At 40.9% G+C, this 121,896-nt stretch overlaps 1 protein-coding gene across 1 annotated transcript; it reads right to left on the bottom strand.

Moving 5' to 3' along the window:
• Positions 1 to 20,194: 20,194 nt before the first annotated feature.
• Positions 20,195 to 105,476, bottom strand: Ptn (pleiotrophin). The gene is made up of 5 exons (XM_075953821.1): positions 105,128 to 105,476; positions 39,912 to 40,028; positions 38,856 to 39,029; positions 35,755 to 35,916; positions 20,195 to 20,963 (listed from the first exon to the last, which is right to left on the bottom strand). Exons 2-5 carry the CDS (start codon positions 40,024 to 40,026, stop codon positions 20,908 to 20,910), a joined length of 507 nt encoding a protein of 168 aa, XP_075809936.1. The 5' UTR covers positions 40,027 to 40,028; positions 105,128 to 105,476; the 3' UTR covers positions 20,195 to 20,907.
• Between the last annotated feature and the right edge of the window lie 16,420 nt (positions 105,477 to 121,896).

Consider the following 121,896-nt stretch of genomic DNA (forward strand, 5'->3'; position numbering starts at 1 on the left):
AAACTGTGTCTTCCTGTATTATGCCCAGGAGAGAGTACCTTTCTGACCACCTCCCAGGCTCCTTGCAGCCTTGCCTTCGGAATTAGCCAGCTCTTCCTGCAAGTGTCCACATCTCTTTCCAGGTCAGTGATTGATTATACATTTTCATTATTTAGGCAATTCATGCACAGAATGTGGAATAGACTCAGCAGCCGAAGAAGGAAGCGGGAAAACAAAATTGTGATTTGGGACGTGGTAGGATTTAGGTAGGGGCTGTGTTTAAACAGCAACTGTGGGGGCTGTTTCCACCTTGTGAGCCTACTTCCACCTTGTCTGAAGGTCAAAGAGTTTGAGGTTACTCACAATTGTTGACAACCACCACGGCTACACATTCTGACCTAGGTTGTGGTTGCTTGTTTCTTTGGACATTAAGATGGCCCACACAGTTGAACCCACTCCACCCTGACCAATGGTCAGGATATTCAAGTGTAATTCTGCTCCTTCTTGAAATAGAAGGTTTGAACTTGGGAGTGGCTGCCTTTAGGATACTTGGTCTAGGGAGGGTTCACTGCCTAAACAACAAAATGTTAATGACTTGACATCTCAAAGTGTTGAAGCAAGTCACAGTTCTAGTTGTCCTTTGTATCTTGTTAAAGTAGCCTTTTGCCTCATTCCTCTGCTGTACTGGAGTATAAAAGTGTATGGAAATTTAGTGCAGCAATTTCAGTATTCACTGGAACTCCCTCCCAGTACTATCCTGTGTTTTTTTGTTTTATTATTTTCACTGGCATCTTCATATTCTTTACTAATTCTTCTAATCCCCATGACCCTACTCTGGTAAGTGGTATTTTTGGTCTCTGACAAACAACATGCTAAATTCTATGATAACCCCATTTGGCTGTCAGTGTGTGTGTGTGTGTGTGTGTGTGTGTGTGTGTGTGTGTGTGTGCATGTGTGTGTATTCTTTCACAGTGAAATGAAAATGCCCTTGAAAAATGAATGGTTTTAATTAACATATAAATATTTTCTTTCTGTATCTTGGAACATTGCAATTATGGAGCAGGGAGGAACATTCAGGTCATTCAGGTCCAGTAAGCATGGACACTTAGACCTCATCATGAAACAGTTTATTTTATTATCACAGAACAAGAAAAAACTGTTGTTTTCCAAAATGATTTGCCACCTCAGTCTTAGGTTTATAGGACCATTCACCATCTCAAGGCCAGCCTTGATTTACTAAGAACAATGGCTGTAGGAAAGAGAGATAGGTCATGAAAAGGCAACAAGCTGGGACTTCACTGCTCTTCCCCAGAAATATGAACTGGGAAAGTGGAAGAGAAGTTCAGGATGTGTTGGTGGAAGAGAAAAATGGATGGAAAGCCAGAATAAAATGTGAAAGATAGGAATTACTGCAGGTTGAAAACTATCTTTGTTGTTCTGTTTCTTTAATTTCTACAGAGCGTCATTTCAAAACAAGTAGGAAAATGAATGATAAATTAAGAAATCTCATCAGGTGGCAAAACCTGGCTCTCTGAGGGCCTTTCTTCTGCTTTATTTTGTGTACCCTTGTCTTTCCCTCAGAGATAATCTGCCAACAAATTCACTGGAGGCCCAAAACTCCGGTTTAAATAAAGTTAAATAAATGATTGCCTATATATACAAGCATTTCTTTCACAGTAAACAAAAGTACCAGAGTACTTTTATGAAATTGTTCAAAGAAAGGTCTTCCCAGTCCTGTCATAAATGTCATTATTTTAGCTAAATTGCAAGATAATTTAGCCTTTTTATTTTATTTTTATTTATTTATTTATTAAGGATTTCTGCTTCCTCCCCGCAACCGCCTCCCATTTCCCTCCCCCTCCCCCAATCAAGTCACCCTCCCTCATCTGCTGGAAGAGCAATCAGGGTTCCCTGATCTGTGGGAAGCCCAAGGACCGCCCACCTCTATCCAGGTCTCCTAAGGTGAGCATCCAAACTGCCTAGGCTCCCCCAAAGCCAGTAAGTGCAGTAGGATCAAAAACCCACTGCGATTGTTCCTGAGTTCTCAGTATTCCTCATTGTCCTCTATGTTCAGCTAGTCCAGATTTATCCCATGCTTTTTCAGACCCAGGCCAGCTGGCCTTGCCTTTTTAAATGTTTCAAAATATTTGTTTACACTGTAAAGATGTATCTTTGCCTAGACGCTTTCTGATTGGTTTAATAAAGAGTCTAATGGCCAATAGCTAGACAAGAATAAGTTAGGTGGGACTTCCAGGGACAAAGAGGACTCTGGGAAGAAGGCAGGTGGAGATGCCAGGAGATGCAGAGCAAGCTGGATGTTCAGGCAGAGCAATAACTGCTACAAACCACATGACAAAACGTAGATTAATATAAATGGGTTATCTTATGTTATAGGAACTAGTTAGAAACAAGCCGAGGCTATAGGCTGAGTTTTCATGAAATAAAAGTCTCTGTGTCATTATTTGGGAGCCGGCTGGAGGGACAGAGAAAGACTCATTACAGTTAAACATCATTATTTTGATTTGGTTTGTTACAATCATTTTAATACTTCATTCTGAAATTTGTTATTTAAGCTACTCTCCAAATTCTATGTCATATGCCAGTTTGGTAACCATGTTTTCTAAGCCTTTCATCATGCCATTGATAAAATATAAAAATGACAAGAAAAATAGAAATCAGCAACATTGTGTTAAAAATGCCCCAGCACACAGAAAGTGGAAAATGGCAAACATCTCTGGAGTGGCTGTTTGATAATCTGCTGAACCACCCAGATTATTTTTCAGTGTATCATTGACCATGAAAGACAGGTCGAAGCCATTACACCCAACACGTCATCCCTATCTTTAAAAGTCAGAATATTTTAATGTATTATTAATCATTAAGCCCAACACACACACACACACACACACATACACACACACCCCGTAGCCACACAAGCTTTTCTACAGGCTCAAAAAATAGTTACGACTTCCTTGGGTATTTATTCCAGGGAATCCATGTCAGTATACTTGGGGCATTTTTTCCATTTTCTATAATGAAAAGCCATGAAGTTGTTCCCCCGGGAGCTGTTTCTTTCTTTCTTTTTTTTTTTTAGTATTGTTCATTTTTCTCAAGATACACCCTGGCCATTTCATAGGTTTCATAATTCCAGCTACCTACATTGTGTATATCTATTATTTTGGAACTCTGTCATTATGTTGCGAACAACATAGCAGTGTTTGGGAACCAGAAGGTAGACTGAGTGTGAACTCTGCATAGAAATGGGTTGAGTTTCTTAATATTGCTAAGACAGCTTGGTATTTGGAAAACAGTTTGTCTTTTCCAACGTTTCTGCTAGCTGGCCTTACTGGCTTGACTATTCGAAAACACTAACGCAGCATCTTGTACCATTTAGCTCGTTTAAAACTCTGTGTCTCCTCTTACATATAAAGGTTTAAAAATGTTTCCTGCTAAAAATCGTGGGTTTGAATAGCATTTTTGAAGCTTTAACTTTAGTTTCAGCAAACCTAGTTTTGGTCAAATCCTCATTTTATATTTTATGATTTCATTGATTTTAATCACACTTATTTTAGCTATTTCAGCCTGCCTTTGACTAGGAATTAACCTTCTCTCACCCTTCCCTGGATCTTCCTCAGGTTTGCTGCCCAAGGCTCAGGTAGGTTGACCACCAGGTATCCAGAAAGCCTTCTTACAGCAAGGACACACTGATGGCTCTGTCCTCTGTAGCTTCGCCACACAAGGGGCATGCTTTCACTGCAGTTCCTTCAGAGTCCACAGGATGGTGGCCTTGCCTCCACAAACTGGATTTCAAGTCCTGCATTAGGACTTTATTGGACTCAGTTTCAAGTTTGGCTCCCAACGCAGCTGTCAACTTGTCAAAGTTCCTTGAAAGGGGAGCTTCTGAGCTTGGGCTCCCTCCACCACCTGTGGCTGTGATGCAGGCATTGTGAGTTGCCGCGTGCTTGCAGTGAGCAGCAGAATATCCAAAGACTTTCTGATCTTCTTCTTCTTCTTCTTCTTCTTCTTCTTCTTCTTCTTCTTCTTCTTCTTCTTCTTCTTCTTCTTCTTCTTCTTCTTCTTCTTCTTCTTCTTCTTCTGTATACTAGTGTGTTTTGTTTCTGAGTTCTACTTTTCTATTGGTTTATTTTAGCCCAATTGAAAATTTGAGGACGGTAGATAAAAATTCACAGCGAGGACTTAAGTAAGAAATAATATTCTATTCTGTTCATTGTCCTCTATTCTTAATTATTGGCCTTCTTAAGAGCATTGTTTGACAACATGTGGATTCTGAGTACCTAAGGCCAATTCCAAATTGATATCTATGTCAAGTGAAAACACATATGAGATTTCAAAAGTCCAATACCAAAGGGATAATGCAAAAAGTTTTTATGCTCTGATGTATACAAAAATGCTTTTAGTGTATTAAGTTGAAATATGCTATTACACCTGATTTCATTTGTTATTTCTTAATAATATTTACCAAAAAATTTGAAATTGCATGTATTTTTTTCCAGTTCACAAAACAATGCTGTTGTACTGAGTTTTTGTTGAAGAAAACTAGATGGTGCTTATCAAGCACCAAGAGAAAGTTCTAGTGTTTCAACATGACAGTTCTTCATTCCCTGATAACTTAGCAGGCTAGTTGTCAAGCCTTCCTTGGAATCTGGATCCTAGAAAAGCAGGTGAGACTTTGATGTGACTATGGCTTAGGTGGATCTTACAGGGTCCTAGAGAAGAATTGAGTAATTGTGCTTGACCATCAGAATAACAGGTGACTAAATGATGCATACTCCCTACCTATAGATGTTCTGATTTTAAAAACATATTATAGATTGTAATCTTACACTTATTTTTCCTTTCTTTTTCTTTACTTGTCAAATCTCATTATGTGAGAGAGATGGGAGCTCAACAAGAGTAGACTGAGGAGCACCACCTTTGGTCATAGTCTAGAACTGTAATGATAGACTAGAGAGCGGCACAGAACATGAATGCCAGGCAACAGAATGTAAGGTCTAAAGCACGGATAGCCATTTATCTAAATGATGTAAAGTTCGAAGCATGATTTGACTCTTCTGGAGGCATTTGCTGTGTAAGCAGTTACAAAATCAATACATATTAGCTGCACTCTACTGGAGCGCCAGCAGATTCTTCCCACCACTACTTAATGCACTGTTTTTATTTTTGTCGTGATAAATCATTGTTTGAAATAAACAAGTTGTTTTAGGGTGAAAACTGGATATTAGCATGCATGGATCTGAAGAAACCAGAAGACTTTGGTGGGCTGGTGAATGGTGAGTACCTAGAGAAGATTGGTGCTGCCGTTGAGGAAAGAATTAAAATTTAATAAGAGAATTGATTAAGTTACCACTTCACTTAAGTATTCACATATGGCTGCTCTTTCCCCTTCATGTGTGCTCAACCTATGTTGTATGTTAGAAATAAAGCAATGGAGAAAAGGGAGTCACCGAACTCTCCCACTGCAAAATGTTCTTTATTCAAAGGTTTCCACTTGCCTATTGCTAATAAGAAATTATTTTCCATATAAAAGGCCATTTGTTGGCTTCATGGTTTACTTCTTCTAAAAACAGATTTATGTGTGAAGGCATTGTACATGTGGGTGCTTGTACAGAGCAGACGATGGCTTTGGATCCCCTGGACTGGAAATCCACGAGATTGTGAGCCGCCCATGTAAGTGCTGGGAAGAGCTCTCTTAACTGCTAAGTCATTTCTCTTGCCCGTCCTGCAAAACTTCCCTTCACCTGCTTTGTGCTCAGGCTCCCTGCTCTAGTTTGTGAAGCTACCACCACCATGTCTGGATACATATGTGATCAATTGCTGGGAGCTTCCCAAAGATTATTTACCATGAAAGCCCATGAAAATGATTGAACTTCTGAATGATTGCAAATTCTCACCACCAGTTTAGAAACTGCATGTGGCTTAGCTTACACTAGGAATTTTATATGCCCCTTAATATGTAAGTTCTTCAAGGACATATTATCTACTTTGTTTAATGCTCTACCCCAAGATTTAGAAGAATGCCTGGCATACAGTAGGTAAACAAAAAAAAATACATGAATAAATATACAAATGAATGAATGAATGGTAATATTAGATTAAATTGATCTTTCAGCCTGGACACTTAAGAATTGGACATAACACCTATTGCACGGGTTTAGACTAGGCCAGTGCATAGACCTTTCAGGATTTCTGAAACGTAGTCAGGAGGGAGGCTGAGGCCCCATATCCATTTTGTCTATAGAAAGGTTGGCTGTCTGGAATTGTTCCCAGCAAAGTGGATAGCCTGGTTTCTGTGAGAATAATGGTGCTGAGGGTGACACAGTAGCATGAAATTACCCAAGACAAAAAAAAAAAAAAAAAAAAAAAAGCATGAGCAGTGAGAGCCACAGCAAAATCAGTGGTGTGGCAGGAACAGTCTCACTGGCAGAGGCTTGGAGTATAGAATATTTGCTTTCTAAGGCGCTAACAAGGGACAGCCTAATGAAGGCCCGCTTAGTCTGCATAGGTAGAAAGCTCTGGGTTTGATGAACACAGGAACGACTAAAATGATTCAATTACCAAGCAGAGTAATTAGTTAGCTGAACTAGGAACACAGTGGCACACGGCCCAGCTGTATCAGGTAAGGGGGTACATGTCATAATGACAGGGCCATAGAATTCAAACCAGCCAGAAATGAATATTAAAAGGCGGTTGCGGGAAAAGATTAACAACTTAGAGAACTTCCCTGGAACCTTGATTTTAGACTGTTTGACTGTCAGAAATGAACGTGTATTGTGTAGGACACCAAGACTATGATAATTTATTGCTTCAGCCTGAGCAAAGCCAGCAACAGAGGTCACCCTTTTTTTTTTAGTCAGTCTAAAGTAGAGGGGCAGGTGGCCTAATCACTTGACAATATGTCAGAATGCTATTCAAGGAGAAAGAAAATACGTCTTAAGCAACACAACTCAATTTTATTTCTTGCATAGGAAAAATGTCAGGAGTTTGTCTAGAAAATTAAGAGGATAAATTCACGTTAAGCGAGTTCTAGCCAACTAATCAAAATATTGATAGAAGCATCAAGTCTCTTGTGTATACATTGCCCAGACATTTTATTTCTTGGTAACACTAACTGAAGCTAATATGTATCAGAGGGTCATATAAGATGTTTCTGCTATACAGCAAGGTGAAAGAAAAGAACAGATCTTTTTTTTCCCTACAGGCTTTCCATTTCTGGCCTATAAAATCTATCTTCTCAAGTGTGTCCTATAGTCAGCAAGAGCATAGTCAAGTATTTCAAGATGACTCTTGCTTCGTGCACCTGTTCTCTGTGGACTCCACAATACTATAAGGGCTGCCATTCGTTCCAGTTTTGGAGGTTTTCCTTGATGAATAGAAACTCTCCCTTCCAGAGTTACCGCCTTAACAGCATTCTCTTCCCATCAATCTCATACAATGTGAAGAGAGGCTTCTTTCAAGAGGTTGTTATAGTTTCTTTCACTGTTCCCTGGCTGAGAATGAGGTTTCCTGGTGGTTTAATTTTGATGTGCCTCCTCCTCCCTTGGGTTTAGTTCTATCCATCACGATGGGTATCAGAGTAAAGAACCACATATTACTGTGAAAATGAGAAGTGTGACTATAAAGCAAATGATGCTTTAACTAATTCAATTCAGAACGCTGTCTACTCTGAGAGTTTTAATGACCTGGCATCAACTGGAGGAATTTTGGAAACAGGTACAAAATACAAAAGTATCACTTGGGAAGGTCAGGCTGTACACTGGAAACTGTCTCACTGGGCAACATGACATGGGCTAGTGTTCTTTGGCTCACAGATCCCCAGTTGGCACAGAGAATGAATTAGCATAATAATTTTAGCCAACCATGACAGAGTGGACTCACATTAAGCATGCTGTAGAGCTGAAATTTAAAATCATAGTCTCTGTGAATTAATTCGTAGAGATGAAAGTAACTGGATTTTGGGCTCAGTTTATTGTTGTTTTGTTTTGTTTTTACCTCTTTTGGATCTTCTCTCTTTATCTCTTAGGGGAGCCACCCAGCTCCCAAATAAATTACACAAAGGCTTATTCTTTCTTATGAACGCCCAGCCTTAGCTTGACTTGTTTCTTGCCAGCTTTTCTAACTTAAATTATCCTGTCTACCTTTTGCCCCTTGGCTTTTACCTTTTTCTATTTTTGTATATCTTTTGTTTCTTTTTTTATTCTGTTCCTGGCTGTGTGCTTTCATGGCTGGCCCCTTCTTTTCTCATTCTTGATCTTCTCTTCCCAGATTTCTCCTCCTATTTATTCTGTCTGCCAGCCCTGCCTACCCCGCCTATTCTTCCTCCCACCTAGCTATTGGCCATTCAGTTCCTTATTAGACCAATCAGGTGTTTTAGGCAGGCAAAGTAACACAGCTTCACAGGGTTAAACAAATGCAACATAAAGAATGCAACACATCTTTGCATCATTAAACAAATATTCTACAACATAATCAACTATTAACACATTTTAAAATAATATACTACAACATTTGATGCTGACTGTCACATGGCATTGCTTTTCTTCCTATGTGGAGACCTAAACATGATAAGAGTAGCCTTAAGGTTGGTAATGTCCAGCTAGATAGTACGAGTAACCCCTCTCTAAACACACTCACACTTAGATTGCCCTGTGGGTAGCTACTGTCCTTCTTCCCCTGTGTCAACCATCCTTTCTCATCCTTAGCTCCCAGCTCTGATGTTAGCCATATGGGTTAGTTATTTTTCTTGTTGCTGTGATCAAATTCCTGACAAATGCAACTGTAGGAAGGAAGGGATTACTTTAGTTTACAATTTAGTAAGAGGTGAAGTCTCACTGCAGCAGGAGGTGAAGGCAGCTAGTTACTCTGAGTCTGTGATTGGTGAGCAGAAGGGGATGGATGCGGCTTCTCAGTTCTCAGTTCTTTGAATTTTCTTTTCTAGTCTGGTACCTCAGTCCATCCTGTGGTGTTGATCATTTTCAGGGTGGGAACTTGTCTCTTTAGCTAAACTTTTTAGGAAGTCTGAAGAGATACACTGTAGGGCCCGAGTCTGCCTCTGCTCCTGGGGTGCATCTTGAGGACAGTTTCTGGTCAGCCAGCTAAAACATTCTGTTTGTTCCTGTGCTCCCTCTGCCCCGCCTGGTGATTAGCTGTAGGGCATTGTTTATTCCATCTTTGGAGTGTTAATTTCTCACCTGCCTGGGTGGAAATCCTTGTGCAGCAGCAAGGTATATTAGGATTTCCCCAAGGTTGAATAAACGCATTCGGCTGATCTCCTTTTGAATGACCCAGGTCTCTTGTGTGTTCTTTCAATCTCCAGGCCCTTGCCCGACTTGCATACCGTACAGTGGCGCGCAAACTGTACCAAGAGGGTAACACAGAATCGGGTGTTACAATACACCTTGTTGCAGGTCTCATTAGTTCTAGGAAGACGACAATGAAGACTCTCCATCACACTATCTCTTTTCCTCTCCCAACTGCTAGTATCTCAGGTCTCATCTGTGTTTGAAAGCTGTGTGGAAGGAGTCTTATTCCTTTTAATCAGTTCTTTTAATCTAAGAGCGACTGTTCTTTTTAAATGGACTTTACATGTATCCTCTGGGACACTGAGTTTATGATCACTTTTAGAAAGCAATCACTTCTTAAAATGTATTTGTTAATGTATCTAAGCTATAAGTGCATTTTTGTATTTTAATATGATGTATTAATTGTATATCAAAATAAACATATCATATATAATATGTGCTATACTTGGATCTGTATTATATATGTAATGTATGCTATATATAATATGTAGTATATAATATGTAAGTGTATAGTATGTGATGTACATATGATGTGTGTGTATATATGTACATATGTGTATATATAATATATATATACATAATGTATATAACAAGGCAAAGCACAAAAATTAAAAATATATACTGTAATTCTTTTTCTAATTAAATAACAAAGTACATTTGCCAAGTCAATAGCTGTCTACAGCATAGCAGAGGCATCATTAACCTGCCCTGCCAATGGTGCCAGGACTGGGCTTCTTTATATGGAGACTTTTGCAGTGTGCATTAGGTTTGCATTGGTGGTCTCCATCACCAACTCAACTCCAAGGGGTCCTTTGATTTTTTTTTAATTAAACATATTGATTTCACTGGGATGGCAGCTGCAAGGGTTCCTTTTGATAGCTTTTTCTTTCCACCAATGGCCCAGCCTGGCAGATATTGAAATTACTAACCATACCCATTCCAATTAAACATTCTGGAACTTAGACTATTTGGGCATGACAGGGTCTGCAGACGGGATTGACCATCTGTGACCTGGATGTTATCTAGGGCGCATTTCTCACTTGCTCCTGCAGACCTCCACTTCTGCAGACAGTCATGATGGTGTTAGGCACCGTCTCCACACAGTAGGTATCCTTTCTCTAGTACACAGTAGCCAGCAAATGTCTAGAGACACACTTGAGGAAGGGCCAAAGGGACCACTGTCATAATTCATTGCCATACTGTGTCAAAGAATTTCCCTTTATTGAATTCAACATCTTTCCAGTAATTTGATTGTAATTATACATAGCTTGGAATTAAAACCTGAGCAGCAAATTTTAGGGGACAAACGCCAGGTTCTCCTTCCATCTCCACTTTTCCCTAGCTGTAAATATCCAGGGCCATAGTTACCGGTTGCTTTGTCCACTGCTCTGTTTTTGTCTCTAACTAGGATAACTGATCTAAGGGCTCCATGAACCATTTCTAAATTCTCTGACAGTCCAGTCTGTTTGGCCATCCCTCAGCTCTCATGATTGCTAAGGTAATTGAAGTTCCTGGGTGTTGACTTTTAAAGATCAGTGCTCACTGAATTTCTTATTGAGGCTTATCCTTACCCTTCAAGCAGTGGCTGTTTTCCTTTAACTTCTGATTCGAACTCTCCACACTTTTTACATAGCTCTGAGAATCTTCCCATAGTTCCTCCAACAGGGAGCTTCATTGCCAGACTCTTGTCAAGGTATTAAGTCATTTGTCCCAACCAAAAGAAAAAAAAACAAGCAAACAAAAAAGCCACAAACCACAAAACATATCCTTCTTTATTAGGTGCTAAATTTATATCCTTTCCAGCTGAAAATCTTACTAGTGAATTCTTCCGACCACCACTGGAGCACAACACCATATAAAGACTATTGTTTCCATCCATACAATATGCCCTCAGAGTGACACACAGAGTGTAAGATGCACACAGTTACAAATTCACTTTCTCTACAAGGAATTTGTTTGTTCCACACGCCATTTGTGACATGCTTATACTAAAATACTCCATTAATTGAAATTCACCTGAATCTTGCATTTTTCTTTATTATTCCATTTCCTTGCATGTTCTAGAATACAATGCCCACACTACACAAATGGACTTCTCAAGTTCTCATAGTTTAGCTTTGTTCTTTAAAAAGGTTTTTCCATCTAGTGCTGGTCTACACACCTCCAGGCAGTGTTTCTATGTTGGGTCCAGTAGATCCTGTGGTCATTTATCTATTAAAACTAAGTGGGTTTTCATTGTTGTGGCTGCTGTTTATTTGTTTGTTTCTTTTGCTGTGAGATGCATCCTAAATTAAATAGACTAGTTCTTAGGTCAGTAATAAATAAAACACCTTCTGAGCCAATACATAAAAGGGTGGCATAGAAGATAAATGCATATCTAAAGTGTGAAACCATTTACATATAATAGGTTGGCAATGTTCTCTAGGATATTTCTATTCAGGTTCAATCAGCATTGCTCTATCTGCATTCATGAAGAAGAATATATGGAAGAAAGTATAAATATGTACTATGAATTACCTCAAGAAACTTTTCTTGAGTTATTAAATATTTCTTAACATACTTTTATATTATTAAATTCATAGAAAAGAAATGAAAAGAGACATTTAACTGTAACTCTAATTCATGTCTGTGTCTCTTGATATAGTTTATTTTGTTCTCCTAGGCTACAGTTATTGCATTAACCTAATGAAACACTAATAATTGCTATTTAATATAATAAAAGTTCCAAGGCTCCTGTTTCATCATTGATACAGGAATCTATGACTTAGCTAGAAGAAAGCATATTTATTTTCATGCAGTACTAATGGGACTAAAATCACTGGTTTTCTCCCTCGTAAGGAAGGCTGATAAACCACAGTGGCATGAACAGTATTTGTGGATTTGTCATTGATTGACAGATTCCTCCCACAGTAGACAAGTGCCATTACGACACACTGTCACTCTCAGTAGCTCTTCTTACTTGATTTGTTAATAACGAGACAGAGATTTTCTAAAGAAAAATTTTGTTTTCTCGGTATAATGATAGTAGTATTTTAATATAATTGGAGTCATTTATAATCAAATCTATTTTGAATTTAATAGGCAGTATTCTGTTAAGGACACACGTTACTCCAGATAGTCAAAGGGGTTTATAAAACAAACAAAAAAATGTTAGGAATATTTTTCTGCATTAGATTTTGTCTTTAGTCTTCTTCATTTTTTTGTATATCCCTACAGCCTCTAAGTTGGCCCATCTATTAGTTTTCTCCAGGAGGCTTGAGAACTTGGTGCGGAAGGCAATTGCTAACACTGTATGAGTGAATAAGATTTTATACTTCTCATCCTTTTCCCTGTTTCTTCACTCTCTTTCATCCATTTTGATTCTATGAAAATGAACTCCCTCCTCCCAACCCTGACTGCTCTTTGGACTGGAGAGGGAGGGGGAGAGGAGTAGGGGGAGAGGGAGAAGGGTGGGAGGAGGGGGAGAAGGGTGGGAGGAGGGGGAGGGAAATGGGAGGCTGGGAGGAGGCGGAAACTTGTTTTTTTTTTCCTTTTCTCAATAAAAAAAAACTACTTTGAGATTCCATCTTAAAAAAAAAAAAAGAAAATGAACTCCGCTTCCTCAGTGCCCACTTGAAAATAAAGGTGGCTGGCTTTAGAAAGTTGCATCTAGAAACAAAGGTTATGTGTGCACGAGAGATTCTAAAAGGAAGAAGATGTTTGAAGACGAAACAGCTGCAGAGGGTAAGACCATAACAGCGTGGAGAATACTTGAATGGAGCTTAGACAGCCTGACCTTAGGAGAACCGACAAGAAATGAAAACACGCATTGAACAAGCGAACAAGGAAACCACAGTTGTAAAGTCAAGCAGAATGTGGAGTCCTGGCCTGGAGAAGGGGAGTGCACCACATGGCTCTCTGCAGCTCTGGCAAGGTATTCTGCAAGGCTGAACTTAGGGTGGTGATGGTGTGCCAGGGTGCTGATGAAGATGGTCAGGGAGAGGAAACCAGACCCAAGTCTTAAAGAGACTGCACTTCCGGGATGACTACAAACTAATAGGCTGAGGACGGGAGAAATTTTGAAGTAAACTCAAGACTTTATCTCTGGTATCAAAGCCCAGGTCTTGTTCCTGGTCCTGGGTTTGAGATGTATATGAGAGAAACAAAATAAATGTGATCCAAACGTTTGTTATTTTACCAGATGGTAACAAATAACGGAATGGAGAGTGGTTAGTGAAGTCTACAGTGGGATTTGATCTGTTGAGGAGGACGTGGGCAGGGAACCTCACTGGTTAGGTGAGAGCATCCATTCCCCTATTTGGGAAGTCGTCACTCTCTATGACACCAGGTCTCTGATGCCTGAGGTACCAGGTTATTGTGAAGTCGGATCTCTTGGGATCAGAAGAAAGCAGTATTTCAGCAATAATAGAAGAGGGGGAAATCAAGAAAGAAAGTAACTGGACAGCCGGAAGCAAATATGAGGCAGATCCAAATGACCTTCATTATTTCTCAGTTGGAAATTTTCCCTGATTGGCTAAATTAATTGCTACTTTAACTATTTCATTGATCAAGCTAATGATATAAGCCACTTCCAGGTGGCAAACTTAAATTCTGTCTGTGTAAATGCTGTCATTTACTTGGGATTCTCCTGAAATTAGAGATGACTCTTCATTGCCCACCAGCCTCCTTTCTTTGCATTCAACTTGCATATAGTTGGAACCCATGCAAATGCATAACTTCTAGAATTTCTTTTTAAAATCTTAATATTTCAATCAATTAAAATGCATATTATTTTCATGCATTCTGACATTCCCTTTTCATTTTAGAGAAGTGAATCCATCTTTGGAGAATTCTTTCCCTTCATTTCCATGTGATTCTGGTAGACTGTCAATAAGAAGATCACAAGCATTGACAATAAAGGAACCGTTTGACCCTTACTAAGGAGCATCCCACACTAAGACTTAAATTGATTGGAACTAATGAAGAGCTATTAATATGTTTGGTCCTGCATCTTTCAGCATTCTCATTCCTCTAGCCTTCTATGACTCAGTTCCCTGAGCTGCTGAATAAAGTTATAAAAAAATTTTCACACACACAGAGCTTTAAAATAGAAGTTTTTATTATCTGTGACTAATGAATACTGACTTTTGCAGAATCTGATGCTTACAGACCTCCAGGGACCACTGGAGTATGGAGAATTGATTATTATGCTAAGGTCATAAAAAATGAGATCAACATTACTCTTAGACTAGTAATATATATTGGAGAATTCTGGGATGCCTGGGTTACTGAGAATGAAATTTATAAGAATATGGGAGAATTGCACATTTAATGCTAATGTTTTTACCTTTAGAGCCTTCCTGTGACCATATCTAAGGATCTCTTTTGGTGAGTTGCCATGCAACATTGATTAATGAATCAAATTGAGAAATGTATCATGCAGCTTATTAAATTGGACTAGGTCAACTGAGGGTGTTCTCCACCTATCTTATATGAATTTTGAGGAAACTATTGGGCATGAGATACTTAGCAAGTTTATAATTGAGCATTTGAAACCCTCAAGCAAATTCCAACTTTGAAGTCTCTTGCCCTTGTTCATCTTCTGTTTCCTTTGCTTGGGGAAATGGGGTCCCTCACAAGAGAACCAAACAGCTCTTTCAGTCTTGGACGTCATTGGTACACAGCTCATTATCATTGTTTTCTAACCTCTTGGACCTTCCCCTTTTGCTCACATTGCTTTATCTACTGATTTCTCACTTCTCCTGGAATTTTCTGAAAACTCCCTTCTAAGAACTTTTGCACTGACTGCCCTTTGTAGTTGCTCAATTCTGTCTCAAGGTCATGGTGAGATTTGGTCACCTCTCTAGGCTGTTCCCTTAACTAGCAAGTCTGCCTTCTTCTCTATTTACTCTACTTTCTCTCTTTCTCTCTTTCTTTCTTTCTCTCTTTCTTTCTTTCTCTCTCTCTCTCTCTCTCTCTCTCTCTCTCTCTCTCTCTCTCTCTACATATAGATAGATAGATAGATAGATAGATAGATAGATAGATAGATAGATAGATATCCACTTCATCCCCAAATTATTTGCCCCCAATAACCAATGACTCTAGATTAACTTTCTTATGTAATTCTGTCCTTAAAATATGGGCTTCCCTTTTAAGTCCTTTCATTTAACCATTAGATTTTGGCTTAAAAGGTGATCAGATCCTGGGTTGTGGCCTATGAAGGCTTGGTGGTTTTCAGTTTTGAACTTCAGAGTACTTTGTGAGGCCATGTAAAAAGACTGGTCATCTTGATGGACATACTTTTTGGGAAAAAAATGATGTATGGAAAATATGAAGTACTGAAACCACCTACATGTCCAGTATCAGACTTCAATAGTCTATCTCTTTCTGTAAGAAGTCACATGAATGTGACACAGATTAGCATCATATGGCACAAAGTCTCATGGAACAATGGGGAAAATCATGCCATGCCATGCCATGACACGACCACACTTTGACACATCAATTTTATGCTGTGCAGCAACATTCAGTGTGCCTTTCCCCCATAGGAGTATCAATTTCCTGAACACCAAGATGTCGTTTTGTTCTTTGTTGAACTCCCAACATCTGTACCAGTGCTGAACATGTCATAACGATGCAGAACAAACGAATGCATAAATTATTAATGAATATGTTAGGGTAGCCTATGGGGAGAAATGTATGATCCATGCTTAGAAGCAGAAACACGCCCAAGAATATTTTCAGGAACTAATCTGTATAGTTAACCAAGATTCTTATTTGCTCAAAAAGACTTTGGAAACACACTTCTTAAAAGAAAATAATCTCATTTTGAATTTGGTTAGATTTCTTGACTAGGATGTGCTTGTCGGAAAGTGTGAATTCAACTTCCCACCTAAGGTTAAGTTTCTTTATTAAATCATTGGAAACCCTGGTCAAATGCCACTCAAAGCAATTGATTTAGCTTGTTAGACATCTTTTAATGTAGAGGCAAGGACTCAAACATTAGAGGATAGATTAGGGCTGCAGCATGAACCCAGTCCTGTTTTTTTCTAATAGCTCAAAATAGATATTTTATTATCTCTATTAGATCCTGATTATAAGATTGGTAAACTTCTGATATAAACTAGTAAGAAATGCAATTATAGCCTTTTCTCTCTTCATCTAGACTACTTGAAATATAGAATTCTGGAAAAGCCACAAAGGCTTAGATTAATACAAGCCTCTTTAGCTGGGCAGGAAAAGAACATCCATTTATCAGGCCAAGGGAAGGCAAGCTGTTTGCTGAGATAGCTCACCTCCTAACCCGAAGGAGCGGTCACACAATGAAAGTTTCCCTTTGCTTGTTAAAAATAGTCCTTCATTTCATGGGGCATGGAGAATGCCAACACTTTGTGTCACAGTGTGATTCAAGAGGCTGCCAGTCCCTCAACCCATATACTATAATTGTCTAAAACATTTCTCAAATCAAGCTGATAGGAGTTCACAATTTGGACAGAACACATACTCCTGGCATATGGTACACCATGGGAGATAGATGTGCAAATCGAAAGATGTTTGTGGGAAATGAGGGCAGCCTGACAGCACTCAACAGACCTTATCTATCACATGTGCCTAGTGTTAGGAGATCTAAAGAGTTCTCCTCTATAGGGCAAATTAGATAATTCTTTTGCAAACCTTTACTTCTTACTATATGAACTCTCAATATTTCACTGATATGTCCTCCTCATAAACAAACTGTCTGTATTTTTCCAAAAAGTGTTTTTGAATAATACTAATTCATTATCATTAGGTAGAACTTATTTGACTTGGTGAGCACCATGATAGATAATTGATAAGTAGGTAGGTAGGTAGGTAGATGATAGATAGATAGATAGATAGATAGATAGATAGATAGATAGATAGATAGATAGATAGATAGATAGCACATCTATCTGTGCCCTTTACTTGAGTGTCATGATGTTTCTCCTTCTCTCTAGAATGCGGTCCAGTACTACATACTTAGACATAATACTCAGTTTGTGATATTGGCAATTTTGAAACAGGGGTCCAATAATTCTGAGCCCGTGAAAATAAGATTAATGTCCACATATCTTATGATAATAACGTTCTTGGGAATGAAAATGACAATATACGAACAATTGTTGATCTTATGTTCAAGTTTGCATTCATTTTTTCACAGTTAATTTTCCTGAGCCCTCATGACCTGGGATTTGTGACATTTGTCCTATAGTAAATAATAGATTCGATTTTTTATATCCCTGACAGTAGAAAGGTAACTTGTTATATTACAACTCTTTTGTGTTTTAATGTCGACTTGTGCAGCCCTTGGAGCATCCCATCTTCCCTGTTTACTTGTATCTTCAGTGATGAGTCAAACAGTTTCCTTGTGGAAAGGTGGAGCCTTGCTCGTTATGTGCAGGTCTCATGCTTGTCTGGTGATGCACAGACATGTAAGTACCAGGAAGCTCGCTGTGAGGAATTCAGGGTAAGCCCCCATAGAAGAGTCAAAGTAATGTGTTTGCATCTGGGAAAATCCTCTGTTTCAGCTACAGGCCTACCACACATCAGCCGTCACACTCAGAGGAGCAGCAGATCAAGAGGACATTTCACAAGGGGTCACAATGCAACCGAAGGCAACCTTTGTTTCTCTTATGTATGAAGAAATAGGAAGGGAGGGGAAAAGGGCAGTGGAAAAAAAACTGAGATAAACACACACAGAGAGAGAAGACCTAACAGGTGCCAAAAGCTTAATTCTAGAGGTACAGCTGAGACCAATGCCTTTTCCATCCACTATTTTACTCATTTTTTTTCCTTGGGAAATGCTCAGAGATAAATTCGCTGTTCCGTTCCTCTCCAACAGAGATAACAAGATGTGAAGTCGTTCATGTTTTTACAGTGACTCTCTTCACATCCGGGGGTAACAGTATCAAATCTTCAGGATCACCGGGAAAGTTGGAGGATGGAGGATCTGTACAACATACTGAGCAGGAAGCCACTCTGTGCTATGGGAAGTCGTATTTTACCAGGGTTCAGGCAAAGCTGCGTTGTGTCTTCCCAAATATAGGATGGAAATCACTTTAAGAGTTTGAGGAAATGAAGTTGGTTTCCTTACCTTTCTCTTCCCATCTTTCAGGAACATTGAACACTGAAATGTCATTGATAAAAATGGGGACACTTGAGGAGAGGGCATTTTCTCGACAGTGTATCCAGTGAGTGGCAGCAGTCTGCTATTTTCTTATTTGTGAGCACCATTGGTTTGGTTAACTGTTTCTTACACCAGTTCAGTGCTTCTGTGCACTTAACATCTTAAGATGTTCGAAGTTCTCAAGACTTAAGGAGAGTTGAATGTCACACCAGATGTGAGGGTGATTAAGATTGTGACCCCATTTTCTTCTTGCAGTGAATTGGGGGGCTGTTAATATATGCCAAGAGTCATAGTTGACACAGCAGAGAACCCCGCCTACTTTTAGATTCCTGTCTTGTCCTGTGACTAACGGAGCGCATCACAGTTAGTTACAGGGTTGCCTTTCCCTTGGGAGATTCTGGTCTAGTTCACCTTAATTCATCAATGATTCATGGCTGACTGCTTTGCTTGTATGATGATGACAACGGTGTTAGCCTGGAGTCTAACAAATGTGGCTGCAGAGTCTTTCATCACTCCGCCCTTTGGTAATACACTGTCAAAACCCCACTTGAGACACTGCCTTTCTATCCCCGCGTCCATCCATCCCCATGAGTACCTTTTCCTGTGAAGGCCGGCACACAAAAGGACCACATTTCCTATCCGTGTTTCTGTCAGTTGGGCTTTACACCGCACTCTGATTTTATTAAGCACCAATACTTAAGATGCTTACAAGTTCATCCTTGTTAAATTCCCCACTGGCATCTGGCTTTGACTTATGGCTGAAATGGACTTTTTAGATTCCCAAGCTCAGGTGGAGTCTTGGACAAGAAGGCCTGCAAGGCTTAGCTGTGGATGCCTCTGGCTGCTTGTCACAGCCAGGTGTAATTAGCTGTTTTGTGGCTAGTCCACAATGTGCAGGGCTACCGTCTATGAAAATGAAGTTGCGATCATCTTCGTAGACAGATATTTGCTCATCAAATTTGAATATCTTAGGATCAGTGATGACTCTGTCAAGTCTTTGTACCATAGTCTAGAGCTTTCCAGCGTCTTTGTTTCTCTGAGAGGGAGAAACCTGGGCTTGTTTCCTCAAGATTACACTTTAATGTCAACTGGGGAAGGAGCTTTCAGTCTCTTCAGTATTTGCGGTATAGGACAGACTACAAACTCTTGTTTCTGAAAACTGTCAGTTTGTTTGCGTTTTGTCTGTATCATGCTTATCCAAAACTCATTCAATAGATGAACCTTCCTCTCTTGCATTAAATACTAATTTTTGAAGCTTTATTGAAATTTGTTGAATTCCATTATGAAATTATTCAATACTGATACAGTCAAGAGTTTTTTATCTCAAATATTTGGAATGAGGGATATCACATTTGATTTTTTTCACTTTATAATTTGTCTATACACAATGAGGTGTCTAAGGAATGGAATCCAGCACTAAGTACTGACTTGAATTGTTTCCTATGTACTTTGTACACACAATCCCAGGTAAGTTTATGCAATACTTCTGTGTGCTTGAATTTTAACTCTGAGTCTTCCCTGGGGTCATGGGTAGAATTTTTCATGTGTGAAATAAGGTCTGTACACAAAACTGTTGGGTATTTAGCAGATTTGGTGTTTAGGGATGTTCAGCCTGTACACCTTACTAAATCACAAAAGAAAAGAAAAAGAAGAAGAAACACATTAGTAACATTTGTGCCCATGAGGATTTTAACTAGCTTGCGTGATGGACTTTCACAACATGGCTGACAAAGAGAGAATTACAATATGAAATTATTGCACACAAACCACCTTTTATTCAGTATCACTTTGATTTATTTTTCCTAGATTCTCTTTCCTCAGATGGAAAAATAATTTCATCAAGAAAACCAATGTTTCTGCCAAAGTGAAAGAATTCCATGTCTTAATGCTTTTTTAAAAAACAGAAATCACCATGAACGACATCACTGTTTTGCCTTTCTCCTTCTCTCAATTTGTTAATTTTTAAAGAAATTTCCACTGGCAGAAAGCAATGTATTTCTCTCCAATAGAATGATTATATTTTTATTGCTGCTTTGTTTAGTATATATTTTTCACAATCGGGAAAAAAAAGTCTAGGTGAAAACCTATCTAGCAAGAGAACTAGTTTACATGGTTGTAGCATTTAAATTGCTGCCCAAGGGGGGGGGGTGTAAAAAAAATTAAAGAAAAAAGATTTAAAGGTGAAACATCATAGAACATCAAAAAAAACTTACCTCAATTGCCTACCACCTATCACATACTACAGCTCAACTTTCTAAACAGTATTACAGTCCTTTATTATAAGCCCCTAGTGGTTCTATGGCATACATTTTTTTTAAAAACGCTACTACAAAAAAAAAGTCTTTTTTCTGTTTTTTTTTTTCCTATCGTGTACTTAAGCTACAGATAACTGTTGAATAAAAAGACTACAGTAGGTATAAATGTAATAGTTAACTAATCCTGTTTGCTGATGTTCTTTTCCTGGCCCACGGAGAGTGGCGTCTTTTAATCCAGCATCTTCTCCTGCTTCTTGCCTTCCTTTTTCTTCTTCTTTGATTCTGCTGCAGTTTCAAAGAGAGAGAAAGAGAACAGCATCAGGGTACTAATCTGTGAGAGGGAAGACAGGTTTCTTATAATTGGCCGAGTTCAGCACACAAGGCGTTGGCTCTTGCTAAATTGCCAGTGTGTGTACATGTGCACAAACAAGAGCTGGGGGAATACCTATAAAAATAAGCAGGAACACAGCCTACCTATGTGTACCACTAAACATGCTTGTTACTGTGTTTCTTGCTTCCATTTGGAATGTCAAATATTGTTTGAGGGTCCTGCTTAGAAGACATATACAGCAGACTGGCCTCTCTTGGGAGTGAACCGGATCTCTTCCTGATGGAAGGCTTCAGCAGCCTTGTTTAGCTCCAGTGCGTCTCAGAGTCCCTTCGACTGAAAATGTTCATTAGCATTCTTTTTTCTTTTCCTTCTGAGCAAACAGTTCCTAAGTGCTTCTAGTCTGTATCCCCAGCTGCTGATACATTCAGGCAGCTCTTTTTATAGGAGAACAATGGACCATATGGTATGTAGTCCATCTACAGGGTCATAGAGTTGGGTGAAACACACAGAGGGTATCGACCTGCCTTCTACTAGATCCACGCATTAGCCCATTAGGATTTGCACCAAATGGCTCCATCCTTCTCTATTCAATGTTCTTACATCTCTCTTTGACTGATATGAGAACACAGAGGGTCACATTTGGAAGGTTAACATTGTTTTCTTACGTTTAAGAGCAAAGCCTGAATTAACTCTCTGGATAAAGCCAGTTTCATTTCAGTAGTTTTCAAGGTAAGACAAAGGTTTGGTTTGAGCATGAGGGTCCCCACTTGACCTAGGGCAGAACTTCACTTGGTGAAGCCAAGTGCTTTATAGTGGTCATGCAGTGGCCACTCTCCAAAGCATTTAGAGTAAGGAGGACCCAGACACTGATGTATAACAGAAGAGCCCTTTAGTTCACACTAAACAGAGCCAAGTGGCATAGCATGCCAAACATTAACTCAAACCCCAGGCTCTCCATCACTTTCTCCCTCCTGGACTAATCCCATGGAGCAGACATGCTTGGTAGGAAATGAGCAACATGTGAGGGGAAGGGCTACTGCTGGGGGAATGTCTGCTTTGTTCCCAACTCCAGATATTTTACACATAACATGGGCTCATGTAGAAAATATAGAGACATAGATCCGTCACAGCAACACACTGATGTTTCAGCCCCCTGGGTTTGCAAACCCTCATCCTTTCCTTGGCCTATGACTAAGTTCATAGAGGAGTGTTCATGGTTGGGACACAGATACAAGATGGCCCTCGCTCTGTAAATGTTTGCATTGTCTGTGTTTGCAATTAGTTGGAAAGTGTTCCTAAAGTCCTGAGACCTTTTAACAAAATAGTAAAATTTCAAGCACCTCCTATTGCTATAAATTATGATTATAAGCTCCATCATTATGATGGCCTCCAAGAACCAAAGGAACTCCAGTAAAGTGTAGCAACTACCTGTTGTGGGGTATTTGTCCACTGTATGAAGACGTATTTCTGTGACTGGTGTGATAGAGAACGGAATGGCCAATAGCTAGGTAGGAGAGGATTGGTGGGATTTCCAGGGAGAGAGAGAAAGAGGAGTCATCTAGACACGAGGAATGCACCAGGGAGATGCAGAGGATTGCAGGATGCGCAGTACAGAGACGAGCTAACGAGTCACGTGACAGAACCATAGGCTTAAAAATACGGGCCGTAAGGCCTAGTTAAAAGCAAGCCCAGCCAAAGGCTAAGCTTTCACAATTAATAATAAGTCTCCTCATTGTTATTTGTGAGCCAGCAGTCTGAAAGAAAGTCAAACTACAACTGCCAATAGGAAATGAGAAGAATGGGGAGGATGTTTCAGATCATAGCACATCCCGGGCCCATTTTCTTCATGCAGAAACCTCGAGACTTTTGTGAAGCACTTACTAAAAAGCAAGTGCCAACTTGAAGTGACATCTGCCCTGTGTCAGGGAAATTAGTCAGTCTGCCAAGTGGCAAGAATAACACCCGCATCCTCATGGAGGGATACTGGGATTGAGTCCTGTCTAAGATGATGGGCTCTGAGATCCACTTCGCTACAACTGCCTCCCAAACATTCATTTCTTCAGTGAGAAGCACATATGCACGCCATTTCCACTGTGTACCAGATGCAGCTTGAGCGTCTCACATATAATGGCAGAAGGAACAAAACTGCATCTTCAAAAAAGCTGGTATTACAAAAAATTTTAGAAAGAAATGTTTTCAAGATTGTTCTATGTGCATATTTCAAATTTTAAAGATATTTAAAGGCCACACTTATGTTGAAAACCATGCCAGGGTTTTAATGGCTTTGGGACCAATTTTTCTTGCTAATTTCCTGCAAATACATTACAGATTTCTGTGACATAAAGTAGTGAACATCCACAAGGAAAATGAGTTAATAAGAAGAAAAGTGTTTATAAATTTTAGGCAGTGTGAAAAAAAGATAATTTCTCCCCTCTGGGTTATTTTATCATTCTTGGAAATATTAATAACTTTTCTGTGTTTAAATGTAGCATGAGCTCATGTAGACAATATAGAAACATTTTACATTCTAACCGGAGTTGTCCATCATTTTACAATATGGAAACAAAATGATTATTGGTAACTTCTATTTATATTTCTTCCTATTGTTTTTAGCAGGGATGCGCTGAAAATGGTTGCGTACCAGAGAGATGGCACAGAGGTTCAAGTATTTGCTGCTCCTGGAATGGACCTGGGTTATTCTCCCAGCACCCACATAGAGCTCACAACCATCCGTAGCTCCAGGTGCAGGGGATCTGATGCCTTCTTCTGAACTCTCTGGGCACCAGGCACTGACTTGGTTCACAGACATATAGGCAGAGAAAACACTCATACGTATAAAATAAAAATAAATAAATCTTTAAAAATCTGCTGAGTCTACTTTCTCTGATACTTGTATAAACCTTGAAACATGACCAAGTAGTATTTTAATGATAGAAAATAACGTATCCCATTTTTCTAAACAGTTCTTCCTTTATAGTTCATTTGGATTGCTGCGATGGCTTTTTGTTGTTTTTGCTCCCAATCAAGGTGCATTAAAATGTTTGTCTGAGTATAGATTATTAGGAGATGATCCCCTGGATAGAATAGGGCGTTTTAAAGCTCCAGATCAGTATTGTACTGCACTACATTTCTTGTAAATTCTAATCCAAATTCTTATCAGCAGCTTCTATGGGATCTTATGATGTCAGTTTGCTCCACAAAGCTGAATAATCAAAGGATGTGAGCCATCTCCTCCTCTCACCACAGGCCCTTAGGAACAACCATTATGCGGTTGGCAGAATAACTTCTAAACTATTTTCTATACTTTTCTATACTAGGGAAATGAGAGAAATGGTGTCGGGGGGGTCCATTTAAACACTTTAAGGACAGATACTTTCTAAGTGAAAGAGTTGAGTATTCTGGGGCAGATTTATCTCAGTTTCATAGCAAAAATGGCAGGGATGAAGAAAGGCATGTGGCGATTTAAATAGGAATGGCCCCCATAGGCTCCTATGTGTGAATACTTAGTCGTTAGGGAATGGCACTACTAGACGGGAACTGGGAGATGCGGCCTTGTTGGAGGAACTGTGTAACTGAGGGTGGGCACTCCCAGCACTCAAGAGAAAGAGGCGGGCAGTCTCTGTGATTTCATGGGCAGCCTGGTCTACAGACGGAGTTCCAGGAGAGGCTCCAAAGCTACAGAGAAACCCTGTCTAAAATAAATGAATAAATGAATAATAGTAATATATAACATGCTAAATATTATACAAAGTGGTACAATACAGGTAGATTATTTATTTCAACCAAATAGAGCCAAGTTAACGAAAGTCCCTAAAAAGTATTTTCCAAAGGAACTCAAGCACCTATCAATAAACTGTTGTAAATAAAGAAACAAATAGCTATAAATAAAGTGAATAGGCAATAATGACATCTAAATAATGTAAACCAAGTTTATTTCTCTTTCTACAAGCATCCCAGTCTCTTTTTCTTCCCAACTTCCCACTTCCTTTTTGTGTGTGGTGGGGGGAGAGCATATGAGGTCTTCTTTGCTTTCTCAGAAAATTTATAATGTACTTTCTATGTACAGCTGACATGAAAGAAAAACCAGCCATGTGTTGGTGTGTCAGGGTCACTGATTGACTTGACTCTTGCATATACAAGGTAGAAAATGGACAAGTTTTATTATTAGTTTACTAATATAGCTGCACAATCCTCATATTTTAACACCTTTTCACACACAGAGATGAGAAATCAGTATTTGGCTTTCTCTTTTTCTGCAAAAATCTCTTCCCTTTCCTGAGTCGGTGGGCCACTGTCATGATCTTGCACTCAGCAATGACTTTCCTACTGATTTTGTCCACCCTGAGGCAACAGGGATGACATCTAAATATTTAATATATTATTTCTGAAATGAAAAACATTTGCTATATTATAGATGATAAGCAATTATATTGATGGCATCTGCTAGAAATGTCACATTTCCACTTAGATCATTAATGTTTTCTGCTGCCATACCCAATAACACTTTAATATATGATCAGCATCAGTAAAATACTAAATGATGATTGACAAAATGATGAGAAGCATGAACTTCAGGATGTGAAGATTTTTATAACCCTGTGAATTGTTCCTTGTTTGCTTCCATATGAATTTTTCTCGGGGGTTCAAAAAATGATAGACATGGATGAAACGAGGTTAAATATGTTTCCCTAAGTACATGCTAAAGCCCCAATCCATGTATATTGTGGAGTCAAAATATCTGGAGTAATTCAGGAGTAATTCAGCCCAAATGAAGTCCTAATCTGGTGACTGGTATCCTCAGAAACCTGAGGACACTGGAAGAAAATAGCCATTTCCAAGCAAAGAGAGAGATAGCAGAAGACACCAACCTACACAGACCTCAGTCTCTTACTGGTAGCTTCCAGAATCATGCAGCAAGGCATACGTGTTGTTTAAGGTATTGAGTCTAGGGTGCTTTGTACAGCAGCTCTAGTGAATGAATACATCACTGAATTTGTGTCTGACCAGTTCATGTATGTATGTCCTTAAGATCATCCGCTCTAGAAGGTCAAAACATGTATTCTTGCCTTTTTCATTCGTCCTACAGAAGAAGAGAATATGTTTTAAATGTATCTTATTGACACTGAGGACAAAGAGGTGGGGCTGAGAAGGTGGATCAGTAGGCAAGGTGCTTGTTTCAAGAGTATGAGGACTTGAGCTTGAATCACAAGAACCTATGTAAAAGGACAAGCTTTTCTAGGATGGACTCTGAAGGGTGAGTCTGCAACCCCAGCTTCCGTAATGAGAGAGAGAGAGACAGGCAAAACATAGAGGGTCATTACCCAGCCAGCCTAGCCAAATCGGTGATTCTGGTTCAGTGAGTGATCTTGTCTCAACAGGCAAGGTGGAGAAGCTAATGAAGAAGACAGCTAACTTCACCCCCCATCCACCATGTGCACATGCACATATACACATGTGCACACATACACATGTTAAAATATAAAGAAGAGGGGGAATGAGGACCGTTGCACATATTCTGTCATAGCTAGAATCTAGATTTATACATGTAGGTGTATGACAGACACATAACATAAAAGCAAAAAGGAGACTATCTGAGAGAGGAAGGTGACCAGAAAGGTGGAAAGGGGGACACGGGAGAGTGATGAGAGGTCAAGTCAGCAAAGTACAATGTCATGAATGAAAATGTCACCGTCACATTCATTATCTGACTATAAATATTAACACTAGAAAACTTATGTCCGATTTTATGTTCGATGATGGTCACACAAACACACACAGCATTAGTCCTGCTCCCGTATCTCCACGCTGGTACGCCTGCTTCTAAGCAGAAGAGACTCGGGTACCCGTCTGTAGCACAGTCAGTACTAGACCTTCATCACTCTCCCTCAATCTTTCACAGTCTGCCAGTAGCTTTCACAGCAGCTGAATTTATTATTCTTTTGTGTCTAAATGAAAGCTAGGAAATAAGGAGCTTCTATTTATTTTTTTTATAAAAATAAATATATTTTGAAAGTCTCCTAAGACTGAATACTAGGAACACTTTAATCTGTGAAAATTTTCTCCAGACTTAGCCTGTGTGCCTAAGCAGGAGCCTAGGAACACTTTTACCTGCACCCAGCCTTTGGATTTCTGATGAGTTTTCCTATGAATATTGTTTATTCTTCTAGAAAAAGGCTTTGTTTATTTTCTTTCCTTTCACAACCTCTGCGTTCTGAGCCCCAGCCAGTCTGCTTTGATTTCCCTGTGGGCTCCCGCCAGCTTTGCATCAGTGCAGAACTGAGCGGGACTGCTGGGAGCAGGGACAAGTCCCTCCTGACAGCGCTTGTTACCTGGACCGCGGTGCCTCTGACACAGAGAGGCACCAGAGCCTCCACGATGCTCAAAGCAGAATCAAGATGATCTGGTTCTGTCTGGGAGGCCACTGGTATGGCAGGGCCACTTGATCTACTATTCCTCACTTTAAAAAACTGTGCCCTTATTTTAGGGTCTTAGTTGGATACATACAGTACTAAAAGCTCTCATTTGGTTTCAATGCAATTACTATACAAAGAGAAACTTAAGCCAGGAACTGTCTAATAGGACTCATCCGTAAATGACCCCACATATATTTATATGACTGGATGTTTTAAATTATCACAAACAAAACAAAACAAATCATCAATTTTATTTTTATAATTCATATACTCTTCTGGAAGTCTTTGGTATAGAAATATCAATCTCTGTTTCCAGCTTGGCCATTTACTGGCAGGGTGAGCTTTTATGAATTGTGATTCCTAGACTGTAAAATGTGGTCAAACACCTATTAGCTGTTGTAAGGATTAAGGGAAACAAGCTAGGCCAATAAATTAGCATAAGGCTATACAACAAGTATCCGATAACTAAACTACTATTATGATGCTCGAGAGATGATAATAACTACAGAGAACACAAGAAGTAATTCTTGACTGAGAAATTAGAAGGCAGAATCACAAAGACTTCCTGGGAGGGAAAACCCAGAATCTCCAGCCCAAAAAGTAATCAGTGCGAATGTTGTTTGATTGTGCTGCCTTCCTTAGCTCTAATCATTACAGAGCTGTGTTCTGTGTGAGTAGCTAATGAGCCTCTGAAGTGTGGAATTTACCCAGGGAGATGCAAGCAGACATAGAGTAAGGTAAGCTCCACAAATATTTATAGTTCCTCGTTCTTACGTCTGCCTTGGCAGTGGGATGGGAAGTTCTTGCCTAAGGACAAGATCTAAACACCCAAGAAATTCTTTTTGATGGATGAGGCCCCAGCAGATAAAGGAAGTCAGTATAGGAGCAGCAAGCCCCAGTGAGCCAGGCAAGAGAGTGTAACTGCATAGATCATCCATTCTTGTGCCTGTTCACTCCAGCCAGGTCCCATTCACCCAGCTCCTGAAGTTTGGATGCTTGGCTTCACTGGTATAGAGCGCATGGACAATGTGTAGAGCAAAGACCAGGTAAAGCCCAGGCAGGATCATCCTCCTGAAGGCTGGTAAAGATTCAGGATGAGTCTGGAACTCATTAACTTCCTTACACAGGATCTGTGACATCTATATCTACATGGGCAAAGGCTATATGTGATGCAGAAGATCCAGACTCAGACTGCGGCCACGTGTCCAAGTCCACAACTCTGCTTGTTAGGATGGATTCCTACTGAGTGCCCAGCTTCTCTAATGCTTTGTCTTCTGATCTATGAAACCAGAAGTTACAGGACATACTTCAGAGCTTTCTGCCTGTTTTGTGGTAGTGCATATACACTACACTAAGCTGTGAAGTGCACAAGTAATTCATGGCTAGTTCCTACTACAATCACCACAGGTCTTCTTCTATCAGAGGTGTGAATACCTACCTCACCATTGGCCATGGTGGTGCACATGTAATACTACTGCTAAGAAAGGTGAGGCAGGAGAATTGTGCATTCATCACCAACCTGAGCTATGCCGTGACTTCTAAGCCAGCCTAACCTACAGTGTGGGGAGTTGCTTTAAAAAAAAAAAGAAGGAAGGAAGGAAGGGAGGGAGGGAGTGAGGGAGGGAGGGAGGCAGGGAAGGAAAGAAAACAAAACAGAACAAAAACACTGAAAGTACCTACATCAACAGGATGTAGAAAACAGGAAAATAATTTCAAATTTCTTGCACACTTATCAAGCACATTATCTATGGTCCTCATTTTCATTTTTCTTTATTAGTAATATTCTTCATTTATTTGGGGGGGGGAATTTCATATATGTACAATGTGTCTCCATTTCATCTTAACAACATGGCTCTGTTGTATTTACTGTCAGCAGTTTGGAAGGCAAAACATATCACTCTGACTCGAAAAGAACAGAGTCAGATCTTGCTTTGGGTACGATATTATAAGCGGGAAATAAAAATACAGGTGCTATCAAACATTTCCTCAAGCAGAATGGCGACAGATGAAAATCTGAGTGCAGTCTGAGAAAGAGGACTTCTCTCTGACCAAGAAGCGTGGACTCCTACCGTGTGCCCCATGCTGCCTTTCCTACAGACCAAATGGAAGAACAAAAGTCGTCAGCACCCCCCTTCTCCAGTCAGAGTCTCAGCGGTTAAGGCAGGTCCTGAGCCATCCTGCAGGGACTCTGCCCTATATAATCTCTCCACATGGTTAAAAGTCCAGAGCCTAGGAAAGTCTATATGCTCCGTGCAGCGATGCCTCTTCCTGCTGGATGACAGAGCCCACCCCCCCCCACCTCCAAAATGAAGGAAAATGTTGAGGAACTTCTTTTATCTTCAAAAGAACAAACAAAAGAAATCTATTTAGTGGAAAGAGAATGGAGAATGCTGGGAATATCACTTTACTGACCCATTTTCCCATTCAATAGTCAGCTGCCAAAAGCTGCACACTGCACGCAGCGGAGCCTGGCTCTTTGACTGTGGCCATTCTTTTCATCTGTAGAGATGAATCATCAAACCTAAGAGAAAGCTAGGCAGCTGTCCCAGACAGAGCAATGAGATGGAAAACTTTTAGAAATAGCTAGAAAAAAGAATGGGTATTATCATGAGTGGAGAAATTCAACAAGCACCTGGTAGCAGACTGTAGATTGGAACAGAGCTAGCAGACTACCTTTCGTTCATTTCCTCAGCGACCTGCAGGACAGACATCTAACTTCATGCTCCTGCCGTGGACCATCCAAGGCACATTTTGGACAAGCCCCAGGGGCCAGACAAACTCAAAAGTCAGTGATCACCCTGCCAACTAAGCAAGCTCTAAATGAACTTCAAGATACCACGAATGCTTCTAATTTTAAAATCAGCTGTCATTTAAGACAAAATTCAGAAAATCCATAGCTCACTGAAGTTCCCACATAAACCCCATGGCCAGGCCCCACGTGCGTGTCTGTGCTGGTTAGAGGTTGATGCCTCTGTCATGGGCTGAACCACTCACAAAGATGAGGCTGGTGGTAGTACCATGGTTCCCCACAGGGGGTCCCTCCCAGGCCCCTTGCTCATTGCAGTCATTTTCTAACTTCCCAGTGACCCAATCATTTAAGGGGACCCTTGAAATATAAGATTCAAGAAATTTCCTGAGGTCTTTGCTGTGGTTCTTTCTACAGAACCATCTGCATAGGGGGACTCTTATTTTCCTCACTGTTAAAACAGCTCAATTAGCTCCATGGAGAAAAATAATAATTGTTTCAAGAAGAGACCTAACTCTATTGTAAATATGTCCATTGTCTTGAATAAAACCTCTCTAGGCAATGCTCTCTTCTTGGAATTATAGCAATGCCTCCTCTACTACACAAAGAGAACGGCTCCAGCTAATTACACATGCCCTAATACATTGCAACACTCCTTCCCAATCTGAAAGATCAGTCCACTAAATACTAAATCAAGACCCTCGCAGCAGGCTGTCCTGTGCTGACAGATAGAATCTAAAGAGCCAAATATATTTCCCATATTCCCTTGCATCAAGATTCTGAGTTAGATCTAATGTTTATCAAGCAAGTATGTTCAAATGAGATACGAAGGTATAAACGATACATGAGAAACACACAATAGGTACCAAATTTGGAGATATTGGATGCTTACACACACACACAAGAGTGGTGGAGGTAGAAGGGTCTGATTTGGTAAACAAGCTACTCAGATTTTCAGGCTTTGAGTCATTGCATTGCATACACTGAGTAGGGTGTACTTTCAGTGGAAGAGATTTTGCTAGAACAATTCCTTGTGAGGTAGTTAGATATTTTTACTGGATCTGTTGCCTTTGGCTGTATTGTTACTGGCCTTGCACGGTCCAGGCCAGATCCATTGGGCTCCCGGAGAGTCTTTGAACTATATAATACCCTTGAATAGACTTCCTTCTGCTTAGCCAACTGGTGTGGAGCTTAATACACCTACAATCAGTAGCCAATACAGGGTTTTCCTGATTAAATTAAACTTGATTAAAACTCTTTTCTTTCCTAAGCAAATAAAAGTTGTAGTCTCCAATATATTTATTCCCTTAATTGTCACTGCTAGGCTGGCAATAATTAAATAAGTTCTGATTTTATCTGCCCATCTTAAGAGCAACACTGCCTGGATGGACCCCTAGGAAAACTATGTCCACTTGATGTACCAAATATATCCCTTTGTTAGCCCTCTCTTTTGAGTATACAATGCTGATGTTCTCTTTGGATTAAGAGTGTTTCCCACAGGCAAATGTGGGAATCCACATTTAAGAGATTTAAGACGAAACCCTATGTCATTGAGATTGTGGGCTTAGCCTTAAGGGTAGAATTTGCATAATATTAACAAAGCAGCAGCAAGTACCCATTCTACATTTTGAAAGGCTGCATTCATAGAATGTACTGGAATGAATTTTAACACAATTTTTGCCTGAGTGGTCTAGTTAGCAGTTTTGCAATTGTTTTGTTAGGAACTCTAGACACTATAGGTTCCTTTATTTTCTTATCAGCTATTCTAATCTTTTACCTTATTAGCAGCAGTAAAGTTTCAAAGACATTTTCCAGGTTTTCTTCAAATTAGTTGTGAGTATTCAAAGTTCTACCAACAACCATGTTCCGTTCTGAAATTTAATTACATAGTCTTCATATTAACCTGAGTGTTTTCTGAACTAAACTGTAAGAAAGAAATGAAGAAAGAAAGAAAGAAAGAAAGAAAGAAAGAAAGAAAGAAAGAAGAGAAAGAAAGAGGAGAAAGAAAGAAAGGAAGAAAGGAAGGAAGGAAGGAAGGAAGGAAGGAAGGAAGAAAGAAAAAAAGAAGAAAGAGGGAGGGATTGAGGAAGGAAGAAGAAAAAAAGGAGATTGCTAAAAAAAAAACAAAAAAAAAAAAACATAAAACTTAAAAACTAAGCCTGGCCATGTGTTTGGTGAAAGAACTAAAGACTGGGAAAACAAAGAATCAAGCTATAACCTCAGAGACTCAAGTATTTGAAATAATTAAACATGTTTTAATGATTGTTGGTTTTCCTCAAGACCACAATATCATACTTTATTTATTTTGGAAAGTCTGAAAGCTATTAAAAAGTTTCATTCAGGTTGGTCTCATGTATAAAGAAAAGAAAAGAAAAGAAAAGAAAAGAAAAGAAAATGTATCCAGAAGACAAGAACAAACCTCAGGCTATGCTTTTAGACACCAGGCAGGATGGCTGTGGCTGAGCCATCAAATTATTGCTGTGTTTATTTATTACACCAAGGCTAGATCAGATACTAGGCAATTTCCCAGAAGCTCTGCCATTTAATACGTCTAGACTGAAGAATAAAATACCTCATGTGATAAAAGTTTTATGAGTTGACAAGATGGGAGGTAGCAGGGAGCAATATCTCCCATGTCCATCTGAGGAAGGCCTGATTGCCTGCTCTGTGGATCACAAGCCATAGAGACTCTTAGAAACAATGTCTGGGTGTGCAAGGGCAGATACCATCTCCCATTCAGCCCACTGACACGGGGCTTTACACAGCTGCAGTGCTTAGTTTATATTAGCGTAGTTTCCATAATGTATGAGCAGGCAGAAGAGGGAGTTATGAATGCAGAGCTTGCCAAATCTTGACTATGTCATTCCTGAGAGATACACCACCGGCCAAGCGCAGTATCCAGTATTTGTCTCCTCTCTAATAAGGTTGCATGGGCCCTTATGACATAATGTCTGTACAGTACAAAGAGCAAAGTGAGGGAGGGGAAACAGCGTGATAATGGCCATGGAGGTTCTCACTTGGTACCACCTGCTTTTCCAGCAACCTGAAGCAAATGAGCTGCCTCAAGGCTGAAGATGTGCAGAAGGAAGCTAGAGTATCTAACCACCGTTATTTGAGAAGCCGTATGGAAATACATGCAACTCCCGAGTGTCCCTGGTTGTATTTTATTTAAACAAAGAAAGACTCATCACAGAATGTGCTTGTGTGTCCCATTTTCTTAAGAAAAATAAAAGTCTCCAGTCTGATACATCCCCCCCAGCTCATCTACAGTAACATTTATTCTTTGTGCAGAAAAATGTGCAGTACAAAAATAATGCTTATAAAATCTTTTACTGCTTTAGATGGACAGGATTGGACTTTTAACAAAGGCCTCTTCAATGCAAGGGGAAGATTATATTTGAGTGACCTATGATCTATAAAATGCCTAAAAGGTATTCTGAAGTATGAGACTCACTCAGGCTAATCCATTCTAAATAAATTACATGGCTTCATTATTTAATATGAACAAATGTTATAGACTATCCACTTGAAGTATTTTTAGTACTAGATAGATTGAAAGTTGAATGTGAGAAACACATCTAGTCATCAACTGTCACTAAATAACAAAAGAAAAATAACCTAAAGATTCAACAGTAAAAAGAGAACTTCTTGTATTGTGTTTATTGAATGCCCTTAAGGATCTTTTTCAATTGTGGACTATTAAGGTTTTTGACAGTTTTTCTATTCACTAAGGTCACCATCACCCTGGACTCCTTCTCACCTCTTCTCTCCATTCATCAAACTTTATCTCCCCTCCTTCACCACCACAGGGACGATGTGTGCACATCTTCTCTGGTCAATTGATTTCACACTAAACGGGGTACATTCAATTTCGACACTATAACAAAATCTTCTAAGGATCATTCATCCTGTTAGAACTACCAGGTGTAATCTGGTAGGTCTGACAAAGTTGGGGCAGTGGGAATTTTCATGGCTCCCTCTGCAAGCTCTTGCGTACAGTTCAGGTACAGAACCATAGGGGACGCCTTACGTTTTTCTCCCTTGCAATTCTCTATGGATGCTGTAGGTTTGGGTTCAATTACCACTTTAAAATAAGTCAGTCTGAAGACTGAATCTATGAACTTCCTTTCTGAAAATGGCTCCTATTTTTTGTTTGTTTGTTTGTTTTAAAATCTGGCATTGTCTAGATAAGCAACAGGTAGAGAGTTGGTAGACTCTCCGCTGGAAGGCTGTCAAACCTCAACTCTAGCATCTGAGGTCCTAGAGTACCAGCTGTCCTGAACTTAGAGGTAGTCCTTGCCATTGCCAACTGCATCAGACGATGAAAACCTTGGCACGTGGAAAGAACCCTCTCTGGTCATCAGTATAAAGCACCAGCCGTCTTCGGTTTCCGGGGGATTTCTTTTTTCTTACTTTGGCTAATCACCAGCATTTATCTGGATTTCTCCAATGAATCCAGCAGGATGAATTTTCAAATGTATTTTGAGAGTCAAGTACAAGAAGAGGTCAAGGGGGTATTTTCATTTGGATTTCATTGAAGCTTGCGGCATGAATTGTCTGTGGGAGCCGCATGAAGCACCATGCGCAGCACAGGTAGCTTACATAATAGGCATGTACTCTCTCACCATTCTAAGGACTGGAAGCCTGAGATCAAAGTGTTGGACTGACCTGGTTTTCTGTGAGACTTCTCTCTGTGGCTGGCACTCCGCACCTCCCACCACGTCCTCACATGGCCCTCCCTCTCTATGTGTCTGCTTTCTAATCTCCTCTTATTAGAACATCGACCATATTGGATTTGATCCCATTCCTGTGACCTCATTTGAACTTACTTACCTCTTGAAAGTCCATACTTCTAAATAAAGTCACATTCTGAGATACTGGGGTGGGGGTAATACTTGGAAATACAGATTTGGAGTAGACAGAATTCAGTCCATCTAGCCATGAAATGAAAGGATTGACCACCTCCTGGGCTTCCTCCGGCCGGCCTTTCATCTGCATGAAACTACGGCTATATGGTTCTGCTTTACCATCTCCAGCATTAATGCAGAGCCTGGCATTCTGGGAACAAGTAGCTCTGCACAGTTTTAAAATTCTGTGATGAATGGGTATGGAGGCTGAAACACCTCAAGCATTTAAAGGCTCTGAAATAAGTCCAAGACATATAAAGGCAATCATCTCACGTAGTAGAGGGAAGGAATAGGTACCATGTCTTTTCTGAGTCTGTGAAAATTACATTGTAGATAATTTGAGAGTGGCCTGATTGAAAGATCTCTGCATTACGAACTCTGTGGTTTATTTATCTTGTCTCAATTTGAAAACTGAGACAGATGTAATCCGTGCAACAGCCATCTCAACTGGCATGGATTGCTGAGGCATTCAGTTGTATTCCTGTTCAGTTCCTAACCCCCGAGGTGTTCATGTCTGCAGAGAACATCAGTTTAAACTCAGAGACTATCTACGGAGAGTATGCTGTGGAACTCACAAGTGGGCATTTTTCAGTCATTGTCCTAACACTCTCTCCTGGAATATTTGGGTTTCATCTGCCTCTCCCAGTCTATGAAAGCTGTCAGAGTGGCAGCCTCTTACCTTGAGGCTTGGGCTTGGTGAGTTTGCCGCAGGGCTTGGAGATGGTGACTGTCTTCTGGCAGTCGGCGTTGTGAAGAGCTCGTTTCAGACTTCCAGTTCTGGTCTTCAGGGCGGTATTCAGGTCACATTCTCCCCAGGCCTGGAACTGGTATTTGCACTCAGCTACAAAGCATGACAAGATGAAAGAAAAATCATTAAGAGAGCTTACTGAGGTGATAATAAAGGTGCAATTTTGATGTCCAGATTTTGGATTTAAGCCATTGTACATTCTCAGGCAGTTATTAAGAAACAACACAGGGACATTCCATATACTTTTCGCCCAATCCCTGCCCCCCCCCCAGCTTTGGCATTTTGAATAACTGTGGACCTATCCTGTAAAATGGGAATTGATGCATTTTTAAATGAATCTATAGTCCCGAGAAAAGTATGAAATATATTTGTTTATAATTCAGATCATAGATTTTTTCATTTCCTTCCTGATCAACAATTATTTCATAACTCTCTAAGAATTGAGAGTTAACCTCATAGCTTTTGGCAATAACAGTTTCCCAGTTCTTTGCTAAGAGAGCAGAACCTACACAGCACCGACTCTCTCAAGTGTGTTGATTCATGGGCCTAGCATGTGGTCAGTTTTGGTAAATGCCCCGTATATGCCTATAGACCTCTAAAACATCAAACAGGAAAGACAATAGGGAATTATCTACAAGAGATACTTAGCGAATGAAGCCTGTATAAAACTTTCACTATATTGAATATCAAAGTAATAAAGTTTAAAAACTGCAAAAAAAAAAAAGAGTGTAGGCAGATTTCTTCAGTTTCCTATGCATGAACATGTCTAGTTCTATCCATGTAAATGCACGTGATAAACACCATCAATGGGTATGTATACCCATTACAAGTCCCAGTGCAAGGGGCCCACTGTCACGTCATATATAGTCACAGTCCTCTTACCTTTTACATTCCTTACAATCACAACTCTCTTCTCCAGCTCATTTCATTCTAGAGATGAGATTTTAAGCTGTGTAAACTGGTATGTTTGGCTACTCTGGCAGCCACAGAAGTTAGAAGATAGTGTACAAGCCTCTTGAACTGGAATAGCTAATGGTTGTGAGCCACCATATGGTGGTGGTGGTGGGAAATGAACTCAGGTCACTGCAAGAACAACAGGGGTTCCTAACAACTGAGCATCTCCCTGGCTCTGAGACTGGCTATTTCTTTACTTAGCGTACGTTTCTGTTGATCAACTCAAGTGAATCAACGGTATCTACTTTTATACAGCTGAGTAACCTTCTATGAAACAGATATATCAAAGTTTATTTATACCTTCACAAGCTGAAAGATGCCTGGACTGCTTCTATAGTTTGTCCAAAATATACATATATGCACATATAACATATGCAAATGTTATATATTCATGGAAGGGGTTTTGTGAAAATGTTTTTCCCCCCCTCTGGAATAAAAAGCCCAACAAACTGCTGAGTTACATGGTAAGCACAACTCATGTTCAATTTCATACAAACATAGAACAAGCAACACCTCTAAAAAGTAATATTCTTTTTTTTTAGGATGGCTGTGCCATTCTTCATTTCCACAGACAGTAAAGACAGGCCCTAGCATCTCTGCATCTTCACTGGCATTCGGTATCATAATGTTCTACTCCAGCCATTCTGATGGGCACATAGTAATATGTCACCAGGGTTTCAATCTTCTTCCCTTAATGGGACAGAGAAATGGACTATCTTTCCGGGTGTCTATTCATTGTTGTATGTCTCCTGAGAAAACGTGTGTGTTGATATTTACTATCTTCCCGGATAGTTAGGGTTGTTGGTTTGCTTGCTTGCTTTGATTCTATATTGATTTTTGAGATTTAAATAGATGTTCATGATATGAATCCTTTAAGACATATCCCGCAAACTTTTTATAAGTGAGTCTTAGCAGTGGCCCATACTAGTTAAAGTCTAATTTATGTGAACTCTATTGCCATCGTGGCAGTTAAAGCCATTCATAAATACGTGCTCCAAAGTTACAGAAGTCAGGGTACATGCGCACACATGCATCCTCTGTCCTCTGTCTTTACTCGCATTTCAGCTACAGTGTGTTTCTGTAAGGCACAGGTGGGACACCATGGTCATTTTGTCCCATGGTGGTCAGGAAAAAACACAAAGTGTGTGATGCAGAAGAGAAAGCCATTTGGATTTTTGAATTGGCATAGGAACACTGTGAAGATAACTCAGTGGATAAAGGGCTTGCCTCACACACACATGAGAATCAGAGTCTTGGCCCCCAGAATCCACATAAAAAGCTGGGCAGATGTAGCAACCCAGCTGTAATCCCAGTGTTCTGAAGTCAGAGACAGGGATCTCTGTGGCAAGCTTAGTGAAATCACTGAGTTCCAGATTCAACAAGAGACCCAGCCTCAGAAAATGCAGATAAGAGCAACAGAGGAAGACACACAGCATCAACCTCTGGCATTCACACATGTGACCTGGACAAATATGCACTTACAAACACACAAGTGCACATGAACACTACACAATACAAAACACACACATGCGTGTAGATGGATATGTATGGTCAAAGATGTAAATGTTGAATAATGGGTTGAGAATGGAAATATTGAATATTGAAATAAAGCTGAAAGTGTTGAGAGAACTTGTCTCAAGCAGATCTATCAGAACACCAAAAAGGGAAAGTAGAAAGTGATGACGGAACAGGAACATTTTTGGGAGGGCACCAGGGCGTGTTTTGTGCCTGTATAAGCAATGATTCTTAACTACAAATAGTTTTGACTACCAAATGACATTTGGCTAGTTTTTCTGTATTATGGTTAAAAGAAAAAAAACCTGGTAGATGACAAGGGTGTTGCTAATTATCGTGTGATGTATAAGGAGAAATACAAACAAAGACAGCCAAAACCCATCTCCTAATATCACTAGTGATGAATCTGAGAGGCAAGCTCTCTGGTCACCTTGTGTCTAAGAAAATAATGTATTTGATTTAACATAAATGTGAACTGGCTTTAAAAATAAATTTGATAGAAATATTCCAAAAGACTTTCATACTAGTAGACTAAAGCGATAGGAGCACAGGGTGAGACTGACCTCCAAACTGCTTCTTCCAGTTGCAAGGGATCTTACATCTCTGCGTCTTCATGGTCTGCTTGCACTCGGCGCCAGTGCGAGTGCCCTCGCGGGTGCCCAATCCGCAGTCTCCACTGGTGGGGACACACACGCTCCACTGCCATTCCCCACAGTCAGATTTTTTCACCTTTTTCTCTGCAAGGAAGGACATGAAAGCAATCCCCATGCAGAAATGTCCCGAACTCCTCAGCACCCCGATCGTGAAGTCTATGTGTTTTGTCTTTATCTGCATTGTCCAGGAAGACAGTGGGAATATGAAGATGTCTTCTCAATGATCACATCAATGCATGGTTTAGAGAAGAGATGAAGAAAACATGGGCGTGGGGGCAGAACTAATACTACTAAATCATGTGAGTGATGGAGACTATTCTAAGTGAATTGCTAACATTTCCTTTTAGAAACAAATGCTTCTCAGTGAAGGCATTGCCTTCCTGCCTGCTTCCTGACCACGATGCTGTGAGCTGTGATGGACGGACACCTCTGAAGCCCTAAGTGAAATAAAGACATCTTCCTCTTAACCTCACATCTCAAGGGTTTGAATGCAGCAATGAACAGTTAACTAACACACTTGTGCCAGATGCAATCTGAAGATTTGCGTAATTTTGATGAAAACCTTTGAAAGTATGAAATTACAAAAAGAAGAAAATATTTTTGTAAAAATAAAAATCTCAAGCAGTTTATAAAAAGTTTGAAAATGAAGAGGAAAGGTCTATTAGAAGTACTAGCAGTCACACTAACAATTTCATTGAAAATTGATGATCTGGTTTTTTCTGTAGATAGAAAGGCATAATGGAAATGTGGTATGGTTCCATTATACACCCCAAAATCACAGCCCACTCGTGACTATGCAAGGGCTTATGCATTCAGGAGTAAAGTGGGGCAATATAAAACAAGTCTCTAGTAGGGTTTCCCTAAATAATTAAAAGGAATATGGAAATGGTGGAAAAGACCAGAAGCAGGTGGCTGGGTGCGCGGTTACCATCCGAGGAAGCGTCTGTCTGCGACTCCACTACTTACCTGGCTTCTCTTTCTTCCCAGCCTCAGCAGTGTCCACAGCTGCCAAGATGAAGATGAATGCCAAGAAGGCAGCTGCGAATTTTCGACGTTGCTGCTGGTACTGTTGGGACGACATTTCTGGGAAGGAGGAGAAAAAAGAAAGAAGGTGATTTCAATCTAAGTCAGGATGAAGATTCAGCTCTATGATGAAGCAAACACCTTCCCTGAAGCTTCTGGAGCACTGGGATTTAGGAAAATTGTATTGATTATTGCAAGTGGAATTTTATCATTTCCCCCAACAGCTACAGAAAGCAATAAGTCACATGGCCATTGACAATATTCAACCACTCACCGTATCAGATTTCACAGCTATTTGTTATGTATGCCCCTGGGGTAATGTAAGCAAGAGAATCTCAAAGACTGATTTTGAGCAGATTCCTACAATTCATCTTGCTGCTGGCATCGCTTGGTAATAACAACTCCAGTCACCTTCAGGATGCCTGGAGGTTTCTGGAAGCATCCATCGCACTGCAGTCACGGGGCTCTTCAGTGTGGCCATGGCAAATGATAGCGCACAGTAACGTACTGACTGGTTTTTTATGTTTAGATACAATTGCCAGTGAGCAGCATCTCTGATTCTTATCTATCCATGTTCGTTTCAAACATAATATCATCCCATTATTTTTTAGAGTGAATCACAGAAATAGAGCAGGCATGCTATGATACTAAAAAGTTATAAATAGACTTTACTCAAGAACCACTAAACCCTCAGACCTGAGGAACAGTGATTATACTTGCTCAGAAGTTGAAATACCCCTCATTTCACATAAACCAAAATCCCTAGATAACACTAGAAAGACCCCTATTATATTTTAAGACACTTGTGGTAACCTTCCGCCAAGATGTTATGTTGCTGAAACACCCTTGAGGAAGCCATTGACTACAGAAACTTGCTTGATAGTCATTTACTTCCATTTGCTGTTAATGGTGTTGTATAGATCAAATGAAAGTGTAGAAATAATCTTTGGTTATTATTAGTCTGTGCTATTTTCTTTTATACCAAAACTGGCAAGAGATTAGTTTTTAATGATTTTACAATCTCTTCAGTGAATAAGACTAATCCTATATGTGTGCACTCATGTGTGTTCATGTGCGTAATGTGTGCGTGTGTACACACCTGTGTGTTGGTGATCACTCTATCGTGAAACTTGCTTTCCTAACTCATAAATATCTAAAAATTGATACCATGATTACTATGTATCAATTTTCATACATTAGAATTGTCACTTATTAGTGTTACATTTTCCTTGCTATCAATGACTGGTTTCGGTAGTTATGAATAAACATATTTTACCTCCGAACAAAAATTAACATTTTTATCACTTTATCATTTAAAACATGAACTTTGTTTCCATGTACAACACTCAAGTCCAAATGGATCAAAGATCTCAACATAAAACCAACCACACGGAACCCCATAAAAGAGAAAGTGGGAAGCATTGGCACAGGAGACTACTTCTTAAATACAACCCCAGTAGCACAAACACTGAGAGAAACAATTAATAAATGGGACCTCTTGAGACTGAAAAGCTTCTGTGAAGCAAAGAACTCAGTCAACAAAACAAACCAGCAGCCTACAGAATGGGAAAAGATCTTCACCAACCCCACATCAGACAGAGGGCTGATCTCCAAAATATACAAAGAACTAAGAAACTAGACATCAAAAGAACAAATAATCCAATAAAAAATGGGCTACAGGGGCTGGAGAGATGGCTCAGTGATTAAGAGCATTGCCTGCTCTTCCAAAGGTCCTGAGTTCAATTCCCAGCAACCACATGGTGGCTCACAACCATCTGTAATGAGGTCTGGTGCCCTCTTCTGGCCTGCAGACATACACACAGACAGAACATTGTATACATAATAAATAAATAAATAAATATTTAAGATTTAAAAAAAATGGGCTACAGACCTAAACAGAAAACTCTCAACAGAAGAATCTCAAATGGCCGAATGACACTTAAGGAAATGCTTAACATCCTTAACCATCAGAGAAATGCAAATCAAAACAACTCTGAGATTCCATCTTAAACCTCTAAGAATGGCCAAGATCAAAAATATTGATGACAACTTATGCTGGAAAGGATGTAGAGTAAGGGGAACACTCCCCTATTACTGGTGGGAGTGCAAACTTGTACCGCTGTTTTGGAATTCAGTATGGCAGTTTCTCAGAAAACTAGGAATCAATCTGCCTCAAGACCCAGCAATATCACTCTTAGGCATATACCCAAAGAATGTTCAATCATACCACAAGGATATTTGCTCAACCATCTTTATAGCAGCATTATTTGTAATAGCCAGAACCTGAAAACAATCTAGATGCCCTTCGACTGAAAAAATGGATAAAGAAAATCTGGTACATTTACATAATGGAATATTACTCAGTGGTAAAAAATATAATATCTTGAAATTTGCAAGCAAATGGACAGAACTAAAAAAAATACTAAGTGAGATAATGCATACCTAGAAAGACAAATATAATATATATTCACTTTCAAGTGGCTTTTAGCCTACAGCCCACAACCCCAGAGAATCTAGACAACAAAGAAGACCCTAAGACAGAAATACATGAATGCAAGTAGGAAGGAGAAAAAAAACCAAGATCTTCTGAGTAAATTGGGAGCATGGGGTGCAGAAGAGGAGGGTGGAAGGAGAGAGGGGACAAAGGAACAGGAGTGAGAAAAAACATATAGCTCAGTTAAAAACAATAAAGTATATTTCAAAAAAGAGATGAACTCTGCTTAGCTACTCAGCACTATTCCCATCCCCATCCATAATCCACTATTGGCAGCTTTGCTCTTCCTAAGGCTGCATTCTCATGATGGTCTCACTGAAATGTCCCTGGCAAACCTGAGGTGAGTCCTCATCTCGTGATTAGACAGGAAACCAACCTAGACTCACTGATTTGCAAGCTTATCGGAGTTCTCAGAGATGAGTTCTCTGTGCAATTATGTGATGTACTATTTCCTAGGACAAATACCATTTAAAATGATTAGGCATAAAGGACTACAAGCCCTGCTTTTTCCAAAGGCTGACTAACTACCTTCTTTAAGTCCCTAAGGACTGTGGTGAAACTTGAAAATTCATAAAAGTTAATTTTAATAAAGAGTTAATTTCTCTTTCATTCGGGATTTTCAATTTTGACTTCAACATAGATTTTGCTTTGATGTGTGAAAATTACCTGCAAATTACCCTTTTTTTTTCAGTTTTTCAAGATAGGGTTTTTTTGTATAGCTTTGGAGGCTGACCAGGCAATGGGGTGGTGATGCCCCCAGTAAGGTCAGAAGTCATTCTGATTAAACCAATATTTTTAATATCTCAGTTTTTATGGGACTATAAAAAGAGTAAAAATTTAAAAGAAGAGAAAGAAATGTACTGATTAAAATAACCCAAGTGGACCAAACAGTATTTAACACCATTTGAGTGCTCCAAACAACACTCAGCTAACTTTCTGGCACCTCCCTGGTCCAACAAATCTGTGAGTGATATATATGTGTGCAGATAGCAGCTTGCATGTGCTATCTTAATATTTGCCTATTTATCCTCAGCATCACAGAAAAGCTCATGTTTTCCATGCATAGAGTTTAATTTTGCTTGTTCTCCAACATGCTGGGTACCAGATGAACATAGAAATAAGAACAAGCCCCCCTCAGACACACAGAGCAATTAGGGAAGTGGCTAATTATTCTTCACACTGAGAAAAAGACACAATGGAAGAATAAAACTTACTAAATTGGCTGAGTTCTTTTGAGGAATTTCTTTATTTCTTACCACCTTCTGCCATCTTTATTGTATTTGACCTGACAGACATAATTCACTGGGTTTAACAAATTGGAAACTACCACAAATGGAATCTGGGGTATAGTGCATACTGTTGAGTTATGTCAAAGAAGCCTGAAATTCAATGACAAATAAAGGAACTAACTGGAGAAAAGCATTCACTTGTTACACTTCAGGGCTGGCTAGAATGTGTAGGAACTTCCTCCTTCCTAAAGCATTGGAGTAGGGTCTAAGATTTTGAAAATGGCAATACCTGGTGTAAACACAGACAAGGATCCTGGAAACTGTCCCTGCTTGTCCTATTTAGAAAGACGAATATAGTATCTGGAGACAGGGTTTCTCTGTGGCTTTGGAGCCTGTCCTGGAACTAGCTCTGTAGACCAGGCTGGCCTCGAACTCACAGAGATCCACCTGGAGGCAGAATTTTTTTATTCAAACTTTAATACTCCCACTGATCATTTTCTGTCGTTGAACAAAATCAGAACATCACAACCCACTGAACTGGTTTTGCTATCAGAAGAGAGGGAGTGAGCGGTAGGGCTGGTGACCGCTAGAGACACTTCTCATAAAAGCTACAGGATGCAGACATGAAGATAACACGGAATTACATTTTCACCTTGCCTTACCTCTACCACTCTTTGGTTTGCATAGAAAGTGTCATTTGAGAATTAGAAGCTGGATTCCCCAAATTTAGCAAGTCGGGCTTTGAAGAAGTGAGTGGACTGTTAGGACTCCGCCTTTATCAGTGATTGAATCCATGGATGGATTAGAAATCTGAATAGTATTAGAGACAGCAGAGCTGTAGAAGACGGAGGCTGGCTGAGGCATTGGGTCACTGAGGGCATGTCTTTGAAGGCCACGGCTCACCCCACCCCCTTTTGTCACTTCTGTCTGCTTCCCCACCTTGGTGAGATGAACCGACAGACATCTACAATATTCTGGGTCACCTTGCCCTCAAAACAGTGGAGTCAGCCAACACAGACTAAACTAGTTGATACTGTGAGCCAATAGAAACCCTTGCTTCTTTAAACTATGGGACTGTTATTCAGTGTTGAAAAGTTTGACAACACAAATTTTTTTATTGAAGAAATATAACAAACATCAAACTTGGAGTTTTTGTTTTATATCAAAGCAAAATGTCACAAGACAGAGAAATTATTTAATTAAAATCAGCTAAAAGCTCCATTAGTCTTTTCAGGACACAGATTCATTCTGCCTTTACTTTTGGAAGCACAATACAAATTCAAGAAACAACACACAGTATACCCTTTGAGTCCTGAGCCCAGCGTTGAAAATTAGTGACAATGTCAATGCAATTCAACTGTGTGAAGTGAGGAAAATCAACTCCATTTACAATTATATTCTCTGCCCTTCCACATGGAAAAATATCCTCTTCCATCTTTTTATTTGGAGTAGATAAGACAAAGAGAGCACCCCCCCCCCCCGTGCTTAGAAGTTGCTCCTAAAACTTTGATCTTGAAAAAGTCACAGAAATATAGCTTAAAAGGGGGGAAAATTAAGCTAAAATAGTATCTTAGCTGTTTGAACCACTGGATGTATAATACATTGACAATGGGCTGGAAACAATCATAGCTCTCTCCAGAAGTGTATCATAAGGAAGACTGATCAGCATGCTTAAAAATGCATTTGCATCCATTCACAGCACTAGAACATACTAGACATTTTGTGCTTTACTTTCTTTAGAGCCTATGAAATATTATTTTTTTCAATCCACATGTGCTCAACTATGTTCATAGCAGCTTTGTTTGTCATAGCCGAAACCTGGAAACAACCTGAATGCCTCCCCACTGAAGAATAGATAAGGAAAATGTGGTATAGTTATGCAATGGAGTACTACACAGCAGAGAAAAGTAATGACATCTTGAAATTTGCAGGCAAATGGATGGAGCTAGAAAACATCATATTGAGTGAGCTAACCCAGACCCAGAAAGACAATTATCATAAGTACTCACTCATAAGTGGTTTTTAAACATAAAGCAAAGAAAACTAGCCTACAAATCACAGTCCCAGAGAACCTAGACAACAATGAGGACCATATATACATGGATCTTATCTACATGGGAAGTAGTAAAAGACAAGATCTCCTGAATAAATTGGAATCATGGGAACCATGGGAGAGGGTTGAAGAGGCAGGGAGGGGAACAGAGAAAAATTTATAGCTCAATAAAATCAATAAAAAATAAAACAAAATAAATAGTATTTTTAAGCTTGTAAAATGGAACATAAGACACTGAAAATCATGCAAAGACACAGAATACCTGAGTGAATCTTTATAAAAATAGAGGTTTGTCAAGGGACTTTGTACATTCCTTGTCCCAGCTACAGCTCATCTCTCAACAAGTAACTCACAGAGAAATTCTTTTCTTGTATTTTTTGAGGGTTTTATTTAAATATGTTTTAGTCTTACCTACTTAAAAACATCTAAATGCTTTTTGGCTTGCTTTTAACATAAATAATAACCAACCTCCACTGACTTCTAGTTCTTGCTTTTTACATTTTTAGAAAATACAAACCATTTAATCAATATACCCCACATTCTGGATTTTGGTAATTATATATTTAGGTAGAAATCACTATTCCTCTGTCCAGATAAAAATTAGCAACTGGATATAGATCCCTTCCCAGAATGACTTCTAGAATTCAGTAATTAGCCATTTATGTCTCCTGTTTGACCTTGTTCTTCTGACTCTACTGAAATCTCTGAATCACTCGGTTTCCTTAAGTTTAACATCAACTACTTAGTTCACTAGTAGACAACTAGTCAAACATAAAATACTTAACAATTCAAAATTAAAACAAACAAAACTTAATATTCATCTAAGTAATATTTACCTTCTTAAAGAAAAACTAAGGACAACCATGTACTTATTGATACAAAATACCCCAGGGATTTCTCTGATGTGTTCTGGCTTGGTAATATACTAATAAATCTATTTTGGTGAAAAACATGTAGCCTTTCAGTTCTGGCCCTTATAAATCTTTACAAAGTGTGTAAGTTTCTTGAAAATTTCTGTCTTTGTCAAATTGAGCTCTCAGTACACAAAACCCATGCAACAATAAGGAAGGGAAAACAAGTTCTCTACAAGAACTCAAGACAAATGAGTATATCTGATAATATTTGTTATTTCCTTTATAACATGACTGGTATCTAGATGTACTTGTTAATTAGTGGTAGATCAAACTAGTTAAATGGCTCAAATTATTTGCATTATTTCTTTTCTGCTTTAATCTATATAATCAAAACAAATTAGAAATTTAATTTCAAGGTTATAGAATTTTCTAGTTTCTTCATGAGCATTTTAATGGTTATCTACTGCATTAAGTACAAGAGCAATTAATAGCAGCGACCCTTTAACATGGTTCCTCATGTTGTGGTGACCCCTACCAAAACATTATTTCATTGTTACATCATAACTGTAATTTACTGTTATGAATAGTAATGCAAATATCCAATGCACAAGATATCTGATATGTGATTCTCAAAGGAGTGATGACCCACAGGTTGAGAACTGCTGTTCAAAAGGGAGGCCAAACAGTCCATTCTGCAGAGAAAATCCTCAGGCTCAAAAAGTAAACACTTAATAGGTTTCAGGAAGTCCCTGAAACTGACAAGGCACACTAGACTCTACCCTCACCAAGTCATTATAAAGCAGTAAGTGTTGGGAGCAGTGAACCCCCAGATCTTGAATTTCTTGTAAACAACTTGTTTTCCTCTGCTCTGAGGCAGACTGCAGCTGCTCTGAGCACGAGACCCTCAGGAGTTCCTGATGGCAGGAGAGTGGTTTCTGGTGGGTTTGGCTGGGGCGTGGCTACCAGTTACGGATCCCTATATAAGCGGTTCTTGTACACAATCAAGGGGGCATTCTTGGGGCATTCCTGTTTCAAGCATGACCCATGTCTCTATCTGTGAGTCTTTGTGCGTTTCAAGCTCCAGCCCCTTGCCTGGTTCACGATCTGTATGATAGCGCATAGAGCGCAGATGGGCGTGGTGCGCTACAATTAAGGATTGCTGAAATACCCACTGAGTGAGACCAGCCAAGCCACCTGAAGGAAACAGAGACCAGCAGTGCTGACTTAGAAGCCTCCAAAACAAGCTGAGGAGCCTGGATGAGGTAAACCAGTCCAGTTGCTTAGAAGAGGCTCAAGTCAATCTAAGTATCTTGAAACGAGACTCTCACGCTTATAAAGCCACACAGTGCAGTACAGGTTTGCTGTCTTCACAGCGACAACTTTTGGTTTGTCTTTGAACACGTTTTTGCTCCTGTCAGTAACAGATCACCCATACTCCTGTAAGTTATCCCAATTAAGTTTAATTGGTTCTCCAAGCTGACTTCGCCGGTATTCTTATGTGAATCTGTTGTTGGATCCCTGTCTGGAGTAGCAGACAATGGGGATGTTCTATTGGGAGCTCACCAAGGCCAGCTGGCCCGGGTCTGAAGAAGCATGGGATAAAACCGGAGTCCCTGAACATAGCGGACAATGAGGACTACTGAGAAGTCATAAACAATGAAATGGGTTTTTGATCCTACTGCACGTACTGGCTTCGTGGGAGCCTAGGCAGTTTGGATGCTCACCTTACTAGACCTGGATGGAGGTGGGTGGTCCTTGGACTTCCCACAGGGCAGGGAACCCTGATTGCTCTTTGGGCTGACGAGGGAGGGGGACTTGATGGGGGAGGGGGAGGGAAATGGGAGGAGGTGGCGGGGAGGAGGCAGAAATCTTTAATAAATAATTAATAATTAAAAAAAAAGAAAACCCACGGGGGGGGGAAGAAAAAAGAAAAAATAATTCCTTTTAACTCACTGTGCTTGGGAGTGCAGAATCTTGTTGGGACTACTTTATTCTAAGTCAAAGATCTCTTTGACAAACATAATACCCTTTTTTACCTTTATGCTTTCCGAATTTACTGAACAGTAGTGATTTTGTGGCTTCCAATTTTATATGTGAGAACTGGTTTCTAAAGGAAATTTCTATAGTGTGGGTTATGTTTTTTTCTTATTCTTTGATTACTTTCTTCCTATATTTTTAATAAAAAAACTTCATTTTTATTTTAAATAACTTCACACTGGCCTAATGTAAAAAGATCTGGCCATTTCCTTGGAGTCGTGCCATCTCATAAAGTCACATATCTGGCTTATAATATCACTAAGTCATCACTTCCGCCAACCTTCTTGGACCTCCTTATGCAAACACTAAGTCTTGAAAGAAAGTGTCCGAAGTATGAGCACAGAACACACAGCATAGAGATGAGTCCAACAGTCAATGCCCACTGTAATGATGAGCAGACCAATTAGACTGATAAAAGAGGGCATTCATTTAATTTTATATGACCCATGTCCTAACAACATGCAACTCTCAGACATAACCATTTCAATGGCATAGTTGCAGCTGCCAGAGCGTGTGATAGTTTGGACACTTCCAGTTCTCATAACATATATATAAAGTGGGCGTGTGCTAGGTGAGATATGAACAGTGACTAGGAGGCAGAGTCCTCTTAAATAGTCCTGTAAGGTGGGGAGAAAGAAGAATTGGATGAGTGTCGTGTCCCCCAATAGTAAATGTACGAACTGTCCTCTCTGAGTACCCTGGCCCAAGTAGTCACCTTGCTCAGGAGAATGGAGGGTGGGAGAGAATTAGGACATTTTGTTTATTGATTTACATATTTACTTACATACTTATTTTGGAAACCTGTAGACGTTTCAACCTTCTCCATGAAGAAGGAAGGAAATGAGGGGAACTTGAGGCAGAAGGGCCACAGAATCAATGCATAGAGATGGTATTTGCAAGATGTTTAGCCATGTAGCGGAGGAAGCAGCACACAACAGAGACTAAGTCGCCTACAGGAGACAGAGGCAGTGACTAGAACTGATATAAAAGTGCTTTTAGAAAATCAAGTGTTTATGACTTTAAAAATCTAGTTTGTTATTGGCCTTGTCTCATTATGGGAGATTGGAATGACCTTTCTCATTTGAGGGCATTAAAAAGCAAAGGAACGTATTGACCAACTGAATCATAATCTGGATGTAAGAATCACTATTAGTAACAAGTCACCAATAAATGTCCTCAGTTGGCTGAAAACCTGACTCTGTATTGTGCAGCCCAGCTCAGTAAAAGAGCGTATCGCAAACCATGTAACCTTGGCTACAAATGGAAAGGATTAGTGCCAGGAGTGTTACTGTGCTTTCATGTTGTTCTAAAACAATTCAGTGTGGCTTTACAAACTACTGTGTTCAAACATGTCTAATATCCGGTGACTTTGCTCATTCAGGCGGAGTGACTCAATTAAAAACATAATTAACAAAACAGCATGCAGATTTTCAAGTTCACTGGCATGCCACTAAGCAAAGGAGTAGCGCCACACACTTTGGAGAAAGATTAAGAATACATATTGTGGATCTGATCTCCGTGATGTGTGTGAGGCAGGGAGTTCTCCGGGCAGCATCAGTCTCCAGTGCAGAGGGAAGGGGCCTGTGCATCTGCTCCTACTAAATATGATCAATAACTACTAAAAACGATCCATGCGAAAAGAATTTTCCAAAGGAATCTGATCAGTTGATATGAAATATTCCATTAATTCAGAAAGGTAAAGGGTATAAAAGGGTAAGACACAGCACGGCTTTGGAAATCACTTATTTTCTCTTATTCATAGTTCTAGGATAGCTGTCGGATGTGCTAGCAATATTATATCCTGAGACAAGGAAGAACTGATCAAAAGGAGACAGACTCTCATCCCATTCCTCCTAGAACAGAAGGCCCTGTAATACATTAGCCTGGACAGCCCTGTTGTCTATGAGACCCCAAGAAGAGTGGGCTTTGGGGAACCCTCGGGTGCGGCGAAGTGTGGATTGCACGTAGACAAGACTGTGTCTCTCCTAGAAAGTGTCACAAGCTTTGTGGGACTGGCTAACCATGAAGGCACGTAGACAAGACTGTGTCTCTCCTAGAAAGTGTCACAAGCTTTGTGGGACTGGCTAACCATGAAGGCACGTAGACAAGACTGTGTCTCTCCTAGAAAGTGTCACAAGCTTTGTGGGACTGGCTAACCATGAAGGCACGTAGACAAGACTGTGTCTCTCCTAGAAAGTGTCACAAGCTTTGTGGGACTGGCTAACCATGAAGGCACGTAGACAAGACTGTGTCTCTCCTAGAAAGTGTCACAAGCTTTGCGGGACTGGCTAACCATGAAGGCACGTAGACAAGACTGTGTCTCTCCTAGAAAGTGTCACAAGCTTTGCGGGACTGGCTAACCATGAAGGCACGTAGACAAGACTGTGTCTCTCCTAGAAAGTGTCACAAGCTTTGTGGGACTGGCTAACCATGAATTCTAAGCCTCTGCTATCCTCTGGTGCCCATCTGTGAGTAAGAAAGTTGTTCTTTGTAACTCATGAGGATGTTCTACCTGGAGCATGCTGGCTGATACTGAAGTACACAGGTGGTATTTTTAGATTCTTCTAGAATGCATACAGATGCATGGTAAACTTGATTTGCAGTGAGTTATTATTCAAGCTAGCAAAGAAAGTTTTCCTTAGAATGTGGAAACACATCTACACTATATTCAATCACTCACCCTAATAATTTGGTATTTCTCTATAAAACTATAAAAAGGTCTACACTTGGACAGAAATGTTTTTAGTCGTTTGCTTTATTTGACCAAAAACGTTGAGAAAATTTTTCTTTAGTTATTATTTTATTGCATTTGTGTCTGTGTCCATGTAAAGTCACATGAATGCAAGCACGTGAGAGCCCAGGTGAGCATGTAGAAGTCAGAGAATAATTCTTGGGAAGTGAGTCTCTCTGATCCAGTGATTGAACTGAGGTTATTAAGATTGCATGCAAGCACCTCTGTCTACTGAGCCATCTTGGTGAACCTGTGAAGCATTCTATAGAGCTCTATGCATATCCATCCAGTTTCTGGACCTCTTTGAATCACTGGCAGAAACAGGAAGGCACTTTCTTCTCCTTTATTATGGTAGAAGCATTGTCTTTCCTCAATGCTTCCTAGCAGATAGGCTTGAAGTTTTCTTTTAGTTTTAGTGACAGGAGCTCCCTTAGTGGCACTTTGTCCCCTTGACTCTGGGCAACCTTTTTTCTTATATCTTTTCAGTTCAGAGACCTCCCAGATGCCACATTGACTGTGTTCTAGGTTCTTCTACCACCGTGACTCAGCCGTGTCACACACAACACCCAGAATCCAAGAAGCACTGTCTAAATTAATACTATCTTGCTCTCCATTCTGCCTAATATCACGTCTAGAAGTTGGCCTGTGCTTAGTTAAATAAAGCAGGAAATATAAGAGCCTCTGCCCTTCTCTGCCCTGCCCCCCACCACATACAAGTGCTGCAAACTCCTTCCCATGCAGTTCCTGTATTACTCAGAAGGTTTCAGATGGGTACTGAGGCACCACAAGGTAAGGCTAAAATGTGTATTTCCTTGGTTTAGCCGACAAATACTGGGTTATGAATGCCTGGTTCCATACTGGAACAAAACCTTAGAGTAAATGAACTGTTGCCCAGGGAGCCGTTTGGACTGAAGCTGGCCTCTGCTTCGAGAACGGAAGAGCTGAACCTTGCCATTCTTGATTTGCATGCCTTTCAGCTACTATTTCAAGTTGATTCAGTTCATACAACTCTCGCTTTCATTTAAGGCCGAGCTCATTGACTACAAAGAAAATAAAGAACCAGAGAGGAAGGACAGAAATGCAAGGGAAAGCTTCACTGATTATGCAGTGTTGCTTTGGGAAAGGGGAAGATCTTGTTAGAAACCTGGCAAACTTACTTCATTAGGGACCTACTGACATCTGTAGTCAGAGGGTGCAAGGCAGTTTAAAACTTGGATTGTCCCAGTAGCTTGGTGGGGGTGCTGGATCCCCAGCTGCTTTCTCAACCACATTCTCTGAATTCCTCCTCATGCTTTAAGCAATGACAGAGAAAAGTGGCAATTCAGAAAGTTATGCTGAAGAGAAATGAGGTGCATTAGAAACTAGACATGTGACAAATGAGGATGGTGAGTCGAATTACTGACCCCATTCCCTAGAAAGCAGATTTCTGCCTTCTGCATACATGGTCACATGGGCCTCACTTCCCCACCCTCCTTTCTCCCATACACAGCCACACTCAGTCTCCTTTCCCCAAAGGATCTGCTGTGTGCAGAGTTGGTGGACCGATTTGCGTATTACCATCTGCTCTTATGTAGTATGGGAGAGTCAGCTACATCCTGACCCTTGCAGAGACTCTGATGAAGGGCAGCTTCCACATTAATGAAAGGGCTTGAGTCCTTTTCATTCTTTCTTTGGAAGTATCAAATATTCCCATCTACTGGCCTCCCTTCCTCCCTAGAAATAATCAAGCTTAGGGATAAAATGACCATTGAAAATTAGTGAAGAATGATCAAAATAGTTCATGCATACCAAAACAAACCTTAGTTTTGTAGGAATATGTCTAAATTACAAAGGCTGCATTGCTTCTGGGTATCTTGGTTTGTAGAAATTACTGGAAAAATGTTCTCAATATATACATTTAGGAGTAACAGTTAAGTCTCTGTGTGTATAATATATATGTGTGTGTGTGTGTGTACTTATACATATATATATATATATAACTCTAACTATAATTAAGCTTAGATTACTCCATTCTTGAGAAATAAACAAGGTTAATGGAGATTAATCTGTCCTGTAAAGAATGCTTTAATAATCAGAATGACAGCATAAGAAGAGCTCTGGTTCAATGTGCAGGTAAGAGATATTAAGATAAATCTGAAATCACATTGACAATAGAATCAAGAGCAGTAGTGTTCTGAATGGTGTACAGCTTTGACCTGAAATAAATCAATCAGAGGCTAACAAGGTAACTATAAGATGCTGCAACTAAACACATTTCAATTGATAAATCGAATCAACTTGTTTACAGCAGCTCACAAGGAGCAGGGAAGGGCTTTCTTGAGCACACGCTTAATGTGCCCAAAGGAAGATGTGAGTGGAAAACTAAACAAATGAACGGCCCAGTCGCTGGCATGGCTGGGCAGTGCAAAGTGCTGAAATGTCCTTCCTTACCTTGAACTGGAATCTCAAAGTTTCCTTTGCTGCTTTTCAGAGAGGAATGAGGCTGACTTCCTGCCAAGTCACGAAAGATGGTAGGATGCAGAACTGGTCCCAGTTATAACATGTCTGATGTGACTGGGACAGCAGGGAACCTACTAATGGATTAGAGATTATACACCCTGCGGGTACTAATTCTAGCTCAATTCAAAGGTGTAATAGTCGCTAACCTGGATCTTATAACCATAATATGTTTTTTAAGTGGGATCTAATAAACCTTGCAGCTACATGTAGGTAAGAAGCAACATTCCATATAATCTTTCTAGTCCTATTGCCAGGAAAGCACCTAAGCAATTGGCAATCGCTGAATAGATGAATAGATGGAATTAAGGACCTCAGGACCACGAGGGGTGCACCCACACACTGAGACAATGGGGATGTTCTATCGGGAACTCACCAAGGCCAGCTGGCCTGGGTCTGAAAAAGCATGGGATAAATCCGGACTAGCTGAACATAGAGGACAATGAGGAATACTGAGAACTCAGGAACAATCGCAGTGGGTTTTTGATCCTACTGCACGTAATGGCTTTGGGGGAGCCTAGGCAGTTTGGATGCTCACCTTAGGAGATCTGGATAGAGGTGGGCGGTCCTCGGCTTCCCACAGGTCAGGGAACCCTGATTGCTCTTCGAGCAGATGAGGGAGGGTGACTTGATCGGGGGAGGGGGAGGGAAATGGGAGGTGGTTGAGGGGAGGAGGCAGAAATCCTTAATAAATAAATAAATAAATAAATAAATAAATAAATAAATAAGAAAGACTGACTGGCCAAACCCAATGCAACAATAGCACATGGCTGATACTCTTAGGTTATTCATTACCATTAGAATACATGTGTAAATTCTGTACTTTGGCTGTGAATTTTCAAGTATGTAATAAATTTAAAGAAAAATGAATAACATACCCAAGGATTTGGGTATCTGAATAAAATTAAAAGAAAATTATTGTTAAAAATGATAGATACTCCCAATAACTCCCAACAAACTCTCCTTTGTCCTGAAATCTACTGCCTTCACAATACTGTCATCTCCATGTCAGCTGAGATCATCAAGAAACACACTTAATGAGTCATTGTATAATTGACAAGACAAGAAAGTTCCACACTCTACATTGATAAAACAAACTTACAATAAAATTGTTGGAAACCTTAGTACTCAACAACATAAGCTCTCTGTTCACTACACCAACCCCAGTATGTAGGACTCCTGAAGTTTTGGCTCCATTGCAGTTCTGGGGTCTCTGACAGCAGCCTTTTTAGAGATTGTCTTTAAGAGGATTTTTAGTCTCACCTCAGTGATCATGACAACTCATAGTGGTAGCAAGATATCATACTCAATTTGTAGGTAAGTAAATGAAATTAACACAAAAGAAGCAAAACGAAACCATCTCCCCTTCAAAAGCAAAAGTCTTGTTTTTTCACAAATCCATTTATAATCATCAAATCACTAATATAAATGTAAATCAATGCATTGAGAAATAAAAAATATAGATCAATTGTGACTCTTTTGAGAAAGTACAATACAATTATTTGAAGGAAGAGTTTCTTAATGTGTTAAGAATTGGAGGATCTGATGTGTCTCAAATACTATATGACTTAATTTTCTTTTTAAAATTGTAGTTCTATACTTCACAGAAACAAAGGATCAATAGCTATTTCTATTCACTAAAATGATCTTATTTTACCTTGCTCAATCCCCAATTCTGAGATAAACATGATGGGCATTGCTAATATTCAGTCAGCTAACTATGAGATTGAAGGTGTAATAGATTGAAAGACTTAAACCATACACAGCTAGTTAATAGTGAGGATGGACAGGGAGTTGAGTTTACTAGAATCCTAATTAATAATTAATTCTTATCCCAATCTGGCAAGGTGTTTACAAAGCAATATACTGAATAAGTTAGGTTTTGCCACTAAAGGGTAAGCAAAATTTGTTGCTTGGCTAGTACAACTTTTCTGCCTGCCATCTTGGACTTCCACATACAGAATTCCCTCCACTTACAGTGCTCCTTTGGACTGGCTTTTTCCAGAGGACTTGTACAAAGTGACTTACAAATAACCCTGTAGGCCATATATCCCATAGTCCACATTTAATTACTATTACAAACCTTACAACTATTGTTGGGGTGACATGGGTATGACTCCTTTTTCCTAGGTCATCTGAGACTAGATCTAAGATAAAAACAGAATGTATAGTTTTCCCCCCAAAGAGTTTAGGAAGAAACGTGACCCTAAATTGATCCTTAGGTTTCTAACCCATCACTTAGAAGTTGCTTAATGATATCATTCAAATGGCTTTATAGACATATTAAATTTTTATGTAACACACCAATATTTCATACTAACTTGTAAAGGCAGCTGTGGTAAGTGAGAGAAAAATACTACATTGAATTAAAAGCTTTACATGATCCATGTTCACAAAATATTTACAATGTAGCCAATTTTAAAGACGGTCCATCAAATTGCTTCTACTTTTTAGTATTTTCCATACTATTGAAGGTACATATGACAATGTCAACTGTTTATCCTTTCTAGAAGGTTGGGTTGATTTTGTGAAGCCATTTTTTTTTAACATAATTGAAGTCAGAACCTGACCTCCCTGCCTGTTATGTTAGGATGACATTAGCGGATGTTTACATAGTTGGAAACACTCACCTCCATAGTGTAAATTGGATCCTTTAAAGCAGGACAGAGATTAGAGTTTGGTAAAATTTAGAACATAATGATTGATTGAAGAGAAATCTTTGAAATGTGTCTTGATAACTGAGTTGTCATTTAATAACCAAGAAATTGATTGTTGTAATGAGAAAGCAATTTGCCTGTTAGATGTATTGGCTCTCAGCAATTTTGTGAAAAACAAGCCTTAATGCCCTTTCTTCCCAGTTGACTATTTCTTAGAAGAAACTGAGAATCCCTGCTGGGCATCAAACTCATTTTTTTTCTAGGTGTTGCAGGTGACATGGAACATGGTGGTACTACCAGCTTCTTTCGTATTGTTAAACATGATCTGTAATTACTGTTACTGCCTTAAAAGACATCTGACCATGTTCTAGAAACATGCCATTTAAAAAGCATACACCTTTCTTGTCAAATATACTCTTTTAATTTTATCTGAAGCAAGAAGTTGTTCAAAATTTAGTGCTGAAACATAGTAACCAAAAATACGTCTCTGCACTAATATGGAAGGTGCTGCTTATTTGGAGGAAGCAACGCCTTTCTGTAGAATTTGGAAACTTTAGACCTCTCAGTGCCCAAGAAAACTAAAACAATATGTAATATATTTTTAATGTAATTTTCAGTGAAGTACTAACAGAAAAGTTAGCTTGTCACCTGGCTGTGAGTTATTTAAAAGGCCCAACAGCAGAAACTAAGGTAAATCTGATAACATGAGCCTCCCCAAGACAACAACACAAACATTACTATGTGCTTTTGCATATAGGCAGGTGTTGCTCTAGGACTGAATATATAATGTTTTTTTAACAACTACGAAAAGCTTGCAAGACAGGTAATATATCACCTTTTTATAGAAAGAAAAGAGTCAACCAGTTACACTCATTGCTCAGCTCATACACACAGGGAGTGGTAAAATCAAGTTCTGAAGCTGGCTTAGCTGTTTCTTAAGCCTGTACTCCAAAGACTAATAAGGGAGGGGAGAGAGTGATTATAATAGAATTAAAATCTGGAGCTTGAGCATCAGGGTGACTTTTATACAAGATGATCTCTTTTCTTCAGAGGGAACAAGCAGGGCTTTGAGTCACGGGAAGTGAGGCACCCTGACTTCCAGGTAGGTAGTACATAGAATTCTGTCTCTCCAAACACTCAATCTTCCCCCATCGTTTAGTAAACCACTAACATAAGAGTTGCTGTAGGTTATTCACAGTCAGAGCCAGGGGCCCAAATCTTTCAGTTTTAAACGAGGTAAGAAGATCTGAGTGGATCTGACTCAAACTCAAGAAGTTGTTCCATCTGAATCTTGTGACCAACAACAGGGTAACTCAAAATTCAAAACGTGAGAGACATTTGGCAATAGGCTGTGTTGTAAAAGGGGTGTTAAGAAATGTGCTCTATCTATCTGTCATCTATCTATCTATCTATCTATCTATCTATCTATCTATCTATCTACCTACCTACCTACCTACTTACCTACCTATCTATTTCTATTGATGTCCTCCAGGTGAGAGTCAGTGGGAAAAAAAGGTCCTCAATCAACGTCTTCAAGAAACTCAATACCAGCCAATCTGAGGTATTAGTGTTATTGTTTGAATGTGACAAATCTCCATAGGCTTATGCTTCATGCCTGGGGACCAGCAACTGGCAATAGAGACCAGTGACTGGGGGCTGATGGTGTTAACTTTATGAAAAGACTAGCCCATTTCATTCGTAACAGAATATTGAGAGGTGAGCCCTACTTTAAGGAAGTAAGCCATGAGGTCAACCTTTGAAAGGTGCATCTTGCCCTGTTTTCTTCATCTCTACCTTTACTTTTCCTTTATCCCTGAGGTGGGCAGCCTCCTCTGTCACGTGTTCCTACTGCCATGATATTCAACCCCATCACAGAACCACAGCTAAGACCTAGCTCACTATGGACTAAAAACTCTGAAAGGCTGCATCAAAATCAACCATTTTCCCCTTAAACTGTTTTTCTCTGGTGTTTTGCTTTGCTGACAAGAACTGATTGATCTAGGAAAAGATTATTCTCTATAATCTCCAGAAACCACAACAACCAAAACCCAAGCCAAGAACCCAACCAACTCTTGACCAAACGTCTAATATACAGAAATGTAAGCTAATAAAGGGCCATTTGCCTTAAGCAACCAACTTTTGTAGTAATTGATTACGCAATAATAGCAGAAAGGGAGGGTTTCAAAATATCTTCATATAACAACAGTATTAAGCCAAGATTAGGGTTTAATGAAGTTTCTGCAAGCAGATTGCTAGGTGATACTAATGAGGTAGAAATCAATGGCAGCTCCATTAAATTGCTCTGGCCATCAGATCATGTGACCCTCAAGGAAAACAATGGTAATCTGGTTAATAGGGATATACTTCTTCATTGTGTTCAATGTGCTTCTACATGTGTTCACCACTTGAGCCTTGTTATAACACAATGCAGTAGAAAACCAAATATTATCATCTCTCCTGACAGTGTAAGACAGTGGTTCTCAATCTTCCTGTTGCTGCAACCCTTTAATACTGTTCCTCGTGTTGTGGTGACCCCCGACCATAAAATTATTTCATTGCTATTTCAAAACTGTAATTTTGCTAGGGTTATGAATTGTAATGTAAGCATCTGACATGCAGGATATCTGATGTGAGACCCCTAACAAGATGGCAACCCACAGGTTGAGAACTGCTTGTATAAGCCCTGAGTACATGACTGGCTAAGAACAGCCTCAGGGATATGCAGTGAGATGGGGTGAGCTGGAGATGACAATTAAGAGCTTTTAATTTCTCTTAAAAATCACATTTTACTTTCAAAGCTGACAATGCTTTGACAATACATGGAATTATGTTCCTCTTTCTTTCTCTCTGCCTATTTCAATACAAAAATAACTATTAGAAAATAATATATACACTATAATAGAAAATATAATTGAAATAATTGGAATAATTATTTCATCCCCATGTCAAACATTAATACCACTTACAAAATATAGAAGACTTTAAAGATTCCCTTAAAAATTTAAACTGCTGTTGTAAAAGTTTGAAACAAGCTCAAGAATGATTGAAGGAATAGCATGAAAAATTTCCTACTGCCAATAAGGAATTAATTAAAACATTTGTAAGATGAAATTCCATGTAGCTACTAAAATGCAATCTGTAGTTATTCACATCACACTATAGTTCATGTTTATCAAAATGAGAATTATGAATTCCATGAGTGCAATACAACACATTTGTTAGAAAGGTCTACACTTGCACACACATTTATGCACATGTATAATATTTATTTTTTGCTTGGCGTTATCCTTGAAATGTGGAGCATTTTGTTTTCTTCTGAGGACTTTTATAAATTTTCTGCATTTTAAAGAATACTTTTAAAATATCTTATTTTTTTAACTTTATGCATATTACTGGTGATTTTTGTCTGTGTACCTTACGGTGCCCACAGAGACCAGAAAAAGTTGTAGGATCTCCTGGAAATTGAGTTACGAATAGTTGAGTTGGTGCTGGGAATCGAACCCTGGTCCTCTGGAAGAGCAGCAAGTTCTTTTAATCACTAATTCCTCTCTCTAACACTAATTTTAGTCTCTAACATAAAACATTTATTATCAAGAAAATAACACTGAATTTGATTTTATTTTGTACAGTAGCCTGGCTGAAACTATCCTTAGGTCCTATAGCAAGGAAACAGGGCTACTATTAAATGTCTAAGACTCTTTGTGAAGGTTGAAGGTTAAATACCCCTACTCCGTAAAGGTCTCATAACAAATCACTCTTTGCCTTCAGTAACACAGCTGGGATCTCTGCATCCTGCATCTTCAGTTCATCAGCCAAAGCCACAGCTCTCTTGATATTCCTGACCACCTATTGGATGTCAGTAGCAAGTGCTAACTAATGTCCCTAACAGCACCCCAGACTTAATCAGGTATTGTTTGACCTGAAGAAAGACCCGGGAAACCCTTGTCTTCTCTATGATAAGTATAGATGCCATTTTTCCAAAACTCTGCCTGAAGAAAGCTGAGGTAGATTGTCCTTCTTCGTTTTCTCTGTAGGAGTGTGAAAATGCTAGTCTCTCCAGCCATTGCCACCTTTAAATTTCTAGCCAAAGGTAGTGAGATAAAAACCGTTGGGATTCCTTTGACATACTTAAAAATCTAGCCTTTTTACTCGGGTCATGTGCTGAAGCACCACCCCTATGTCATTCACTCTCTTCCATCCTTCAGGTCTAGAGACCAAAGGTTGGATTCCCAACAAGCCAGAGAAACCTCCATCTGCCTTGAACAGTTCAGTAAATATGAACGTTCTTACTTCTGCCTGCTGTCATGGGCGGGGACTGTTCTATTTAGGAAACTGTTAGTTTTAGAGCCTGTGGGTGGTGATTCTGATACAGTGTAATCATCGTTCAAAACAACAAAAACTATTCATCAAAATGTGAAATAACAAGATCCAGTTAAAGTCAGGAAAAGAAAGGAAGGAGTCCTTTGGTCTAATCCTGTCAAAATAATTCAATTATTTCGGTCCTGAACGTACATGCACACTTACTCATTTTGACAGAGATGTCACTTGCAATTCCATCTTGCATTCCTCTTGTGAAAATGTAACAAACCATGAAATCTCTTCCCACACTTCCGTTTAGTGTCTTGATTTATGCTTTTTTTAATAACCAAGTGAGTGTTTTTTAATAATGCAAAGCTTAAAAACATTTCTTTTACTGCACTGATGGAAAAATGAAAAAAATAAAAATCATGTGAAAAATTTAATAACCCTTAATGGCAAGTACCTATTGCTATGCTAAGCTTTAAGCAGGATTAGTGTCTGATAAAAAAAAAATGGGAGAAGGTCTATGTGTAGATGGGGTAGGAAATACTGGGGTATTTGGGAGTTTTACTTACCCAAGGTTTCTATAAAATAAAATAGCCCTTTTCCAACTACTTGGAAGGAAAAATTAATGTTCAGGTCCATAGATTTAATTCGAAACACTAATTTACATGGAATTCAATAACATTAAAAATGACAAGAATAAAAGAAGAAATAAAGCAGCAGTTATTTTCTGAAGACTTAAGATATTCTGAATAAAAATCTTGCCAAAGTCCTGTCAGAACCAGTAACAGCATCTGAGGTGTACTGAACAATTTATCAACATATAAAGTAGCTTAATAATCCATTATCAAATAAAATGAAATTAATCCCTGAAACCATTTATCACAAAATTCAATATATTGGCATAAAATTAATGAACATTATTCCAACATTCTATAAAGAAATAAATGAAATATTATTGGAAAAAACAAGGTAAATGCAAATGTTATCTCTACCCCTACTCATATGCGTAGGTCAACACGCTCAATACCATGAATGACTCTTAAAACTACTTAGTAATTGTATGCCATTCTCAATTTTTTTTGGAATATGATAAGGTGATTCTAACATGTACATGTAATTTCAAAAAGCCAAAGAAAACTAAGAAGGTCAAGTGTCAGTAATTGAATCAAAATTATAATAGCATTCAACAAAAAGTACACATGTAAATATCCTTGATACAAAATAATAAGCAAAAATGCATATGTAAAGCCCTTGAGAAACAAAAATGAGGCACAAGGAAGAAATTCACATAAATCACATCAGCATAGATATCTACAATTAGGTGGACTAGCAAACAGTAAATGATGAGGACGTTTTGAATTGCGGGACTGCCTGGGCTGAATTGTCAGGCTGACAGTCTAGAACGTTCCTACCTAGTAGATACATCCCATATCCGTAGGTCAGTTATGTCTTCCCCACTGCACCAACTCCTAAGTAAGAATGTTTTAGCCTCATAATTAGGTCAAGCCTGTCAGTGGTAACTTCATACCAGCAGCCTTGCTGGTTCTACCAATATCTCCAAGGCTGTTTCCACCTCCTGTAAGGCTGCTTTCCTGTCTGAGAGTTCTATCTGGTCTTGCAAATAGTTCAAACCATACAGGTGCTGTGATGGGCCCAGCAGATGAGTTGAGGGACAAGCGAGAGGGAAAGCACCCATGAATAGATGGAGTGGAAAGAGGGAACTTGTGTGTGTTTGTGCTGGTGTGAGCATCTTTCCTGCATAACCAGTGTAACAACTGAAGAGGAATCGGAGGGTAATCATCCCTAAGTACATTTATAAGACGACATCATACAACTAGTAAAGTTTCCAACGGACATATTTAAGATGCTAGTCTATTTGCGGGAAATAGAGTTGTGGAGGAATGCGAGAAAGAAATGTGTTATCTCAGGAGGTAAAGGTTTGGATGATTCTCCCAAACGCAGGATCAGGCATATGGTGGAGTGATTGATTGTCTGTCCTCGCTTATTCTTTTACACAATTTCCTTAGGACCAGTTCAGGTTCACAGCAAAACTGAGAAGAAAACACAGAAATACCACATACGTCCCCTCCAACTCCTCATACATAGCCTCCTCCGTTATCCACATCCCTCACTACAAAGGTTCATTGTCACCTATCGTCCACACTTTAGAGTGAGATTCATTCTTGTTGTCGTTTTGTAGAAAGATATGGACAAATTCATGGTGATATGTATCCTCCATTCTATTATCACATGGCATGGTTTTACTACCTTAAAGATCTTTTGTGCTCTGTCTCATCTGACTTTTTAGTGGACCAGTTTATTACAGATATGAGACAATGGTGAAAAAGGGCAAAACACTGAATCTTATTGAATTAATTCTAATAATGTTACTTACAACTATATTGTTCAAAAGCTTTCAGCATTGCCAAGAAAAATAACAAAATGCCTACAATTTGCTCTAAAATAATAAAGGAGAAATTTTGGCGTACCATGTAAGGTATATCGATCAAATTCCACGAACACCACGATCCTGTTCCTGAAGATAGACTTGCACACTTACAGGTGATGCTGACTTCTATTTTTGTTTGGTTGGTTGCTTTTTGTTTTTGCTTTCTTTAACTTCCCTCTGAAGAAGCCAAATGTAGGCAGACATTAAAAGAGGCATAAAAAGGCTTCTTGGATTAGTGCTACATCTATCTCTTCATTGTTGTTGTGTTTGTTTACATAGCACAAGGAAGGGAGTTTCTGTTCACTTTAGCTGAGATATTGAGCCCAATCAACTTAGGTTCTAGAGAGAACTGTTGAGTCCATGGAGATGCCCTGTACAAAATTTAAGGTGGTAGCTCTTCCTCCAACCCAGCATTTATCAACCTATGTATTGCAACCCCTTTTGGGGTCAACCGACCCTTTCACAGGGGTCACCTAAAACCATCAGAAAGCACAGATATTTACATTATGATTCATAACAGTAGAAAAATCACAGTTGTGAAGCAGCAACGAAAATAACATTTTGGTTGGGGGTCACCAGAACCTGAGGAACTGTATTAAGGAAGCTGAATTAAGTGATCACATTAGGAGGATTGAGAGCCATTGCTCCAAGTGACCCCAAGCCTACTCTCGGGTCCACTGGCTGTGCCGTTCTTTGCCCTCTCCCTTTGGGTTGGGTATGGTTCCTTTGGAATCACAGTGTCTGCCAGGCCTGTTCCTGAGTATGACTTTCCTTTGTAAAGTTAATAGCTGGCTACTTCACTTGGCAGTCAAGTATTTCACCAAATGCCAACTCAGGATCACTTGTTTCCCACTGGGACATCTCATGCCCCACCAAGAGCATTTGGCCTATTTGTGCGTTTCCCTGTCACCTACCCCAGCCATCAGAAAGCTGGCTGAGTTGTAATTACTAAAAGTCCATTATTGATTGTGCTTGGCTTTCCCTTCTTAGTGCTTCTAGGTATAGGAATAGTGGCAAAGAAAAAAACACATTTGTAACATCTTCTAGAGGATTAGGCAAGCAATAAAAAGGTCCCAATGAGGAGCAGAAGGAGGGAGAACAAGAGCAAAGAAGTCGGGACCACGAGGGGTGCACCCACCCACTGAGGCAGTGGAGCTGATCTATTGGGAGCTCACCAAGGCCAGCTGGACTGTGACTGAAAAAGCATGGGATAAAACTGGACTCTCTGAACATGGCGAACAATGAGAGCTGATGAGACGCCAAGGACAATGGCACGGGGTTTTGATCCTACGTAATGTGCTGGCTTTGTGGGAGCCTACCCAGTTTGGATGTTCACCTTCCTAGATATGGACGGAGGGGGGAGGACCTAGGACTTACCACAGGGCAGGGAACCCTGACTGCTCTTTGGACTGGAGAGGGAGGGGGAAAGGACTGGGGGGAGGGGGAGAAGGGTGGGAGGAGGGGGAGAAGGGTGGGAGGAGGGGGAGGGAAATGGGAGGCTGGGAGGAGGTGGAAACTTGTTTTTTTTTCTCATTTTCTCAATAAAAAAAAAAGATTTAAAAAAAAAAAGAAAGAAATTTCCGTGCGATATCAAGCTGGTGATTTATGTTGATGTTTATGTTAGCTTTGCAACCTAACAATCTAGATAATTCTTGTCTCACAAGGTAGTCACTGGCCACTGGTAGCTAGTAAGTCCACAAAAGTGATTAGTGAAAACTGGAGTGAAATACATATCAGATGTGGATTTAGTGAGCACAAAAGAGAATGCAGAAAATACCCCAATCCAGTTACTTATTCAATCAATAATGGACTCATTTATTCAAGGATCAGCTATAGTGAAGACTTGAGTACATTTAGGTTATACTTCAATGGAGCTTAAATACAAATAGATAAAATTCAAATTTTCATTCCTCTATGAAACTTGGCCTTCTACACAAGTACTATGATGAAGATAGATAGATAGATAGATAGATAGATAGATAGATAGATAGATAGATAGATAGATAGATAGATTTGAGGGATTTATATATACATATATAAATCTATCATATATATTTGAGGAATATATATATATATAAATATATATATATATATATATTCCTCAAAGTAGCCTGGCTCATTGCTTAACACTTGCTGTGTAATAAAATAACGACTAGACCTATGTGACTGTCAACAATTAAAATAAACCAAGTCTGAACCGAGACATGAGGTAATCAACCCAACTTCCAAAGATTGTATTTCTTTATGTTTTAAGAAATTTAAACTTGAAAGGGATCGTGAAATGAGCCAATCAGTACTCTTCTGACTGCCTGAACTAGAATCAAATATGAAATAGTTATAGGCTATCACTGGATTATGAGTGTTGCCTGCAGTTATTATTGTAACTTTAAAGTAGTATATTAAGTACATTATTTTATATATTGAATTCATGGTGAAATACATCATTATAACACATTATTAAAATTAACTTCGCCTGTTCTTTTTGGGTATGATTACAAGGAAAAAACAAGATCACAAGTCACACGTGGGAATTAGGTTGTATGTGTAATCTTTTTCCATTCAGCTGGTGTTTAACCACAGGGAAGGGGGCTTTGCCTGCTCAAAACAAAACAAAAACAAAACAACACAAAACAAAACACTGTGGCACAAATGGATGAAGGGATTTGGGGAGTTTAAGCTACCTCAGCTCCTCTCCTATCCCTTCTTTTCTGTTCTAGAGGAGTCACTTGTCTATTGAGCTACAAGCATAGGTACCGTGATACTATGGAGAGATGGCAGAGGTCAAGCAGAAAGACAGATCCCTCTGGCCACAGAGTCCTCACTTACTGAAACATGACGAGGAAAAAAAAAAGAGGAAAAAATCCTGCAGAATTACTATCTCCTTAGACAGAAATACAAAACTGATGTGCTTCAAATAATACTGTGTTGTTGAGGTCAACATGTGCAACCACAACCTGCCGTCACCCTTGATGCCATTATCATTTATAGTAATCACTATGATAACTACTCCCATAAGTCACCAAAAATGGAGAAAATTATCAAAATTCCATAATTCTGGGGAAATTCCCACGCTAACAACAGCTCAGAGAGAAATTTAATAGTAGTGAAAAACCATCATAAGGCTGACAAAGAAGGAGAAGTCAACAAAAGAATTTCTAGATATGTTCATACGTAGGAGACATATATGAAAGTGTGGGGACACTTTGGCTTATCCCTTCACATCTCTCTCAGTTGTCTGACACCGAAGGATTATCTTGATATCGACTGCTTTTCCAATGAACAGTCCGTTATAAGAGTCATTAAGACACCAGTGATGGAAAGCAGAGACCTCACCTTGCCTGCGCTGCAGCTGGCTGATCCAGTGCTTCTCTGGTGACAGTGAGGGGGAGGGACCTTGAGGATGCTGAACAGAGAGACTCTGTGTAGCCTCTGGCTGAGCAATACCAGGCACCACACCGTGTAGCGCACAATGACATACCATGGAAGCACAGAGACGTGATTCTTCTCCTGACTATCTGAGGATCCCGACATTGTTGGCCTCCATCAGACACTGAAAACCAATGCGGACCAGAGGCTCTGGCACAGCCTACTTTTGTTCTGCGTGTCGTCCTACAGAAAGGTTGCTATGGGAAGTTGAGCAGTTCCTCTGCCGTCTAAAATGTACAAAGAATCCCCAAAGTGTCCCAAAGCAGCACTCATTTCTACCAGCACAGAGATTTTCCAATGTGAAAAGAAGTACATACCTCAGGAAAGGACACAGAATGTAAAGAAGTTCCTTGACTTCAGGAAGCTTCCATGAGATACAGTTATATTAAAAAAAATGATAAAGAGTAAAGTCATTTGTTGAAATGAGTTCATCACAAAACGGTGAAGTTCAGTGCCCACACCCCAAGAATCCACCATCACCTCCCTCGGTGAGCATATTTCGGCTTAGCTTTCCAATGGCTTTGTGGGATGCAGCGTCATGAGTGTTGCACAGGAGGAGGTGATCAAAGCTCAAGAGATTTTTAAGAGAAGTGAATGAACACTGGTCTGGATGTTTGAATCGACTGAAAGTTTCCTGGATAATAGTAGCTTACGGAGAAGGGTCTAGACGGAGAGCAGGTGGTGGGTTCCAGTGGAGTCATTGATGAGCTTTTGGTTGACATATCTCTCAAAACCATGTGTAAAGGAAGAAGTGCCACTGGAAAGAGATACGTGAGTGGACCGAGCAGAGCAACAGCGAAAGGTCTGATGTAAGGTGGAAGCAAGGCATTGAGAGCAGCTAGACAGAGGCCGCATGAGGAGAGAGCAGCCTGTAGCACAACGTTGGCGCTTAGAAACGCTGACCGCTAAACAATAGCTCAGAGTTACCTATTTCCAACTTCTGTTATTCCCCTCACTGGCCAAGGCCAAACAGAAGCCAGATGGCAAAGGAAGCTGCTCATGTTTTCAGCCTCCTGATACTCAGAGCAGCACAGAGAAGGGGAACAACTAGAGTTTGGGATGCATCAGAATATACCGAATGGAGCTAAGCCCTACCGAAAGGCAACCTTTGAACTAGAAGGGCCAGGGTAGGGTAAATACCATCTGTGCCCTCACCAGTTTGCTCTGAGACTCAGTCTCCCATTGCCTCCATATGAAAAGCTCATGCAGTAGAGAACAGAGAACCATCTCAAGCATCCACTATAGAGAATCGCAGCAGGAAATGCCTAAAGCGAGGACTAGCAGCAAAGATAAGGAAGACACAGTACAGGCAGCTTTAAGAGAACCTAAGAATCCATCCTCAGCAAAACGTTGTTTGTAACCATGACTTTCCAAAATCCTGCAATTTGGCCTAATCCAATTTTTGATTAAATTTTGATTGAACTAATCCTCAACTGTATATTTAATAGATGAGAAAAGGGGGCTTCAGATTTTCTTTTTCTAACTTAGCCATATATTAACTTGAGCTATTCAAAAGTTTACTGAGTCTCTGATTAGCCTGTAACCAGAAGAATATGTCCCAGCCATTTACTATAAGTTCTTAAATGTGAGAATTCTTCCCCAAAATTTTCTGAATCTCATAGAGGTTTTGATATGAAAATGTTGGTAATTAAGGATTAATACATTTTTTTACTATAACTAAAGTTTCAAAATCTATGGCTAGTGCTGGGAGACACACTGAGCCCCACCCCACAACCCTGCTCAGTACACTGTATCAAGCACAGATTGTTGCCAGGGTCACCCTGTCTCCTTTTTAGCCCGGTGGCCTTCAACTGTGAAGGAAGATTATTTCTGGCTTTCCTGCCTAGCCTAGCAGGAAGCAACCAACACCACCAGTTCCTTTCCAACTCCTTCACCTCCCTGCAGGGCTTGAGTTCTCTGGAAAGAATTTGAGAAAGGACAGAACAAAACAAGACTTGTTAATGTTCCTTATCTAGAACTTAGCCAGTGAGCAAAGACAGGAGGCTGGATCAGTAGTTTCCTGGGAATCAAGGAAATGACAAGGCTGGAAATGTAGTTAGGAGCACCAGACTGGCCTGTCTCTCCCGCATGCTACCTCCTAGGTTCAAATCCGAGGGAAGGCTTGAGCTTCAGACTGCTAAGAAGAAATTAGGGACTTCTAAAAAGGGTCTTATTAAACTCTGAGTGTAGACAGGAGCTCCCTGACCCTGGGGTTAATGAAAAGTTCTTTGGAACTTTCCTGCATGCTTCTTCAGTGGGGCTGTGCCGCCTTTGTGTAAGGGCTCCCAGCCAGAACACTGTTCATCAACTGTAGATTCAGCTCTCTCCATTCTTTAGTAGCCCCAACATTATTCTGTGTAGGCGTTCAGTACTAACTCTACCTGCTTTTAAACTGTAAGAAAACCTTCAACTACATTCTTAATATGAGCTGCCATTCGCTGAATTTTGGTTGTTATTTTTGGTTTTCTCTTTCTCTTGGCCACTGTCATAATACTCAATGTTTTGTTTGTATGCCTCTACTTCATCTAATCTTTATCAAAAGCCCTATAGGAGGTAAATGTCAAAGCTCAATCACAAACAGAAGAGCCGAGTTTTTAAGAGATCATCTTATTATAGAAGGGTTATAAGGAATAGTATCAAAATTGTACACAGTTACACCGTGGTCCATCACACAAAGGACACAGAAGGGCATTGTGCTGGATGAAGGGGAGATACCCAGACAGCACAGTGCTTGCTGGGCAAGCCTAACGACCTGAGTTCAAATCTCCAGCACTCACATAAAGGCTGGTGCAGTTTCACATCTAAACTCTGTAACAGGGTTAGGAGTGGGCAGATGCAAACTGGTCCCCAGAGCTTCCTGGCTAGAAAGGCTAGTGATCTCAGCAAAGGAAGTCAGTCAGTCAACCTGTGCTCTCAATATGCATGCGAAGAACGGTTTAAAGATTAATTTAAAATGTAAACCATAAAAGCATAGCACATCTAGCAAACTACTAGAATAATACACACACACACACACACACACACACACACACACACACATCTCTCAAGAGATCACCAAACATGGTAAACAATTATCTCCAAAGTGGAAAGAGAAATTTGTCAGTATGACCACAGCTATGCCCTGGTGTGTAGACATAACCCCATCACATCTGCAACCTTTATCTTCAGTGGAGAATCTGCTCTGACTCCTGGTTTCCATGGTTACTCCACAGGAGGGAAGGGGCATCACAGGAGCACACTTCTGTGATCCTCTCCCCGCCTGAGAATCAGCCCTCAAAAACGGTCAGCTGACATTTCCTAGAGACGATGAAAAGGCTGGAGAACCACAGTGGCCCCTGAGTAAAGAGTCCTGCTTATTGAATAGACCATGAAAGCCCCAAATTAGTGCCCCATAAACACAATTTCAAAACCCTCTCCAGTGAATCTAAGCTTTAAGATCCCATCATGGAGTACCTGTGGCTTTTTGTAGCAAGACTTCTAAATAATGTGCCCCAAAGCAAAAGTTAGAGATGAGGTAACTGCTAGCTCCATGTAAGCAATGTGACTCTCTTTTCTCAGAAGAACGAAGCTAGCTAAACACATAGCTGTAGAGACAGATAGTTACACCAAAACTCAGAATTTCCTGTCCTTCAAAGTCAACAGAAGTATGCTTTGCTCAGCTTTCTTTTAAACTTCATGTCATAATGAACAAACATATGCTGAGAGTTGAGAACTGAGATCTAACAAGGCAGAGATAGCAACAAACCTCTTTATGCCTATATGTATAAGTTGGAAGTAATTCAGGGAAATAATTATAAAGTGTGTGTGTGTGTGTGTGTATGTGTGTGTGTGTGTGTGTTGTAGTTTGCTGGCTGTGTTATAGTTACATTTTAAATTAAACTTTAAAACATTCTTTTAAAAAAAGGAATTATATTGTTTTTGCTGTTCTATTTTTCTGTGCTGGGTTTTGAGACAAGTTCTCATACAAGCCACGCTGGCCTTGCATCCACTACACAGCTGAGTCTGGCCATCAACTGCTGATCCTTTCATGCTTCAGGCATGCATCACTACACCTGGATTAAAAACAGGTATCACGTTGTTTGGAAAATATAAATGTCAAGGAGACATAAGAACTCAGTATAAGAAATTATACTTGGTAGTTTACATAAGCAACCAGAGAGTATGCACATTTTCGTATTTGACCCCAAGCGTTCTACGACACAAGCAAGCTGATTGCTATTATTCCCGTTTTCTAGCGGCAAAACCTCATCCTCAAAGAAGCTGAATGCCATAGTGACGTTGACACGGATAATGAGAAACCATGCAAGGGCAACAAACGACGCCCTCTGATTCTTAGTTGCCAGACTGCTGGGATGTGTCTTTGAAAAAACGTGGTGCTTAACGCGAAAAAGAGAAAAACATCTGTTGCTTTTCAAGTCAAAATGAAGAGGTTTAACAATCAGGTGCAATTAAATGGGAGAAAAACACAGAAAGTTAGAAGTGATGAAGGGAAACAAGGCAATCTGAAGCAGAAGCGAAGGAATTGAACTTGACACTAACTTACACGGAGCACCTGCTGACACCTGCCTGAACCATCAGCCCCCTCCTGTCCAGCCTAGGTTAACATTTCTTAAAGATGTGTCCAACAATGTGGTTGCTGTCATTATCAAGACTCTGAGAAAGCAGAATATAATGTCGGTCCCCAATTCGTACTTAACCTGGTTGGTGCCTCTATAATTCTAAGGGCCTCCTGTTATAATGATCTCATTGTGATGTTTGGAGAGACTTAGGATAGAGAAGTTGGTATTTAATGGTGGCCTACACTTTGCAGAAATGGCTCAGAATAGCTCAATTTGTATCCACTCTGCTCTGCTTTTCCAACTCTTTAAATAAACGATGCAGTTTAGATCCTTCCTGAAACAATAACCACGGCTTGTATGGCATCAGTGAAAAAGCACTTGATGTCTGTGCCTATTCATTGCATTGTGTTTATTGTAATAATGTCAATAAGGCAGTGTTTCTATGGGCCAGCTGCAGGGGGCATGGAAATGACTTTGTTTCATAACACCCACACTGTATGTTGTTGTTTTTGCTATGGTGGTATTTTGTTGGACGTGGCTCTGGTTCTACTAAACGCTTTTGACTTGAAGAGTTTATTTACACGATTTATTCCCTCTTTACTTTGCCTTTCCTGCGGCTGCAGTTTCTTAAATCACTCATACTGAGGTTCCCTATTGCAGAGTCCATGAAGGCAAAATTCTGTTTCCAGGACAATTCTAATGAGCTACTTGACTTTAAAACAGCTGCTTGGGTACCATCCTTCTATTTCATTACAGACCCAGGCTGGACCTTGCATTTCAAGGAAGAAATCAGATTGTTATTTTATTGTTAGAATTAACATCTTTCCCCAAATAAAATAAGAATTCCCACGAAAATGTTGCAGTAGATTCTGGGGTGTACAAAAGTTACTTAGGTTATCTTTACAAAGTGGGATTATTTCAAATAACTCCCCCAAATAGAAAGAGCACTTAAGATGCCTTTAAGAAAGTTTTAAATATACCTTATTCATCATTCATTCTTTCTACATGCACTTGTGAGACACGGTAGGCCATTGTGCTATGGATAGAAAGAAAAACAAAATGGAGACCCAGTGCTTCGAAATTCTTTAGAAAAAAGCTATATTTGATCTTGATATTAATTCATTCCTTGCCAAAATGATATCAAAATAGCAATACAAGTCAAAAGCAAGTACATTCCATTCTCTGATTATTTTGATAGAATTTCTTGCATTTTAACCAGGAGACACAAAACCAGCAAGCTTAAATGCAAATATACCCAGGGGCTGCATCCCACTGAGTCTTATAAACTCACTAGGAAGTGATGAAGAATCTCACACAGCATAAGCCTGTCTCACAAGATGGCTCTAACATCGAACAACAGTTTACCACATACATCGCTTTAAATAAAGTTGTCTCTAGAGGGGAGGCTTTACTTGTGCTCATGGACTGCACAATATTCGCCAAATCCAGCCTCTGAGAAGATACAGAGTGCTTTCAAGCACAATGCCCCCATATAAAGTCTTCAGGGACCATTTGAAACCACAGCAGAGAATAGGACCTGACCCTGGCTTTAGAGTCCTCCCCTTTTCTCTGATCTTTTCCTCCTTTTCCCCCTCCCTCCCTTTGTAGTTTGCCTTTGGAGGGACAAGTATTTGCCCTGTTTCTTTGGGTTACAATATGTTATCCCTAGTGGAAATCAGAGGCTTGAATTCAAAAGGTGATCACTCTTGACCTTTGACCCCGGTGCCTCCCACCCTGCAGTTCTGTCTCCATGGAAGTGAATAGCGAAGTGGAAAAATGGGAGCAGGCAGAGTCTATAGCTATTCACAGACCACCTCACCCCACCCCCCAAAGAGAGAGAGAAAGATGAATGAATCTCATTCATCAATAAGCAGGAGATGCAGAAGAATGGACTCTTGGCTGAAAGGCAAGCTAAAGGATGGCAAAAAAAGGAGGAATGTCAGGGAAAGAGAGGCAGGGGAGTAAGGAGATTAGCGGGGAGTGCAAGCTGCAAATTCTCAAAAGCCAAAATTCAAGATAAAAAGCTGTATCACAGATTTCCCCAGGAGAAGTATCTATAAAGAGATAGCAGTTTCAGACGTGAAAGTTTGGGATTCGGTGCACCTCCCACCCCCTTTTATTAAGAAAACAAAACAAAATAAAAAGGCAACACATTTAAAGGAGACATCGAAGGAAAATTCAGGAAATCTGGTATGAGCTGGCAGACCCTGGACAGAGGTACCTGCTGAGAGAATCAGGGCCGGAAGCGGAGAAAGTCAGAAATTGCTACAAAGAAACATTTCTACACATCGGAAAGTCAGTTACAGTAGCTAGAGCAATCTGACTGGCACCCGGCATGGCTGGACCTTTCAGTATGCCTTGAATCCAAAGATAACAGGAGAAAGTCACCCAGATCTGGCTGTCCAGATTGCTGAGAGCACAGGGCCCAACAAGATGACAAAGTATTTCATTTTGGTTAAAGAGTGCTGGAATTGGGGTGAAGACTCCAGCATTAAATCAGATGGCGCTCAAACCTAGAGAGAATCCAATGATTAATTGTCCAGGTATGATTATGATTCCTCTTCTTCCTCCACATGATATAGATAGCCCTTAATGCATTCATTATGCATCTAAAAGCCCGTTTTTGTCCTGATTTGATTTGATTTGATTTGTTTATCCTATGAGTGCTACCTCCAAAAATCTTAACCGCTCTAAAGAGCTTTTCCTTCTTCGTAAGTCAACACAGTCGCCACGGGCTCCAGAGAAAGTGCGTTACAGCGAGAAGCTATTTTTACCACTTCTCAGTCGATTCTCCCACACCAAAAAGACAGCAGTTACATCATGGTGGGCGGGTAGGGATTATGCTCGCAGGAAACATGTCCTCCTGCTTCCTCGCTGACATATTCCAGCCACGTTCACAGAGAATTCTAAAATTATTTAGCAAGAAATTTGGCACTGGTCCTAAATGTCTGTTTGCACATTCCCTTTCTTCCCCTTCACCTCTCTTGACACTTCTCTGACTGCATTTTTCTAGAACTGTCAGATTTCAAGCATAAGAATATAAATGAAGGAGATGATGGATTCTGATTGGGGGTGGGGATAAAGAGGCTGACAGTCAACTTCGGAAATTCACAGAAGCTGAACTCAAGTAGAGACCTCACTGAATTCTTGGGTACACATATACTTATCTCGGTCAGGGGCAGGGAAACTGGACACTACCAACATTACAAAACGGGACAGAGCCATGTGTGTGGAAGAATGCACCACAGAAGAAGCCATCGGAGGCTCTGCCCATTGTCCCACCCTAAGAAGGAGCCTGAGATGAACATATAGCCAAGACGTGTGATTACCCCCGCCTATACTGCTTCCTCGGCTCCTTCCTTCTGTTCTAGAGATTCCCAGGAACGACACCAAAATGGGGGCTCAAATGCACAGCCAAGTAGACTCAATTCCTCTTGGGCATCTGCCAGATTCTCATTAGGTCCTGGACGTGTGAGCCAGTGCTGATTTCCACAGCTGATCTAGCTTAAATCTGCCCTTCCTGAAACACTAGCCTTTGTCCATCCCTTGCCGTATTTAAATGGGGATTTGGGTGAGAACACTACCAAAGGCACCGTCATTGTTCATTCTTATGAAATGGATGGGTTCTAAGTCTTCCTCACTGAAAGCTCTGACAGGGATGGCGGAATCCTTGCTTTCCACGGCAATTCTGCTTCGGAACAAGAGCTGGCGTTCGCAGGGAGGGGATAATGCAAAATAAAGGAAGAGTGTTTTTCCTCAGCTTCACCTCACTTCATGTGGGAGTGAGAGGCCATCCGCACTCAGGAAAGGCTAATTCCATAAATCAGATGCCCTGGCTGAGTTTCCCATCCCCTGGGAGCAGGGAGAGCTAGGAATAAATGAGGTCTTCTAGGAAATGAAAGAGGCCCTTTGAAAACAATGCCAAAGCCAATACAGCTTCGCTTGCTTTTTATTTATTTATTTATTTATTTATTTTAATAGAAGCAGGAAAATCTGGACCAAGGATAACAGAAGTAGCTGACTTTTTGTCTTCCAGAAAATTTGGAAATGCATGCACAATTTATTTACCCATTCTTGGTGGATACTTCGCTTTTCTTGGCTCCACAACTCCCTGACTGTTCAGATATCTCAATACCTCCTTGAAATGAAATCTGGCTTACGGTTTCACATGACCATATTTGTGAACAGAATGTCCCAGTGATAAGTAGACTTATCAGTCCCAGGAACGTGATGAGGGAAAAGTCTCAAAACTAAGAAGTGGGAAGGTCCACCATTAGTTCTGCCTGGCCAGTCACTAGCACTAGCTTTCTGGGGCCATCAACTCCTAATAAAACACAGGTGTGACAAACACTAGTAATAAAAACCCACAATGACTGATTCTAGTTTTCCATGCTTGTCACAAGCAGTCAGCCCTCAGATGACAACCAGAAATTCAGTGGAAGTATCAATGGCTCCTGAGCCAGCAATTTGGAATGTCAAACTTAAACGTTGAGCTTTGATGCTGTTTCGTTTTTAAATACCTTCCGTATGGACAGTCTCAGCCCCGTGAGAGTTCATTCCTGATCTTATCCCTCCTTGTTGGCTTTGTTTCAGACTGAACCTCTGGGGGGCAATTTCGAAGAGCCCCATAATTCCTCAGATATAAGTTTTCCTCGGGGACCAGGAAAGGTCTTTATTCATAATGTAACAATAAATGCATCCTTAGAGTCTCAAACTAGGTACCTGGCACATTGAGTACTTTTGTGTCTGAGAAAAATCACTGAACAAACGTAGGGAAGACCTTTCCAAGAACACCTGGGTGGAAAACTTACTTAATTACACTGATAGCTTTTTTTCAAAAGTTTTTTTTTTCTTTTTCCTCTTATTTCTGACTAGAAGCAACATATTAAAATTTCTTCTTGCGTGATTAAGAACCCAGACTAAATACACTTGGTCCTTTCTGTGGGTCATGACTTGTTACCCTGCAGTTAGTCCTCAAGGTATGCATGGGTATTCCCAAAAAAGAGCCTAAAGCCACTGATGAACAGCAGAGTAAGGGACAGAGTGTGCTCATGAACGTCTCTCCTCCTCTCCTACCCCTACTCTGGCTGCTCTATGTGGACGGCTGTGTGTTGTGGTGGGAGGCTGTTACTGTGTCTTTGGCTGTAGGAAACAGCTTCACCTAACCACTGAATCTAAAGCCCCTAGTATTGTACAGTCTGTTCCCTTTTATCCCAAGGAGTGTTGTAGAGCTCTTACTCTGGGACCCAGCGATGCCTTTGTAATTTTTCTCCCTCTGACCTGCTGTTCCTACTGTTATAAAAATTTTTATCTCATCCAGCGGGGGAAAGAGCTACCTCTTATGGAGCCAATTCGTTGTTTATTGTCATGAATTTTATGCCCTGAGTCCTTCAAAGCTCTGGAAGCTCCAAAATTTATTACTATTTAAAAGTCATGAATTTCAGTCTCATTGGGCAAAACCACTTTCTTTCCAAGGTTATATTATCTTTTCCCCTAGCCGCTCAAAAGAAGAAAAGTAAAAGAAACCATTGGCAAAGAGCAAAAAGAAAAGACAGCATGGAACCAACCTTGCTGTTTCACACAGCTGGGTCACAGAATCGTGCACACATAAACCAAAACACACACGCATCCGCACCCATATCCCACCAGTAGTGAGAACTTTCTCAAATCACCTGACCTAGACCCACCAAAGCTTCTCAAAGAACTGATCATCTGTTTTATTCCTTTTCCATGGGAGCTTATACAAGGCTGCTTCCAGGGGGCTGAGATTTGCAGATCAATAAGATATATATATATATATATATATATATATATATATATATATATATATATATATATATATATATATGTATAAACAGAGCATGAGATATACCACATTGGGTTGGTCTAGTCACAATTAGCATCTACCATGCTAAGATGGGGTGACTGTGAGTTCTTCTGTGGAAGGCAGATGATGATCAAACATAGGATCGTTTTATCATGACTCAGGTTCATCTCTTTATCTCTCTCCAACACAATGGCTCTCGGTGAGTGTCCTGAAACATAAACAGTGTTCTAAGGACTTAAAGCCTAAGAAGGTGTACCCCACTAAAGGGTTCTAAACACAATGCCTCATCCTGACACCGGTATTCTGACACCTGACTGGTTCAAAGAAGATCGTGTCGATGCTGGAGCCAAAAGGTTTCCATACCATGTCCGTTTAAAAAGCCACATTAAGTTAGAACTGGGGGAGAAAAGAAGGATAGAGTCAAAAATAGACACTGAAATGGAGCCAGGAACAGAGAACAAAATGGAGATACTATACAGTTTCATGCAACCTGGAGGCCTGGGATGCCTGGGGAGAAGGTTTCATGTCATTATCACACAACGAGAAAGGGATCTTGTTTTAAAATAGTGCTGTTGCTGAGGGCAGAAAGCATCAATGGTCTTATCCAGTGTAAGGTCCTGCATGCTGCAATATGGCCCTGGTCAGGTACCATGTGCCCACTGGTGGAATAGTGTCAAAATGGTTGTGCGGGTGACCAGCTGTTTTCTGATTAGAAAGAAGGCCTAATCCACAGAAGGGACTCCTGCCTGGTACTGCAAACTGGTCAGAAGCCCGTGATTAAAGAGATCGTAGGCCCCATGGGGGAATCTACTATTGCTGTTTACTAAATGACCATACTGTCAACATGATTTCTAAACATGTAAGTTTGTAGCCATCCCCCAAATGGGGGGAAAAGAAGCAACAAGTAACAGTGATGAAGGCCTAAGGGATCTGCAAACCCTGCCAGACTTCAAACATGGGAAGCATTTACTGCATTTCGTAAAGTAAGATGTAGTCTCTTTGGTGGTCAACACTCACCAGCTCTGTTGGACCATTCTCCAAAGAAAATCCCTGTAAATTAAGGTGTGTAGCCAAATAACCCTGTTCCCCTCTATTAGGGAGTGAGCTTTGTGTCTGGACGTTCCCCACTGCTTTTCTATCTAGAACAAAGTGCAAGGTTAAAAGAAAGGGATAAACAACTGGGAAGGTTGCCACCGCGAGAACGGAGGGATGCACAAAGGAGTTTGCTGATGTTTTCCTGGGTGGCTCACACATCCCTCTGCCTCCTTGGCCTGAGGCTTAGTGGTGGTTAAGCTGCTGAGCCAAGCTTCCTTGTCTCAAATCTGTTTTAAATACCCACCTTTGGGAAATTTGTTGCTGTTTATTTATCATTTCTCCCACCTATATATTTAATAAAAAAATAGAAGGTATAAATCACTGGATACATTTTTAACATCCAGTCTAAGTGAAAACCAAATAATTCAAGCAGAAAACTAGAAACTTCCATTTAATTGAATAAAAATCAATCTTGACTTTGGAATAGTTATTTTCTTGTTTAAAACAACTTAATATAAAGCCAAATGTAGAAAATACATGAAATGGATAGAGACAGAATTAGTAGACATTGCCACTAAAGCAAAGTAATGACCTTTTTAACTTCTTACACGGGGTTGCTGTGGAAAACAATTTTACAGTGATATTTAATATGTAAAAATGCTTTGAGGAACTTCACTACTATACTTTGGAAAACCTTTCTTTTTTTTTATTTCATTTGGCTCCCATTTTCTTACCCATCTTGCAGATACCAAACAATCTTGGCAGGCCACAGTCCCCACATGTCTTTTTTTTCTGATAACCTTTAGACTTCTGCCTCTCCCAAGGCAACCAGGTATGATGGTTAATACTGTCTGCCAATTTGGCTGCATCTAAAATCACCTAGGAATCAAGCCACTCGATGTAACTATGATAAATTATCTAGTTAACTGTGGTTGAGAGACCCAAATTAAATGTGGGTAGAAAATGCCCATAAAGAGACCATGAGCTAAACAATAGCATCCATTGCTCTCTGCTTCCTGAACACTGCTGAAGGAGTGTGACCAGTCCCCTCAAGCTCTTGCTGCCACGACTCCCCCATCATGGTGAACTGGACCTTAAACTGTGAGTCAGTTTCTCAGGTTGTTTCTGTAAGGTATTGTGCCCCAGCAGTAGGGAGCTCATGCCTGGCAGAGGCTGCCCAGGCATCCCAGCTCTCTTCCAGCATGCAGCACGTGAAAAGTATAGTGCAGCCAGGAGAAAAAAAAATGTAAAGACCATAGGACCATATTTCCCAAACTATCTAGGAGGAGATTGTGGTGACAGTACCCAGTCAGATGTAAGACTTGGAGAACCCAGTGCTGAGGGGACAAAGGCAGTTGATGGGAGCTGTGTCGGGGCCACCTGGTCTGTAGGTAGCATTTCTGTTCATAGCTTTGTAGTGCACCCAGAGATGCCTCCCTTCCCGTGCATGACAAAGTGTCATCTCACCTGAAGGGAGCCTTTTTGACAATGGGACATGCAGTCCTTCCGGTGTGACCCAGCTGGTCAATACACTCCCTTGGAGCTGCCCTAGATAGTGAGTCTAGAATACATTTTTTTTTTAACATTTTCAGTAATTCTAGAAACAATTCCATTCCTACTCAAATCCTCAAGGATGAGACTATCCACAGGGGACATTTCTGTAAGCAGTTTTTAGAAGGTGACGGTCTGTACTCACTCTTTCCCTTATAAAATTTTTCTCTCAGCCAAATTTCTCATAACTGTCAAAGGGTGAAATAAATTTCAGCTCCTATCTACGTTAACAATTCTGATCATTAGTGTGACAAGATTTTCTCCATGGCCAACACAGTTATAAGCTCTGATGTGCTACAGATTGCCTGTTTGCTGTGGTGAGAGCTTTGTTTGGCCCTCTGGGAATCCAGGAAGACCCTGCACCCTCCTGGGATAGAATCCGCCCTCTGTATAGTCACCCCAGGCTGAGCCTGAGCTGCTGCTTATTAGTACCCAGCCCCTTTCAGTTGGCTGCTGAGTTAGGAGCCCAAGCCAAGGAAACACATTTGGAAAGCAGGGGGGAAATGATCGCTTATTTTAGCTGTTACTTTATTTTTATCTGGTGTCGTGTTATTCCACAGTCTGAGCAGGATGAAGAAATCTCATTAGAAAAGAAAAAAAAAACATATCTATGGAAGCTCAGCTTAAAGTCGTGAATCACAACCAAAATGTTCAGGAGGCCACATAATGCCCTAAATAACACAATCCCAGGACCAGCTTTCCTGCAGCAGACTGTGTATAAGCATTCTGTTAACTAAAGCAGATTCAGCAATATATCACGGCTCGTTACTGCATTCCGTGTGTATTGTGGTACGTTTCATAGGCCCCGGGGCACCTGGCAGAGGTAAATGAGAGTCTCTAGTGCCATGTCTGCATTCCACAGAACCCAGACATGTACAAAATTTCTGTAGCGCATTTGAAGGCGTACGTGGCGAAGTAAAAAGAGCTGTCAGAATGGCCTCTGTCTTGGGATGTTGAATAAGCTTAAAAGTCAAAGCAAGCTCTGTCAGGTCCAAGCCCATCCTACTCTATGCTATTTTGTGATTCCTCAATAGTGGTGGTGGTAGTGTTTGTCCTGTGTGTAACTGAAAACTTGGCGCATTGCTAACTATAATATATGTTCATCCTCTGTTAGAATGATACGATTTATTTCTTGGCTGGTGCTGATAGAAATGCTGATCGCATGGATCAGGAATCCGACTCTCAGTCTGCTGTTCTTTTGACTTGGAAACCTAGTGAAGAACCACTTGACAGCAGAAGAGAGGATGCTGATAACTGTGCAAGGAAACGGCATCGCTGTGAGACAGATGCATACCTGTGCGTAGCTGAGCTGACTGGCCTAAGGAAACACATGCTTGGAGAACAGATGACAGTTGTTCTTGGCCATTAGGAAGGGGATAAAGGGTAGGAGAATGATGGAACCCTAACAGAAGAAAGTGACAAGGCCAAGATAAATACCTCTCAAGTCACAGAAAAAAACCAAGATAGTCACCAGAGAGAGGCTCTCCATCGCTTGTAACTTCACGTTAAAAATGCCGAAAATCAAGGAGTGAGTGAATGTGAGTGAGTGTGTGTGTGTGTGTGTGTGTGTGTGTGTGTGTGTCTGTGCGTGTTGATGAATTGCAACAATAGACAGTAAATTTAGTTTCAACAAATCCTCATGAGCAGAGTAGGAATCTGTATGAAATGGAAGATCTTGGTGCATGGAAAGGCCAGGATAACTGAATCCAGACCAAGGCAGAAGTGTGAAATCTCTAAGCTCCTTTGAGATTCCTTTTGGTTCCCTTTACTTCCAGCCTACTACAGTCAGGCGACAAAGAAAACAAACACGTGAAGGACCTCCCCCTCATTGCTGTATCCCCCAAGAGACCTCTTCAGAGCAGAGGAGTCTACAGAATGGAGACAGTGAGTCTCTGGGCCAACCGATCCCTTACAATCTTTCCTGTTTTAAAGGTAGTTAATTCTGACATTCTCATTTCACACCTCAAGCTTCCATCCCCCAAAGCTGCACTTTCTGGAAGCTCTGAGTCCAGACTCAGCTTCACTGGCTCTCTCATTACTGCTGTGTCAGGACAGAACATGCACTTCCTTTTCTACCCTGAGATTTGGAATACGGGACCACTCTAAATATTAAGGGAACATAAATCTAAGAAAACCCATTAGTGGACAAATAATAATATCTAAGAAATTCAGCAAAGCATTTTTCATGATCACATATGTTACATGACATCACTAAAGAGAATTTTACTAAGACAAATGAAGGTCCCCTTTCATTAATAACAGTCACCTGTCTTTCAAACAAGTGTGTGTGTGTGTGTGTGTGTGTGTGATGCTTGTGTGCTGTGTGCATCTGTGTGCATGTAGATGCACTTGCCCACACATGTGTAGAGACCAGAGGTAGCCATCAGATTCTTCTTCTACCTTATTCTTTGTTGAGACAGGGTCTTTCATTAGATCTGGCACTTGGCATTTCAGCTGGACTGACAGGCCAGCGTGATCCACGGATCCCCCTGTCTCCACTTCATGGTACTGGGATCACAGCCGTGCCTTTTATACTTAACAAGCTGGTATTTCAGACTCAGGTCCTCATGCTTGCACAGCAAGCACTTAACCCCCAGAGCCAACTCCCCAGCCTCAGACAGCACTTTTATTGTGGCCAAACTGTCCAAGCTTTGAATGGAACTAAGGGGGGGGGGACCGGAGCCCTCCTGGGGAGCCCTGCCTTGCACACTGGACCACTTAAAGAATTACCTTTCCTGCAGATTAGCCGGCTGCCAAATCTGGTAAATGTCATAAATCTCCAAGAACAGGGCTGCACTCATGAGAAACCCCAGGTGTTTGACCATCTAGGGTGCTGAAATATGCAGGGCCAGCCCCGCTCGTGCCAAATGGGTCACAGCCACCCCTCTGTGCTTGAGTTTCCCAGGCCCCTTAGTGGAACTGCTCACAATTAGCTGCTTTGTCTGTCCCCAAGCCCAGCCTCTCTGTTGGATGTGGGACTGCTCTCAGGTTGATGCGCGCTCTCTCTCTCTCTCTCTTTCTCTCTCTCTCCACCCTCATTTCTATACATGCATGGCAATCTTAATCAGAAGCACATTCATACCCTACAGTTATTCTCAGGGCGTCAGTGAATCCTCGAGAGCTAAGAGGCAGGATGAGCAGCAACCTGGAGAAGCAGAGAACGCAGAAGCTAGGTGTGCATTCTCCGGCTTGCCTTTGCCTCTTCTAGCCTCCAGATGTTCATTATTCTGTCCCTTGGTCTCCTCGACGCAGGAATCAGAATATGATTTTGTTTGTTTGTTTCTCCCTCATGGACTTCGTGATTTAAATCTGAACAAGAATCTTTTAAATGTCTGGCTACTTCTAAATCCAAATTTCTTTTTTCAAACTGTCCTAGCTGGGCAGCCGGTGTGAGCATGTGGGTAGCATGGGAATCTCAGAGGCCCCCTGGTCGTAATCCCCATATCTCAGGCCATCTGCTCACATACCTAGGGGCTCCAATTGGAGAAATCCCAGAAACTTAGAAACTTTACTCACTTGCTCTTTATTTTAGAAACCACATAATATTGCAGTACCACATCGATACAGGCACGAACAGGTAGCTAGTGCCTTCATTTTGTTTCCTCTTTGTCTGTGGATTTCACAGTCTTCTTGAAAGAAAATCTTAATTAAATACGGTATAGACAACCACACATAGGACATTCAATATGTCAACCAGACAGTAGTAAAGGGTGCTAATGGGGAAAGGAAATAAAGTCCTAAGAGGATAAAGTCCAGTTTCAGAATTGCTAGCCTAATAGTACCGAAGGCCACGGAGAAGTATATACAACTTGGATCTGGTTAATTTTGGTGTGCGATGTTTATTTGATTTGCAATGTTTTTAAAGTAAAGTTTCTAAAGTATTTTTTTAAGAAATAAAGTCCTTGTATCATATAAATTACAACCTTTGCCGAAAGAAAATGAATGAAGTGAGGCCCTGGTAACCACAGAACATGTGCACGAGATGGGCATGAATCAGTGCCCTGGGAACGCAGTGTGTAAAGAAAGTCCTGATGAGATGGACCCTTCCTTAAGGAAGTCAGTGGGTGTGGCTGAAGGCTCATGGTGGAGGAAGTGAGAAAGGAGTACAGTGTTTGAGTAACATACTCTTCTTTTACTCCTGATGCTAAGGCAGCAATTCAAGACATTTCCAAAAATAGGAACGTCAGATAGAACACTCCAGAGTCTCCCATGTGCTATTTTATCTCTGTGGCTCTAGATGTGGACATTTGTAAATACTTCAAGCTCATCCTTTTTTCTTCTTCTTTCTTTTCTTTTCTTTTTAATTTTAAGGCAACAAATGGTGAGTTCTTCATCTCCTTTTAACTTCACATCCCTAGGCTTTTCAGAGATGGACCGTGTGTGTGTGTGTGTGTGTGTGTGTGTGTGTGTGTGCGCGCGTGCGTGTGTGTGCGTGTGTAGTGAGTTAACGAGCAACTGGACAAATGGCCATAGGCTTTTGTGGGTGGTGGGAACTAGTACCTTCCCAGGGGTGCTGACACTCGTCATGAAGTTATTAGTACCATGAATTTTAGGGACAGACAACTTGAATTCAACTTTGGCCTTCGTTAGTAGTTAACTAAAGATTTTGAGAAACGAGTTTAACTTACAAAACAAAACCCTTGAATGCCTTATAAAACAGAGCAATCATGTTTCAAGTAAGATGAAGTCCATCATCATAAAAGCAGGTCAAAATGCTAACAAAGAGAACTGACCCGTCCCCAGGGAGCACCCAAGTTTTCTTGTCTGCTTGCCACCTGGCATTTTAACTGCAGGTGTGAGGTCTCCCCTTTGAATATTCCTATAAAATTGCTCTTACACTCCCTGGCTACTGGTTTTTCACTCACCAGTTCACCCCAATCATAACTGAGCTCTTTTTCTTCTGACTTCGTGTAATGGACTACCACATGACTTCTAAAGCAGCATGGATCCTTTCTCCATGGAGGTTGTATTTTAAGACCTGCTGTTTCCTTAACACTGTTGTCAAGGTGTACACCTCTGACACGGGGGTCATTAATCTCCACGCTTTTCTACGTTCCTGTGGGAACAACCGAATCATATATAGGAAATATTTATCAGAACTTCTGCCCCCAGGTGTTCAGTATTACAGAGAGAGACCCTGATTCCCTGCCATTGGTTGTCAAAACTCCAGAGATAGCATTACTTAGATCTTTGGGGGTGAAGCTAAAAATATGACATTGAATCAAGATGAATGAAAAACTGGAAGCAAATGTCTCAATCATTTTCCTAAGACCTCTGTACCTTCATGCTTGCCCTTCTCTGTTCAATATCTATATCATCTATATCTATATATCCACATATATATGTATATATACATATATATATATATACATATATATACATATATGACTTTTCCACCCTCTGGTTGTAGCAACTGAGTTAGAAAATCCAGAATTTTTCCCCTGGGGGAAGGGGTTACATTGTCATTTCATCAGAACCTGACTGATGCTCACATTGTCTCTTGGTGTCCACAAAGGATATTCAAATCTGCATGGATGAGAATAAGGACGTTGCCAAGAGCTGGTGAGTGGGAGTGAGGGGAGGGGAAGGCTGCAGACAAAACCTGATGCCATTTGCCCAAATAGGCCAGGCATGTGGCCTGTTCCCTGCTGTGAGGACCCCTGTTTTGCCAACACTCATGGCAGCATTTAAATAGTGGATTGGTAAGTGATCTAGGCACCGTTCAGTCCACCCTCTGAACTACTGACCTCCCTGGCCTACCCCATCTAAACACACTTCACTACCTAAGAGTCCTCATGCCTGGGTCCCGTGACATTTCAAAAACAAAAAACAATGCCATACAGCTTTCTTAGCCATATGATCCCTTACCATAGTCTGCATATGCCTGTGATGTTCCTGCTGCTTTGGAAAACATAAACGTAATACATCAATATTTAACCAAACACTCAGCAGCTTCGATTGTATTGCTACGATTTATACCATAGGAAGATAAAAACAATACAAAACAATCTTGCCTTTTCTCTTTCTCCTCGTTTTTCATTGAAACTTGCCCGCACACTACAATAAACCCCTTTCCCTAACACATCTAGAAACAATAAAAGGCACAGAGAGAAGAGGGTGGCTCTGACGTCTCAGGATGAAGCAGCACAGCTCAGCGTCGCGTCGTGGATGAGCAGTCCATTCTCTAACTACTCGATCTGCTGTGTTGCAGCTGTAACCGCACCTTCCCGCACGCCTATGAAACTGAGCACTGCTGATTTTTTTTTTTGCATGGCTAACACATACTGCATTGTATTTTTACAGAGGTTAGGAATGCATGCTCGGTATCAAACTTAAATCAATGGCTGAGAGAAGTTCTAAAAGGCAGGGGGCATCTTCAAAGGTGTTTAGATAGAAAAGGGCCAACATCGTTGGGAAATATGACTCTGGACACGGCATAGAGAAAAATAAACAAACTTCTCTGTAGGCTTGCCTTCATTTTCAACTTTGCATTCTACACTTTCTGCTGGCTTTCTGACGCTTGCTTGTCAACTGAATTGCAATCCTAACAGCCGTTGTTTTTCACAAACCAGCTCTCTGCTTTGTCTGACCACGCAGCTCAGCGTGGAGCCAGGCCACAGGGCACCTTGTTATCCTCCCCACACACCCCAAGGTGGTCATTCTTCTAGCAGAGCAAGCTGGGCTTGGGGAACATTCCCTGCTATGAGGTGAACCACATGTGCCCGACTTCTAATGAGTCTTCGTCCCACAATGTATTTTGTGCCCACAGGTGTCCCATTCAGAGCACCCAGGCTAATGAACATCTGTTAGGGCTCGCTTGCTATCGTGTCCGTTACGCTACCCTGCTCTCCGTGGTAGTGAATTATATAACCCGTGCACAGCTAAGCACAGCTAAACAAGCAAAGCAACTTCGAGGTCACCTCCTGCTATCAGCCCCAAACTTGGAGGTTAATACCATTTATCAAACTCTCTTAAGGGCAAGCCTTCTACCTGCTCTTGGCTAGAAGTCAGAGAGATGTTTGCTTTTTAAGAATAACATCTTCTCAATCAAATACGGATTGGGTTCCTCTGTGGTTTTCAAATTGTTTTTGTTTTTGTTCTGCAAAAGGCATATATTTTACTTCCTCGGAGGTCCTAGTCCATATATAAAAACCCAGAATGTTAAATCGTTGTCTCCACGCATCTCTAGCTGCTAATTATAAAATAAATAACCAGCAGAGGTGAAATTTCTGCAGACATTACTAGTGTTCATCATGGTGTTCATCATGGATACCGACTTCTCAGATGGTTAGGGATAACGGATATCCTGCATGTGAATTTAAAATTTATCTGTACCAATGCTGTATTCTTGCACACTGACTACTGTATGAGTGACCTTTGTCTATTTTATCAAAATCAAAACGGTTCTCTTCTCATCTCAATGATGTCTGATATTGACACCTTAGTGGAACTATAACCATATCTTTTGGTACAAAAACATAGGAATCTAGATTTAAATATATGAAAATGACAATAATAAAAGACTGCTTTAATGCTTAAATTATGAAGAACTTAACATAATCTGAAAGTTCTAGTTATAAATTAACTGTTTTTTTTTACATTTTACTCAAAATAAGTTATACCTAAGTAGAATAAATAGAATGATATATTGAACATTAACAGATATTTCTTTGTCATAAAAACATTTTCATAAAAATCCAAATTAAGACAGTTAAGCTTCCGTGTTGAAATAATATGAAATTAACACTTGTAGGTTTGTTTGCTTTGTTTTGCTTTGCTTTCTTCATCCCGGAAATGAAAACATGATAGACTGGGACTGAGGAACCTCTCCACACCCTCATTCCTCACCCCCTTCTCTCCCTCACACACACCGCCCTCTGTCTCTTTGTTCTCTTCTCCACGGTCCTTCATGCTGGCCAATTTTGTGCACGCTTGCCTTTCGTGTACGAAGAATGAAGGCAGGCGCGTTCCATGCTTCTACCCGTGTGTTCTTGAGGCTTGGAAGAGCATATTCCATAAATAGCTTGTGTGGGTAGATAAGTAGATGGACATGTTCTGCTGGTGGCCCCTGATCTCTATTTTAAAACTATGAAACCTACTCAATCTGTTTCTTTTCAGGAGTGGCATAGGGACAGATCCACCGCAGGAAGCTGGTAATATACAAGGTTACATGGGACAATAGAGGTGAGATTCAACCAGACACCAGGGACATCAACTGGGGAAATTACAACTGATCTGTGGCCTATTAAAAATTGTATCTGAGGCAGAGGCAGGCGGATCTCTGTGAGTTCGAGGCCAGCTCTGGTCTACAAGAGCTAGTTCCAGGACAGGCTCCAAAACCACAGAGAAACCCTGTGTCGAAAAACCATATATATATATATATATATATATATATATATATATATATATATATATATATATATATATGATCACTAAAATCCTTCTTACTACTACCTGTAAACGGATAGAGAAACTAAGATATAGGGGAAACTAGTATTTCTTTACTCTGCTGTTATAGAACAAAAACAGATTTGAAGATTTGGGAAAATTTAACAAGACTGATCAGAGTAGATTACTTTCTTGCTCTTGTGGGAAAGTTTGTAGCATGTGACAGTTGCTTTTTCTTTCCTTGGAAAACTGTCAGACACCTTTCTAGGTTTGGATCAGCTTCTAACATTTCACTGTTTAGGACCTAAAATCCCATTAAAGTGATTTTGCTGCTAGCTTCAGTCCCATTGGGGAAAGCGTCTCCTTTTGTCAGGCCTGCGTTCCACATTTACAAGGATTAGTTTGTCTTCTGTCTTTGTGAAGTGTGCTTGCTGCACACAGAGGGTCTCTCAGATAGACACAGTGCCCATGTTGTCACACTTCATCTTACTCCATTTATGATTTGAGTTCCACCTCCTGTTAAATTCCTTCCCCTGTTTTGTCTGCACTTCTCTTTCTGTTGGCCAGTGTCTTCAGATTACCCATTTCTGAAAAGATGTCTCGTAAGTTAATTACTGGATGTCTCGTAAGTTTATTACTGGATGTCTCGTAAGTTTATTACTGGAAGATAGGAAGACAAGCATGCCACATGCCGTGGGGTCTGGGCCTAACGTGAATAAATGATGCATATTTAGGGAAATTGCATGCTACCTTTAGTTCATACACTCAAGTATGAGCTATGTTGTTAGACAACTAGTGTCAACTAATTCAGCCGTGTAATGGGTCCAAGCAAAGTGAAGACTGCCAGTAACTAAAAATTTCACTTCTCTGTCAAAGTTTCCAAGTGCCGCTTATCCCTTTATATGTGGGATGATCCAAGTTCAGTCCCTGGAACCCAAGTACAGGTAGGAAGAGAAAACTAGCTCCACAGAGTTGTCTTCTGCCTGCACATGCACACACATGCACACACACATGCATGCACACACACACATGCACACACGCACACGCATGCACACACACGCACACACATGCACACACACATGCACGCACACACATGCGTGCACACACGCACACACATGCACACACATGCACACACACATGCATGCACACACATATGCATGCACACACATGCATGCACACACACATGCACACACACATGCACGCACACACAAATAATAAATCTTTTAAAGTAAGAATGGTAATGGAACTATGTCGGCAGTGTTTTGAGCCACACCCTCTCTATGGCCTATCTTAATGACTCCCAGAAGGGCCTATGAAGCAGGTGAGACAACTGCCGCACCCCTTTTTTCACACTCGCTCGGCATGGACTTCTTGCCTTTTCAGAACCTCGCTATTCTAATGCATAGAGAAGACAACCATAATCAAGCTCATTGCACAGAAACCACCAAGGAGGATGATGAAGTAAGATATAGGAAAGCAATTTTCCCAACGGCCACATCGTGTATTGTTATTAGCTGTGACTGCCATCAAAGAAAAGTCTAAACAAAGTTTAAACTTCTCTTTAAAATATCAAGGGGGGAGGAGTCACTAGAGACAGAAGATTCACAATCAGACTAGAGTGTACTCACTCTGGAGGAAGTTACCTTATTCAAAGGAACCAAGGAAGGGGCGAGCCTTCAATGAAATCTATTATTTTACCCTCTTGGACCAGAAATTGTGGACTAAAGGCTTTCATCCACAATCACACTAAATACAACAGATTCCAAGCTAAATAGCTTCCTTACAAAATGCCTTGTCTAATCTGCTTCCCCAGGACACATCCTGCCCCCTCCTGAATCACGATTAACTTGAGGCTTGGAATCCAGACAATTCCTACTTCCTGAGCTTTCTTCCCATTTAATCAAACCGGACAAATAAATTTTAAGGAAGAAAAATAAAATCGATCTGTGTCCCTGTCTTCCTGCTCTCACGGAGAGGGAAGAACCTGGAATGGGATGAAGAAAGTGGGAGAAAGGAAGGGAACATCTTGGGTTCCCCACAGGGCATACAGAAGAGCCAAAGTCTTACCACAAAACAGGGACTGTGTTGTTGAAAATCCTCCCGGGATAGGAGCCCTTCACCCAAGAGCATCAGGGCTGCCACCTCTGCCTTTGACTAGAGCCCCAAACAGTGTTTATCACACATACTGTTGTAAGTACTTACTGATCCTAACAGTCTGGCTTTCACTGTCATTCCGGGACTGAATTACCTGACTCTCTTTCCCACGCTGGTTGCTGAAGTAATGACTCTGCCCATGACCAGCAGAAGAAAATTCCTCTGACACAGGAAAATGAACAGTGTCAGGGGAGATGAAAATCTCCATGAGTGATTCAGTGAGCACTTGAAGGGTGGGTGGTCACTAGAATGGCAGATGACTTTCTTATCTCGCCTGTTTTTTTTTCTAGAAGATTTCATATTCATCTGACATCAAGACCTGACTGTAGGGTTTTCTTAAAAGTTCACGGATCCGAGGGACCCCTACATGAAAAGCAGCATCATACAACACATCTTCCAGAAAGTAAAAATCATTAGCGGGGTTTTATTACAGAATATCTTACTGGAGCTTCTAAGGAAGAAGTTGCAGTTATGACTTTGGGAAGTAAGAATATAGTTGGCAGCCAGACTACCACCAACTAGGGGTCACAAGTCTGAGGCCAGTTCCTCCTGAAACTCCCAGGCGTCAAGAACACTGATGAAACTCAGAAACATCTGGGAAGCCTGTGCCCAGCTTCTCTTGCTCAGTTCCAGTGATCATCCTGCCTTAAACCAGGAATACTCACTTCTCCAAATGGACTTTCCGCACAGATTCTCTTTTCCAATTATGACACTAGAATTCCCAGGTTGATTGATCTCAAATCTCATCTGGATTCACTTCTTGCTCGCTAACATTCCGTTGGGGTACTTACATTTCAGATTTTTTCATTTTACAGTGCCTGGCGAAAGGATCCATCCTAACTCCCACTGACACCGAGGCCTTGGCCATTCATCCCATTGTCCACTCAGTCATACAACCAATTGAGATCATGGAAAACATTAACCTTAAAAGACAGGTTAAGTGGGGAGGATCAATTAAAGTAATGGCTTCCGGAAAAGAATGAATTAAGCATTCACAACGCCATTTCTACCTTAAATATGCTCACCTCAATATTCTTCAATCACAAGTCAAAAGATCCTTTCTTCTGGAAGCCTGCTTTGATCCATACTATTAATTTAAATATCTTTCTTATATGCCTTCAGTATGCATATCTAGACCACAGCACTGTTGAATTATTGATATGCCAGCCTGCTGCTCTATGACTAGATTATATAATCTGGGACTGGGAATCAATATATTTATATCACTATTCCTGATGTTTAATGTAGAGCCTGATTGTATGCTTAATACATAGAAAGGATTTGGAAGGGAGGAATAGAGGGGAACATAGAGAGGGAGGGAGAAAGGAAGAGAGAAAGGGAAAGAGGGAGGGAGGGAAAGAGGGAGGGAAAGAGGGAGGGAGGGGAAAAGGGAGAGGGAGGGAGGGAGGGAAGGAGGGAGGGAAGGAGAAAGGGAGGGAGGGAGGGAGGGAGGGAGGGAGGGAGGGAGGGTCATGGAAAGATGGAGGGAGGTCATACTAAATAGAAAACATAAAACCAAAGTGAGTTTTGGGACAAAATAGGAAGTTAATCCTTTTCACCAGGGCAATAAAGACAGTTTTAATGGAAAATATGACAGTTAGGCTAAGGCCTGAAGTGTGAACAATATTTCCAAAGTCTGCACAGTCAGTGGTATGGAGGGTGATGCCCGAAGCACTGCCATTAGTAAGCTATGTGTCTGCTCTACCTCCACTGTACCTTCTCCAGGAACAATCTTTCCTATAATACTTTGACCAAGTATCTTCCCTTGAAAGGGACATTCAGTGATTCTTTGACATCTAACCCAAGCTTAGCCTGCACTGAAAAGGCCACACTATTATTTTCAACATTTCCCCCAATTCCCCTATGACTCTCAAAAACCTGCCACAAGTGGCCTATGCCCCCAAGCTAGACCCTGTGCCCAAAGGCCCCACAACTTCTCCAAATAGTCCCACCAGCCAAGGACCAAGTGTTCAAACGTACAAGTCTCTAGGGGACTTTTCACAGCCAAATCATAGCACTTGGTGCCATTTCTTTCTTCTGCCCCCGACTTTCTGTTGTGTATAATTCAATTCTGCTTTTTGTTTTAAATATTGCCCCTGCTTCAACCTCCCTTTTCTTGCAGAGAAGGTGGATCCTCCTCCTCTGAAAACCTTCGTTAAATGGCTCTAGGATTTTATTTTCGAATTACAAATGTTCCTTTTCTCTTATGAGGGCTCCACTAGGAATCCACAGAGTACAATAACAGATGAGATCTTGTAACAGGAACAATAGCTTGGACAAATATTCTGAACGTTGAAAATCTTTTTTACTGAACCATTCCTCTCAGGATAACCCCCGAGTTCTGTTCTTCAAACAGATACTTGGTTATACAGCTTCTAGGAGAAAGGGGTGCTTATGGTAGATTTAAGATTTAATTCCATGACAGGAATGAAAACGCAATTGCCATTTGTATCTAGAAACCACCTACTTTACCTGTGATGTGAAATAAAACCTGCCACTGTGCATTCTGACATGCTCCTGCCCAATGCGGTAAGAATCGAGCACAACAAAGTGCTATCTATATGTTTCAAAAATTGAGGATAAAGGAACTTGAATGTTTCCACCATAAAGAAGGTGTGTTTGAAGAGCTAAGAATGTTTAACCTGATTTCAACGTTGCACACTGCATCTGTGTACCAAACATCACACAGAGCCTTATATACGTGTGTCGTTTTTATGTTTCAGCCAAAAAATAAATCTCAATTTACAGATACTTCCCACTTCCTTGTTCTATTGATTGAAATAAGGCTCTGGCTCTTCAGCTCTTCCATGCAGTCAGATTAATGATGCCATTAGCTGTCTAGTCCTCCCCTTTGTGGAGGGTATATCATTTTCAATGCCTCTGCCCTCTTTCCTGTCGTCCTGGGGTTTCCTCCCAGTCGCCAGCCCTCCACACTTCACCCTTCTTCCAACCTCATTAATAATAGTCTCCAACCCAAACCATAAAAGACATTTGGAGGGATAGAGCCCCGATGCTTCCTGTAACAGAGTGACCTCGTTGCACACAACAGGCTGTAGGGCGTGGAGAATCCATCGCCTAACCTTTCCCAGCCTCTCTTTGTCCGTGCCCCACTGTTGGGTGTCCAAGCTTGACAGTGAATGCTTTCCAATGGGAAACTGTAGCAGGATTTTTTTTTCCCATCCTTTGGTCCCCATTGTATGTTCAGCTGCTCTGTAGCTTGCTGCTAATCAAAGCCAGGGACTCGCATACACAAACAAGCACAGCATTGTGGCTGGAATACAGCAGGTCTGACAATTGCGTCAGGTGATAGCAGGGTAGGGGATCAAACAGCAGCTCCCGGCCACGCTCCTACCACCAGTCCCAGATGAGCCCTCTCTTCAACACAGTCATGTTGAAACCACCATGCCAGGCAAATGGATGCTTGTGAAAACAAGTAGACATGAAACCGGATGCCATAATATGCAATTAGGGAGGTCTGGGCTAACAGCAACATTCATTATCCAGGACTGTGTTCTACAAACCTTAATGAGTTAGAAATAAATTAACAGTGTGAGAGCCTTTGTGTTGGATCTGGCTATGAAGCAGAAGGGAAGACGGAACTAAAATACTTCCAATATCTGTCATAAAATGGGAGATGGAAGCAGAAGAGTGGTATCGAATGTCTTTGTGTTCAGCGGACTTAGACTACAATGTCAGTTGCGAGTCCAACCACCTTCCATGGAATGGCCGACCTGAGATTCGACTCCTTTATTTGGGAGCTGTCTTTATCCCACAGGGTTATTGGGAGAATTTAGTCCAGAACTTAATGCAAAGATCTGAGAATGTGCCACCCACTATAGAGAAATCACTCAGTAAGTACTCCTTGTAACTGCTGTAGCTAAAGAGGGCTCAAAAAAGAACAAAGATAGAAAGCAAGAAGAAAAAAAAAGTCAAGGTGTTAAGAATTATCTGGTGGTAAGGGACAAAATCCACTCCTGCCGCAGCAGTGCCAAGGAGCAACGCTTCAAAGGCAGTGGTGGGCCCTACGCCTACGCCTCTATTCATATCTTTGGGCAGAGGAAGAAAAGCAGGGGCGGCAGCAGCCAGTGTGAAGGCCAGATACCATTATCTGTACTCAGTAGGAGGAGGCGGGGCTCTGGGTGAGGGCAGCATAGGTACTAGGACCGTCCTTCAAGCACAGAGGATAAAACAGGAGAGAGAGAAACTTAGGTGCCAAGAAAATAAGCACCCTTGCCGCAGTTTTCAGCCTAAACAGCCAGAGATGAGTGAATAGGGGATACAGAAGCTACACAAAGGGCCGATCCTATGCCCTTCTAATAACAAGCATGGACTGAGTGTCAATTCCATTCTAGTTCAGGCAGTGATATACTGAACGTAGTCCAACACATGTTGCTAGCCATGTGGTAGACAAAACAAAATGTAGCTTTAGAACTCAAAGCCACTGGGACTCGTGCTTAGTAGAGCGGCTTCCATAAATACAAGTATCTAGTATCCAAGACAATCTAACAATTGAAAGTGCTTCATATAGAAACTTCCAAGTGGAGATAATTTCATTTAGAGGCTGTGTCATGGCATATATTTCAAGATCTGTGAATTTGCTTTAGCGAAAGGCACGTTTCTATGCTCTGTCTTTCTAGTGTAGACCTTGATGGACCCTCAGCGGCACATGACCCTCCTTCTGCATTTCAGTAAAAGTCAAATGTACCTGATAAACCAGTTTCATCCTTTCTCCACGTACACCCTGAAAAACTTTACTAGTAGTTTTCAAAACCTTCCTGAGAAATATATATATATGAAATATGTATCTATATACATATATATTACATATATATACACATGTATATGTTATATACATTTCTCTAAGTCTCCAATTCCAATCCCAAGGGTTCTGGGCTCATTTTAGGTTCAGAACTTCTGCAGACTACATATGAATATTCTAATGTTCTCAATAAAGTGTGATTTTCTTTTAAATGCTACCAAGGATCAAGGTAAGCCATCCCCTGTCAGGTTTCAAGGGCAACAACATCCATTCCTGTTCGAGATAAACAGCCTCTAATTCTTAAGCTGATATTCCTTGCTAAAGAAGAAAACTCACATTTTCTTTTGTGAACCCCTCTCCAGTTGCTCGTGCCTAAGGTCCATGGATGATGATGAAAAAAGTCGCTATTCCTTGGTATAGATTTTTAATATCAAATGAGGAAGGAGGCAACTTGAAATGAGAAGGTAAAAGAGCCATATTTGCTTTTCATATTTGTATTTGAATTTTTGATAAACTATCCAAGCATAAACTTATGAGTAGAAAGAAAATAGCACTATGTACTACATTTTGGTATATACAAATCGAGGCATACAACAATGCCAGAAAGAAATAGATTAATGTACATCTGAGCCCTGGGCTGAAGGGGACCCCCTCTGTGCTCCAGCTCAGGGAAGGAGATCCCCACTCTTCTTTTACATAATTATCCATTAGTGAGGGTCTGGGGGTACACAGAAGGATGAAAAAGATGAGTAGGGGAGCAGCTTTAAGAGCCAGTTCTGGGTCCCACACCTAGGATGTGCGTGTCCTGATTAAGGCAGGAATTTTACAGGCAGAGCTGACACTACTTTGTCTACAAAAACTCCTTCCGGGAAGATCAAGGAAATGACAGGGCTGCCCACTCCCCAGTGGGAGCCTGGCTTCATGGGATTGTCATAGCAAGAGGTATCTGGATCCAGGATATTGGGAAAATGAGCAAAACAAGCCAGCGCCAGAGCAATTTCCCAACAAACACCACTACAGCAGACAGACCCAGACCCAGAGGGCACAATGGCATGCTCCGGGTCACTTGTCTGATGTGGAAGAACCTTCCACACTCTTTAAATAGAATTTTTCTGAGTTCTAAAGTTCCTTTCTACAGGTTTAAAGCTGACCTCTCTCCCACTCTTGAATGTTCCCCTTAGACCTCTGCTCAAATTCGCCTTTCTTTCTTTCTTTCTTTCTTTCTTTCTTTCTTTCTTTCTTTCTTTCTTTCTTTGTGTGTGTATGTGTGTGTGTGTCTTCTTTGGAGCCGTCTTTGAAGTCAATGGCTCCCATTTAGCCTCTTGCAAGAAGATGAATCATTAGAAACCCACAGAGCCAAGCTACACTTGGGAAATGTCTGTTCAAGAAGAAATTGGTAGAAATCCACATCTACCCATTTATTCTGCTGACCTGTTTTTGATCTACATCTCCAAGCCAAATTCATTCACGACAGCCTTGAAGTCCATCTTCAAATCCACAGGTATCATATATCAGAAGGGAAACCACCCTTTCCTCACCATCAAAACAAGACTCTATTTACAAAGAGTGGAAACCACTGGGGCTATAGTTGGTGGGAATCCTAATACTGGCTTGGACTAGAAAGGCATTTGACTTTCACCCCTTGCCTGTGATCAACAATGTGGTTGTCAAATCCCAATTTGATCCAATTCACTTTCAACTAGAGCCAATTGTCCATTAGTCACTCCAAATAATAACAGAGCAAATAAATAACTCCCCTGAAGGCTGCCAAGCCCTGGAGCGACAGGCATCAAAGAGGTCTGCTGGCCTTGGAGCCTACCCACCTGCAGTGAACTAGAGGCACCCTGGAACCCTGGAGCGGCTCAGAAGTTTCCCAGGCTCCAGGGACCAGCTGAGGAATTAGATGAGTCCTGGGAAGGACCATGCAGCTGTGTCTTCCCTAGGGCGACTTTCTGTCTTGGCTACAGGGAAAGGGTCCTTCCGGTAAAAATGGAACACAATGTTTATGCAGCTCGACTGTGAATTGGTACATGCTAATTCTTCAAAATCATTCATTCTCATCTAAAAAAAAAAAAAAAACAACTATCCTGGTCCAAGACAGGGCCTCTTCTTGTTTACCACATCAGATTTTTGACTTGAATTTTTCTGTTTCCATCATTTTAATAAGAATCCATAACTCACTAAGCAATTTTGCGGTTCCAATTTACCCCTATCAAGCTAAACAAATTGAATTTCCATCTTAATTAGCTCATTTGGTGGAAACAAATGTACATGTTAATGGATATATACATGTTAAAATATTGCATGAGGCAATTACAGTGTTGATAGAAATGAAGGGCACACTATTATGCATATGACTATTTTTAAGTCACACCAGAAGCACTGCAAGTTTGTCAGAGTGATAATACATGGTACATGTTCAAAGAATATAAGTTTTTCTCATAAAATTTAATCACCCTGCTACATGAATATGTTCTTCTAGAAGAAATAAACATATTTCTTTAGGCAAATCTTTTTTCCTGATGAGATATAGTGGAAGCTGGGCAGTGGTGGCACACACCTTTAATCCCAGAACTTGGGAGGCAGGGGCAGGCGGATCGCTGTGAGTTTGAGGACAGACTGGTCTACAGAGCGAGTGCCAGGACAGGCTCCAGAGCTACGGAGTAAACCCTGTCTCGAAAAAATACAAACAAACAAACAAAAAGATATATAGTGGAAAGTTATTTCATATGGTTTAAATTAGTCAACTCACAAATTTGATCTGCACTGAGTGCTACTTGATAGTTCACATATTCCCCAGACACAAATCAACAATTAAATCTCTAGGGTAAGCTCAGAAAGAAACGAGAAAAGGAAGACAGAATTTATGATATTCTTCCAAGACTTAAACATGCACTTTGGGTGGAAACTAACGAGTTGCCTACCCTCTTGCCTACAGAACCATCAGGCTTCCTCATTCGAAGTGCCTCTAAAGAACTACGGGTCTCATAGGAACGGAGTTTGGGTTGTTTGTTTTATGGTAAGGTTTCTTTTCTTCTTTTTTAGAAAAAAAAATGTGAAAATTTAAATCAGATTTCCTAGAGTTTTAGGGCGTTCTTATTTTTAGGCCAAAAATTCTAATCATGGCTTATAGGGCACACTGGATCAGCTGTCCACTAAGCACACATACAGACACTATATGTTGGACTCTATGTTAGAAGAATGCTTTCGCAATCAGAAGCAAAGCCCTGTGACTAGGACGTATCACTGTCTACATTCTCAGCACCCGAGTGAGGTAGGCTATTCTGAAAACATTGTTCTAAGTCTTTGGAAAATTTCCACTTGTTTTATCTTAAAAGATTTTCTCTGTTTCATGGGATTATTACCAAATTGTACTCACTATTGATTTGAATCTGAGCTGCCTTTTCTGTGGGCATCTGAAACTCTCTTAGGGTGTCACACAGAAAGATGGTTTCTGCCCTTCTTCTATTATAATGCAGTAGAGAACAGGAGAATGGTGTGCTGGATGTCCAAATCCAGATGTGAATAACACTAAGAAAGTCTTTCAATAGTAAGGGCAAAGTCTACCAAACGCTTGTAGTAAGTTCTCAAGGAAAATCTGGGAGATGGCACTTGAATCCCTTTCTTCCTTGACAGAGGACTCCACCAGAAACAGCAATCAGGAGAACCCCTGTGCATGTGGCCAGGCCACGAGGACAGTATAGGAGCTTCAGCTGATGCAATATCAGATCATACGATAGCTTTTAAGAGCAATCAAACACTGAAAACCTCTGGCCACGAACAGACAGACACAAGCAAGTTTTGCATGAAGCAAGAAGGTTCCCCCAAGGATCCTCATGGGTTTTATTAAGCTATCAATGCCATATGCAGAAAGTTATGAAAAAAACAGCCATTTGTCACACGAACTTAGATGCCTTGTCACTTAAAGTATGATCCCCAGGCCAAAGAACTGTGGTCTCCCAGAAGTCCTTTGATATGTACAGTTCCTAAGGAAAATTAGGGCATCAGAACCTTCATTCCAGAAGAAATCCTTGGACAACGGCCTGAACATGAAAGTTAGGTGGTATGTGTACTGTGCCAAAAACTCTAAAGACCTTAATGTGGCGAAAATAACCAATTGAAAATCTAGTGCGTGCCCTTCCAGACTCTTATGAAGGATCTAGAACCCCAGCATTTAATACAAGACACCATGCCCTGTTCACTTTAGCCTCTTTTGGGATTGTCTTCCCACTTTTTTTTTTTTTAAGACTGTGACTCAGATTTCCCTTTCTTGTTTCTTGTCACACATCCTTCCTCCTCCTCACTTCACTGGATCAAACTTACCTTCTGGCGTCTTTAGCAGTCTCTAGGTGTCCTGGGATAATGACAATGACAGCAGCAAATAGGGACATGGCAAAGACAGGATTTGCTTGCCTGGGTGTTAGTAACATGAGCTCCTGTTTAGCAGGATGGTTTATAGCTTGGGAGAGCTTCACTCACTGAGGAAGCAAAGTGTGTCATCAGCATCCCCCCCCCCACTCCAAGCTTCCTTCCCCCCAAAACGTTTCAAAAAGCCTGGTAACACATTCATCAGCTCACACTGGGCAAATACAGGACAAGAGTCAACTAGCGGCCTCTGAATCAGAGACTCTGCTTTTGATTAGGAGTTCCCTGTATGAAAAATGCTCTCCAAAAGTGGATGGGAAAAGTCACTCTCTTTGGAGATCTCAGTTGCCAAATCTGCCAGGCCTTGAGCATGATCAATTTTTGCACTGCATTTAGTGAGAAAAGACAGCGATCTAGGAAAAGAAAAAGGCATATTCTTTGGAGAAGCAGGAAGCGTCATGTTGGGAGTGTTGGAGAATAGACCATGAAAGATGAGAAGAGGGAAGGAATCAGCAGAGAGGGAGGCCTGTGTTTGATACTGTCCATTACCAGACTCCCTATCGTATAGTCTGGTTGTATGAGTCTATCTCTTTACACAGAAACTCTGGATGGACTGCAGAAATCGGGATGCTCACACATCAAGTTAATCCAATGAACACTGAAAACAAGGACTGGCTGAGTGGTGGTGCACGCCTTTAATCTCAGCACTCGGGAGGCAGAGGCAGGCAGATCTCTGTGAGTTGTGGGTTGGAGGCCAGCCTGGAATACAAGAGCTAGTTCTGGGACAGGCACCAAAGCTACAGAGAAACCCTGTCTCAAGAAAGAAAGAGAGAGAGAGAGAGAGAGAGAGAGAGAGAGAGAGAGAGAGAGAGGGAGGGAGGGAGGGAGGGAGGGAGGGAGGGAGGAAGGAAGGAAGGAAGGAAGGAAGGAAGGAAGGAAGGAAGGAAGGAAGGAAGGAAGGAAGGACTGTTCTCAGTTATTTGACCTCATATATATTGGACTTTAGGTCTTATTTGAGAGGCTAATGGGAAATAAATTCAATTAACTAAACAAAAGGAGAGATGGTCATACGTGAAAAAACTCTAAACTAGGGAGTTTAAGATATTTGTTCTGTTGCAGATACATTTTTTTAAAAAAAAATATGTATACAGTGTTCTTCCTGCATGCCAGAAGAGGGCACCAGATCTCAATGTAGATGGTTGTGAGCCACCATGTGGTAGCTGGGAATTGAACACAGGACCTTTGGAAGGGCAGCCTATGCTCTTGGCCTCCTCTGAGCCAACTTTCTAGCCCACAGATACATTATTGAAAGAAGCCATATTCCTTCCATTAAGCACACCCTATTCAGCCTACATGAATAAATTGTTACAGAGATACAGGGGGCAAGTAGACTTTTGAAATTCTGAGAAGCAATGGCCTCACAGCTAGACTCGAGTTGTGATGAAAATAGTACATTGAGTTGTTCTAGAAGAGCAGGAATTCTCTCCCCATGCTAGAAGCCATGGCAATGTAAAGGACAGAGGAAGGTGGAGTGTGAGGCAGGCTGGACCTGTAGATTTGGAGGTGTTCCCTCTGGAAGACAGAGGGTATCAGCAACAACACAGAATGCTTGTTGTGAGGCCTGGGGATTGGGTCAAGGACATCATGGGATGGAATCAGCATTTAGAAGTAGAGATGAAGGGAGAAGCAGAGGAGAGAAGAGAGAAAACTTTAAATGTCCACATTTGGAAGCTCACAGGGGGGTGGGGATCAAAGAGAAGGCAAGAAGGTAAGTATCCAAAGAGGTTGGGGATCATGGGGATCACAAGAGAGGATATCAGAAGAGGGCGGGGCTAGCAGCCAATGTAGGTGTGTGCTAAGCACAAAGAAAGGCAATTTGCCACGGGATGAAATCACCTATGGCTTTAAAAGATTGTTTTCCCCAGAGTCAGGTGAGGGAATAATGGTCTGTGGTTGATTGGAATCTGTTTTAGGTGAATTTCTATTAAAGCGTCTCACAAGATAACCCTGCTTAGGAGACGGGTGTATGAACCAAAGGCTAGAGCATGTGAATGTGTGATTTGATAAAACTGGGGCCGGATGGTCAGTACCAGGACCGGTGTTGTTCAAACTTAACACAAAGTAGACAATTTCTGTTGCTATTGTTCTATTTGTGGAGTTTAAGAATCTAAGGCTTCTACTCTTAGGAATCCCGCCTTTTCTTTTTCTTTTTGAGATGGGAACCTACCTAAAAGTCACTACAATAACCAGACTCTAACTGAGAAAGATTAAATTTTATTACTCAAAATGTCTCAGGCATGAACTATTGACTATGCTACATTGTTCCTACCCATTCTTATCCCATGGGGAATCACAGTGAGTGTGAGCCTCAAAGCACAAGCGCTACCATAGTTACAATCTTCTCCAATAGTGCTTGCTCACAGATACCCTTTAGCCAAAAGCACCTCCCAGTGTCATAAAAGGGGGGTTACAGTTATTGATGTAGAAAGGTTGTAACAACAGCATGCAACCTGCTATCTACAAGTCTGGCTTGTAGCACCTAGAAAAAAAAATGGCCCAACAAATGGTAACTCGGACAGGCCCTGAACACCAAGAATGGAAGGACTTCCCCATGAAAAGCCAAGGCACAAATTCTCCACAAGCTAATTGACCCTGGATGGAAAAAGCAGGCCCCGCTCCCATAGAAGAGGGGGTATACACATGCGCCTTCTTTCACCCTCGCTCCCAGGGAGAAAGGGTGGCCTGTGCCAGAGGACACAAAAGCATTTCCATTTGTGCATCCGATGGACCTCCAGGGAGAAAACATTCCTCCTCCACCTCAGCTTTACCTGCAAAGCACAGTCAGAAGCGGCTCAGGGATCCGCCTTGGATGATCCAGTGTAAACCAGACTGAAGGTAAGTCAGGGGAACTGTCCCATGGTCCTGGGTAGTCTCAGTTGGGCCTTACCATCAGTACAGGGTCAAGGACAAGCCCCTTGCTACCACCATGTTGCCATATTAGGAATGTAAGTGTTTGGGAAGCTGCCATTTATAACCTTAATTCTGACTTCAACCTACTGCTGACTTCACACCATGCCATCCAGATCAGGCAAACCCCGTGTTCCAGGGAACACACTGAGGAGCAATAGACTCAACACACTACAAATGCCAGGTGGGAATGCCACTATCATGAGAAATCCAGAGTCTCTCCAAGAGAAAGGAAAAACTTGAAACCTAAAATATTTGATTTGTAAGGTTAACTTTGTTGATATACGCAAACTATTCAGGAGTCTTGTGTTATTTTTAGTGACCAGGTCTTGTTAAAATGCAAACTAGATCACTGGATTGCAAAATTAAATAAATAAGGGAAAAGTCAGATATTATTACATATTACTGTTTGTAAAAAACCAAATAAGAAGTGTGAAAACTGCCAAGTGGTGGTGGTGCATGCCTTTAATCCCTGCATTCAGGAGGCAGAGGCAGGTAGATCTCTGAGAGTTCAAGGCCAACCTGGTCCACAGAGCGAGTTCCAGGACAACCAGGGTGACACAGAGAAACCATCTCAAAAAGAAAAAAAGAAAAAGAAAATGAAAAGTTTGACTAAATGAGCTTGTTTTTGGTTTCCAGTGTTATAAAAGAAAAGGGTCCAGGAAGACAGATGATTGCATATTATATAGTTACATGGCACACACAACACGCAATACAATGTGCAGTCAAATATATTCTCTTCTCATCCCCCATGGGATATCATTTAGGAGTCAGATGGCTAAGGCATCATGTAGACAGTAGGTCTGACTCTCTCACAGCTCTGCCTTTGAGGACATAACATGCTTGAGCCACAAACAAACCCCTTGAATCCAGAATCCAGAGGAGCTACAGTTCACATAAAGGCGGGGTGAGGGTGAAGAAGGCCCTACCTACATAGGCAGGCGGTTCACCAAGGGAGAAAACTGTCTTGACCTGGGTCTGTGAGTAGCAGCAGAAAGATTGCCTTCTTCTAAAGACTTACATTTTAATCAGAGAATTTAAATTTCAAAGTTTCTTATAGTTCGAAAGAAAAGTATTGGGGTTTTAAAATAAAATGGTTTAAAAACCACATCCTCTCATTTCAGTGACAAACAACCACAGTTGGCAGTCTGAAATAACTCAGATCCTAGAGAGGAGTGAGGGACCACATTCACCCTAATTTCCCTTGAATTTAAGTGGACTATAAGTGTTTCTAATGACTTGGCCTTGAAGGCACATAATTTACTTTAAAGCGGACATAATGAACCCCGGAAAGCACCAGCCTTCTGTTCTGTGTTGGCCGACTACTCTTCTGTTTCATTCTCATTACCTTTTAATATTCCCACAAAACAATTCATTCCCAGACGATCAAAGGGCTAAAGTGGGCTCCGCCGTTTCATCAGCTCCACATTTGCCTGGGATCATAAAAGTGTTCCATTATGTTGCTAGTTCAAAAGCTTTGCTTTGGTAGTTCCTGAAGTGCCTCCCAGGCCCTTTCCTCCAACACACACACACACACACACACACACAGAGAGAGAGAGGGGGGGGGGAGGGAGAGAGAGAGGCAAACATGCATCCACTTTCTTAAAAAATACTGGACAAAAAAAAAATCTTTGGTAGTCCCAGGAGGAAAGATGCTGAACAAGAAGAACTTTCTTACTTTGTTCTTCCCCAAAGTGTTCATCTCCTCCTTTCAGGAGCCAACCACTCGATTTCCAGGGCCTCACTCTGTCCCTACACCTCTAAAGTCCCTGTTAAAGGGAAGATGGGAATGAGTTAGCTCTCTGTATATAATCAAAAGTGTGTTCTTGTATTCACGTGCCACAGCATATTCCATAGAAGTGTGTGTGTGCGCGCACACACACGCCTGTGTAAGAGGAGAGGAGAGGCTGTGTTTTGTGCACAAAGGAAGTGAATACATTCTTCTCAAAATACATTATGATAACTTAATTGAAACATCACCTCAAAGATTCTGGGTATTTGCCAAACTAGTCTTGCTCACATCCCTGGGTTCTTTGGATGAAATTGAAAACCTAAGTGCTTGTGTGCCCGTTCGTTAGTATAATTGGCACTCCCAAGAAAAGGCAGAATCCAAAGCATGTCTTTGAAACTTTGGACTGAACTGTTTCTAGAACCCGTTCCTGAGCTGGCAGGTAGGATAGGGAGAGATGGTCTTCTGTCAGCAGACACAGGAGGGGCAGACCGCGCCGCGCGTGTACCACACCTAAGCGGCAGCAGTTGGCATTTGGCGAGCTTGGGGCAACCTGAGAAGTGGAGGTACGGAAATGAGAGCTGCCTGATGGATTCTTTCTTTCTTTCTCTCTCTCTCTCTCTCTCTCTCTCTCTCTCTCTCTCTCTCTCTCTCTCTCTCTCTCTCTCTCTCTCTCTCTCTCTCTCTCATCTATCTATCTATCTCTTTACTGGGTGGGCCAGACACACCCACCAAAGCTCCAGGTTTTACAAAGAGCACAACTGTATCCTCTCCCGCGCTCTGCCTGCTCCAGCAGGTAGCAGGAACGCCATCCCCACGCACTCTCCACAACACAAAAGCTGCTTTCCTTCCTCTCATACGAGCACACCCTCACTGGCCGAACTCGTTTACCACCCCCCACCCCCCCAATTTCCCTCGGTTAGTTTGCCTTCTGGAGCAAGTCGGCTTTGAAAATCAGTCCCATTAGCCAACTCCAGGCAGCTCCTCTCAGCCTCCAACCCCCACGGACTGCAGATTGCCAGGAAAGTGGCCTGGGGGTATACACACTTCACCCGGGACCCTTCGGAGAAATCCACAGGGTGCCTTGCACTTACTTTGGCTTGCAGATGTCCTCGCTGACTTGCAGGCTGCCTTTGTTGCACGGTGCAGGGCGAGGTTTCTGCAGCGGACTCCAGGTACTGCTGGCTGCTGCTCCTGCCTGGGCGGCTGCGCTCTCCCCCCCTTCTGGATGGATGACTCAGTGCTTTCTTTCTTCCCCTCGCTCCACTTTGGATTTTCTTATGCTCTGGGGCTTCCTTGGCGGGATTTTTGGACGGGAAGGCGGGGAACCTGATCCTGCCTTGACTCAATTACACCCTGCCAAGGAGGGAAATGGAGAATGGGAGGGTTGAGAGGAGCCGGCGGGGAGAAGAAGCAGGCTGTGCGAGGGAGGGGGAGTGCTTTGCCCCCGAAATCTGATTGGGAAGCTTATGAAAAGCAGGCTACTCTGGGGGCAGGCTTTCCCCAAACGAATTTGCACGGAAAGACGAGGGAATATAAAACTGTTTGTTCTTAACATCCACCCCGCACGATATTTCTTTAACAAATTCCCAAGCACCATCATTTTTTCCTCTCATGGCTCCATACCTCGACTTATCAAGTCGGTATCTTAATTGGAAAACCGATGGTATTGTAGACTACAGTTTTGGTCCCACGCTTTCTTTCTTTCTTTTTTAAAGCATGATATACTGAGGGTAGGGGGAGTTATGTGCGAACGCAGCTCCCCCTTGCTCTTTCTCTGGATCCCCAAAGACCTTCCCCGCAGGGAGTCCAGCTAACTTCGGCCGCCAGCCGCAGCCCACCTGCAGTCACTAACCTGCGAAGAACCTTTCCTGGGTTGTCACTGGGATTGACAGATCTCTGAAAATTCCCAATTAAATGTCACTTTCCTTTAGGGGATTTTTGGCTTCTTTGATGCCTCTAGAGACCGATTTTTTGACACGCTTTTGGCAAAGAACATGGGATAATCAGTGTGGCTCAAACTCGGGGGTTTGTAACGCTCGGAGAGTGAACTTCCCAGCTTCCTGCGACTTTTGAACCAAGAGGATGAAGTGACATATCAGCGTTGAGTCTCATACAGAAACTACTGCACAATGACGGAGGAGTAAAACTCAAATTTACCCAAATATGTTCAAATTGTAAAATGGACTCCAATTTCTCCCAATTCTGACATTACACCCCTCCGACTCAACTTAATTAGTAAGTCTTATGGGATCCCATGACCTTTGAACCCTCATATCTTAGGACCATCCTACAATGAGAGCCATTAGTTTACGGCAAGTTGTTTTAAGGATGGGCGGGGGTGAGATGGGGGCTCTTCTGTTTACTGCTTACTGCACCAAGGCCCAAGAGTCCTCTGGGGACAAAAGAGGTGACCCTGCAGGAGAGAGCTTTTAATGCATTGGGTTTTTTTTCAAAGGAGGAAACAACAGAACTTTGTTTGCACACCCAAGCCTATCTCTGCATCAGACTCTTCTCCAGCTGCCTTTCCTTGTGCGCAAACCACCCTGTCTTCCTCAAGTCGGACTCCCAGTGACTCGGTTTCCTTTTCTAGTCTTCATTTCACCAGGGAGCAGTCAACCCATTTCCACCGGGCTTTACCTGAATGCTTTATGAATGACTCCCAAGATTTGTTTTTGCCAGTCCCTTTACTGTAAGACAGGCCTCAACATTTCCTTCTGTTCTGTAGTGATGGAATTCTAAGACTATTTCAAAAAGCTTGTCCTTCTCCTTACTACCCCTTAATTTTATCTTTATGTTTAGCATAGGCTGCTCTCAGTTCAGTAAACCATGTTGGATTAATTATGGCACTTTTTGGATTCTCATGATGTCAACTCTGTTTCATTTATCACTTCAAAATATAACATGTTGCTAAAGAGACACATGTGAATTTTAGTTATATCTGTGGTTCTCAAAAGGGAGAACCTCTAGGAGACACTTAGTAAAGTCTGGAGACATTTTTAGTTATCACAATTTGGGGGAAGATATGACATATTCTATCTAGTGAGCTCTCCAGGGAGCAGAGGTCAAGAATGTTACACATACATCTTACAGGCCTGTCTCTATGGCCTAGTGACTCAAGAGCTTTCTGTGCAAATGTCAGACTGGAGTCTGGATCCCTAGTGCCCAACTTGTAGCCTATAATCCCAGCACTTGGGAGGCAGAAACAAGGACCTTGGAACAAAGTGATTAGTTAGACTAACCAAATCATAAGCTCTGGGTTCAGCAAGATACCCTGTCTGAGTAGATAAAGTGGGGAGTTAAGTGAAGCCTCCACAGGCAAACATACACATGGGCATGCACACCAGTATGTATGTGGGTTTACACATATGTAAGCACGTGTTAACATATGAACAACACACACACACACAAATAAGTTGTTCCAAAATGTAAGTAGGGTCAAAACTGAGAAATACTAATGACATTATTTACCACGATATTTTGAAAATGTAAAAGAGTGAAGAGTATGTTTTTTTCCATAAGTAGAAATCTATAAAGGCAATAAGCTGCATTTTAAATCAACCAATATTTTCACTAAAGCCTAAGTAAAACACTATTAATGCACCAGAGATGCCCAACCTCAAGTCTACATATCCTGGGAAGACCGATGCCAGATTTCTAGTCATTGCACTCACGTGACTACCCTTGGGGAGCCCTTCAGTGTTTGACTGGATATAATCACAAAGAAAAATGTTAAAAATGTTGACATCCAGAAAGCGTGTCTATTTGATCTTAATTAACAAATTAAAATTAGGGGGGAAATAATGTGATTAGTGACACGAAAAGAAAATGCTGATTTGGGAAGAAAACTTCAGAGATATAAATTTGAGCGATGACCCAAACAATACTGAAGAAAATTGACCTGTGAAGCCTGAAGAGCCTCCACGCAAAGCCATCCGCAGAAAGGGCGCCATCTGAGCTGGCTGGAGTTGTGGCAGAGCGATAGAGCTCAGTGGTGGGAACTCCCAGCTAGAGGGTTGGGTGTTCAAGTCGGCTCCGCGGCAGCCTGTGTCCACCACAAGTAACTAAGGTTTACTCCAAATGATCCAAGTGCCACTGAGAATGAAAAACCCCCCACTGGTTTCACAAGGTCCCAAAGCTGTGGTGCAGACACCACAGGAGAGCGAGAGTAGACACAGAGCCCCCAGCAGGAGGTTCTGCAATTACTCCTTGACTGAATGTTTCCCCCTACCCTGCTCCCCAATTGCTAGGGGAATAACTCCAAACGCTTTTGTTCTCTGAAGCTCCGATCAGCAGTTACTATCACGGGTTTCTCTGCTCCCATTCAACCTCTCCAGGTGAAATTAATGACCCTCTGCATGCCTGTTACAAGACTAATAAGGAATTAATGCAAGGTGATTTGAAATCAGGAAAACTCTAACAGGGCCTACGGTTGTTTTGAAAATGAGGCCACTGATTCCTCGGTGACAAATACAAAGAGGTGGGTTACTAGCTGGATCTTTGAAAATGTGGAGGAAGCAGATGAAAAATTGGGTAACACATCTCCTACTGTCTACTTGGCAGGGTGTTTGGATTCTTGGTCATCACTCTCTAGTTCTCCCATCTCCCTAGAATGCAAAGAACAATCCATCAAGCTATCTGTCACAGCTTGAGGGCAATCCCAGGAACACATATAGAGAAATGCATTCTAGCAAGCATGCTTAGGTCCTTCCCAAATCCTGCCTCTTCTTTTTGCTAGCATTGTTCATGTGGTTAGGAGATCAGGTAAGCAGTTTGTATGCATCAGACTTTGGCCTGTGACAAAATTAACTAAAAATACTTAACTGCTTAATTAACTGAAATTAACTACTTAAGAAAGATTTAGTAGTAGAAGTAGTAGAAGAAGAAGAAGAAGAAGAAGAAGAAGAAGAAGAAGAAGAAGAAGAAGAAGAAGAAGAAGAAGAAGAAGAAGAGGAGGAGGAGAGGGAGGAGGAGGAGGAGGAGGAGGAGGAGGAGGAGGAGGAGGAGGAGGAAGATTAGATTTAGTCTATATTTCATATATTTAAGCCATATCAGTACCTGCTAAATTTAAGTATCTCCAGTTCATGCCCCTCTAGCCTGCCCTTCTTGCTAAAATCTGTCAACACGAGGTTCCAGATTGTCAAAGCAACCATAGACGAATAAGATGTTGTTAGGGGCAACACTAAGGCCTAGAAAAACATCAGGCCCTAATACCCAACGTGTGTGTGTGAAGTTTTTGCCTCAGTTTTAGTCAGAAAGCACCCACTTTCGCTATGACTAAACATTGCCCTTGTTAGGAGGCAAAAACTTCACGTTTTAGTAGTTTCATGTAATTTTGTATTAGTAATTCTAGCCAACGAAGTCTTATAAGAACTGAAAAGCATCAAAGGGAGGAGAACTGCCTTTTTCTAGGACTGGGGGTGTACATGGAAGTCTATCAGGAGGACACAGAGAATCTAACCCCATGGACTAAGTAACCCGTAGTAGTGACCTTTCTCATCAGCATGACAAAGTAGCAGACAAAAGCATCTTAAGTGAGGAGACTTTCTCTGGCCCACGGTTTGGGGGATTTTAGTCCATTATGGCAGGGAAGGCATGGCAGAGCAGTTCAGCCTGTGCCACCAGGAATGTGAGACAACTGTCACCACATTTCACGGTAGGCAGGGAGCAGGAAACGTTCAGGGTGCAGCATTTTCTACTTACACGGTGTCATTCAAGACACAAGAAACCACTCTATTGGTTATCGGTCAGGGAGGCCCCAGAGGTCTCTAAAACAACAAAAGCGAATGTCATTGCCCTTGGTTATTCATTCACCATGGCTATAGAGTAAAACACCAATGATGAAGATATCACATACTCTGGCTACAGGGCTTAGAGAAAGAAACCAGCCTCAAAACAACCAGGAAACTTCCTCCCCCTTGGCAAGCTTTCATAGTACCTGAAGGTGCTGTGTGAGTTACTGGAGAAAACACAATGGTCTTCCATAGTTCGTGATCATACATATACTATATCAGATTATCAGTCAAGTCATACCCACAGGTGCAATAATAGTAGAACTATTATGGGGTAGCTGTTTTCTGGCCAGGTTTGAGACCTGATTCACAATAGGGAATCTCATGCCTGGTACTGTCAACCTAGTCAAAGCCCATGGCTGTAGAGGTCAGAGACCCTACCCCAGAACCTACTGCTGCTATTTTGCTAGATGGTTATGCTGTCAAAATCCCATCTAAACATTTTTGTGGATACCATAGACCAAGGCTACACTTAGCCTTGGTCAGAGAAGCAGGTTTTTGCTGTGAGCAATAGTCAACAAAGAGACAGTTAGTCAAAGTTCAGAGAACTCTAGACTGGGTAATCAGGCCTAAACAAGACATCTGTATCAAATACCCAACCAAAGTTCAAGTAACATCACGGAAGAGGAGGCACAGAAAAATGTCAGAAGAGAAGAATGGGTAGGAAGGTTGAGGAATTCTATTCTCTGGACATAACATGGCTGCTGCACTCAAACTCACAGCAGCTGGGGTTATCCACACTGGTGGAATTAAGCCAGGCAAAACTCTGACACAGGTAGGGTAGAGAATCTCTGAGGAACTAGTAGCCATTGGTAGTTCCTGGGGGAAAAAAGCTTCAGTCTTCTTTAAAGGATGTGGCAGCCCAAAGGATTCCATATATATTTTGGAAATGTATATATATACATACATATGCATACATATACAGGAAATATATACAAACATATACGTGTGTGTGTGTGTGTGTGTGTGTGTGTGTGTGTGCGCGCGCGCAAATACTTCGGACTAAATTTAGGGAAATATGCCCAAAGCTTGTACACCACAAAGACCCAAAATTTGTAAGAACAGTTTTAGCACATCTAAAGAAAAAAGAGAGTTCCCGTGCTTCAAAACAAAGATTTCGGATTGCAAAACTGTAAAATCTTTCCATACTTAGATGCAAGACAATCAAAACAAAATTCGAATGTGCTCTGTGTGTGGGTGGATGTGTTATGTGCGTATCTGTGTTTGTGTGCAGGTGTGCATAGAGGGTGGAAGCCAGCCGTCAACCCAGCTGCGGCTCCTCAACAGTCACCCACCATCGTTAAGGAGATAGGATCTTTCACTGGGACTTGGGGCTTTCCAGTTCAATGAGACGCTTGGCCAATGAACACAGAGATTCTCCTACTCCTTCCTGAGCACTGGGGTGACAAGTGCTTGCCATTGTAGCATGAGTAATAAAAAACCTATAGACAGATATTGGGGTTCAAGCTGAAGATCAGCAAAGCAAAGCAGCCAAGTCACTAGAGAGCTCTTACCTCTATGAAATCTTCAGACTGGAGAGAGCGAGTTCCTGTCTCCTTCTGCTTTATATTCCTCTCTAGTACTGGGCTTAAAGGCATGCACCAACACTGCCCATCTTCTAGGGCTAACGGGTGAGTGTGCCAGGACTAAAGGTATGAGCCACCACTGCCTGGCCTGTGTTACTGACTAGTGTGGCTAGCTTTGCACTCTGATCATCAGGCAAACTTTATTCATTAAAACACGAATAAAATATCAACACGAATAAAATATCACTATATGCCACCATGACTAGCTTTCATGTGAGTGTAGAAACTGCTCATTTCTTTATCCTGTGTGGTGACCAATTCTCCAATTGAGCTATTTTCTTGGGCCCCCATTGTATATTTTAATAGAAAGTGATAACCTAATAGCAAAATGTGTGTGGAAGGACAAAGAATAGAGAATAGACAAAATTTATTTAAACTGAAACAAGATTTAAAGATTCACACTGAGGGCTATAGAGATGGCTCAGTGGTTAAGAGCAACGACAGCTCTTCACGAGGACCCGGGTTCAATCCCCAGCACCCACGTGGCAGCTCACAACTGTCTGTAACAATAATTACAGGGGATCTGGCATCCTCACACATACGTGCAGACAAAACACCAACGCAGCACAAATAAAAATAAATATTAAAAAAACATTCACACTCCTTGGTCTTGCTACAAAGTTGAAATAATCCTTAGTATAAAAGTAGATCAATGAAGAAAAATAATCAATGCTCACATATATAAACATAAATATACATATAAACAGTTTGATGACAGGGGGAGAGTATTTGCAACAAATTCTACTCAAAGAACTGGATACACATCTGGGAAGAAGGATGATTTGATACCGGAGAGAAAAATTTATTCAAAATAGACCATGAGGGGTGCTAGGGAGAGGACTGAGTGGTGAACAGCACTTGTTCCTCTTTCAGAGGACCCCGGTTCCCTTTCCAGCACCTGCATGGTGGCTCACACCCATCTGTAGCTCCAGTTCCAGGGCATCTGATGTCTTCTGAAATCTGTAGGCATCATATGTGCATGTAATGCTTGGATATACATACGGGCAAAATATCCTTACACGTTACAAACTACCATTAAAAATAAAGCAATTTGGGAAGGATAGGTAAATGTTCTCAAAATACATGTGTGGCAAAAATTATAACCTGAAATTTTTAAAATATCTCATAAAATTTGGTAATCAGGAGCCATTCAATCCTATAAAAACGGGGCAAAGAATTTGGTACTTTTAAAAAGAAAATAGATGCATGCCCATAAGTGCCTGAAAAAAATCTTAAGTTTATTGAAACCTCTCAGAAATGCAAACTAAAACCTCAATGATGCAAACTAAAACCTCAGCGAGCTAGCACTATACTCACCAGCAAAGAGCTGAAATTTAAAGACTGCCAACCCTAAGAGTTGGTGAGAATCCAAACCAGTCTAACCAACTCCGAGAGACGGTGTGGCAGCTTCTCATAAATTAGGCATGAATCTAGCATGTCGTCAGGCTTTTCTAGACACAGTAGACTCTACACTGTTAGGTAGCTGCTCAAGAGAAAAATATGTCCCATGGTAAAATTTATGTATAAATGTCCATAGCATTTTTATTCATCAGAGCTCAAAACAAGAAGCTGATGAATGTATCATTAAAATGCAGTAGATCCATTAAATATTACTCTACAGTGAACAGCAAACACGTGCAACAAAATGAATTAATTTTAAGAATATAATGAATGAAAGGATTTCAACACTTATCACATGCAATGTGACTCTAATGTCTGATACTCTACAAAAAGAAAATTCGACCTATGTGGCTAAAATAGAACCAAGTGTTTGCTTGGGCCTGCTGGTTGGAACTCAAGAGAAATGATTAGAATAGCAAATAGTCTATTGATGTGGTGGCTACATAGGACATTTGTCAAAATGTCATCAAGCTGAAAAGTTAAAATAGATTCATTTGATTATACATAGTTAAGTATAATAAAGAGGTTGTTTTTCTTTTCTTTTTTTGTTTTGTTTTTTAATTATCACATTATATTCTGGGTCAAATACTGCATTAAGTGAGGACTACATATGAAAAATACACATTAACAAGAGACATGTCCTTTAAGATTCAAACGACTCTATTTTAACTTCACAGCTTGATGACTTTGACAAACGCCCTATGTAGCCACCACTTCAGTGGACTTTTTGCTAATTCTGAATCATTTCTCCTCAGTCCCAGCTGGGAGGCCCAAGCAAACACTCATGTCACATTGCCTGAGCTAAGTGTTGGAGTTCTTTCATTTGTTATGCTTTGAGGCTAATTCATTTTAGGGACTTGCATTCTCCTTTTTAAAAACTGCATTCTATGGCTTTCAAAAGTAGCTAACAATTCACTCTTATTTATTCCTTCCAAACACTGGATTTTAATGTCTAACATTAAACAGCTAGTAAATTGAGAGTCAACCAGGAATAATGTTACCCTACTTTTCCCTTTTGTTGCTGTGGTAAAATGCTCATCAAAACCAACTTGGAAGAGGAAAGGATTTGTTTGAGTGTTTGTATTACAGTCTTTTGCTGAGGGAAGCGCACAGGAACCGAAGCAGAGGATTCCTTGGCCATGAACCAGAGGCCATGGAGGCATGCAGCTTTTCGAACCTGCCTTCTTCTTCTTCTTCTTTTTCTTTCTTTTCTTTTTTTTTTTTTTTTTTTTTTTTTGGTTGAGACAGGTTTTTTTTCTGTAGCTTTGGAGCCTGTCCTGGAACTAGCTCTTGTAGACCAGGCTGGTCTCGAACTCACAGAGATCCGCCTGTCTCTGCCTCCCAAGTGCTGGGATTAAAGGCGTGCGCCACCACCGCCCAGCCCAATCTGCCTTCTTATACTACTCACTGCCACCTACCCAGGAGTAGCAATGACTGCAGTGGGCTGAGTCCTTTCACATCAACCAGTAATCAACAAAATGCTCTACAGAGCTGCCACAGTCAAATCCAATGGAAATGTTTTCTCAATTAAAATTTCCTCCTCTGAAATGATACAGGCTTTCATGAGGTTGACAGAAAGTCAACCAGCACAGACATCAAGACAATGGATACCTGACTGGCAGACTTCAGATTGTGTCCCAGGACTACGTCATCCTGAATGACAGGCCCTATTTGCTACCAGATTACACAAGTAGCATTACTAACAAATGCTTAGGAGTTCAAGACAAAGAATGCTTCATCGGTTAAAAAGTAGGGCAGGGGAGCCATCCACACCAGAGCTTAGGAAAAGCAAGAGGAGACTGCTTCCATCGAAACAGAGAATGCAGATGAAGAAGCGAACTTGGATTATCATGAAGTTCACTTTGCAGTGGGTCCTGAAATTGCCTTTACCATTGGTATTGTAAAGACCCGGGAACACTACAAACTCCAGATGGACTTAATGCAAATCATATTTAGAAAGACAGATTTGGCAAATGTATAAAACATGGAGACAGCCTCAAAGGATGAAAATGCAAGAAGTGGCTGCTATCCTGCCAGCCTTCCGTGTGTGAATCTAAGCTTCTACAGCATCGGGAAAATGCATTTGGAAAGCACCATGTAAAATTTTGGCCGTTCCTAATGTACCTATTTCTTTCCAGCCCCCAGTGTATTATGTCTGTCAAAACTGGTAGCAATTCCCTGTGGCCTGTGAACACAGCATGCTTTTCAGGCCTCCTTGGTTCTTTCTGCTTTCTGTAGTCATAGATCTTTCCTTGGTTCTTTCTGCTTTCTGTAGTCATAGATCTTTCCGTATCTGCCTTCAGACAAACTCCTGACTCACCATGGCATAAGTGACCCAGCTTCATAGAGCTGCCTCAGTACCAGTGCCGCTTCTCCTCAAGATCAATATTTTTTTGACTCAAACAAACAGCTGTCAATTGGAAGAAATGCAGACATGAGAGTAAGGGGCCAAAAATGAGCAGTGAGTTGCCTTGTTCTGCTGCTGGAACACGCCCCGACTTTGGGTAGAAGACCAATGACTCTTGGCCTTCATTTTTATCCAACATATGAGACTAGCAATCTTTACCTTGCCACTGATATGGGAATTGGAGATTTCATAATTGTCGGAGTTTTGAAGCCTTTAGAGAAGATGTATCCACGAGAATGCAGTTTTCTTTGATTGTCAACCCTGCCATGCTGGATCAAGTGCAGGAGCAACTCTGTTTACCAGCATAATGGAAATCTTCAAAGTTTCCGCCATATATTTGTCATTCACCATAGAACACATCATGACCCCTATAAGGATGGTCACCATTCTCCCCACTTCAAACGAGGCTGAGCTAGAATTGTCTAATGAGGACAGTGGGAACTTATCATCAAGGCAACTGATTTTCATCTGTGTGTTCTTAGTTGATTTCCTCTACCTCGCCACTGGTGCCAGAAAATGCCATGCCCACGTTAACTGATTCTACACACTAAAGGCAAGTTTGCAATATAATGAAAACAGGCAAGATTATGATATGTACTGAGTTTTGATCTACTCTAAGTCATTTTTTTCTTGTACCAAAGTATAGGTGAATCAGGTAAATAAATAAAAAACTTAGTCCTTTGGTTATGGTATGCTGGAGCTCTGTGATTTATTTTCAAATCAGTTGCTGGCTAGTGTTGTCCCAATTTGATTTTGGATAGGATTTCTAGTTTCCACTAGAGATGACTGTTTAAGACCATATTATTATTTGAAACCAAACCTTATCCTATGATACTAAGCACAGCATTCTCCAAGATTTGAACAGAATATGAATCTAGGATATCATTACATGGATAGATTCTGCCATGCAAGGGATCAAGAACTATCTCAACTGTGTATTACATGTGGCCTTTTGAAAAGGCTGCACGCACGCACGCATGCGCGCGCACACACACACACACACACACACGGACTGAAGAAAATGTGCCCACAAATTTTGTTCACCAAATTATTTTTTGAGATGAAATTTCAGGATAGTTATTAATTTATTAAAGACGAAGAATGTAAAAGAGAGAAAATTGGAAGGCAAGCAGAGAAGGGGAAAAGGGCCAAATATACAGACTTCTTTGTTTATTCAAGGTTAACTTATAGTTTCTTATGTCTATAAAGCAATTTTTCTTTCAAGGACACCCCATACTATCCATTTCCTGATAAATGTGCATAACAAAATAGATACAGATGTTGTATACGCGAGTCAGAAATGGACAATTTCCTTAGTCCTAGGGAACTCAAGAGCTCAGAGTTTGCAGCAATTTCTGCTTCTATCCCCCACCCCACATGGGTTTGGGTTGTGCCTGAAAAGGGAGATTCTGTGACTAATATCAATGAGACAAAGAAATGAAAGTTCTCTAATCCCTGGGCCAGGCGCCAGCCTTTCCACTGTAAGGGGCCATTGGCCAGAAATCCCACTGTATGCTGGGCCCAAGGCCAACCAGGACTGGATACAATGAGCTTCACAGCCACCTTTTCAGGGCTGACAGCAAATGTTGGGGCACCAACAGCCTTTGATAAGAGCTCCAACTTTCTCTCTGACATTTCTACCCCATAATAATACAGCTTTTCTTTCTTTTTTTTTCTCTTTTTAATTTATAAGGCGGTACTCTCTTGAAGATTGCTTAGTGCTTTGAGAGACTCACTCTCATTCATCTCAGTACTTATGGTGAGAAGAGGTGGGGCTGGTGGCCAAGACGAGGAAATCAATATTCTCTTCCTGTTTTGAATGAGAGAGGGGAAGGCAGAGAACAACACAGCACTTTATGCACCAGTTCATTCTGTTGCTGAAGTCTCTAGACTGGCTCACATGAATATTCTCCCTTAGATGGAGAGAGCTCCTTTTGAGCTCAGCAAACCTGGCCATTTGGTTCCTAATGAGTTATTTACTTAGTACATCTTCTGTCCTCTTCAGACCAGGGACTTGCGAAAGGCTAACCACATACACAAACCTGTTAATACCAGTGCCCCTTGTTGAACTTTCTGACTGTTTCACATTTGAATATTGATTTTCACTCATTCTCTCCCTCTCTCTATCTCTTCACAGCAGAGACAGATGCCCAGGAAGCTAGAAACTTCTTGTCAGGATACCCCCAGGAGAATATGAACACCATTAAAATATTTTATTTTTTACCTCATGCTTTACTGTTATTCTCTACAAGCCTTGAACTGCTAGCTGAATATTGGATAACGCTCATCCACTGGGAAGACATTGGATCTGACTTCCATTAGAGACACTGAATTATTTAGTGGGAACAAGAGCGCCAATCAGTTATCTGCTGAATGGTTGCTTCTTGTGTCCATACTCTCTTCTTAAAAAGAGAGTACACGTAATTTATAACTTGCTAATTTTAGTTTAGAATAGTTTGGGGAGGGGCTTACTTTTCACAGATTAGGTTGGATTTGGCACACAATGTTAGAGTGCTGAAAGATACAGGAACTATAAAGGACTCATCTAAACACAATATTATTTGATTTCCAATGTGGGATGTCCATCTGTATGCTGTGAATATATTTCATTACCATTGGTTAATAAAGAAGCTGCCTTGACCCATGACAGGGCAGAATATAGCAAGGTGGGAAATCAAAACAGAAATAGAGGAGGAAAGAAGGTGAAGTCAGAGAGATGCCTTGTAGCTGCCCAGAAGCAAGATGTAAGGTAACAAACCATGAGCCTCATGGTAAAATATAAAATAATAAAATGGGTTAATTTAAGGCATAAGAGCTAGCTAGAAATATGCCTGAGCCATCAGGCAAACAGTGTTGTAATTAATACCATTTCTGTGTGATTATTTGGGTCTGGGCAGCTGGAAAAGTGAAAGCACAGTGTCTGTTTACAGATTTCAGTTCTTGTCATGATGTAATCTGGCAAACTATTTCCCAACTTTCATATTTAAAACTTTAAGTGGATATTAATTGTTTTTCGAACTCAGGTTTCTAACACTCCTGTCAGTTTGCTAATGAACTGGTGGACATTGACATCTGTGACCAATGCTGAAGATAACTACAGTGGAATGGTATACTGAGCGAGGTGACCCAGACCCAGGAAGACGACACCACATGTCCTTCCTTGTCTGTGAGTCTCAGCTCCCCACTTTCAGGTGTGAGCACACCAGCTGGTAGAGGCTCCATTTCTCTCCTGCTGAGCTGGCCTTGAGACCAGCTCTTAGAGAGCTGCTGAGTGCCACTGCTGTTCCCCAAAGCTTTTGTCCTTGGTGGTTTTGTCCTATGGTTCAGCGTCATTACAACTCTAAATTCGACAAAAATCAGAAAAGTTAAAAGGGGATCTTGAGGGGGAGGACTAGATACAGAAATAGCAGGGCGCAAGTGATTTGCAGGGGGAAATGGGTAAAATGGAAGGATTTAATCAGGGAGGGAGAAGGGAGGTCTATACAGCAGGAGAGGGAGGAGGGTGAAATAACACCACGGATGTCTGGAAAAGCCCAAGGAATCATTATTTACACAAAAGTAAGCACTATATAACTTACCTATATATTGTATTATAATATGTATGTATGTATATGTGATATACATACATACACACATATACCCATTTATACACACAGATAGTTTAATGAAGTCATACCACTTGGACTGATACTGTTCTGCCAAGAGTCAAAGACTGTCTAACAAAAACACTACAACCAGGAGACTCTACAAACAATGCAGACTATTGAATGCCTATTTCTGAAGGCACCAGGTACTCTGGACTCAAGATGAAGCCTCCTTCCTAAGGATGAGCTTTCATAGTACCAGGTCTTAGGCTTTCCATTCTACCAGAAGGTGCTATGCATGCTTCCAAAACGGGGAAGCAACCAGTATCCCTAATCAGTAAGACCTATGAACTACAATGATAAATGGCAAGGCACGAGAACTCTAAGGTTCAATAGCGGCACACTCATCAGCTCTCTATCTGGCCTAATGGCCATCTCACAGGAGAGAGATTCTGCCTAGTAGTAGAAACCTAGTCAACTCCCCAGGACTAGTGAGGTCATGGATCTTAGAGGAGAACCTAAAACCATCACTTTACTAAATAAGCATAATCCCCAACTGCAATGTAAATATTTATCCTTATACACAGAAGTAAGTGTAGTTCTCATCCCTCATCAAGAAACCTTGTTGAAGGAGCAGCGGTGGGCATTCTGGCCACCCCAGCTCCCGCAGGCTAGCTTTATCTGAAATAATTACACGGAAACTGTATTCTTTTAAACACTGCCTGGCCCATTAGTTGCAGCCTCTTATTGGGTAGCAATTACATATTGATCTAACCTATTTCTAATAATCTGTGTAGCCCACGAGGTGGCTTACCAGGGAAGATCTTAACCTGCATCTGTCTAAAGTGGGAGAATCATGGTGACTACTTGACTCGGTTTCTTTCTCCCAGCATTCTGTTCTGTTTACTCCACCTACCTAATTTTCTGTACTATCAGGTCAAGCAGCTTTATTTATTAGTTAACCAATGAAAGGAACAAATAAGATACAAGACCCACCTCCATCAAAACCTCTCTTTACAAGAGATGGAGACCATTACAGAAAACCACAACTGGTTAAGATGCGGAGAACAAGTGATTGTAGAGCAACCAGCCCCAAATTAATCCATCTCAAGCCCAAGTCCTGCACCTGAGACTCAGGGAACATCATAAAAGAGGGGAAAGAAAGATGAAAAGATCTGAAGGGACAGAAAACTTGCTGTGAGGATGTGTCTTCTAGAAATGACTGGGAAGCTTCACACATGACAGCTCAACAATATGGCTACCTAAGGTATGACGTATGTCAAAAGACATGCTAGCATGGAAACCTCATGTGTCCTGATGCGCAGATAAAGAGCTACAGGGAACTGCAGAATGCTGAGAGCACAGCAGGAGAGACAGTCTTCCCCAGACATGAGTCTTCGTAATTGATTCTCTAATACCAAGTGGCCACCCCTAAAGTCATAAACATATAAGTAACACTAAACAGACTGAGCGTGTTATATTTATAGATTAAGCAAGTATGTGTGTGCCCATATGTAATTAAAGAAACCATGATTTTGCACATGCCTTAAATATCAACACTCGGGAGGCAGAGGCAGGTGGATCACTATGAGTTTAAGACCAGCCTGGTCTACAGAGTGAGTTCCAGGACAACTAGGGCTGTTATGCAAAGAAACCCTGCCTCAAAAGACAAACAAACAAACAAAACAACAGCAATAAAGAGGCCATGATTTTAAGAGGGAACCAGGGGAGCTGGTACATGGGAAGGATTAGCATGAGGAAAGGAAAGGGGGAAATAATATAATTTGAAAAAATGAAATGAATAATAAAAGACCTAAAAGATTGGGTTTAAGGTTTAAGTATATACATATAAAGTATGCATGTGTGTACATATATATGCTTAAATAGATCCTGTTTTATCTCAGCATATATGCAAAAGAGAAATCAAATCTGAAACAGTGCACTAGGTCTTTGTACACAGATGCTCCATTGTTTGCATAGCTTCCTTAGAAAGAAATTCTAAGGAGTGGATTTGAATAGATGAACATGGATCGGATCTGTGGTTTTGCCAGCATCATTGAGGATGTTGTCTCTACAGTATGGTTAGCATCATAACAAGATCTAAGCTGTGAAGCATCATACATCAGATTTTCGTTTTTAAAATTTTCCACTCTGGGCTAGCAAGGTGGCTCAACAGGTAAAGTAACATGTCGCCAAGACTGATGACCTGAGTTTCATACCAAGGACACATAAGGTAAAAGGAAAGAATGAACTCCATCAAGCATCAAGCTACCTTATAACCTATATCTATGTTGACACGCACAGTAATACACCTGCACGCACACACCCACACACATTTTAAAAAGTCCTACTGTGATGTGCTGTACTTAAAATAAAAGATGCAGTGTGTACCCACTGAGATAATTCCTGTGGGAAATAATAGCAGTCTAAATAAGTAAACAAGAATTAAGGAGCAACAGATTAGGAAGCACAAAACTGATTAGAAGCAGCAGTCAGTTTGCTATGAGTGAGAAAGTATCAAATGAGCAAGAATAGTCCATCACACTCCAGCTTCCCAGATGAGAACACTGGTCTTTGAGTTAAGGAACAGAAGTGGACTATTAGAAAGAAGTCCACCCCTAGGAATCTCCAGCTGGGGGGCTGTGAAAGATCCCAATGGTGGAGAAAGCATTGTTTAGCTACAGTTAACAGAGCTATACCACAGCACAAACTGGCAGCTAAAGATTCCACTTTATGTGTAAATTCCATGAATGATTCAAAAACTACGGGCCAATTAGTAGTACACTCACAATGTTCCTAAATCAGCTCCTTTTCCTGTAAGAAGCTCTCAACAGTGTAATAAAACCATCTTTAAACTGCTATTCGCCCCTTTAAATGGAGTAAAAATAAGAAACTTTGCTAAAGGCTGACTTTTAATTACTTCCCTGCTGTCCTAGTTTGGCTTTCTGTTGCTGTGATACAAGACTGACCCAAAACAACTTAAGGCAGGAAAGGATTTGTGTCAGCTTATGGTTTGTTGTCAGTCATGAAGAGAAGTCAGGGCTGGAAATCTGGCCAAGGAATGTATACAGAAACCACAGAGAAAAACTGTTT

Source organism: Microtus pennsylvanicus, chromosome 19 (assembly GCF_037038515.1).
Source record: "Microtus pennsylvanicus isolate mMicPen1 chromosome 19, mMicPen1.hap1, whole genome shotgun sequence".
In the NCBI taxonomy this organism is placed as follows: domain Eukaryota; kingdom Metazoa; phylum Chordata; class Mammalia; order Rodentia; family Cricetidae; genus Microtus; species Microtus pennsylvanicus.

Coding starts and splice junctions, on each gene's coding strand:
- Ptn (XM_075953821.1), bottom strand. CDS start 40,026: ATGTCGTCCCAACAGTACCAGCAGCAACGTCGAAAATTCGCAGCTGCC. Junction 39,030..39,911: donor TGGGAAGAAAGAGAAGCCAG/GTAAGTAGTGGA, acceptor CCTTCCTTGCAG/AGAAAAAGGTGAAAAAATCT. Junction 35,917..38,855: donor CTGGAAGAAGCAGTTTGGAG/GTCAGTCTCACC, acceptor CATGCTTTGTAG/CTGAGTGCAAATACCAGTTC.